This window comes from Schistocerca americana, chromosome 2 (assembly GCF_021461395.2).
Source record: "Schistocerca americana isolate TAMUIC-IGC-003095 chromosome 2, iqSchAmer2.1, whole genome shotgun sequence".
NCBI classification, from domain to species: Eukaryota; Metazoa; Arthropoda; class Insecta; order Orthoptera; family Acrididae; genus Schistocerca; species Schistocerca americana.
Window position 1 is genome coordinate 12,660,171 of NC_060120.1, and position 144,179 is coordinate 12,804,349.

General features: G+C 42.7%; 1 protein-coding gene and 1 pseudogene across 1 annotated transcript; one reads left to right on the forward strand and one right to left on the reverse strand.

The window, feature by feature from the left end:
• Positions 1-17,339: 17,339 nt before the first annotated feature.
• Positions 17,340-71,296, reverse strand: LOC124594959 (UDP-glucosyltransferase 2-like). The gene is made up of 6 exons (XM_047133469.1): positions 71,153-71,296; positions 68,138-68,316; positions 52,349-52,808; positions 39,668-39,890; positions 28,286-28,505; positions 17,340-17,931 (listed from the first exon to the last, which is right to left on the reverse strand). The coding sequence occupies exons 2-6, from the start codon at positions 68,230-68,232 to the stop codon at positions 17,652-17,654; spliced, it is 1,278 nt and encodes a 425-aa protein (XP_046989425.1). The 5' UTR covers positions 68,233-68,316; positions 71,153-71,296; the 3' UTR covers positions 17,340-17,651.
• A 54,855-nt stretch (positions 71,297-126,151) lies between these two features.
• On the forward strand, positions 126,152-126,269 carry LOC124597620 (annotated as a pseudogene).
• The last annotated feature ends 17,910 nt before the right edge of the window (positions 126,270-144,179 follow it).

Below are 144,179 nucleotides of genomic sequence, written 5' to 3' on the forward strand. Positions count from 1 at the left end.
ATGATTTAAGTAATGGCAAACCGACAGGCACAGGTAACATCCCAGCAGAAATACTGGAGGAAATTGGAGAATCAACAAAAGAGTACTTATATAAGCTTATTAAAGAGTACTATGAAGATGGAAAAGAACCACCTACAGATTTGCTTAACAGCAAAACAGTAATAATCCCGAAAAAGGCAATGCTCTCGACTGTGAGAACTACAGAACTATCTCCTTACTATCCCACACTTCCAAAATAATGTTAAACATAATAAAAAATCGAATGAAAAAGAAAATAGTGGCAACCCTAGAAGAAGACTAATTTGATTTCAGATCCGGAAAAGGAACAAGAGAGGCAATACTAGCTCTGAGGATGGTATTAGAAAGACGAATTGGAGTTAATAAGAAAACATGCTTGACCTTTATAGATTTACAAAATGCATTTGACATGGTTAATTGGAAATTGTTATTCCGAACAATGAAGGAAATAAATCTTGATTGGAGGGACAGAAGATTAATCTGGAAACTGTATAAACGGCAGGAAGCAGAGATAGAAGTGAATAGTGTTGAGAAGAAAGCAAAAATAAGAAGGGGAGCAAGGCAAGGATGTCCTTTATCGCCATATTTGTTCAACGTATTTACTGGAAAAACCCCTGAAAAGTTGAAAAGAATAACCAAAGGAATTAAAATTAACGGGGAATGGATACACTGTATCGGTTTTGCAGATGATATAGTAGTACTTGCTGACTCGGTGAAGGAAATGGAGTTTCACGTTGCTAAAATTTACGAAAATCTTAAGAGAATTTAATCTAAATAAATAAGAAGGAAACAAACACTCTGGTAGTAGGGAAGGCTAAAGAAAATGCTAAAGTTAATATTACACTAGAAGATGATGTTCTAGAGCAGATTGAGAACTTCTGTTATTTGGGGAGCACAATCACTGACGACAATAAATGTACCACAGATATAAAGGGAAGAATAGCCTTGGCAAAGCAAGCTTTCCAAAATAAAAGGAATTTACTAACAGACAATCATATAAGAGTAGAAATCAGGAAAAAGTTTGCCAAAACTTTTGTCTGGAGTGTCTTAACATACGGATGTGAAGCGTGGACTCTGGGAAAGGCAGAGAAAAAGAGACTGGAAGCAATTGAAATGTGGCAATGCAGAAGAATGACGAAAACAAGCTGGAAAGGTAGAAAAAGTAATAAACAGGTCTTAAGAGAAGTGAATGAGAACAGAACGCTGCTAAATTATATAGGAAGAAGAAAATCAAAAATGATAGGGCACATAATCAGACACAACTAGTTCCTAAGGAATGTATTTGAAGGAGACGTTTTAGGGAAAAAACCAAGAGGCAGGCCAAGAGCAACGTATTCTAATAACATCGAAGAAGATACGTGGATAAAATCGTATGAAGAATTGAAGAGGATGACAATGGAGAGAGGGACGTGGCTAAATCGACAAGGCATAACCTCTAGTTTATGATGATGAACCATTGATCCACGTCCAATTATTAGCGATGACCAAGCCGATACTACACGAGATTCTTCGGTAAATGCAGTTGCAGACCGGGCAGAAATGTCGAACAAAGAACCTGCAAAGTATGACGACTTGTCTGTCAGGTGACGAAAGTGAACAGGAGACCGCAGTAGAACAAAATGTAGGCGCTGCTGGTTCCAGACGCAGCGTCAGTGAAATTGGCAGACCAGAATCACGAACGAAACGTCATAGAATGACGGAATCTCGTTCAGCTAGTCCTGGAGGTTTTAGCGGTGGATCTCAGTTTGAGGCTCTCACGCAATTCATGCAAGAGGCAGAAACGAAGAGACAAGAGACAGAATAAATTTTGGGGTATTTTTTAATATAGGGGGTACAATCAATTATGAAATCAATAGGAGGATTAATAAAGGACGAACTGCATCAAGGGCAATGTATTCATTTCTGTGGAATAAAAAAAAAAAAAAGAAGAACAACGAAGACGAAAATGTATGACTATAGTCCAGAGTGTAGTTTTGTACAGAGCAGAACCCTGGGATGTATTCCGGGAATTTCATTACTTTAAATTATTTTTTAGTGTTGTGATCATTTTTTGCGTCAATGTGTTTTCCAAAGTCGGAAGGCCACCTGATTTTAATAAATCCGCATTGCTTGTTATTAGACGTTTCTCAAACTAGTCGTAATAGCTGTACTGCGATTTGTTTGTTTGCCGTTTCTGTCCACTGGGCTTAGCTACATTTCCGTATATTTGACTTGTTCGCTTGCCGGAACACGCTGAGATTAAGTGTTCGTGTCACTTTCAGATGTTTGTGGTACCGTAAAGGAGGTCTTAAGTTACCTTTACGATTTACTGTAGCCGATTCCTTCAAAATCCCGCTTAAGTAAATCTAAGCAACAGAGACAGGGTTTAGTAAAAGTGAGGCTCGGCCGTTTGCATCACGCTGTATATTCCAGACAATTCGCCGTAAAGGTCTCACGAACTTCAGGCCGTGTATTTGGCGCTTTTGACTGGCCATATCTATGTTCTGATTTCTTCATTTCTTATGTTGTTTTTTTTTGTAATGTTATTTTTTAATTTTTAAAAATTTGTTTGATCGTTTATTTAAAAAAATTTAATAATTGTTGCTGCAACTACTTAGTTCTTTAAATTATTTGATAATAAACTCTAGGACAGTTTATTTGCGATCCGCCAACAAGCGGTGATTGTTTCTTTTTCTTTCTTTGCACCCATGCATTTTAACAATTGTATATAATGCTATGATAATCTATGGGTTTAACAGCCCTATTCATTAGCCATCAGAGCTCCTGCAGTTCAATTGTATGTTTTACTGATTGTAAAGTGCACGGTTGTTCTTGTCAATAACCTACTGATTTAGTACATACAATTTTATTGAATTAAAATTTTACTACTCCCCAACCAGCTCCATCCGACATTTGTCTGCGAAATTTCATTTCGTTTCCTTCTACTCTTCGCATATTTCAAGTTATTTCTCAGGGCGTCTGTATTGATTATAGTGTAGAAGATTTTAATAGAGGATTTTATCTCATGTATTTTATTGGCTACGGAAGAGTAACCAAAATATCGAAATGTGGCGTGGATAATTGTGAGAGATCTTTTCGAATAGCTGATAAATGCCCTGGAGCTGACACCAAGAATAATATGAAATCTGAATTCAGGAAGAAATTACAATTACGCTGAATAAAAGCGAGGTTTCAAAGCGGCTCGCTCAGAAATATGTGAAAAAGCTTGAAACTGTTGACATAATGTGAGTGAAGCCTTTTCGGCAGAGTGGAAAAGCGAAGAACAAAGCAAAAAGCCTCACATTCTAAGGTCCCATCGCATAAAATCACTGGTAGTGATGCGACCCCAGAAGCGTTCTATGTAAGATGACTGACCAGTATGGCCATGTAATTTCGGTGGAATTTCTCCTGATATCACCAAAGTCTCTAATAAATTGAGCACATGAACCAGCCGTAATACGCGTAACGAAACAAAGCCATTTACATATCCATATATCAGCGTTACAACGTCCCATATGGCACTGAAGACGACACACATTTCACTGAAACACCTGCATCTGAAAATGGCTACATATCTACATGCATGCTCTGCTAGCCACTAAGCGGTGTGTGGCGGAGGGCACAATTCGAGCCAAAGTCTGAACTTGCCAGTCACATGTTTTATGCTGTAATAAAGTTAATGTGAAATGAAGTTAATGTGCTTCCCCCCCCCCCTCCCCCCAAGAACCATGGACCTTGCCGTTGGTGGGGAGGCTTGCGTGCCTCAGCGATACAGATAGCCGTACCGTAGGTGCAACCACAACGGAGGGGTATCTGTTGAGAGGCCAGACAAACGTGTGATTCCTGAAGAGGGGCAGCAGCCTTTTCAGTAGTTGCAGGGGCAACAGTCTGGATGACTGACTGATCTGGCCTTGTAACACTAACCAAAACAGCCTTGCTGTGCTGGTACTGCGAACGGCTGAAAGCAAGGAGAAACTACGGCCGTAATTTTTCCCGAGGGAATGCAGCTTTACTGTATGGTTAAATGATGATGGCGTCCTCTTGGGTAAAATATCTGGAGGTAAAATAGTCCCCCATTCGGATCTCCGGGCGGGGACTACTCAAGAGGGCGTCGTTATTAGGAGAAAGAAAACTGGCGTTCTACGGATCGGATCGTGGAAAGTCAGATCCCTTAGTCGGGCAGGTAGGTTAGAAAATTTAAAAAGGGATATCGATATGTTAAAATTAGATATGGTGGGAATTAGTGAAGTTCGGTGGCAGGAGGAACAAGACTTCTGGTCAAGTGAATACAGGGTTATAAATACAAAATCAAATAGGGGTAATGCAGGAGTAGGTTTAATAATGAATAAAAAAATAGGACTGCGGGTAAGCTACTACTAACAGCACAGTGAATGCATTATTGTGGCCAAGATATACACGAAGCCCATGCCTACTACAGTAGTACAAGTTTACATGCAACTAGCTCTGCAGATGATGAAGAAATTGATGAAATGTATGATGAGATAAAAGAAATTATTCAGATAGTGAAGGGAGACGAAAATTTAATACTCATGGGTGTCTGGAATTCGGTAGTAGGAAAAGGGAGAGAAGGAAACGTAGTAGGGGAATATGGATTAGGGCTAAGAAAGGAAAGAGGAAGCCGCCTAGTACAATTTTGCACAGAGCATAACTTAATCATAGCTAACACTTGGTTCATGAATCATGAAAGAATGTTGTGTACATATAAGAACCCTGGAGATACTAGAAGGTTTCAGATAGATTATACAATGGTAAGACAGAGATTTAGGAACCAGGTTTTAAATTGTAAGACATTTCCATGGGCAATTGTGGATTCTGACCACAATCTATTGGTTATGAACTGTAGATTAAACATGAAGAAACTGCGAAAAGGTGGGAATTTAAGGAGGTGGGACCTGGATAAACTGAAAGAACCAGAGTTTGTAGAGAATTTCAGGGAGAACGTAAGGGAACAATTGACAGGAATGGGGGAAAGAAATACAGTAGAAGCAGAATCGGTAGCTTTGAGGTACGAAATACAGAAGGCAGCAGAGAATCAAGTACGTAAAAAGACGAGGGCTAGTAGAAATCCTTGGGTAACCGAAGAAATATTGAATTTAATTGATGAAAGGAGAAAATATAAAAAGGCAGTACATGAAGCATCCTGACATTCCATACTCCGATCCGTAGAACGCCAGTTTTCTTTCTCCTGATAACGACGCCCTCTTGAGTAGTCCCCGGCCGGAGATCCGAATGGGGGACTATTTTACCTCCGGAATATTTTACCCAAGAGGACGCCATCATCATTTAATCATACAGCACAGCTGCATGCCCTCGGGAAAAATTATGGCTGTAGTTTCCTCTTGCTCTCAGCCGTTCGCAGTACCAGCACAGCAAGGCCGTTTTGGTTAGTGTTACAAGGCCAGATCAGTCAATCATCCAGATTGTTGCCCCTGCAACTACTGAAAAGGCTGCTGCCCCTCTTCAGGAATCACACGTTTGTCTGGCCTCTCAACAGATACCCCTCCGTTGTGGTTGCATCTACGGTACGGCTATCTGTATCGTTGAGGCACGCAAGCCTCCCCACCAACGGGAAGGTCCATGGTTTATAGGGGGGTTTCCATACATACACTCCTGGAAATGGAAAAAAGAACACATTGACACCGGTGTGTCAGACCCACCATACTTGCTCCGGACACTGCGAGAGGGCTGTACAAGCAACGATCACACGCACGGCACAGCGGACACACCAGGAACCGTGGTGTTGGCCGTCGAATGGCGCTAGCTGCGCAGCATTTGTGCACCGCCGCCGTCAGTGTCAGCCAGTTTGCCGTGGCATACGGAGCTCCATCGCAGTCTTTAACACTGGTAGCATGCCGCGACAGCGTGGACGTGAACCGTATGTGCAGTTGACGGACTTTGAGCGAGGGCGTATAGTGGGCATGCGGGAGGCCGGGTGGACGTACCGCCGAATTGCTCAACACGTGGGGCGTGAGGTCTCCAGGGTACATCGATGTTGTCGCCAGTGGTCGGCGGAAGGTGCACGTGCCCGTCGACCTGGGACCGGACCGCAGCGACGCACGGATGCACGCCAAGACCGTAGGATCCTACGCAGTGCCGTAGGGGACCGCACCGCCACTTCCCAGCAAATTAGGGACACTGTTGCTCCTAGAGTATCGGCGAGGACCATTCGCAACCGTCTCCATGAAGCTGGGCTATGGTCCCGCACACTGTTAGGCCGTCTTCCGCTCACGCCCCAACATCGTGCAGCCCGCCTCCAGTGGTGTCGCGACAGGCGTGAATGGAGGGACGAATGGAGACGTGTCGTCTTCAGCGATGAGAGTCGCTTCTGCCTTGGTGCCAATGATGGTCGTATGCGTGTTTGGCGCAGTGCAGGTGAGCGCCACAATCAGGACTGCATACGACCGAGGCACACAGGGCCAACACCCGGCATCATGGTGTGGGGAGCGATCTCCTACACTGGCCGTACACCACTGGTGATCGTCGAGGGGACACTGAATAGTGCACGGTACATCCAAACCGTCATCGAACCCATCGTTCTACCATTCCTAGACCGGCAAGGGAACTTGCTGTTCCAACAGGACAATGCACGTCCGCATGTATCCCGTGCCACCCAATGTGCTCTAGAAGGTGTAAGTCAACTACCCTGGCCATCAAGATCTCCGGATCTGTCCCCCATTGAGCATGTTTGGGACTGGATGAAGCGTCGTCTCACGCGGTCTGCACGTCCAGCACGAACGCTGGTCCAACTGAGGCGCCAGGTGGAAATGGCATGGCAAGCCGTTCCACAGGACTACATCCAGCATCTCTACGATCGTCTCCATGGGAGAATAGCAGCCTGCATTGCTGCGAAAGGTGGATATACACTGTACTAGCGCCGACATTGTGCATGCTCTGTTGCCTGTGTCTATGTGCCTGTGGTTCTGTCAGTGTGATCATGTGATGTATCTGACCCCAGGAATGTGTCAATAAAGTTTCCTCTTCCTGGGACAATGAATTCACGGTGTTCTTATTTCAATTTCCAGGAGTGTATAAGGGGTAATCTAACTCTTAATTAATAATTATTAATATTAGTTAATAATATTCTTACATATAAGGGGTAATCTAACTCTTAATTAACAACACGAAAAAAGAATAATATTTTGTTATCAAAAAGATTAGCCACTTTGTAGCAAAGATTGCGGTGATTTGAAACACCTGGCATAGGGATACTGTGTGCTGCACAGGATTTCGAACAGGGGACCTTCTCCTTTTACGGGCAAGTGGTCACCAGAGGTTTCCTTTCTTGCTTTGCACTATTTGCTTCTTCGTCATGTTTTGTCAGCAGTTTTCTGCGGATGTCGCACCGTCGACGCAAACCATTCAGTTTCCTTTTTACTCGTATTACAGGAGGTGGCCAGACCCCGGACCGAACACGTTGAGCTACAGTACCGACTGAGCTACCCACGCTTGTACACCCCTCCCACCCCCTGTCCCTCTTCCGGCTCTTCTCTCGCCACCACATCATCTCTACCTTACAAACTTCACAGCAACCAGACACACAGTTTTAATCTGCGAGAAAATATCAAATCAGCCCACGTTACGCTGCACAGAGAAAATTAACTATGGATATAACACGGCAGGCTGTGGCTAAGCCGTTTCTCAGTAATATGCTTTCTTCTAGGAGTTCTAGTGACACCAGGTCTGCTGGAGAACTTCTGCGAACCGTGGAGGTCAGGAGGAAGTTGAGGTACTGACGAAAGTCGATCTGTGATAGCGGGTCGTGCATCGTGTTTGGATGTACGAGGAAGGCAAAATTTCCTATTGCAAGTACCGTTTCGATAAGCAGTTTTAATCTGGCAGGAAGTTTCAGTACTTAGTTTATTTGCAAGTACATGCCAACAGCTCTGTTAAACATTCGAATACCCACGCCATGGTAGCAGAACACGCCACTGGAGAAGACAAAACGAAGTGGTACAGCCTGTAGGAAAAGCATTCATGGGTTACCCAATATTCTTTTAGCAAAACTACTCAAAGTGCTACAATACTTGTAACGCCGGAAATGCATATCCACCTATTTCCATCTATTGTACTAAAATTTTTTTCCTTATTTTGTTATCTGAATATATGACATTTCTGTGTCTTCATGTATTGTAATTGTTCTATATATATATATATATATATATATATATATATATATATATATATATATGCATTTATGTCGATGTATAATTGGTTTGTGTTTAGGATCTTTTGTAGTGTTAACTCTGCCGCATGGAGCGCGAGTAGGGTGGTGGAACAGGTGTGTTGTATGCCGCTCCCGCGAGTTGCCGCGCTTTCGGGGATTGGCAGCATGTAATTACGCTCGACTTGCTATGATAGTTTCTGACACGGTGTCGCGGACGGGAAGCATTAGCCGGCGCACATCAAGAGCCCGTTTCACCTGGTGACCGTGTCGAGAAGAAGGCGCGCCAACATCCAGCTTCTGCAACAGCGACGGCCGACAATGAGTGACTGTCGCCACCTCCTCGGTTGACGGCTTCAAACCTTCAATCAACCAACAAGGAAGACTGGAAGCACGTAAAGTTTCAGAACTGTATGGCAGACCTCAGCTTTTCAAACTGTTGCATCACAAAAATACAGCAACTTAGCATGGACCTTTGTTGCTCATTGTCCCATTGCATTACCAAGCAGGGTCCCTTCCATTTCTGGAATGAACCGGAGTGTGGTTGAAATTCATACGCCAGCATTAAAGTAATATCATTCCATTTCACTGCATTAATTCCGAAGTTCAGTTTAAGTATTCATAGCTGGCTACTATATTTAGATTACACAGTCACAAATTAAGAGTCGAGTTTTGTTGACATATTTTAGCTTACCTGTGACTGCAGCTCAGCTTGCTACGTACTAAATTTTACTATTGTTAATTGTTCAGAATCGTTTAATTCAAGTTCAAAGTTAAATCTCTTATTTCTAAATTGCATAGATTAGAGTAGCTTTTGAAATGATTGTTGAGGTAGCGGAAGACTAGCCTTATTTTATTGAATTTCGTAGTGCTTCAGAAACAAAGTTCACTATTAATTTCAGTCACTAAATTAACTTTCAATTTTCCGGTTTTATTTTGCTAATGTAAGTCAGAGTGTAGCGAAATTTATTACTTCTGACAAACATTCAGTTTTCACACAACACGTGTCAAGCTTCAGTTACCACGCTTTTAGTGCTAATTATATGTGCATTAGTCTTTCATTTTCGGTTATTGCAGTACACTCCTGGAAATTGAAATAAGAACACCGTGAATTCATTGTCCCAGGAAGGGGAAACTTTATTGACACATTCCTGGGGTCAGATACATCACATGATCACACTGACAGAACCACAGGCACATAGACACAGGCAACAGACCATGCACAATGTCGGCACTAGTACAGTGTATATCCACCTTTCGCAGCCATGCAGGCTGCTATTCTCCCATGGACACGATCGTAGAGATGCTGGATGTAGTCCTGTGGAACGGCTTGCCATGCCATTTCCACCTGGCGCCTCAGTTGGACCAGCGTTCGTGCTGGACGTGCAGACCGCGTGAGACGACGCTTCATCCAGTCCCAAACTTGCTCAATGGTGTAACGATCCGGAGATCTTGCTGGCCAGGGTAGTTGACTTACACCTTCTAGAGCACGTTGGGTGGCACGGGATACATGCGGACGTGCATTGTCCTGTTGGAACAGCAAGTTCCCTTGCCGGTCTAGGAATGGTAGAACGATGGGTTCGATGACGGTTTGGATGTACCGTGCACTATTCAGTGTCCCCTCGACGATCACCAGTGGTGTACGGCCAGTGTAGGAGATCGCTCCCCACACCATGATGCCGGGTGTTGGCCCTGTGTGCCTCGGTCGTATGCAGTCCTGATTGTGGCGCTCACCTGCACGGCGCCAAACACGCATACGACCATCATTGGCACCAAGGCAGAAGCGACTCTCATCGCTGAAGACGACACGTCTCCATTCGTCCCTCCATTCACGCCTGTCGCGACACCACTGGGGGCGGGCTGCACGATGTTGGGGCGTGAGCGGAAGACGGCCTAACGGTGTGCGGGACCGTAGCCCAGGTTCATGGAGACGGTTGCGAATGGTCCTCGCCGATACCCCAGGAGCAACAGTGTCCCTAATTTGCTGGGAAGTGGCGGTGCGGTCCCCTACGGCACTGCGTAGGATCCTACGGTCTTGGCGTGCATCCGTGCGTCGCTGCGGTCCGGTCCCAGGTCGACGGGCACGTGCACCTTCCACCGACCACTGGCGACAACATCGATGTACTGTGGAGACCTCACGCCCCACGTGTTGAGCAATTCGGCGGTACGTCCACCCGGCCTCCCGCATGCCCACTATACGCCCTCGCTCAAAGTCCGTCAACTGCACATACGGTTCACGTCCACGCTGTCGCGGCATGCTACCAGTGTTAAAGACTGCGATGGAGCTCCGTATGCCACGGCAAACTGGCTGACACTGACGGCGGCGGTGCACAAATGCTGCGCAGCTAGCGCCATTCGACGGCCAACACCGCGGTTCCTGGTGTGTCCGCTGTGCCGTGCGTGTGATCATTGCTTGTACAGCCCTCTCGCAGTGTCCGGAGCAAGTATGGTGGGTCTGACACACCGGTGTCAATGTGTTCTTTTTTCCATTTCCAGGAGTGTAGTTGTCTATAGGACTGGCGACCGTAATTTTCCTCAAATCTCAAATAACTAATTAACGCCAATTAATTGTTAACGTGACGACCGCACATTTACTTTCTTTATTAATTTTACCGTTTTCTCAAAATTAATTTCCACCAATTTCATTTGCATTTTTCCTTTCATTTAGATGTAACCCTTTCCTCCGCTTTACCGACAAATTAACTTCGGTGACGATTGCTTTCCCAAATTTCCATTAGGTGCACGCGGTTTAATTTTTCGCTGTCATTAAGGTCGATAAGTGAGGGCGAGGTTACACGAGGCGACTTGGTGACAGGACAATCTTCGGATCTGAGGTTGTTCCGGACACGAATTTTGGATTATGCAGATCTCGTAACAAAGTACTGGTTACGAACAGCTCGTTACATCAGCGAGAGTACGTAGTGGGAGGAATCCTAATTAGATTTGAGATTTGGCATTTATGTTGAAAATTATTAAAATGAGTGAAGGCAACAATTACCAAAATTTGGTAGACTTGGATACGGAACAATCGGTCGAACAGTGGAAAACGCACACCGCGGAACCCATTGTTCAGGGGCAGGCGGGTAACATGAAACACGCAACCGCCGAAACACAACAAAGAGCAGAAATAGAATTCCAAACTTTAGAAAATGTTTCGGAATCGGAAGTGAAAATCAAATCTGAACCCCTTGATGACGAATACGGGGAGACAATTAAAGAGGAAGTCGTTACGAAAGTAAAACCGGTAGTTTCCGGGAATTTAACTGATTTATTGAATGTTTTGATTAACGAAATCAAGGCTCAGTCTAGCAAGATAGAAACTCAATCGGCAGAAATTACAGCTCAGTCTGAACAAATTGACAGGAAGCTAGACAATCAGGACAAAGCTATTAATGCTGTTAACAACAATGTTGTAGTTGTTAACGCAAAAGTTGATAAAATCAAAGAAGATGTTGTTGTCATTAATACCGAAATCGGTAACGTTAAACAGGAAATGATAGGCGTTCAGGGGGAAATTGCGAACATGAATACTCGATTTGATTCCGAAATTAGCAGAACCGAGAAAAGTGTAGGAGAAGCAGTTGCTACGATCATCGAGAATAAGGTGACGGAACAAATTCAATTAGTGAAAAAAAGAGGATCAACAGAAGGTGGAAGCTTTAAAGGCTATAGTGTCCGAAGTAGATACTAAAGTGAGGAAGCAGGCTAATACCTGCAAGAGAAAAAGAGGGAAGTGGAAACGCTTGCGACAACCACTTGTCAAGTAATTACGAGAGTGTCGGAATTAGAAAAGAAACTGGACGAAAAACAGAGCTATGTGCCAATCTGTACACATAGTTCGGAATTGTTGACGAAGAGGAGCAGTTCGACCCCTTGAAAAAAGACGGTATACACGCGACGGATTTCATTAAAAATTGTAAAAGAGTTTTACCCAGATCATGGACTAATGAGAGAAAAGTTAATGCGGTTATTGACGTGTTGGCTGGTGATGCCAACCGTTGGGGCATAAACCTCAACATCACGAACCTGACTTGACGAGTTTAAAAATTTGTTTCTGGCTGAATACTGGTCAGAGCAAAAACAACAAAGTGTCTGGCGCGAATTTATCGTATTGAGGCCTTTCGATGCGAATTCGCTCGGCTCGATCAACGAGTTTTGTGAGGGCTGGATCCGCAAGTTGGAATATTTGCTTGATCGCCGCACGGAATCCTACGCTACGTAGGAAGCAATTGCAAGACAATCAATGATTTCCTGGAAAGAGTTGAGGACGAGGACAATTGGCGCAATAACCGCGACAGTGGTAGAGGCCGTGGTAACAACAACGGGTGCCACAACAACCATAACAACGATAACCATGGGAATAATGCATACCGCAACCATGGCAGCAATAACAATAATGGTTCGGACCATAATGACAATCGGTACAATGCAAATAATAACAGGGATGACGGAAACCAGTATCATACTAACGTGATAGGGGCTTCACAGAATAGTAATAACGCCAGAGGGTGTGATAAGCCGCCTCAGCAGCATCCGGGGAGCAGATCTGCTGGGACGAGACAGGGAAACCATTAGCCGCGCCGGTGAGGGGCCGACCGGGCGTGGAGAAATTTTGGCGGCCCAATAGCAGGAGAAAACCCAGGTGTCGTCGTTACGAAAATTCCGTATGGAATAATCAACGGCGGGACAGTGTACCAGTGTTAGGAGAAAGGAGTGCGCCCACGAGTAGTAGATCAGCTGTAGACACGGCAGTAGAAAATACATTCACTGTCAGTGAGAACAATTTAAGTAGCGTTCCGGAAATCGACTATAAAGTGGCAGCTGTAACACCCACAGCGGAACTGGAGATTGAGTTTAAGAATGATTCGCAATTGTTGAGAGAAGATCAGATGTCGGATAACACGTCCGTCATCGAGCGAGGGGATGCAGAGAGGGATGAGGTCTGGTTAAGGCAGTTCGGTCGCTTATACGACGAACTAAGAGATTATAGGGGCCTGTACGGGAGAAGTGTTTATGGGGAGCGCGGGCAGGATTTGCCGCGTCTCGTACCGCAGGGAGATAGTGTTTGTGAAGTGATAGAAAGTTCTGGCCCTAACCGGCAGACTTTCCCAGGAATAGTTGATGTTAATGGGGAGCACGAGCAAGATTCGTCGTGTTTCGTCCCGCAGGAGTTGGATGTTGAAGTAGTAATGGAAAGTTCGGTCCATAACCGGCAGACCTTACAGAAAGTTATAGTGGCAAAAGTAGCCGACCCATCCAACGCAAAACTCCAGTTTAAACATTGCGAGAGTATTAAGGAGAAAGATTACGAAAATTTTAGTGATATCCGGACACGATTGGTATAAAAGCACGTAGATAACAGCGTGTATGAGGTTAGAGCTGACGTTATACGATCGGACGGTAGCAGTGTGGGTTGTGCAGATCCTGAGGAAGTAATTGCAGATACTACTGGGCACATTTCTCCAGGTAGATTGGCAGATGAGATCAATCTGGCTAAAGAGGAATCAACGAAGGTGACAATTAGTGAATTGATGGCAAAGCAACACTCGCTAGTTGACGAGTTACAGGAAAAGGTTTCGGTATTGGAGGCGAAGCTACAGACTAAGCCTCAGGACAAACGTGTAGAAATTAAAACTGCATGTGGACAGAGGCTGAAAAAGCCGCCAGATAAGACGGATTTAGGATCAAAGCCGGATGCTTTTTTCTGGAATGACCTGGATATAGACGAGGATTTACTGTGGGAAAATAAAGAAACAGTCGAGGATAAGTGTAGACAGATAGTAGTGTCTGTTAATACGCACGGCCTACAACTGAATGTGTTGATTGACACCGGTGCAGAATTGAGTGTGTATCTGGGAAAATATTTGAGTTACTGAAAGACAGACCTGGTATCGTAGTTATGTCAGTAACAGGAGTGAAAATTATCGGTGCTACTGGGAAGGCCAGTAAATCGGTCACAAAACAGATTTTTGTCAACTTCGAGATATGTGGAACACAATTTGAACAAGAGTTTGTCGTCGTGCCAGACTTAACTACGGACGTAATTATTGGGTTAGATTGGCTATTAAAGTACCGTGCAGTGATTAATTGCGAAAGCAAAACTTTGACTGTAACGTGAGGAATCTCGGCATTGACAATAGTGTAGAAAGTGAATTGGAAAGTGTTGTAGACGGTGTGTCAAACGTAAGACACGAACAAAGACGAGGCCTGTATGAAGTAATAATGAAAAATAAGAATTTATTTTTAGACAAACCGGGACTGGTGGAAGGGATAACCAAATTCCATTCACGGGTTCACATTAGTATTGGTGTGAAAAAAGACCGTTTCCGAGAAATAATGAAGCTAAAAGCCGATGCTCGCATACGTGGTCATTACGCCAAAGCGCGTTTTGCTATTTTGCAGTTGGAGACTTAGTACTTGTGAAAGCTCATGAGAAATCGAGCGAGATAGACAATGAAATCTCTAAATTTAAGTTTGTTTATAATGGACCATATAAAGTCATTGGTGTACCTCACACAAATGCTTATTGCTTAGAGTATCCAAGCTCTGGAAAACTATTAGGTATACGGAACGTTGTAGACTTGTAATTGCACCAACCAAGGATCGATTAATACCACAGAGTGGGCAATTTGTACAGTATGTAAATATAGAGTGTAAGATTTAAGGATTTCCTAGGTTGCCAAGCTTTTGCCTGACCAAGAGGTCATTAAAGAAGTTGTGATTAAGACGTAATTAATTTCGATTACATGGTTTAAGTGTAACTGATTATTAATCAATTGATAAATCCAAGCTGCTAGTTTAAGTTTTCAGCTGAGTCACAGTAGATTAAGGAATGTAAATATGATTTTGTAGCTAGCTGTAAGATTTCATGAATGTGTGTTTTACTAGTCATTGCCGATTTACTTAGACGCTGTTTTAAGTTTCAGGCTAGTAAATGCGTGTGATGATGGACAGTGTTGAGTTATCCACTGTGATAATGTTAATGGACTCCTTGAGATTACTCGGGAGTGAGTTTTTCCGAAAGAATTCAGTGAAACGGACGTTCTGGAAATGCCGTTACATAGGCGAGTGAGATCAAGCGTGCCGCACAGGCGGGCGCAACAAAACTCGCGAGGCGGAGCCGCTGTCGGCTCATGTGCCGCTATCGGCATTCTTTGTACTTGCGAGTACAGAAGGCGGAGTTGTTTTTCTTCCCGGACAGTGGATGTGAAAGAATTCTGCTGTCAATATTTATGTTTTTTTCGATCTGCTGTATGTTATTTTCTAGTTTAGGGTTAAGTGGACTTTCATGCCGAGAATTTACTTATGAAAAGGTTATATAATAAAATGTGTATTATATGTAATTAATTATTAATTTGCGTATTTTGATCTACCTGTTTTTTTATGACCATTTACTCTGATTAATTTTGTAAATAGTATTCCATTTCTTGATGCTGTTAGGAATTTTTCTGATTTTAGAATAGCTAAACCAATTTCTATGTTTTCTATTAATTTTAATATGTTGTCAACCTGTTTTCTTTTGTGTAAGATGATAGAGTGTAATAAGGTTAGGAGTGTCTCTACTCAATTATTATGGTCTAAAAATTGGTTTATGGCTAATTAGCCTAATGCTAAATTTTCTTGATGTTTTGAGCATATGCATTTCCGTAGTTTTTTTCCTTTTTGGGACATTTTCTGAGTCGTTTTAGGTTACACGAACATCCTCAGACAATGTGGGGCACGTGTAATGCGGGAAATGCATATCCACTTATTTCCATCTATTTTTTTCCTTATTTTGTTACCTGAAGATATAACATTTCTGTGACTTTATATATTTTATATATTGAAATTTTTCTACTATATATATATATATATATATATATATATATATATATATATATATTGCCACACTTTCGGGGTTTGGCAGCATGTAATTGCACTCGACTTGCTATGATAGTTTCTGACACGGTGTCACAGACGGGAAGCATTAGCTGGCGCACATCAAGAGCCCGTTTCGCCTGGTGACCGTGTCGAGAAGAAGGTGCGCCAACATCCAGCTTCTGCAACAGCGACAGCCGACAATGAGTGACTGTCGCCACCTACCCGATCGACGACTGCAAACCTTCAATCAACAAGCAAGGAAGACTGGAAGCACGTAAAGTTTTAGAACTGTATCACAGACCTCAGCTTTGAAAATTGTTCCATTTGCCTTTTTAAATTACAGCAACGTAGCATGAACCTTTGTTGCTCATTGTCCCAATTGCATTACCAAGGAGGGTCCCTTCCTTTTCTGGAATGAACTCGAGTGTCGTTGAAATTCATAAGCCAGCATTAAAGTAATATCATTCAATTTCACTGCTTTAATTTCAAAGTTCAGTTAAAGTATTCATAGCTGGCTACTATATTTATATTACACAAGCAGAAATTAAGAGTGCGAATTTTGTTACCGTATTTTAGCTTACCTGTGACTGCAGCTCAGCTTGGTACGTACTAACTTTTACTATTGTTAATTGTTCAGAATCATTTAATTCAAGTTCAAAGTTAAATCTCTTATTTCTAAATTGTGTAGATTCAAGTAGCTTTTGAAATGATTATTGAGGAATCCCAAGACTAACCTTATTTTATTGAATTTCGTAGTGCTTCAGAAACAAAGTTCACTATTAATTTCAGTCACTAAATTAACTTTCAATTTTCCGGTTTTATTTTGATAAATTAAGTCAGAGTGTAGCGAAACTTATTACTTCTGACAAACATCCAGTTTTCACACAACACGTGTCAAGCTTCAGTTGCCACGCCTTTAGTGCTAATTATATGTGCATTAACCTTTCATTTTCAGATATTATAGTAGTTGTCCATAGGACTGCCGACCGTAATTTTCCCCAAATCTCAAATATCTAATTAACGCCAATTAATTGTTAACGTAACGACCGCACATTTACTTTCTTTATTAATTTCACCCTTTTCTCAAAATTAATTTCCACCAATTTCATTTGCATTTTTCCTTTCATTTAGATGTAACCATTTCCTCCCTCTTAACCGACAAATTAACTTCGGTGACGATTGATTTTCCCAAATTTCCATTAGGTGCACGCGGTTTAATTTTTCACTGTCATTAAGGTCGATAAGTGAGGGGAACTTTACATACTGTGTGTCACGATTTACATGTTTATCTGGAAATGGGTGATCGTTAAAACTTTATTTCTGTCTATTGTAAATGCACATGATTGTAATCCACTTAAATTAATAACGTGTTATTCTAATGAGGACTAAAATTCGAATTATTTTCCTACAGTCGACTGACTCCAATACAATCCAACACACTACATCTAAATATAAATAGAATACTGTTGCAATGACATGAAATTACTTCTTCATATCTTGATGGTATAGACTGTGATTCCTGAAGTATTATTCGCAGAGAAGCACACATTTTGAAATATTGGTGAGTCTGCGGTTCCTAAAGAAAGAATTGACGGAATCCACTTTCAGTTGATCACTGTTTCTTCTGCTTCTGTTTGTTGCCTTTGCAGACGGACGCTATGCGCCGTGCGACGGAGTAGACGACGCAGAGTGTGAGGGCAGCGACCACCAGCAGGAAGGCGACCACGTCGAGCAGCAGCAGCTGCCACCAGTGCAGGTCGAGGGCTGCGCTCCGCAGGTGTGGGGCTCCCTTATGGCGGATCACGTACTCGACCCACCACACCGCCCGCTCCCGCGAGTCCGCCCTGTGCTCGCGGAACACGGCCGACAGTCTCTTCATGTTATCCTTGTACCTGCAGAGGGCAATATTGTCACGGATGCAGAGAGTGTGACAGAAATCACGGCTCAGGACACAGCAAGCAAACAGAGCTAAAATTGCAGAATGCGCGTAAATGTCAAAGAGAGTGTTCCTACAAGACAACAGATCATAAGGTGTAGTGCATATTTCCAAAGATGATTATGAGCCATGTAAGTCCACTTAGATGCCTGATTTACTTTCTGACAGGCCATGGACGTACTATGAATATTTACACACTACAGGCCATTAAAATTGCTACACCAAGAAGGTGACGTGCTACAGACGCGAAATTTAAACGACAGGAAGAAGGTGGTGTGATACGCAAATGATTAGCTTTTCAGAGCATTCACACAAGGTTGGCGTCAGTGGCGACACCTACAACGTGCACACATCAGGAAAATTTCCAACCGATTTCTCTTAAACAAACAGCAGTTGACCGGCGTTGCCTGATTAAAGGTTGTTGTGATGCCTCGTGTAAGGAGCAGAAATGCGTACCATCGCGTTTCCGATAAAGGTCGGATTGTAGCCTATCGCGATTGCGGTTTATCGTATCGCGACATTGCTGCTCGCGTTGGTCGAGATCCAATGGCTGTTTGCAGAATATGGGATCGGTGGGTTCAGGAGGGTAATACGGAACGCCGTGCTGGTTGCCAATGGGCTCGTATCACTAGCAGTAGAGATGACAGACATCTTATCCGCACGGCTGTAGCCGGCGGATGTGGCCGAGCGGTTCTAGGCGCTACAGTCTGGAACCGCGCGACCGCTACGGTCTCAGGTTCGAATCCTGCTTGGGCATGGATGTGTGTGATGTCCTTAGGTCATTTAGGTTTAGGTAGTTCTAATTTCTAGGGGACTGACTACCTCAGAAGTTAAGTCCCATAGTACTCAGAGCCATTTTGAACCGCATGGCTGTAACGGATCGTGCAGCCACGTCTCGATCCCTGATTCAACAGATGGGGACGTTCGCAAGACAACAACCATCTGCACGAACAGTTCGACGACGTTTGCAGCAGCATGGACAATCAGCTCGGAGACCATGGCTGCAGTTACCCTTGACGCTGCATCACACACAGGAGCGCCTGCGATGGTGTACTCAACGACGAACCTGGAAGCACGAATGGCAAAAAGTCACTTTTCGGATGAATCCAGGTTCTGTTTGCAGCATTATGATGGTCGCATCCGTGTTTGGCGACATCACGTGAACGCACATTGGAAGCGTATATTCGTCATCGCCATACTGGCGTATCACCCGGTGTGATGGTATGCGGTGCCATTGGTTACACGTCTCGGTCACCTCTTGTTCGCATTGACGGCACTTTGAACAGTGGACGTTCCATTTCAGATGTGTTACGACCCGTGGCTCTACCCTTCATTCGATCGCTGGGAAACCCTACATTTCGGCGGGAAAATGCACGACCGCATGTTGCAGGTCCTGTACGGGCCTTTCTGGATACAGAAAATATTCAACTGCTGCCCTGCTCAGCACATTTTCGAGATGTCTCACCAATTGAAAACGTCTGGTCAGTGGTGGCCGAGCATCTGGTTCGTGACAATACGCCACTCACTACTCTTGATGAACTGTGATATCGTGTTGAAGCTGCATGGCCAGCTGAACCTGTACACGCCATCCAAGCTCTGTTTGACTCAATGCCCAGGCGTATCAAGGCCGTTATTATGGCCAGAGGTGGTTGTTCTGGGTACCGATTTCTCAGGATATATGCACCCAAATTGCGTGAAAATGTAATCACATGTTAGTGCTAGTGTAATATATTTGTCCAATGAATACTCGTTTATCATCTGCATTTCTTCTTGGTGTAGCAATTTTAATGGCCAGTAGTGTAGAAGATAAAGAAACGTTCGAAAAATACATGATCATGTGGCAACATCGGTACACGAGACCATATTGTTATAGAGTGCCCAGCCTACTAAGATTTGCAGACTCAAGTAAACGGTGTTGGTACACTAAGTAAAAAATAGCACCTCGTGACCGAGGTAGCCAGAAAGTTAGACAATATGTAGAGTATATGAGCAAGCGAATTGTAAGTGTTAACGCTCAATAGAATACTGAGAGACTGAATTAATATCCTCGAGAATTCACCGACGCCGGAATCAGTGTCTACGCTGAGGACGACTGTAAGCAGTGGATATTACATCAACAACATGACAACTATAGGAGAACCAGCAGGACGATTGGCAACTTTAAAGTGACTTAAGTGGGTCTCCCAGCAAGAGGAAGATGCAAGGGTTGGTGCTGAGGACCCTTTAGGCTGCACTGGTTGATTCCACAGGGACTGCGAACGACGGCACCACCTCACCTGTCGGCCTCTTGCTGAGCTGACGCGCTGCAGGTTCGGCATTTATTGAGGACGGTATGGGCTTTCTAGAACTTCGGTTCTAGAGGTTTACCATACTGTCCCCAGGAATTGGGGACCGCTCACTTGATAGAAAGTAATCATGGATGTAGAAATGCGCAGCAGGAGCTTCCTGAAGAAATTAACCTCCTTAATCCTGGTACCTCCCAGCCAGTAAGCTATGAGGCGTGTTTTTTAAGTAAGTACCGTTTTGAAATTTATAAAAAAAGACGTGCTAAGAGATATGAATAATTTTATTTTTACATGAAAGCCTGCACCTTAATCTACGCACCGACGCAATTACAGTCTGATTCTTGCGTGTTTACGTTGTGTACTGAGTGTTTAAGATGCCTCCGATAATCGTGAGTCCCGCCGACTGTGAAGTACGAACTGTTATAAGATTTTTTAGTGGTAAAGGCCTAAAAGTGATCGAGAAAACATTATGAGTGATGGAATGGTAACAAAGTGGGTGAGAGCATTTAAAGATGGCGGCATAAATGTGCATGACAAACAACGGAGTGGGCGTCCTTCGGTCATTAATGAAAGTTTGGTGTAGGAAGTGGACAATAAGGTGTGAGAAAACAGACGCTTTACGATTTCTTCCTTGCGGGATGACTTTACTTATGATTCTCGTAGTGTTTTGTATGGCACTGAGACCGAGCACTTGCATTACCGAAAATTGTGCGCACGTTGGGTACCGAAAATTTTGACGAATGTGCACAAAACCAAACGTTTAGACAGTGCATTGACTTTCCTTGAGCGGTACCACAACGACGGTGATGATTTCTTAAGCCAAATTATTACGGGCGATGAGACATGAGTGGCCTACGTCACGCCAGAATCAAAGCAACAGTCCATGGATGTTGAGCAAGGGCATCGTTTTGCTGCAAGACAATGCCCGTCCGCATGTGGCAAATCAGACCAAAGATCTCATCACATTATTTCGATGGGAAACTCTAGGTCATCCTCCGTACAGCCCCGATCTGTTGTACCTGACTGCTAAGCATGGAACTATTGCATCAGCATACTCTGAAAGGAACCTGACAGTCTGAACCGGAAGCCTTGCGTTTATCAAGTTATCTAAACTGCTTCCCACACCGACAATCTACTTTGAAGTTACGTTGTCAGTTGTTCTGGAATATTTACTTCGTCTTCTTCGGTGATGGCATTCCTGAAATCTGTGTTCAGTAACTCTAATTCGGTGTCACTGTAAAGAGTAACATCACCGTTCTTGTCACACAATGAAGGTACTGTATGCGCCCTGGAGTGGATTTATGCCGTCGAGAAGCTGAACGTTTGGTAGAACGTCCTGACCGTTAGCTAAAGGGACCTCGTGGCTGCAAAATAGTGTCATGTGGAAGAGACGTTTCTGTAGTGTTGTTGCTGTGGTCACGATAGCCGGCCGCTGTGGCCGTGCGGTTCTAGGCGCTTCAGTCTGGAACCGCGTGACCGCTACGGCCACAGGTTCGAGTCCTGCCTCGGGCATGGATGTCTGTGATGTCCTTAGGTTAGTTAGGTTTAAGTAGTTCTGAGTTCTAGGGGACTGATGACCACAGATGTTAAGTCCCATAGTGCTCAGAGCCATCTGAACAATTTTTTTGTGGTCCTGATAACTGGTTTCATGCGGCTCTCCATGCTACCGTATCCAGAGCAAGCTTCTTCATGTCGATGTACCTACAGAAACCTACGTCCTTCTGAATCTGTTGAGTGTATTCATCTCTTAGTCTCCCTCTATGCTTTTACCCTCAACGCCGGTCTCCAGTACCAAATTGGTGATCCCTTGATGCCTAGCAATATGTCCTACCAACCGATCCCTTCTTCTAGTCAAGTTGTGCCACAAATTCCTCTTACCCCCAATTCTGTTCAGTAACTCCTCTTTAGTTACGCGATCTACCCATCTAAACCTCAGCATTCTTCTGTAGCAACACACTTCGGAAGCCTCTAGTCTCTTCGTGTTCAAACTATTTATCGTCCATGTTTCATTTCCATACATGGCTACAATCCATACAAATACTTTCAGAAAAGACTTCCTGACAGTTAAATCTACACTCGATGTTAATAAATTTTTCTTCTTCAGAAACGCTTTCCTTGCCATTGACAGTCCACATTTTATATCCTCTCTACTTCTACCATCATCAGATACGTTGCTCCCCAAATAGCAAAACTCATCTAGTACTTTAAGTATCTCATTTCCTAATCTAATTCTCTCAGCATCACCTGATTTAATTCGACTACATTCAATTATCCTCGTTTTGCTTTTGTTGATGTTCATCTTATATCCTCCTTTCAAGACACTGTCCATTCCGCTGAACTGCTCTTCCAGGTACTTTGCTGTCTTTGACAGAATTACAATGTCATCGGCAACCCTCCGAATTTTAATTTCTTCTCCATGGTTTTAAATTCCTACTCCAAATTTTTCTTTTGTTTCCTTTACTGCTTGCTCGATAAACAGATTAGTATAACATTGGGGATAGTCTAAAAGCCTGTCTCACTCCCTTTCCTATCACTGCCTCCCTTTCACCCGCCTTGACGCTTATAACTGCCATCTGGTTTATGTACAAATTGTAAATAGCCTTTTGCTCCCTGTATTTGACTCCTGCCATCTTCAGAATTTGAAAGACAGTATTCCAGTCAACTTCGTCAAAAGCTTTCTCTAACTCTACAAATGCTAGAACCGTAGGTTTGCCTTTCTTTATTATATATTCTAAGATAAATCGTAGGGTCAGTATTGCCTCACGTCTTCCAACATTTCTACGGAACCCCAACTGATCCTCCCCAAGGTTGACTTCTACCAGTTTTTCCATTCGTCTGTAAAGAATTCATGTTAGTATTTTGCATCTGAGACTTATTAAACTGATAGTTCGGCGGTTTTCACACCTGTCAACACCTGCTTTCTTTGGGATTGGAATTATTACATTCTTCTTGAAATCTGAGGGTATTTCCTCTGTATCATCCATCTTGCTCACCAGATGGTAGAGTTTTGTCATGGCTGGCAGTCCCATGGCCATCACTAGTTCTAATGGAATGTTGTCTACCCCTGGGGCCTTGTTTCGACTTAAGGCTTTCAGTGGTCTGTCAAACTCTTCACGCAGTATCATATCTCCCATTTCATCTTCATCGAAGTCCCCATCCATTTCCATAAAAATGGCCCTCAAGTACATCGCCCTTGTATAGACCCTCTATACACTCCTTCCATCTTTCCGCTTTCCTTCTTCGCTTAGGACTGGTTTTCCATCTGAGCTCTTGAGATTCATACAAGTGGTTCTCTTTTCTACAAAGGTCTCTTTACTTTTCCAGTAGGCAGTATCTACCTTTTACCTAATATATGTCTCTACATCTTTAAATTTGTCCTCTAGCCTCCATTGGCTTAGCCATTTTGCACTTGATCTCATTTTTGATACGTTTGCGTTCCTTTTCGCCTGCTTCTTTTACTGCATTTTTTTTCCCCTTTCATCAATTACATTCAATATCTCTTCAGTTACCGCTCGTCTTTCTACCTACTACTAGCCCTCGTCTTTTTACCTACTTGATCCTCTGCTGCCTTCACTATTTCATCTCTCAAATTTAGCAATTCTTCTTGTACTGTATTTCCTTCACCTGTTTTTGTTATTTGTTCTTTAATACTCTGCCTGAAACTCTCTACAGCCTCTGGTTCTTTCCGTTTATCCAGGTCCCATCTCCTTAAATTCCTACCTTTTTTCAGTTTCTTCAGTTTTAATCTACAGTTCATTACCAATAGATTGTGGTCAGATTGCACATCTGCCCCTGTGAATGTCTTACAATTTTAAACCTGGTTCCTAATCTCTGTCTTTCGATTATGTAATATATCTGAAACCTTCCAGTGTCTCCAGGCCTCTTCCATGTATACAACCTATTCTTAAACCAAGTATTAGGTTTGTTAAGTTATGCTCTGTGCAAAATTCTACCAGACTGCTTCCTCTTTCATTACCTACCCCCATTCCATATTCACCTACTACTTTGGTTCTCTTCCTTTTCCTACTATCGAATTCCAGTCCCGTATGACTATTAAATTTTCGTCTCCCCTTACTATCTGAATGATTTCTTTTAGCTCATCATACATTCTTTCAACCTGTTAGTCATCTGCGGAGCTAGTTGGTATGGAAACTTGTCCTCCTGCAGGGGTACGCGTGCGGTTCGTGTCTATATTGGCTACAATAATGCGTTCACTATGCTGTTCGTAGTAGCTAACCCGCGCTTCTATTTTATTTTATTTTATTTTATTTTATTTATTTTTTTTTTTGTCATCAGCACTATGGGACTTAACTACTGAGGTCATCACTCTCCTAGAACTTTTTTTTTGGTCATCAGACTACTGACTGGTTTGATGCGGCGCGCACGAATTCCTTTCCTGAGCTAACCTCTTCATCTCAGAGTAGCATTTGCAACCAACGTCCTCAATAATTTGCTTGACGTATTCGAATCTCTGTCTTCCTCTACAGTTTTTGCCCTCTACAGCTCCCTCTAGTACCATGGAAATCATTCCCTCATGTCTTAGCAGATGTCTTATCATCCTGTCCCTTCTCCTTATCAGTGTTTTCCACATATTCCTTTCCTCTCCGATTCTGCGTAGAATCTCCTCATTTCTTACCTTATCAGTCCACCCAATTTTCAACATTCGTCTATAGCACCACATCTCAAATGCTTCGATTCTCTTCTGTTCCGGTTTTCCCATAGTCCATGTTTCACTACCAATACAATGCTGTACTCCAGACGTACATCCTCAGAAATTTCTTCCTCAAATTAAGGCCGGTATTTGATATTAGTAGACTTCTCTTGGCCAGAAATGCCTTTTTTGCCATAACGAGTCTGCTTTTGATGTCCTCCTTGCTCCGTCCGTCATTGGTTATTTTACTGCCTAGTTAGCAGAATTCCTTAACTTCATTGACTTCGTGACCATCAATACTGATGTTAAGTTTCTCGCTGTTCTCATTTCTACTACTTCCCTTTAACTTCGTCTTTCTCCGATTTACTCTCAAACCATACTGTGTACTCATTAGACTGTTCATTCCGTTCAGCAGGTCATTTAATTCTTCTTCACTTTCACTCAGAATAGCAATGTCATCAGCGAATCGTATCATTGATATCCTTTCACCTTGTATTTTAATTCCACTCCTGAACCTTTCTTTTATTTCCATCATTGCTTCCTCGATGTACAGATTGAAGAGTAGGGGCGAAAGGCTACAGCCTTGTCTTACACCCTTCTTAATACGAGCACTTCGTTCTTCATCGTCCACTCTTATTATTCCCTCTTGGTTGTTGTACATATTGTATATGACCCGTCTCTCCCTATAGCTTACCCCAACTTTTCTCAGAATCTCGAACAGCTTGCACCATTTTATATTGTCGAACGCTTTTTCCAGATCGACAAATCCTATGAAAGAGTCTTGATTTTTCTTTAGCCTTGCTTCCATTATTAGCCGTAACGTCAGAATTGCCCCTCTCGTCCCTTTATTTTTCCTAAAGCCAAACTGTCGTCACCTAGCGAATTCTCAATTTTCTTTTCCATTCTTCTGTATATTATTATGGTAAGCAGCTTCGATGCATGAGCTGTTAAGCTGATTGTGCGATAATTCTCGCACTTGTCAGCTCTTGCCGTCTTCGGAATCGTGTGGATGATGCTTTCCCGAAAGTCAGATGGTATATCGCCAGACTCATATATTCTACACACCAACGTGAATAGTCGTTTTGTCGCCACTTCCCCCAATGATTTTAGAAATTCTGATGGAATGTTATGTATCCCTTCTGCCTTATTTGACCGGAAGTCCTCCAAAGCTCTTTTAAATTCCGATTCTAATACTGGATCCCCTATCTCTTCTAAATCGACTCCCGTTTCTTCTTCTATCACATCAGACAAATCTTCACCATCATAGAGGCTTTCAATGTATTCTTTCCACCTATCTGCTCTCTCCTCTGCATTTAACAGTGGAATTCCCGTTGCACTTTTAATGTTGCCACCTTGCTTTTAATGTCGCCAAAGGTTGTTTTGATTTTCCTGTATGCTGAGCCTGTCCTTCCCACAATCGTATCTTTTTCGATGTCTTCACATTTTTCCTGCAGCCATTTCGTCTTAGCTTCCCTGCACTTCCTATTTATTTCATTCCTCAGCGACTTGTATTTCTGTATTCCTGATTTTCCCGGAACATGTTTGTACTTCCTCCTTTCATCAATCAACTGAAGTATTTCTTCTGTTACCCATGGTTTCTTCGCAGCTACCTTCTTTGTACCTATGTTTTCCTTCCCAACTTCTGTGATGGCCCTTTTTAGAGATGTCCATTCCTCTTCAACTGTACTGCCTACTGCGCTATTCCTTATTGCTGTATCTATAGCGTTAGAGAACTTCAAACGTATCTCGTCATTCCTTAGTACTTCCGTATCCCACTTCTTTGCGTATTGATTCTTCCTGACTGATGTCTTGAACTTCAGCCTACTCTTCATCACTACTATATTGTGATCTGTGTCTATATCTGCTCCTGGGTACGCCTTACAATCCAGTATCTGATTTCGGAATCTCTGTCTGACCATGATGTAATCTAATTGAAATCTTCCCGTATCTCCCGGCCTTTTCCAAGGATACCTCCTCCTCTTGTGATTCTTGAACAGGGTATTCGCTATTACTAGCTGAAACTTGTTACAGAACTCAATTAGTCTTTCTCCTCTTTCATTCCTTGTCCCAAGCCCATATTCTCCTGTAACCTTTTCTTCTACTCCTTCCCCTACAACTGCATTCCAGTCGCCCACAACTATTAGATTTTCGTCCCCCTTTACATACTGCATTACCCTTTCAATATCCTTATACACTTTCTCTATCTGTTCATCTTCATATATATATATATATATATCCCTGTACTCACGTGACCAAAAGTCTTTTTCCTCCTGCCACCAAACTTCACTAATTCACACTATATCCAACTTTAAGCTATCCATTTGCCTTTTTAAGTTTTCTAACCAACTTCCCCGATTAAGGGATCTGACATTCCACGCTCCAATTCGTAGTACGCCAGTTTTCTCCTCGTGATAACGACGTGCTCCTGAGTAGTCGCTGCCCGGAGATCCGAATGGGGGACTATTTTACCTCTGTAGTGTAGCATTCAATAAAACTTACTTTTCCTCCTACGACCGCAGAAGTCTAGAGATGGCATCACATTCTCTTCACCGATGAGTGTCTCATATGCCTTCAACCATACAACTGCCGTGGACGTGTTTGGAGGCAAACAGGTCAGGCTGAACGCTTAGGCACACTGTCCAGCGAGTGCACCAAGGTAGAGCATCTCTGCTGTTTTGGGGTGGCATTATGAGGGGTCTACGTACGCCGCTAGTGGTTATGGAGGGCGCCGTAACGGCTGTACGATACGTGAATGCCATCCTCCGCCCGATAGTACAACCATATCGGCAGCACATTGGCGATACATTCGTCTTCATGGACGACAATTAGCGTCCCCGTCGTGCATATCTTGTACAAGACCTCCTTCAGGATAACGACATCGCTCGAGTAGAGTGGCCAGCATGTTTTCCAGATATGTACGCTGTCGAACATGCCTGGAATAGATTGAAAAGGGTTATTAATGGACGACGTGACCCACCAACCACTCTGAGGGATCTATGCCGAATCGCCATTGAGGAATGGTACAATCTGGACCAACAGTGCCTCGATGAACTTGTGGATAGTATTCCACGACGAATGCAGGCATGCATCAATGCAAGAGAACGTGCTACTGGGTATTAGAGGTACCTGTGTGTACAGTAGTCTGGACCACCACCTCTGTAGGTCTCGCTGTATGGCGGTACAACATGCAATGTGTGGTTTTTATTAGCAATAGGCTATAAAGGGCGAAAATGATGTTTATGTTGATCTCAATTCCAATTATCTGTACAGGTTCCAGAACTCTCGGAACCGAAGTGACGCAAAACTTTTTTTGGTCTGTGTACAAGATAATTTTTAATTGGCAATAGTGCTTATAAAACATTACTTTGACTTACGTCGTGTCTTCCAGAACCGTACGTATGGAACGCAGAAATGTGTCTTTCGTGACGTCTTGAATATTCAACCTGACGCCAATCTGTGACTGTGCAATCTTTGCAGCGTTATGGTGCTGGTCAGAGAAGACCGGGATGACCACTAATGGAACTGCATGGTATGTGGCCTCGTTCAAGCTCTGGAGACCACCCTGCATTATGAAAAGGCGGACTTTCGGATGAGCTGCAAGGAAAAGACAACACGTTAATTCAGCAACTGATACAGAGTACAAAAATAGTACAACATAATTATTTTCAGCCATAATGGCTATAACAGCAGTAGCAACTCACATTAAAGATACAGGCCACCCTTTGAAAATCGAAGTGAACCTCAAAATTTTACACAAAATAGGAAAAAGTAAAAGAATGGATATCATGGAAGAAATGGAAATTTTCATACATAACACAAAGCATGGAGATAACATTCTTAACGAAATAACGGTATTCAAGAACTCAAAAATCTTCAGCAGTCTTAAGCCAGTTCTAACTCAATAGATTCAAGAAATGTCAATGTAAATAATTGAGTAGAACCAAGAATATCGATACAAAACCTCGATAATCGATACAGACTCACATGCTACAGTCCGCCATTTTGTGTTATGTGTATAACATCGAAGCAATTTGTGCGGTGGCAGTCAGTGACAAAATGTAATGTGCAATAGTGTAATGTCAACCAACAGCTCCGCCATTACACCAGTGATGCAAGTGAAGCAGCAAGATGATGTAATTGTAAGTGATCAGCTGTCACACTATTTTCGTAACACACAACTGATGCAAATCTATCTTGCATCCGACACAGGCAGTGATATACATAGTCAACAACAACAAAGAAGAAAACCAGCAGAAGACATCACTGACTTCGTTTTCTAGATACACACTGCCCCCCCTCCTTCCCCCCAAATGCCACACCACCAGTTACAGTAAAAAACAAAGTGTTCTAGATTAATCTACTTTAAGACTGTTTATATTTAAGTAACATTTCTCTATGTATGTATGTATGTATGTATGTATATACAAACTCTTGAACATGAACAGAACATGTTCGAAACGCGTTGCATTATGTTGTATTAAACACAAAAAAAGTGACTGGAAGCAGAAGCTTGAAATAAATAATAGTACAACATAATCTGATTGCCGTACACAGACATACTTGCCACTCTGCAGTCGGATCCTAACCGTTTTGAATGTACACTCTAAGACAAAAACCGGGCTTCACGACGGAATGGCACTGAAATCGGTACATGTATTGACAAAAAATGATTACCGTTGAAGAAATGGATGATTTATGGAAGAGATGAAGCTTCACAAACTCAGCAGGTCAATTTCGCATTGGTCCTCCTCCGACCCTTATTCAAGCAGTTATTAGGCTTGGTGTTTAGTGATGTCTTGCTGAGGACTATAGTGCCAAATCCTGTTCAACTTGCGCATTACATCAACAAAATCTCGAACTTCAAAAACCCTCACTCGAGGAGAGGTCCGGCGACCTTTCTGGCAAAGGCAGGGTATGGAAAACAGTAGAAACTCTCGCCCTGTGTGGAAGGGCATTATCTTGCTGAAAAGTAAGCCCAGGATGGCTTGACATGAAGGGCAACAAAAACAGGTCACAGAATATCGTCGACCTGCCACTGCCCTGCAACAATGCCACGGATGACAACCAAGGGGTCCTGGTATGAAATGCAGTAGCACCTCAGACAATCTGGCTGTATGTGGGGCGACAATGAGGTTGATATCCCGACGCTGTCCGATACGTCTTCAGATATCGGGGCTCAGTTCGAAGCGGGCCTCATCACTGAAGAGAACTCTACTGCAGTAAATGAGATTCCAGATGCCGACGATCAGCGAAGATGCGTATGGGTGGCGCGCCAGGCAGCGGTGGGCTGCCAAAGTGACTGTCACCTGCCATGCTGTCCTGTCTGACAACTGGGAGTGATGGTTTGGAAAACCATTTCATTTTAGGGTAGGATCACTGTGATTATCATTCGCGGCACTGTTAAACCACAGCAGTACATCGACAATATTCTGTACCCAGTTTTGCTGCCCTTAATGGCAATCTATCCAGGACTTACATTTCCTGCTTCACCTTGTGATTGCCAAAACCTATCTTTGCCAGCAAGGTTGACTTGTATCTCCCCAGTTAACGTTTGGAGCATTATGGCAGGGCCCTGCAGCCACCTTGGGATATCACGATCTAACTTTGCCACTGGACAGAATTTGGTGTGATATCATACGGAAGACATTCAACAACTCTATCAATCAATGATTGGATAGATACCAGACATGGACCAACTTGTTACTGACTTGCTGAATTTGTGAAGCACTTTCTCTTCAATAAATCAGCCACCTTTTGTGAAGTTGTAATAATTTGTTTGTCAACAGATATTCTTCGCTTCTTCCGATTTCCGTGCCATGCGGAAAGTTCCATCATGGTGCGTCGTCATTCTTTTTTTTTGTAATTTTTTTGTCTTAAGGCATATTTCATTGTGTTACAAAAAATTGTACTCAATCACATGTTTGGGTTAATTCGTTAATGTATTAAGCCAATATGGCATATGTTATTCTTGAATTACTTGTTTTTAGAGTCTTCTAAATATTTTAACTGACTTGTGCTCCTTCAATATGCTACATACACAACCAACAAACTTGTACTCCACTATGGATGCACCCATAACTGCACAATTGCTTTTTTACTTACCCGAACCCTTTATTAATGAATGTAAAGTATACTAGTACCGAAAATATGAATAATACTGCCTAAGAAGGTTAGTTGGGGAACAGTTACATATTTTTCTTGTTCAGAAGACGAACAATAGAAACAACTATTCTGGGGACAAAGCACAGTTTGCGAGGGGATGATAGTTCTTGAAGAGAAGGAAAGAAAACAGAAGTGAGACAGAATTAAGTGAACTAAACAAAAATGTTCATAAAAGTAATGAGATTTTAAGGGAGGCAAACGATAACAAGCGTAATGTGAGGAAAATTAAATGGGCACTCGTTTTTGCGATCACTCCAAGCTATCAGACGTCTCTGTCATGAGGAACTTAGGGACCATAAGGAAAAATTATGCTTATGAAGCATCAAGACATTTGTTAACTCTAGAGTTTTTTGGGAGCTTGGGCAGGATTATTAAAAACCTCAATTACAATACCTGTTACAAATGAATTAGTACTACCTGGAAGACTAATTTGGGATGATCATATTTATAGTGTATTTACTAGAGATGACACATCTGTAATAATTTTCCTTGTGTTAATGAGTATTATAATTATTGGACTTGGTAAATGACTTGTTCCATTAACAACTGGAGCACCAGTTATAGTATTCTCTCATGTAAACAATAAGTTTTTACTTTTACCTCCACTGTGTTTATTTCCTCTCCCTTCGCCTTGAAGGTTGTATTGTTTATGAAGGAGCTTTGACAGATTTTAAATTACCTTATCACACTGATCTGGTATTCGTTCAATAGTATGTGCAGTGAAATTTTTTCAAAAGCAATTAATACATTATTATTTTTATAGTCAGTTGCTAATAAATACGTTCTTACCGTCGGTTTTACTACCTGTACAGCCACATGCTTCGCTATAATACTAACCGACCAAAGCTGAAATGCATAGTTATTTGGTCCTGCAGCTGGTTATCTCGCACTCCTACACAAATCTCTGTTGTGCTTCTTTCGTCCACCAAGAGCTAACACTCAAATTTCTTTCTGGCATTTATCACTATTTCTCATATTGAAAGAGATGAAATTAAACTTTTTGGAACATTACAAACCATTTGTGCTGCGTTATCGACTAGATTAATATGAAGCAATGCAAAGTCCATGTTGAAGTAACAGCAGTATTGTTAAAAGTACACAGCTTCTCGTAGTAAAGATGATATGATATGGTGTGATGCAGACAGGGGCCACTAAAAAACTGTTAGGCATTTGAGTTTTTGAACAATGAAAGCAAGTGTACCTCATGCACACATGACCACTGGACAGTTTGCAACTGCGTCATGTTGATTGGGTGGTGCATTATAGGGTGGGGTGGGGAAGGGTGAGGGAAAGCAGGTTACTGGAGGAGGGGGACGAAACTGGCACTGCTTGGCTGACCATACAGGGACTAGATGATCACAGGACCAGCTGTGACGTGGTGGTAGGGGTGGGGGGCGGGGCCAGTGGTGGGTAATGGGGAATGGATAAGTAGAAGGGCAGAAGGTGGAAATAACAATGGGTGTGCTGGCAGAGAGCAGTGTACAGTGAGGGGAGGGGGGGGTGAGTTTGGAGGAAGTAATAGGACAGGGGAGGGCAGAGACTTTTGGGTGGAGAGTGTGGGGAGAGTTCACTACTGTAGGTTGAGCCTGGGGCGATTTCCGGATGGATAGTGTACTACAGGGATAACTCCTGTCTGTGCAGATCAGAAAAGTTGGTAGTATAGTGGAGGATGCAAATGTTGAGGTTGTGAAGGTGTCATTGAAATAAGAAATGTCATGTTGAACTACATGCCATAGGGCAAAACTTTTTACACTTGGTCAGAATCTGGTGGTGGCCATTCATCCTGACATGTGTCAGATTGGTAGTTACACTAATGCAGTAAGCTATGCAGTATGTGGGATAGATGCCTTCACAGATGTCCCAGCCACTCATGAGGTAGAGTAAGTTTACGAAATAATTGGAATATGAAGTGCTGAGTGGGCGGATTGGGCAGGTCTTGCACCTGGATCCTCCACAAGGATGCAACCTCTTTGGCAAACAACTGGAATTGTGTGTAGCTTCAGGAGGCTGGCAGGTCGACATATGGGCACATTAGGATGTGTGCAAAGGAGTCTGGATCTCTCATTTCAGGGAATGGTAATACATTATAAGGGCCCTGGTGCAATATGTGGTTCAGCTGTTTCAGTCTGTGGTGATACTGGATGATGAAGGGAGTGTGCCTTTACAGGTATCTCTTGGGATTGGTGAGTGTATTAAGGTACGTGGGTTATGGCACAGGAAATCTGTTTTTGGATATGTCTGAGGATCTGCCTGTGAAAGTCTTTGTGAGACCTTCAGCATAGTGGGCGAGAAAGTTCTCGTCACTGCAGATATGCTGTCCCATGGTTGCCACACTGTACAGGATGGATCTTTTGGTGTGTAAGTTTTGGCAGCTGTCGAAATGCAGACATTGTTTCTGGTTGGTTGGTTTAATGTGTACAGATGTGAGGATGGATTCTTCAGAGAGGAGGAGATCAACATCCAGGAATGTGTGAAGCTGCATTGAGGAGGACAGGGTAAAGTGGATGGGGGACAAGATGTTCAGCTTCTTTAGTAGGATAGGTTGTCTTAGCCCTGTGACCACATTGTGAAAGTATCATCAATTAACCTGAAAGAGACCAGGTTTTTTGGTTTTTCGAGATAGAAAGGTTTCCTCTAGACAGATCAAAAACATGACCGGATAGAAAGGTTTAATGTATGTGTCCATGACTTAGCCATGGATTTGTTTGAACAACTATCCTGCAGAAGAGAAGTAATTGTACATTAGGATACAGTCAGCAAGGTGTATAATGAATGAGGTTTGGTGTCTGAAGAATACTGGAAGAGGGAGTGTTCAATAGCAGCAAGACGGATACTGGCATGTAGTGAAGTGGCATCAACTGTAATGGCTAGAGATCCACGATATAAAGAAGTGGTAATGATGGAGTCTTAGTGAAGGAAGTGGTTGGCATCTTCGATGTGGGAGGCTAGCCCGCATCTCGTGGTCGTGCGGTAGCGTTCTCGCTTCCCACGCCCGGGTTCCCGGGTTCGATTCCCGGCGGGGTCAGGGATTTTCTCTGCCTCGTGATGGCTGGGTGTTGTGTGATGTCCTTAGGTTAGTTAGGTTTAAGTAGTTCTATGTTCTAGGGGACTGATGACCATAGATGTTAAGTCCCATAGTGCTCAGAGCCATTTGAACCATGTGGGAGGCTAGATTTCAGGAAGTTGGTTGGAGGTGTTGGTCAATGAGGGCCAAAATTCTTTGAACAGCCGCACAAGAACCAGATTCCATAGCGTGTCAAGGATTTTTGGGCTTGTGGACTTTTGGAGCATGCATAAGATTAGTGTGTGAGGTGTCACAGCATAAGAGTAGGGTTACAGATTCGAGAAAGAGGTTCTGGGAGGGTTCTAAAACTATAAGCACAGATTGGAGATTATGCTGGACTACTGGGATTGGATCGCTCTGACAGTGCTTCTAGACAATTCTCAGAGTACTTCTGTGAGGCAGAAGTCTGTCTGCTTGTGGGGTGATTAGGTCGAAATCTGATTTGAGGCTGTGTATGTCTGTAATTTCTTCTGCTGAATGGTTGGTTTTCTTAGGAAAGGACCAGGGGAAGGATGGTGAGGCAAGGTTTTAGGTAAGGTGATTCTGGAAGGTGACCAGGGAGTCGTTAGGTGGCAGAAGGGGAGGAACACAATTCGATGTATGAACAGGGAGGTACAGGGTTCAATGTTGACATTAGATTGCCTCTGGTTGGAGGGACTGGAGACAAAGAAATGTTTATTCTGCAGGGATCAGGAGAAGGCCAGAGGTCTTTGACAAGTCCAGCGTGGCTAAATTTGGGTGTTGGGCTGTGACTGGAGACTTTGGATAGGACAGAAACTTCTGTGGCTCAGGATTTTGGTAGAAGGGTTAACAACAATGTTCTTGGATTGTTTGGTCTATGAAGTTTGGGAAGTGTTGGTAAGGAGTTTTGGATGATGTGGCAAGATCGAAATATCAATTATGCAATTACTCGGTGGTATGAGGGTTTGGCGAGGAGGAACACTGCAGGTTGAATAGGGACTGAATGCTGGTGCTCGAAGGTGGCAGTAGGATTTAAGCAGGTTGGATAACTTTTGGAGTGTTCTTCAGGTGCTGGAAGGGAGTCGATTTCAGGGATGTGTGTCGCACTGTGTTAGAACATAGACACTTTAAATTTCTGCATCACTTTCCAGTTGATCTAGACTCCACCCTGCACCATGAATCTTTCTGAGCTACATGGATTGGAAGTATCCTTACAAAATATTCTCCCGAAATCATCCCAGCCTCAGCATATGGTAACCCACTGGGCCCATAGCCTCCACCCAACAGTTTCTGCCTTCTCTGTCGTACTACGTCCTCCCAGCTCATGTACCCTCACTCTTTTTGTACACTGCTCCCTGGCAATACACAAACATTTCTTTTCCCCTTCTTTGCTCTTTCTCTCCACTCTCCATTTCCATCTCCGTCTCCTCCTTCACAACCTCCCAGCACTGTACTTGGAAGCCTTGTCCTGACAGCATCTAGTACATGTACACTCCATCAGACAGTACCAACTTATTTCGAACCCCCTCCCCTCTGCCACCTCCCTCCCCCAATCAGCACCATGTATACCTCACCTATCCCCAACCCTCCTCTTCCTGCTGCTTTTGTTCGACATGACGGAGTTTCATTTTTGTTGGAGCAACTATAGACAGCTGTCATGAGTCCGTGGGGTGTGCATGATTGTGTGAATGTGTGTGTTTGAGTGAGTGTATATGTGCGTGCATGTGTGCGCGCATGTGTGTCTTACTTTCTGAAGAAAGCTTTGGTCAACAGCTCAAGTGTTTAACAACCTTTTCATCATTCCTGCCTGCAACTCAACATGCCATCTATACAGTGGGTATCGGTCTATTCGTTTTATAATATTGTTCATATACCAACGTGACCATTTTATTGTTTGATTTTGCTTAACAGCTGCTTTTCATGGAAAAACGGAATGAAATATTTGTTTCCAATTATTCTCTAAAGCATTATTCGTCTGAATGTCTGTTCTCCGACTTCTTTCCTGTGGTTTTTCCCCGCCTTCCAAACAGCACATGCGCTGGCATCCAAGCCACACTATGAATGATCTTAATGGTGCAAGGCCATGTGAGCACACGGATTATTGGGGCAGCATTTTATGTCCGAAGTTCTTACCTCTGATGATTATGATTACTCCTCTTGATCTCATTTCCTCTCATACTCACGTATTTTCGTGTATTACTTTCCACACCTCACTGTGTCAGACGAACATGTGAACCATGTTCTCAGTCGTACCTTTTTCTTCCCTAACCCCAACACACTCATTCTCTCATACCTAATCCGTCCCGTCCCTTTCCCTGCGTTTCTGGACTCTATTTCGCGTTTTTGGGGGTGTTTGTAGCATTTTAACAATTCGTGTTTTAACGTGTTTGTGCTTATTTTTGCGCATTTCTACGTATATTTATCCGTCTTATTGTGTTTGCTTCTCAACCATCTCCTATATTTCCCGTTTCCCCAACTCCATCGCTTCCACGATGGGCCACCGCCCCATATTTTTGGTCCAGTTCAAAAACGTATCCCTTTCGCTGGGTGAAACACAGCCTCACGTTCTGTTCTCCAAATGCTGCCTAAACCGTGAAAGAACACCCAACTTCTCCCTAATGCCCTTCCAAACTGAAAATCAGATGTTCTGATTCCTCCAGTCCCTGTCCCTCACAAACCTGGTGTAAAGACTTCTTTGCTGCCAACCCCTCCAAATAACGCCAATCTAATACCATTGAACCCAGTCTCTCTGGACTCATACCACCATCCAAAATTAACACTCCCCAGTTCCATCTGACCATCCCCTGGTAACCTACAAAAATTATTTATTTACATCTTGGCCTCACAATGCTTTCCCAGGTCCATTCCTTCGATTACAAACCTCTCAGCAGAAGAAAGGAGTGACATAAATAGCCTCCAATCAGATACCGCCTAACCTTCAGGCAGAGATTCCACTGCTGTTCTTATGAACCATGTTAACTCCCTGGAAGTGGCCCTCTGCCATTGCTCTGGCTTTTCCAGCAATCAGCTGAGCCAGAATGATCCCATCCCAAAAGTTCAACGTAACCTCCAGCTCATGTTAAAGCGTGACACCCTCCTATGCAAAAACGTTTATGGTCCATCTAGAGCCAACTTCCCTATCCTCCCAAAACCCTGGTCTATTTCAGGATCATTGATGATACCATCACAATTTGGTCTCAAGGCTAAGACATCCTATTCTCATTCCTTCACAAGATAAACACCTCCTCTTCTACCTGCTTCCGCTACTCCTCCTCAACCCAGCTCAACACCTTCATGGATGATGACCAGTTCCGCTCTGATGGCTCCATGTAAGCGTTTGTCCACATTAAACCCATCCACCATCAAAAGTGCCTGCATTTCGAGAGTGGCCATCTCAGAGAACCAGACTCCCTGGGGACAGCATATCTGCAGTGACTATGACTCCTTTGCCTAGACGCTGAAGGTCTCACAAAGGCCTTACTGGGCAGACACTATCCACATGACACAGTGCGCAAACAGATTTTCCATGAGATAATTCCTGGCACCTCTATCACCCCACCACATCAAAGAATTAGGTAGAAAGGAGCGCACCCTACATCACTCTGTACCACCCCAGACTGGAACGAGCCCTTCCTCAAGGCTTTATCTACTATCATGCCCCAAAATGTAGGTCATCCTACCTCTCGTGGTGCACTCTCATGATGAAATGTGTGATGAAATAAATAAGCACCCCTAATGTTGTGGCTCTAACGGCATCAAAGTAGTTTCATCATAAATAAATATTTATGATACAGCTGAAGTGGTCATTTTCATCGGGATACATTACTAAAGCCACAGGTGCCGACATAACAAAATTTTTTGCCTCCTAAAGGGGAGTCTCGTCCCACGTCGATCTCCACAAATGCTAGTCCATCCCTAAGCCACGCACAATCTGAACCCCTTGCAACATGGATCTTTTTGAAAGGTGCAAGACCTGCTCAATCCAGCTGTCCAGCATTTCCTACTACATTCTTGATGCAGGCTTATCCTACTGCGGGAGAAGCCAGGCCAACCATGAAAGCAGCTTCGTCATACACCAGCTCTGCCGGTATGACTAGCAACCATAAACCCACCAAGATGAATGACCATGGCCACATTGAGTCTAAGTGCAAAGCGGGCTACCCTTTGGTATATCGTACAGCAGAGCATATGCAGCACAACATAATATGCTTGAGTCAATGATGGCTTCACAATCTGGGCCATATAGATCCTCTCCTCCGCCACCAGTTTTTCAGAAGTCTGCAGATGGGATTTAGCCCTACAACACGTTTTCCACCCAAATAATCTCCCTGATCTCAACCCCCAATAACCTACTGCCCCCACAGCCTCCACTCAACAGTTTCTCCCCCCTCTGCTTATTACCTCCTCCCAACTCACATCCCATTATCTTCATTCTGCACTGCTCTCTGGCTGTAACCCACCAGTTTTTCCTCTTCTATGCTTCTCTTCTCTTCTCCTCACCATTTCCCCCTCTCCCTCCTCCAACAGCCCACCATCACTGCCCCTGGCTGCCAGGTCCTGCTACTGTCTAGTCCCTGCACACTCTACCAGGGAGCCTCTCTGTACTCTGCTTTCCGACCTCCTTCGCACACCACTCCAGACCGCTGCTAAGGTTGAATGTGACAGAGTTCCTTTGTGGCCAGAGTGGTTCCTGAAGAAGGCTATGGCCAGTCTGTCTTCTAGGATAAATCAGTGTCACTTCTGGCTCATGTGTTTCTCCAGAACCCAGATAAATGATCTCCAAGTTGCTAGTGTTTCCATTCTTCTGAACACAATTCATGTTACGGTAATACAGCATGTCATATCATATTTGAAACTGAAATTATTACTTTGTTCTCTAAGTGTGAGATCATTTTGCCTGTCAGCATGTACCTTGCGTACCAAGTGGAACACATCCGCCGTGACATTTTTTTCTGCTGAAATCAATATTTCTGAGGGAAGGTTGGTTATCCCTGGTGCTTTGCTTCGACGTACGTCTTTCAGAACTTTGCGAAATTCTTCTCGCAGTAACATGTCTCACCTCTCTCCATTTACTTCCACTTACCTCTCCACACAATTCTCTTGAAGTTTGTATCATCTGCACAGTCCTCTATGTATCTCCTACATGTTCCAGCCTTCCCATGTTTGCCTTCTACAGGTATTCCGTGTTAGCTCTTAATAGTCATACGTGCTTTTTCTTTTCCAACGGACGATTTCTCATATCAGCAGCATGTGCCTTGCACATATTCCTGCATATTTCTGCAACTTTCCATTTAGCCTGTAACTGTTCCTCCTTTGTCGTGTTGCGCTTTCTGATAGGCTCTTAATTTTCTGCTTTTCTCTATTTCCTTTTTTCGTCTGCTAAATTATAATGTTTATATGTATTCTTAAGGCTCGAGATACTTTGCCGCTGCAGTATGAGTGAGAAAATTAATGATAGTAACGTATTAATAATAGTATTACCGTGTAGATAGAATGCAATGCAGTATAAAGGAATAAAATGAAGTATGCTTTTTGGAATAGAGAAAGACGGGAATTGCTGACAGCTTACCCAGCACAGACGGCTGCTGCAGCCACTTTCGGATCATGACGTTCTCCGGCTGAGAAGGCAGCGAGTCGTTCTCCCACTTCCAGAGGACACGCTGTGGCAGCTGTCTGAATACCTGCAGAATGTCCTGGATCATCTCAGGGGGGAGGTTAGTGCTTTTCACGTTCGAACCGAGGCTGAAGTAGATCACGCCATGCTCAGCTCCATCCAGGAACTTCTGGATATCCTGCGATAAACAAGAACATTAAAAAAGATGATATATTTCTTTAATTTTCTAAACGTTTCCGATAGGAAAAATTATCCGCTGAACTTATTTATATTCTACAATTTTATCTCCATTATATGAGTGCTTCGTGTCAGGCATGTCAGAAAGAAGAGGCACCATGTTGAATCCGTAGCTGTGACACATATTGTGTAAATATAAGGTGGAGAGGGGCGAAAGGAAAAGGAAAGGGAAGGAATTATTGATGTCAGCTGCATCAGAAGTTTATGTGGGAATCAGTGCATGTCAGAAAGAACAGACACCATACATTCATCCAACTGATTCCCCTAGATTGGCCATGAATCCACCACCTTCCAGTACAGACGCACAGTTACGTTCGAACTCATGTGGCAACCACAAAGTAGTGAGCATGGAGGACATGGACAGCGACTGAGAATACACTACACGATCAAATGTATGTGGACGCCTGGCTGAAAATGACGTACAAGTTTGTGGTGCCCTCCATCGGTAATGCTGAAATTCGAAATGGTGTTGGCCCACCCTTAGCCTTGACGACAGCTTCCACTCTCGCAGGCGTAGGTTCAATCAGGTGCTGGAAGCTTTCTTGTGGAATGGCAGCCTATATTTCGCGGAGTGCTCCACTGAGGAGAGGTATCGATTGCGGTGGGCGAGGCTTGGCACGAAGTCGGCGTCCAAAACATCCCCAAGGTGTTCTATAGGATTCAGGTCAGGACTCTGTACAGACCAGTCCATTACAGGGATGTTATTGTCGTGTAACCGCTCCGCCACAGGCCGTGCATTATCAGCAGGTGCTCGATCATGTTGACAGATGCAGTTGCCATCCCCGAACTGCTCTTCAACTGTTGGATGCAAGAAGATACTTAAAACATCAATGTAGGCCTGTGCTCTGATAGTGCCACTCAAAACAACAAGCCCCTCCATGAGAAACATGACCACGCTACACCACCACAGCCTCCGAATTTTACTGTTGGCACTACACACGCTGACAGACGACTTTCACTGGGCATTCGCCAATCCCACACCCTGCCATCCGATCAACACGTTGTGTACCGTGATTCGTCACTCCATATAACGTTTTTCCACTGTTCTCTCATCCAGTGTTTACGTTCCTTACACCAAGCGTGGCGTCGTTTGGCATTTGCCGGCGTGATGTGTGGCTAATGAGCAGGCGCTCGACTGTGGAATCCAAGTCTTTTCACCTCCCGCTTAACTCTTACAGTACTTGCAGTGGATCCTGATGCAGTTTGGAATTCCTGCGTGATGGTCTGGATAGATGTCTGCCTGTTACACATTACGACCCTTGTCAGCTGTCGGCTATCTCTGTCAGTCAACAGTCTCTGTCATTCTTTTGTGCTGTACGTGTCCCTTCACGCTTCCACTTCACTATCACATCGGAAAACGTGGACCTAGGGATGTTTAGGAGTGTGCAAATCTCGCTTACAGACGTGCTATACAAGTGACACGCAATCACTTGACCATGTTCGAAGTCTGTGAGTTCCGCGGAGCGCCCCATTCTGGTCTCTCACGACGTCTATTGTCTACCCAGGTCGTTGATATGTAGTACCTGGCAGTAGGTGGCAGCACAATGCACCTCACATGAAAAACGTGTGTTTTTGGGGGTGTCCGGATACTTTTGATCACATAGTGTAGGTGGCGTTCGTTGTGAGCAAGTGTCAGCCGGGGAGGCGTACCTAGGTAGTGCAGGCAATTCTGATTAACACTATGTCCGGAAGGCGCAGTGGTTAACCAAACTGCATAATCAGCAGGAGATCCCGGTGTGCAGGATGGCAGGCAGCCAGTCAAGGAATATTTTGGGGAATTAGTTTACAAAATTTATTTCAAAGGCCCAGTGGAGTCTTTACAAGTTTTCTCCCAGAGTAATTCACGCCGTGTCTACGTGACACAAGTCGCTTGTCTTTCAGAACCGAGGCAGTTCTGTCCAGTTAAGGCTGCTGACAAGAGACGTCCTAGCCCTCTGCTGAAACTGCTATCGAATTCACACCATTGGTTTTAGCCAATGTAAGTAGGCTGTTTATGTTTTCTCTATGTAAGTAGGCTGTTTAGGTTTTTTATTGGTAACGCCACCTCTGTATGACAATCACTGGCTGTGCTGTGGGCAGTCTGTGTCTGCTTTGCATTGTTGTAATACTCGCCATTGTAGTGTTAGGCAGCTGGCTGTGAACAGCGCGTAGCGTTGCGCAGTTGGAGGAGAGCCGCCAGCAGTGGTGGATGTGGGGAGAGAGATGGCGGAGATTTGTAATTTGTCATGAACTGATATATATATTATGACTTGTGATGATATCAAGGTAAATACATTGTTCGTTCTCTATTAATATCTTTCATTTGCTAACTATCCCTATCAGTAGTTAGTGCCTTCCATAGTTTGAATCTTTTATTTAGCTGGCAGTAGTGGCGCTCGCTGTATTGCAGTAGCTTGAGCAGCGAAGATTTTTGTGAGGTAAGTGATTTGTGAGAGGTATAGTTTAATGTTAGTCAGGGCCATTCTTTTGCAGGGATCTTTGATAGTCAGATTGCGTTGCGCTAAAAATATTGTGTGTCAGTTTAAGCACAGTCGTGTATAAATTGTTCAAAGGGGACGTTTCATATGTCGACCCTTAGCCTAGGATACCTCACTGGAATCTTCTGATTTTTCTTGTAGTTTGTGTATTTAGTGTAGCTTTTGTTTATTGCTAGCGCGTAATTGTAGAGAGAATCTCCTTTGTAGTTGTAGCCTTTCATTGTTGTACAGTAAAACAGTTGTGGCATGCATATAGATTTGCACCAAGTATTTCGCAGCTGTAATTAACTAGATATTATTTTCAGTGTTATGTCAATGTGTTCTCTTATTTTTGCTCTTCAAATTGTGTTTTTCTGTGTTGTCGTGTGAAATACTGTGACAATAATGGCGTGTGAAAAACGTAATACTAGGCTCCAAAGTAAACTGAGAAATGACAGTGAAAATGAAAGCAGTGTGTTAGCGCCACCGAGTAATGAATTAGCTGATGTTCAAAGTAGTAATTTGGTAACTGTTCATAGGGAAATGGAGCAGGCGGCAAACAATGGCGTGGACAGTGAAACAATTAGTGAAGAGGGACGCATTATCGATCGATCGGTCGGCAACAGCTTGCCTCAGGAATCGGGAATGTCAGGACACAATTTTGCAAATACTGTAGATTCAGGTTTTGCGTCCTCACCGTTTTCTCAAATGAGTCAAGACACATTTTCCGCTTGTCAAAATGTGAATGTTGCCGGTGCAAATTCACTGCCGAAAAGCACTGAGGAACATGTTTCAGACACCAGTGCATTGTTATTACAGTTAATGCAACAAATGGGACAAAAGCTTGAAAAGTTAGACACAATGGAACAAAATCTTCAAAAGTTAGACACTACACTTGAACAAACACGTGTAGATTTAACCACTGAGTTACATAACATCGAATCGAAATGTCAAAAGGTCTGTAATGACGTAAAAACTCAAATTTGTGAGCATTTTCAACCTATTTTTTCGCGGCATGAAAATGCATTACGGAATCACGAAGCAGCCATAAAAGAACTGCAAACTATTGTTCATGAAAATCATGAGACCTTGCAAGCTAAATTTGACTCAGTTGCATCTACCGATTCGGTTACGCAACTTGCAAAAACTCAGGAAAACTTAAAGGACACAGTAGATACTCTGAAACTTGGTTCAGAAAAACACACTGAGGAAATAAGTACACTATCGGATAAAGTAGCCGAACTTTCAGATCAGTTCACTAACTTATCTACAAAGGTAGATGATGATCTGAATGACACAACACCTGTAGCCTTCACTGACACAGAAGAGTATGAACAAATTAGGAAATTCAAACAAAATCAGAATCAAATTAATACGCAACACCAAAGAGAAATCCTGGAAGTACAAGATCAGCTGACACAGGTAATACAAGAATTACGTATTTCAGAGGACACTCGCGCCCCAACACGGGAAGAGGGACTTAGAAATACGGAAAAGACGCAAAATAATAACACAGGGCATTTCGGAAGTTATGAAAGAAACTGGCAATGTGCACCGAATTTCGAGATGGAACGGCCGACACGACCTAACAATGACCGATATGCGACTCGCCGACATGATGATTTTGACTATAAGCTGTTCATTACTACACGTAAATTCAAAACATTTAAGAATTCTGCCAACGACATTCATCCACAAGCATGGCTCCATCAATTCTCTCATTGTTTTCCTCCCAACTGGTCGTTGGAACACAGATTAGAATTTATGTGTGGCTACTTAGAGAATGAACCAGCTGTAAGAATGCGATCGGTAATTCACGATTGCCACAGTGAGGGAGAATTTTACCATGCCTTCCTCTCAGCATATTGGTCTCAAGCCACACAAGACCGCGTAAAACATAACATCATAATGATCAAACGTTTCGAACAATCTGGATTTTCCAGTCTTATGAAATATTTTGAAGACATGTTGCATAAGAATCAGTATCTTTCAAACCCATACAGCCCCTCAGAACTCATCCGCATTTGCTTGATCAAACTGCCTAAACATTTACGACATATTATTTTAGCAGGACGTTGCAAAGACGACATTGAAGCTTTTCAGGGACTGTTACAAGAATTAGAAATTGACACTGACAATCGCGGAACGCGAAAGCAGGAACACAACAATTACAGGTCACATCCGTCGCAATTCCGCGATGAAAGAAGTAATAACTTGACACGACAAGGCTATTCTCACAACACAAATCGTGACCAAAACAGACACCACCCTTATGACAACCGCTGGCAGAAAAATAGTTACAGAGAAAGATCGCATTTCCGTAGAAATGAATATGACAGAGATAACCATAGAAATAGACAATATGGTAACCAGAACTATTATTGTCAAGGGAGACAGAATAATTTCAGACGCAAGAGTTCAGCGCGCAGTTACGATTCAGGGAGAAATTCTCCACCACGTGACCGACACGAAAGAAACTGTGTAAACTACCGACAAAACGACAGACCTGAATTCTATCAGAATTGGCGAGCTTCAAACAGAGCAGGGCCCTCTTGAGGAGGTGAATTTGTAGAAGTTAGGTCTCCTAATCCCAATAACGACGCGCGCCAACAAAGAGACAGACAATGACTCGCACAGCAGGCAGCCGCGTGCGCCGGCTGGCTCAGAGAAAAATAACATAGACGCTAACCTTGAGAAAAACTCCAGTATTCTTTACCGACGTATACCGCCTGACAATTGCATTGAAGTTCAAACTCTGAGTATTAGGAAGAGTAAAGGTTTACACCACATTTCACATGTAAAATCATTTATTGAGAGATAATCTGCTTTTTAACTTAGTCTTTGCTATAAAATTTTTCACTTCACGTTACTAGTACTCTTTTTCAATCTTAGAAACTGTTAATATGCAACAATGTTTGAAGTTAAATATCCAGTCAAGAACCAAGAGAACTTATTTAAACAGAAATTACGAATGCATTGTTATTGTGAACAGACGACACAGTGTTATTGTGTGTGTGCATTCTTGCTTGTTAGTTGCACGATTACGTAACAACTATAAGGCTCACATGCTTAGAACATGTACCGGTACTGCTAATGAGATTTTAATGCAACATTTTGGTTTACTTGAAAATATATTCTGGATTTAAAGTACTTTCAGTGAGATACCAGATGGCACAGTGGTTAGTTTATGTGACAGCTACACGATTTTATCATGACGCTACTAATGAGTGACAATTTACAATGTTGCTTTTGCAGTGTATCTGTTTTATATCTGCACAGTTTTCTGAATTCTTCTAGGAAGAAAAACATGTTTTAGTAGTAACTTTTGTAGTATAGCTACAATGAGACAGGGTTTTCCGTAGCACAACAATACGTTACAGCACAGTACGTTCTTCACCACAACAATAAGCGTAATAACTAAGATATCTATACGCAAAGCATTTCACTTTCGTTTATCATGAGGTAAGTACATTGTCTTCTGCAGAACTTAGCTTTCGGAGGACGATAACTACGACACTTCCACAGAGATTATCTTACAGCAAGACGCATATTTAGCGCTACAGGACACGTATTTGAGTGATTAATTTTGTACTTAAAACATTTATTTTTAAAGATTTTTGAATTACAAAGAAAGTTTTCCGTGATACATTTCATTCCATTGCTGTAATCTGTAACACCTGAGGGTATAATTATAATAATCCTCAGGGGGGTACATGCTTACTTTGTGTACCATGTGTGTGGCAACCACAAGGAACCCTAGCTAATATGGTATTTGCTTATACAACTTTACACATCGGTACCATATTTCTCTAACACATAATTACACAGCTATCTGATCATTTAACTGAGAGATAAACTTTTTTTACTACATCAGTGACAGATGTTTACGTAATTATACCGTTGGATAACTTCACACTTACGAAATTGTATTTTGTCTGTACTTAGTGAACTGTTCATATTTTTTTGGAATCATTGTGATACTATGAGAGCTTTGAATGATATATTTGGTATGAGATCATGATCTTTAAAGTACGTTTGAGGTAGATGACACTATTGAAATGAGCAGAGAATATTTTTTTAGTTTTTGAAATTATTGCAGAAAGCTACGACGTTTTTGAGATTTGACTGAGGTGTTATGATGTTATTATTACGACGACGATGTGTACTATGCTGTTGAGATATGTTTATGATCAATAAGATGATGATACCGTATATGAGGAATAAGAAGTATGTTGGAAACCAAGAATCGTGCTTTAAGAGTTATGAAAGTGCGTAAATGCGTGAGTGTATCACAATGCTGATGAATATTTTATTTGGACACTTATATTTATAGAATTTTCTTTCTACAGATTTGCAACGCTAATTCTTGACCTGTGAAATATTTTTATGTGAGACTGTCACTGTAGCGGAAACTGCTGTTGTAAATAGTTCCGTAAGAAAGTTAAGTGACCACCTGCACGTAATGCGTTGCGGGCACCCACCTGGGCGACAGCCGCCCGAAAAAAAAAAGAAAAAAAAAAAAAAAAAAAAAAAGCCATTAGCCTTTCAGCGGCACAGGTAGAAAAAAAAGGGAGGCCATTATCCTGGCTATTGATGTTCCTTTGTAGAAAGCATCACAAATATTACACGCTCATTACCTGAAAACATATGGTTACTCGTAGTTTGTGCTAATTACTGAAATGCTTATGAATTGATGGGAAATATTCGTACAACTGCACACCTGATTATGACAAGTGTCTTTCTATGAAAGTTGAGAGCTACTGACTTACGAAATGCCACATAGCTATTAATGATGTTTTTATGCTTTGGTTTGTGTAATTGCTTATTTCATTTGACATCTGTTTTCCAGCTGTGTTGCAGCATTGGTTTCATAAAATAAAATTAAATGCATTTGCTAATGTGAACACTTTCTGTCAACAGATCTATTAAATAATAATTTTGTGATCCACATTCTTCAAAAAAGGTGCACTTGGAAAGGAAAGAACAATAAGAAGGAACAAGTAACAGTAACACATAATTTTCTTTTCAAGTACATGGTAATATTTCTTTTTACAATCAGTTGTTGTGGTGCACCACTTTAATTACTTAGACATTAAGATGTGATTATACATTTCCCTTATCTGCATTGTTGTTTAGTGTAATATTTTTTCTGCTTGCGCTATGTCATGTTTAGGTATAAGTTGCTGCTGTTTGCCAGGCATAGTGTTATTGAATTTGACTTTTGCTCATTTATGCTGCTAGCTTTGCCAATTTGCATTTTTTGCATTGCTGTTTGTGTTGATTTGTTATGTGATGCTGCATTGCCTCGTCCCTTAGTTTAGCATCTGAGCTCAGTAGATTTAAGTTAGCTTAAGAGGGGGTAGACTATATAAGAGAATGAGTTGCGATGAATTGGAAGAAATGCATTGAGAATTAATACGAAAAAAGTACATAAAACAGGTTTAGGTAGGATTTTCTTGGAAATAAATGTTGAAGTAAGAAATGTGTGAACATATAAATACAGAAAGCATGCTTAGATAGAATTTTTTTTGGTGGAAACAGAGGATGAAATAAGAGGAAAGATATATGAAGTTTTGGGTTGGACTGCAGTACCAAATGTTACACTGGAAACGAACCCTGTCCTTTCCTATTGGTGTTATCCCACTATGTGTTTGTGTACCCTTGTGTATTTGTTTTCTTCCTGTCTCTGTGTAGTTTCATAGAATTTTTTTTTCTTTTAATATTAAGCTACATTCACTATGATGAGGAATACTGTTATCCTCGAATATAATTGGCATTAATAATATGTTATTTACTTTGTAAAGATGTTTAGACATTTTTTACTCTGTTTTGTGTTAATGCTAATGTGTGAAGTTGATGTTTCAAAAGTTATTGTGATCTTTTATGTATGTACTCATGTCATAATTCCTGTAACACTGACGTATATGTCTATTTCTATTCTTTTGTAACGCCTGTTTTACTACAAATGTTATCTATATTGTTATGTTTTTTAATGATGTATTTTGTACCTTTATTGTATTCTTATGTTATAAAATTGTAATTGTCACCAGTTCATGATATTATTAACTTGTCAGTTACATTTCACTGCACACGTTTCTGTTGGTCATAGTATATGGACAATATGTGCGAAGTAGGGACTGATAGTGTTTGCATGTGTGTTAATGATTCTGCAAGGGACTGGATAACAGCATTGCTGGTTCTAAGGACAATTAAAAGAAAAACTTTCTGAGTGCACAAGTGGTGGTTTATGGACTTGCTATATTCTATGCAAGACTCTTCGATGGTGATTGTGCACCTGCACAGTCACAACAGATGGCTGCTGGCTATCTCTACAAGGACTACAGTGGGTCTGCATCTTTGATGGCCAACCAATACCACAATCTCTACCAGGACTACAGTGGGCCTGTCCACAATCTCTACAAGGTCTACAGTGGGTCTGCACCTTTGATGGCCAACCAATACTCTCTACCAGGACTGCAATGGGTCTGCTCTGTGATGACCTACCTACCAATATTCTTCCAAACTTCGAATGACTCTGCTGTGGGTTTGCTCTGTTGTGGCCCATTACCTGTCAGCATGTCGAGAGTCAGCACGGTCTTTCCATTGGAAGGACAACACTACTTCTTCAAGACTGCATGGAAATCCACTACTTCCGTGCGCATTTTCTTTTACTGCTCAGACTTTGAGACAAACACTGCTATTCTCCTGTTATGTACGATTAGGACTGTCTTTAGGGACTGTGAGAAAATTTGAGCTTTTGACCAACGTTGTATCAATAAGTGTGTGCATTTTATATCTTTGTTACTGTAATTGTGAAAAATTTTTGTCAAATCTGTATTGGCCAGTGCCCAACACCATTTGTAAAAATTTTTGTGGGGAGCATGGGGGCTATGTAAGTAGGCTGTTTATGTTTTCTCTATGTAAGTAGGCTGTTTAGGTTTTTTATTGGTAACGCCACCTCTGTATGACAATCACTGGCTGTGCTGTGGGCAGTCTGTGTCTGCTTTGCATTGTTGTAATACTCGCCATTGTAGTGTTAGGCAGCTGGCTGTGAACAGCGCGTAGCGTTGCGCAGTTGGAGGAGAGCCGCCAGCAGTGGTGGATGTGGGGAGAGAGATGGCGGAGATTTGTAATTTGTCATGAACTGATATATATATTATGACTTGTGATGATATCAAGGTAAATACATTGTTCGTTCTCTATTAATATCTTTCATTTGCTAACTATCCCTATCAGTAGTTAGTGCCTTCCATAGTTTGAATCTTTTATTTAGCTGGCAGTAGTGGCGCTCGCTGTATTGCAGTAGCTTGAGCAGCGAAGATTTTTGTGAGGTAAGTGATTTGTGAGAGGTATAGTTTAATGTTAGTCAGGGCCATTCTTTTGCAGGGATCTTTGATAGTCAGATTGCGTTGCGCTAAAAATATTGTGTGTCAGTTTAAGCACAGTCGTGTATAAATTGTTCAAAGGGGACGTTTCACCAATAGCGGGCACGGGATACCAATGACGTTTGTGGACGCTGGAGTGTTCTGCGGAGCTGAACACAGTTGCTTCTCTCTCTTGTAGTTCAGTCCTCGAGCGGAACAGACGTCCTTTTGGAAGCCAGAGCCTCTGGCTCCGCTTTTCACGACCGGCCACGAACATAAGTTAACATGAACCGCTTCACCTTCCGTTGCTCATTTTAATTAATTGTTCGACCTCCTAGACTAGCCGAAACCTGCTAACTTCCCACTCTGAGGCGCGCTCTTTGTACTCCGTATATTGAAACACCGGGTGATCAAAAAATCAGTATAAATCTGAAAACTCAATAAACCACAGAATAATGTAGATAGAGAGGTAAACATTGACACACATGCTTGGAATGACATGGGGTTTTATTAGAACAAAAAAAGAAACAAAGTTCATAAAACGTCCGACAGATGGCGCTGGACAGCAAAACGTCAGTGACTGTGCATGACAATTGTGTATAAAAGGAGCTGTAATGAGAGAGAGAATCAGATGCGCCAGCAGTCGCAGCATGTTAACGTTCCTGAAAAGGCGCTTTTGTGAAGCTGTATTATTAGAATGGGGAATGTGCTAGTTCAGCGTTATGATACTATCACCATAGGAAGGGGATTCGAACGGGTAAAGGTCCGTTGAGAAATGCAGCTGTGCCGAGAATGACTTTTAAGTTCGAAGCCACGGGTTGTTTAGACGATAGACCCCATAGTGACCGACCGAGCACAAGGCGTAATGCTGCTGAGACAGTTCAGGAAGAAATGGAGACTATAGCAGGTTTGTCTATGCATGGGGAAGTCAGCGCTCGTGCAATCGCACGTCGCACCGGAATTCCATACACTACTGTTTGGAAGGCACTGAGGCATACCCTCCGATGCTATCCGTACAAAATCCATCAGCATCATGAACTGTTAACTGCAGATTTAGTGAAGCGGAGGGCATTTGCGGTGTGGGCATTTCAAAAGATGGTGGTAGATGATGATTGGTTGAGTAACGTGTTGTGGACCGAAGAAGCTCAATTCACCCTCCGAGTGTCTATCAACGCCCACAACTGCAGAATTTGGGCTACCTAAAATCCTAGAACTGTCGTGGAAACTCCATTGCACGACGAGAAAGTCACGGTATGGGTTGGATTTACCACATCTACAGTTATCGGGCCTAGTTTCTTCGAGGAAATGCGTGATTCTAGTTTTGTAACTGCTACAATTACGGGTGAGAGGTACGCCGATATGTTACAGAATCGCATCATCCCCAGCCTGGCTCATAAACACCTGCTGGAACGCACGATGTTTATGCAGGATGGCGCTCCACCCCATATTGCTAGACGCGTGAAAGATCTCTTGTGCGCGTCGTTTGGTGATGATCGTGTGCTCAGGCGACAGTTCCGTCATGCTTGGCCTACCATGTCCCCAGACCTCAGTCGGTGTGACTATTGGCTTTGGGGTTACCTGAAGTCGCAAGTGTATCGTGATCGACCGACATCTCTAGGGATGCTGAAGGACGTCATTCGACGCCAATGCCTCACCATTACTCCGGACATGCTTTACAGTGCTGTACACAACATTATTCCTCGATTACAGCTATTGTTAAGGAATGATGGTGGACATATTGAGCATTTCCTGTAAAGAACATCATCTTTGCTTTGTCTTACTTGCTTATGCTAATTATTGCTATTCTGATCAGATGAAGAGCCATCTGTCGGACATTTTTTTGAACTTTTGTATGTGGTTTTTTTTGTGCAGCTCCATCTGTCAGACATTTTGTGAACTTTTTTTTTGTTTCTAATAAAACCTCAGTCATACCAAGCATGTGTGTCAATTTGTACCTCTCTATCTACATTATTCCGTGATTTATTCAGTTTTCAAATTTATTCGACTTTTTGATCGCCCGGTATATCAAACACCTGAAGACCACCTGTCTTGCTATTTCGAGCCAGATAATTTGGATGAAATAGTATGACATCAGCATTAGTCTTGTCGAATGCAGCTTTTCTTTCAAGTGGGTGACAAATTTGTCAGATTATGTTATTTACTTCGCTTATCATTTCAGTGGAATTCTCGAGAAACTTGTTCGATGACTGAAAGACTAGACACATTTTACAACTAACACAATACCAGTGTATGAAACGTTCTGGTGTATTAAAAATGAGTGTCGGACCGGAACATGAACCGTGACTCACAGCTTTCGTGGTGTGGAGAAGTAGGGTGGAGGTTGTGGCAGAGCTGGTCAGATTGCGACATTTCGTGAGCAGTGGTGTGGAGAAGTAGGGTGGAGGTTGTGGCAGAGCTGGTCAGATTGGGACATTGAAGATTGAAGGCAGGAGTCCAGCTTCTAAGCTCCGTTCAGAAGGCAGTGTTAAGATTCAAAACAAACATTGCACTTCAGTGTGTAATATTTGTAGCTCTGTGTGTTTTACTTATCCAGCTTACAAATAATCATCGTAACTCACCTCAGATAACGGTTCGACTTCCACCGGTACGTGGATGCCATTGATTTCAATGATGTTTGGCGTCAGTGGCCGTGCGTACTCCAAGGAGAAGTCGTTATTGGTGATGAGGAGGCTGAAGTTGTACTCCGTCTCGTAAACTGGTGGTGGTGCCGTTCCGAAGAATTCTCGCATTACGCTCTCCTGTTCTGGGATTACTCGACAGAACCACATGTAATAGAGCCTTAGATAGAAGTAAGTGTTGTACAGACGTTGCCAGAAGGTCATATGATCAGATAATCCCACCCAGAGATCGGGCAGATAGGCAGGGTTCATGGGACTGCCATACATATGGTATACGGGTGCGAAATTGGTCATCGTCACCAAACCAACCAGAGGAGGCGATCCGACCAAGTGGGCCAGCCCGTAGTAGGCTTGGTACGATAGTCGCTCGATGATCATCAGGTCGAAAGTGGGTTTTCTCCTGCAAAGATGTTGCGCAAAACAATTCATTTTCAGGTACATAACAGTCAAACCCAACTAAATTTTCATACTTTAAATGTTATATTTAAAAAGCTACATATTTTTTGTAATAATTTTCTAATTACGCTTCCCAAGTGAGCAAAACTATCACAATATCTCAGAAGAAAATAGTACGAGTGTCTTACGTTCAGTATGAGAATAGATGGATCCGAGATATGTAGTCAATTGATCAAATGAGCCTTAGCCTAGAAACATTTTGGTTACAAATATGCTATGTATGCTCTTTCTCAGAGTTAAACTTATGTGAGAAGAGAAATTTGTTAACATCGAGTATAGATTTAAGTGTCAGGAAGTCGTTTCTGAAAGTATTTGTATGGACTGTAGACTTGTATGGAAGTGAAATATGGACGATAAATAGTTGGGTCAAGAAGAGAATAGAAGCTTTCGAAATGTGGTGCTACAGAAGAATACTGAACATTAGATGGGTGGACCACATAACTAATGAGGAGGTATTGAGTAGAACTGGGGAGAAGAGGAGTTTGTGGTACAACTTGACAAGATGAAGGGACCGGTTGGTAGGACATGCTCTGAGATTAGATTAGATTAGATTAGATCAATACTAGTTCCATGGATCATGAATACGATATTTCGTAATGATGTGGAACGAGTCGAATTTTCCAGTACATGACATAATTAGGTTAATTTAACAACATACTTAAGTTAATATAACAACTTTATTTTTTTGTGTTTTTTTGTTTTTCTTTATTTTTTATTTTTATTTTTATTTTTATTTTTTTATTTTTTTTATTTTTTTATTTTTTTCCCTTAATTTATATCTAAAAATTCCTCTATGGAGTAGAAGGAGTTGTCATTCAGAAATTCTTTTAATTTCTTCTTAAATTCTTGTTGGTTATCTGTCAGACTTTTGATACTATTTGGTAAGTGACTAAAGACTTTAGTGCCAGTATAATTCACCCCTTTCTGTGCCAAAGTTAGATTTAATCTTGAATAGTGAAGATCGTCCTTTCTCCTAGTATTGTAGTTATGCACACTGCTATTACTTTTGAATTGGGTTTGGTTGTTAATAACAAATTTCACAAGAGAGTATATATACTGAGAAGCTACTGTGAATATCCCTAGATCCTTAAATAAATGTCTGCAGGATGATCTTAGGTGGACTCCAGCTATTATTCTGATTACACGCTTTTGTGCAATAAACACTTTATTCCTCAGTGATGAATTACCCCAAAGTATGATGCCATATGAAAGCAATGAGTGAAAATAGGCGTAGTAAGCTAATTTACTAAGATGTTTATCACCAAAATTTGCAATGACCCTTATTACATAAGTAGCTGAACTCAAACATTTCAGCAGATCATCAATGTGTTTCTTCCCATTTAATCTCTCATCAATGGACATACCTAAAAATTTGGAATATTCTACCTTAGCTATATGCTTCTGATTAAGGTCTATATTTATTAATGGCATCATACCATTCACTGTACGGAACTGTATGTACTGTGTCTTATCAAAATTCAGTGAGAGTCCGTTTACAAGGAACCACTTAGTAATTTTCTGAAAGACAGTATTGACAATTTCATCAGTTAATTCTTGTTTCTCAGGTGTGATTACTATACTTGTATCATCAGCGAAGAGAACTAACTTTGCCTCTTCATGAATATAGAATGGCAAGTCATTAATATACAATAAGAACAACAAAGGACCCAAGACTGACCCTTGTGGAACCCCATTCTTGTTAGTTCCCCAGTTTGAGGAATGTGCTGATCTTTGCATGTTACGAGAACTACTTATTTCAACTTTCTGCACTCTTCCAGTTAGGTACAAATTAAACCATTAGTGCACTGTCCCACTCATGCCACAATACTTGAGCTTGTCTAGCAGAATTTCATGATTTACACAATCAAAAGCCTTTGAGAGATCACAAAAAATCCCAATGGGTGGTGTTCGGTTATTCAGATCATTCAAAATTTCACTGGTGAAAGCATATATGGCATTTTCTGTTGAAAAACCTTTCTGGAAACCATCAAGGGATCACAAATTTAGAATTGGAGGGCAGCGTGGAGGGTAAAAATCGTAGAGGGAGACCAAGCGATGAATACACTAAGCAGATTCAGAAGGATGTAGGTTGCAGTAAGTACTGGGAGATGAAGAAGCTTGCACAGAATAGAGTAGCATGGAGGGCTGCGTCAAACCAGTCTCAGGACTGAAGACCACAACAACAACATCAACCTTCTGTGTCAGGTATCCTGACAAATGCCGCCACAAGAGATTCGGAATACCTCTGTGGGCCATGGTCTTTTCATTAAGGTACTTTCGACGTGTAGTAAATTAAAATATCACTAAACTTTAATATATTTCTTTCTGAGGAAAGTGCTCACGTCACTGAGGTCTGAAACAAACATATGTATCAAATTTTAGTGGCTCTTCACCTAACGTATACACTATAATGTACCGCATACATCACCAACTGCTGTCAACCCTGAATTTGCGTGTCTTCACTAAAGGCATCTAGACACCACCCTGAAGAAGTACGTTGCATTGCACTTTGCTTCGCAAGCCACTGTCAATACGCTAACCTGTCAGAATATCTAATCTGATTTTTTTTTTTTTTTGAGTCATCAGTCTTCTGACTGGTTTGATGTAGCCCGCCAGACACCACCCTGAAGAAGTACGTTGCATTGCACTTTGCTTCGCAAGCCACTGTCAATACGCTAACCTGTCAGAATATCTAATCTGATTTTTTTTTTTTTGAGTCATCAGTCTTCTGACTGGTTTGATGTAGCCCGCCACGAATTTCTCTGCTGTTCCAACCTCTTCGTCTCAAAGTAGCACTTGCAACCTACGTTCTCAATTATTTTCTGGACGCATTCCAGTCCTTGACTTCCTCAACAGGTTCTCCCCCCTGCTGCTCCCTGTAGTACCATGCTCCCTCTAGTACCATGAAAGTTATTCGCTGTTGACTTAAAAGATGTCCTACCATCCTCTCCATGCTTCTTGTCAGTGTTTTCCACATATTCCTTTCCTTTCCGATTCTGTTCAGTATCTCATAATTCCTTACATTTCCAGTCCACCTAATTTTCAAAATTCGCCTGTAGCACCACATCTCAAATGCTTCGATTCAGCCCTGTTCCGATTTTCCCATAGTCCATGTTTCACTACCATACAACGTTGAGCTCCACACACACATTCTCAGAAATTTCTTCCCTAAATTAAGGTCTACGTTTGATACCAGTAGACTTCTCTTGGCCGGGAATGCCCTTTTTGCCAGTGCTAGTCTTCTTTTGATGTCCGTCACTGGTTAACTTGCTCCCTAGGTAGTAGAATTCCTTAACTTCATCTAATTCGTGACCATCAATCCCGATGTTAAGTTTCTGGCTGTTTACATGTCTGTTACTTTTCGGTATTGTCGTCTCTCTCCGATTAACTCTCAATCCATATTCTGTTCTCATTAGGCTACCCATTCCATTCAGCAGATTCTGCAAATCTTCTTCACTTTCACTGAGCATACCAATGACATTTGCGGATCATGGCATTGATATCCTTTTACTCTGAATTTTAATTCCACTCTCTAATCTTTTTTTTTATTTCCATAATTTCTTCTTAGATCTATAGATTGGGTAGTGTAGATGAAGGACTATATCCCTGTCTTACATCCTTTTCAATCCGATCACTTCCTCCTTGGTTTTCCACTCTTATTATTCCTTCTTGGTTTTTGTACACGTATACCTCTCGTATCTTCCTATAACTTAGCTATAGTTTCCTCATCATTTTAATCCCCTTGCACCATTTTAAACTGTCGAACGCGTTTCCCAAGTCGACAGAGCCTATGAACGGGTCTGCTTCTTCTTTAATCTTGCTTCCATTATCGACCGCAACGTCAGAACTGCCTTTAGCTTTCCTAAAGCCATGCTGATCATCATCTAACACATTCCCAATGTTCTTTTCCACTCTTCTGGATATTATTCCTGTCAGTCGCTTGAAGGCATGAGCTGTTAAGCTGATAGTGCAATAATTTTCGCACTTATCAAATCTAGTCTTCGAAATTGTGTGGGTGATATTTTTTCGAAAGTCAGATGCATTCTACACGCCAATGTGAACAGTTGTTTTTTTTAATCACTTCCCTCAATGATTTTAGCAATTTAGACGGAATATAATCCGTCTCTTCTGTCTTATTTGATCTTAAGTCTAGCCAAGATCGTATGAATTCCGATTCTAATACTGCAGCTCCTATCTCTTGTAAATAAATTGCTATGTCTCCTATCACATCAGACAAATCTCATCCTATCAGCTCTCTCCTCGGCAGTTAACAGTGGAATTCCCGTTGCACTCTTAATGTTTCCACACTTGCTTTTAATTTCACCGAAGTTTGTATCCACTTTCCTATATGCTGAGTCAGTATTTCCGACAGTCGTTTCTTTCTCGATTTCTTCACGTTTTTCATGCTGCCTTTATGTCTTAGCTTCCCTACACTCTCTATTTATTTCATTTTTAAGTGACTTGTATTTCTGTAGTCCAAAATTTTCCTGAACATTTTTTACTTCCTTCTTTCATCGTTCAATTGAAGTATTTCATCTGTTATCTATGGCTTCTTCGCAGTTACCTTCTTTGTACCAACGTTTTTTTCCCAACATCTGTGATTTCCATTTTTTCATCTTCAACTGGACTGCCTAGTGAGCTAGTCCTTATTGATGAAGCCATTTCTTAGAGAACTTCAAGCGTAGCTCGTCATTAGTTAGTACTGCTGTATTCGATTTCTTTGCATATTGATTCTTCTTGACTGATCTCTTAAACTTTTGCCTACTACATTGTAATCTGAGCCTATAACCACTCTTCAGTACGCCTTGGAATCCAGAATCTGATTTAGGAACCTCTGTCTGACCACGATGTAATATCACTGAAAGCTTCCCATATAACCCGACCTTTTCCAAGTATACCTCCTCCCCTAGTGATTCTTGAGCAGAGAATTCGCTATTAGCAGTTGAAATTTGTTATAGACCTCAGTTAGTCGTCTCCTCCCTTATTTCTTGTGCCTTGTGTCCCGTAAGACTTCCCGTCACGCCTTCCCCTACAACTCAATTCCAGTGCCCCGTGATTATTAGATTTTCAGCTCCCATTACGCAGTACATTACCCGTTGAATATCCTCGTATGTGTTTTCTACCTCTTCATCTTCAGCCTAAGAAGTCGGCACGTATACCAGAACCATCGTTGTCGGTGTGGGTGTGCTGTCGATTCTAATGACAATCACCCTGTCATTGAACTGTTTGCAGTAACACAATCTTTGCCCTATCTTCCTATTCATATTGAACCCTACTTCCGCTGTATCATCTTCTGCTGCGGTTGATAGTATGTTATACTTATCTGACCAGAAATCCTTGTCTTCCTTCCATTTCACTTCATTGACTGAGCCTTTGCATTTCCCTTTTCAGTTTTTCTATCTTCCCCACCACGTTCTAGTTTCTTACATTCCGTGCACCGACACAGAGAACGTTATACTTTCGTTGGTTATTCAGCCTTCTTCTGATGGTCACCTGTTTCTTTGCAGTCCCCTCCCAGAGAGCCGAATGGGGGACTATTCCAGATGCTTTTGACAATGGAGAGACTATCATGACACTTTTTCAATTACAGGTCTCATGTCTTGTGGATACACATTACGAATTTTTAATGCAGTGATTCTGACAGCCTTCTACATCCTAATGCTGTTGATCATTGCTGGTTCTTCCACCTTTAGGGTCAGTTTCTCACCCAAAGGTACGAAATGCCCTGAACCTCTGTCCACTCCTCCGGCCTGCTTGGCAGAATGAGGGTGACTTCTTATGCCGGTAGTCTTCCGCCGCCAGTTAACGAAAATTTATACGGTAGTGGGGCTCGAACCCAGTATCGAGGCCGTTTCGATTATTAACCAAAGGTGCTATGTCTAGACCACTCAGAATATTGTTATGATAGTAGTGCTCATTTTTGGAACACAACCTACTACCAGCTTAGAGACAGAAGTGATGGCACTCTCTGCAGGACCTGACCATCATTTTACAGGACAATGCTGAAGCACGTACAGTGCAAGCTGATACTGATTTGTTTGACTGATGGGGTTGCTAAGTGCTGTACCACCTACTACACTCACCTGACTTAAGCCCTCGTGAGTTCAAATCGATTTCTAAACTGAAGGAAACACTTCACGGCATTCGCTTCACAACTGCTACAAATTCGTCGGGCAACAGACCGGGCCGCTCGAACTGTCAACACAACTGGCACTTCTAAGAGTATCCTACGACTTCCACATCTCTGGCCACGGGTTATACACAATGCTGGTGACTATTTTGAAAGTGAGTAAAACTTTGAAACACGTACCTATTTTGGACGAGTTGTACATAAATAGATGCCACTATTAAAGACACGAAGCCCATGCCTACTATAGTAGTACAATTTGATATGCCAACTAGCTCTGCAGATGATGAAGAAATTGATGAAATGTATGATGAGATAAAAGAAATTATTCAGGTAGTGAGGAGAGATGAAAATTTAATAGTCATGGGTGACAGGAATTCGAGAGTAGGAAAAGGGAGAGAAGGAAACATAGTAGGTGAATATGGATTGGGGCTAAGAAATTAAAGAGGAAGCCGTCTGGTAGAATTTTGCACAGAGCATAACTTAATCACAGCTAACACTTGGTTCAAGAATCATAAAAGAAGTTTGTACTCGTATACATGGAAGTATCCTGGAGATACTAGAACGTATCAGATAGATTATATAATGGTAAGACAGAGATTTAGGAACCAGGTTTTAAATTGTAAGACATTTCCAGGGACAGATGTGGACTCTGACCACAAGCTATTTGTTATGAACTGTAGATTAAAACTGAAGAAACTGCAAAAAGGTGGGAATTTAAGGAGATGGGACCTGGATAAACTGAAAAAACCAGAGGTTGTACAGAGTTTCAGGGAGAGCATAAGGGAACAATTGACAGGAATGGGCGAAAGAAATACAGTAGAAGAAGAATGGGTAGGTCTGAGGGATGAAGTAGTGAAGGCAGCAGAGGATCAAGTAGGTAAAAAGACGAGGGCTAGTAGAAATCCTTGGGTGACAGCAGAAATATTGAATTTAATTGATGAAAGGAGAAAATATTAAAACGCAGTAAATGAAGCAGGCAAAAGGGAATACAAACGTCTCAAAAATGAGATCGACAGGAAATCCAAAATGGCTAAGCAGGGTTGGCTAGAGGACATATGTAAGGAGGTAGAGGCTTATCTTACTAGGAATAAGATAGATACAGCCTACAGGATAATTAAAGACACCTTTGGAGAAAAGAGAGCCACTTGTATGAATATCAAGAGCTCAGATGGGAACCCAGTTCTAAGCAAAGACCGAGCGAGGTGGCGCAGTGGTTAGCACAATGGACTCGCATTCGGGATGCCGACGGTTCAATCCCGTCTCCAGCCATCCTGATTTAGGTTTTCCGTGATTTCCCTAAATCGTTTCAGGCAAATGCCGGGATGGTTCCTTTGAAAGGGCACGGCTGATTTCTTTCCCCATCCTTCCCTAACCCGAGGTTGCGCTCCGTCTCTAATGACCTCGTTGTCGACGGGACATTAAACAACACTAACCTAACCTCTAAGGAAAGAAGGGAAAGCAGAAAGGTGGAAGGAGTATATGGAGGGTCTATACAGGGGCGATGTACTTGAGGGCAATATTATAAAAATGGAAGAGGATGTAGATCAAGATGAAATGGGAGATATGATACTGCATGAAGAGTTTGACAGAGCACTGAAAGACCTGAGTCGAAACAAGACAACATTTCATTGGAACTACTGACGGCCTTGGGAGAGCCAGTCCTGACAAAACTCTACCATCTGGTGAGAAAGATGTATGAGACGGGCGAAATACCCTCAGACTTCAAGAAGAATGTAATAATTCCAGTCCCAAAGAAAGGTGTTGACAGATGTGAAAATTACCGAACTATCAGCTTAATAAGTAACAGCTGCAAAATACTAACGCGAATTCTTTACAGACGAATGGAAAAACTGATAGAAGCCGACCTCGGCAAAGATCAGTTTAGATTCCGCTGAAATGTTGGAACACGTGAGGCAATACTGACCCTACGACTTATCTTAGAAAATAGATTAAGGAAAGGCAAACCTACGTTTCTAGGATTTGTAGACTTAGAGAAAGCTTTTGACAATGTTGACTGGAATACACTCATCAAATTCTAAAGGTGGCAGGAGTAAAATACAGGGAGCGAAAGGCTATTTACAATTTGTACAGAAACCAGATGGCAATTATAAGAGTCGATGGGCATGAAAGGGAAGCAGCGGTTGGGAAGGGAGTGAGACAGGGTTGTAGCCTGTCCCCGATGTTGTTCACTCTGTATATTGAGCAAGCAGTAAAGGAAACAAAAGAAAAATTCAGAATAGGTATTAAAGTCCATGGAGAAGAAATAAAAACGTTGAGGTTCGCCGATGACATTGTAATTCTGTCAGAGACAGCAAAGGACTTGGAAGAGCAGTTGAACGGAATGGACAGTGTCTTGAGAGGAGGATATAAGATGAATATCAACAAAAGCAAAACCAGGATAATGGAATGTAGTCGAATTAAGTCGGGTGATGCTGAGGGAATTAGATTAGGAAATGAGGTACTTAAAGTAGTAAAGGAGTTTTGCTATTTGGGGAGCAAAATAACTGATGATGGTCGAGGTAGAGAGGATATAAAATGTAGACTGGGACTGGTAAGGAAAGCATTTCTGATGAAGAGAAATTTATTAACATCGAGTATAGATTTAAGTGTCAGCAAGTCGCTTCTGAAAGTATTTGTATGGAATGTAGCCATGTATGGAAATGAAACATGGACGATAAATAGTTTGGAGAAGAAGAGAATAGAAGCTTTCGAAATGTGGTGCTACTGAAGAATACTGAACATTAGATGGGTAGATCACATAACTAATGAGGAGGTATTGAATAGAATTGGGGAGAAGAGGAGTTTGTGGCACAACTTGACAAGAAGAAGGGACCGGTTGGTAGGACATGTTCTGAGGCATCAAGAGATGACAAAGTTAGCATTGGAGGGCAGCGTGGAGGGTAAAAATCGTAGAGGGAGACCAAGAGATGAATACACTAAGCAGATTCAGAAGGATGTAGGTTGCAGTAAGTACTGGGAGATGAAGAAGCTTGCACAGGATAGAATAGCATGGAGAGCTGCATCAAACCAGTCTCAGGACTGAAGACAACAACAACAACAACAACAACAACATTAAAGTTCTAACCCTCGTACAAGCAAATCATTTAATGGAGTTTATTATACTAATTGAATTGACAATACTTATCATCCGTTTCTACATTATAGGTCGCAAGCAATTGGCGACATCCAAATTATCAATGTCCTTTGATAGCCACAATATCTACGCAAGCCAATTACACAAGTTCATGAGTCACTGCTGTCTTCAGTATCACTGTGGCTCTTCTAGCGCGCCTCTTCTAGTCCTCTCTTCTAGTGCGGCTGTGTCTAGGCGGCGCGTCGCTTTTATTCTCTTCATGTAGAGGCCGCTCCTGTCGTGGTGACGTCCTAGTCAGCGTGCTACTGGCTGACGTCGTCTCACAGCCCTCTCTGCTGTATCGTTCTCGATCTTCGTGTCGGCGCTTGTCGTTACCCCGGAACAGTATGTGCACAGAATGTTTGTAAAGCTAAACCTATGTACAAAGATTTTGTTGGGCATAGGCTTTCTGCCAAAATATGCTGGTAAAACCAGTTACCAAAACAGATTCATTGAATTGAACGCTGGCGCAAGTCGGAACCACGTTCGTTTCAAATGTTTACTTGCTGGTGAAATTTGGTAGACAGTTCTTTCATATACAGAAGTTGTTGGGGAGTTTATTTTTGTACTTATTTTTACTGTATGCGTAATTTTATTGTAATTAATCCTACGGATTAATTCATGGTGTATTGAGGTTGGACAGAGTTTTATAGTTTTTATTATATCGTGTTAGTATAACAAGCATTTATTTGGTTCCCTGTTGTATACGACACCCCATACCTCTAGAATTGGTACATAGTGGCTGCAGAAACTCTCTTCCCAGTGTAAAAACTTACGCTGGCCACCAAACTCTCCAGACATGAACATTATTGAGCATATGTGCGATGCCTTGCAACGAGCTGTTCAGAAGAGATCTCCACCCCATCGTACTCTTATGGATTTATGGAGAGCACTGTAGAAGTCGTGGTGTGAGTGCCCTCCAGCACTACTACAGACATTAGTCGAACCCATCCCACGTCGTGTTGCGGAACTTCTGCGTTCTCGCGGGGGCCTACACGACGTTAGACAAGTGTAGCAGTTTCTTTAGTTTCATCAGTGTATGTTGTTCTGTGTAGCTTCCAGATTCTTTCTTTCTTTCTTTATTGTCGCCTTGTCCCACGTCACGTTGGGCCGGCGTTGCTCTTTTCGATCCTTCTCCTCTATAGTACCCTATCCATTGCTTCTTCCTTCTTCCATCCTTTCTCCCTTAGGACCCCGGATATCTTAACCTTCCACCTCATCTTCTGTCTTTGTGTACTTCTCGCTCCTTCAATCTTTATATCTTCAACTCTGTTTCCGATATGCTCTTCCCCTTTTCTCTGTAAGTGTCCGTACCACCTTAGTCTGCTCTCCTATATCTTTTTCGCCATGGGTCCCACTTTCACAGCTCCTCTAACAAATTCATTTCTAGTCCTGTCCTTCCTTGTTACCCCAGACATACACCTCAGCATCCTCATTTCCGCCACTTCCATCTTCCTTTCCTGGGCTACTGTGATTGGCCACGTCTCTGCCCCGTATATCATAGCTGGCCTTACCACTGACTTGTACACTTTCCCTTTCAACCCAGAGCACACCTTGTTGTCACACAACACCCCACTCATTTTCCTCCAGTTGTTCCAACCGCAATTTATTCGAAACAAATTTATGCGTGTTAAGATTATAATGCGAAATACGCACCACACATACTGACCTTGCCAATAAACAGAATGACACACTACTATGTTTATTTGTTATAACTTGCTGATTACTTGTAGATGTCTTCGATAAGCTGTTTTAATTCATGGTGTTGCTCCGCTTATGTTGTTAACGAAGTCACAAAGAAGGTAATTTTATGTATTGCTAAATGATGGACTGTTATTTATGTGGATATTTTGGTGTGGGTTGCGGGCAGGATTTCAATGGTGTGTGCTCAGTGACAACAAGGCCGGCCATGGACGCGTCTGGGGGCGGACCTGAGAGGGGGCATTTCGGCTACCGCCTAGAGACAGCTCCCTGCACTGAGGTGTGGCGACCCCTGACCCGTGGATGACTGCTCGTCGGCAGACAGGTCACCAGTTCCTGTCAAAAGATCAGGCGGACAGACGTGACGTCAGTTGCCCCACTTAGCACACTACAGCTTTTCACGTAGTGTTCGGTTTGCGCTCATACAGCGTAGAAAAATGGTGCAAATGGCTCTGAGCACTATGGGACTTAACTACTGTGGTCATCAGTCCCTTAGAACTTAGAAGTACTTAAACCTAACCAACCTAAGGACATCACACACATCCATGCCCGAGGCAGGATTCGAACCTGCGACCGTAGCAGTCGCGCGGTTCTGGACTGCGCGCCTAGAACCGCTAGACCACCGCGGCCGGCTACAGCGTAGACTGTAATTGGATCAGTAAAGAGTGAAACATCACCTTGAAGAGGGGAGCACCGTAGTCCTGCTGGCGTACGGATATTAACTGTAATCAGAATAAATCAAAAGATACAGCACCGTGAAATAAATTTTTTGTAGCTTTAAGTTAGCTAGTGTTTAGTAACTGTTGACCAAAGTACTGCCCAGATGAACCAAGAAGCTACCAGCAGTGGCTCCTCAACGACTGTTCAGCGAACAGAGTAAGGGCCTTCGCAGCAGGCTCGTGGTTTGTGCACCCCTGCTAACTACTGCTCTTAGGTGACGAAGGCTGGAATTTGCAAACCAGTCCCTCAGTTGGAAGTCACAGCATGGAGACTGTTGGTCTTTTCAGACAAACCGCATTTCATGCTCCATCGGACCCTGCAACAATCGTCGGAAGGGTCCAGGACAGAGGATCAAGCAGTTAGTTCTGCGGAGTGGTTTCGTGATATTTCCTAAGTGATCCATTCACTCTGGAAGGCACAATAGGTCAACTTAAGTCCTTCTTCACAGGCAGTTCGTTTCTCCTGAGCACGATGGCTTCTACCAGCAGGATAATGCAACGTGTCTGACAACTTTTAGTGTTGGCGCGTGGCTAGAAGAGCACCAGGATGAGGTTGCCTTAGTTGACTGATCACCAAACTCCCCCATTAAGAACCTGAGGGGCCACTTCGATAGGCTCGTTCAAACCACGGATCCTCCACTGAGAAATCTAGCACAGCTGACAATGGCACTGACGTCGGTATACCTCCACATCTCTTGCGGCACACTTCCAGAACCTCATTCACACCCTTCCTGAGCGCCTCGCAGCAGTCCGCACTGGAAAAGGTTGTTACACAGGCTTTTGACATGTGGTCATGTTAATTTGACGTGAGAGAACACGTTCAGATGGTTGGATGTTTGGTGCCGCAATTAATTAATCCTTGACAACCATTTTAACTAGATTTTTATTTCAAAATTGACATAAAATCTGACACTACCCAAGCACTCATCCAGCAAGACGGTATGTACTGGCGGAGATCGATACACACTACATTTTACCTGTAGTTATTAAGATTTGTAATTTTTATTACGTGCTTTATTAACTGCCTGTAAAATTGCGTTGTTGTGCCCAAAATTCGTGACCTGTTACAGGTATCTTAATTTTGAATAGTGCACTGCAGAGAAAAGTGTAGATCTGGTGATGAAGTCGTGCCATATCTGTAATTGGAATTTTTGACGGCTTGGAGAGTATTGAATGGTTACGAGCTCTACAAGGGAGCTTTGCAGTTATTTAATCTTAAATACTGGACGAACTATTACATGTAGATTTAAATTATCGATATAAACCATAATTTTGGCGCTCATGTAATGGTGCACTGAGGGTGTTACTTACGTATCAAAAGATGTAAGTTAAGCAGGTGAAACTACGAAACTCTTAAGTGACGTAGGTATAGCATTTTCCGGGAAAGGATGAATACAGACTATAAAAGGGCGGTGGTCGTCTTGCTCGAGGAAAAGGTCCAGAATCATTTTGTTGAAGTCACATCCGTGTGATTCTGACACGTGTAGAAACACAGAAGTTTTTTGGGTCGTCGGTGGTTGGACAGCAGTATTTCGTGCAAATTCCCTGTGGACTAAGAATAATTCGGCACTAGTTAGAGCAATGACTATTTTCTGCTAGCGGATCGGCCGAGCTTGTGAATTTTCCTGCTGAAGTAGGATTGGGAGTCTGATTCTGCAGACTGAGGTTGGACTTTGACTCAGGTTGGCCTCTGAGAGACGTGGATTTTTTCTGCTACTAATCGACGCCTAGGTTGTAGCATTGTGTATCAATGTGTCAGATGGTACGCGATTTATCTTCATTTTGGCTAACTTTTACCCGTGAGCACAGCATGCATTTCACAAGCTGCTTTCAGTTACTTAATTTTATATAGCGAGTGTTCTCTAACCGCTTTACTGCGGTCTCGACCCACTATCTAACCACTGGTTGACTTGACCAGTCTTCGAATTACTGTGAATATTTTGAATACATTAAACATTATTAGGAAAAAACTATTGTACAGCGACTCGTTATTTACCGTAATTTGTACATACGTACAGCATAGTTAACATTTGCATTGTTGATTAATATCATCAGGGGAAACTTTATTCATTTTCTTTTTTAATTTTAGAGCGTACTTAAGGGAAAAGCGGTGAAATATTAACCCCAGTGAAGACAACAAGGTCCACCGTCCATATTTTCAGTCCTTTTCGTCTCAAGAAGGAGCAGGACAGTGCCTCACTATGTGATGACCAGCGCGGCCGTGTGGTCGTATGGACCGAAGGTGGTCATTTTGTGAATTCTGAAAATATGACTGCAAATTAACTATGTCTTCACATAATTTTCATCCATAACTTGCTTTCAGTTTTATTTATTTATTTATAGGTTTCTGAGGGACCACTTGATGGTAAACTACTTGGTCATGGAAGGAGTTTGTATATAGTCTATGTGGTGTCACCGCCAGACACCACACTTGCCTCTAAATCGGCCGCGGTCCGTTAGTATATGTCGGACCCGCGTGTCGCTACTATCAGTGATTGCAGACCGAGCGCCGCCACACGGCAGGTCTAGTCTAGAGAGACTCCCTAGCACTTGCCCCAGTTGTACAGCCGACTTTGCTAGCGATGGTTCACTGTCTACATACGCTCTCATTTGCAGAGACGACAGTTTAGCGTAGCCTTCAGCTACGTCATTTGCTACGACCTAGCAAGGCGCCATATTAAGTTACTGTAATTACTTCAAGAATGTATTCTGAACAGATAATATTGTGAATAATGTACCATCAAGAGCGACGTTCATCTTTAGTGGATTAAAGTTAAGTATCAAACTAATTACGTCCGCTTTCTGAATTCTCATTCCTTGTCATGTTCGAGACTTCACGTCAGTATAGTTCTTCCCTCCTCACGCCAGCCTGCGTGAGCTAAAACGCGTGCATTTCGGCCTCCACTCGTAACACGGTGTTGGCTCTTCAGCTAACACGGAAGTCTATAGAATGCTTCTTAGAAAATTTTCGTATAAAGGCATTAAATAACTGATAAAACGCGAAAAACTGAGAAGGAATGTAAGAATAAAAAACATGTTACGGAAAAAGCTCTATGTTACTTTGTCCGAGTAATGTACAGAATACAAGGAACGTATAGAGATTTTTATCTTCAAACTGCTGGAAGGCTATTGAAAATGAAACCTGCTATATAGAACATATCGTTCTGTACAGTGCATAAGCAGGGACTGTACTAGTGCATATCGTTTTCCAGCCTAGTGTTTCGGAGTTGTTTCTGAGTGAGTGAGCGACAACCCGAATTATGGAATATGCGTACAGGGTTAGCAGAGTTGGAAACTGGAGACCTTTCAACAACCTGCACGAAGTCTGACCACTGCCACCACAAATCAACTCGACTGCCCTTTCCTGGGCTAGAAATATTCTTGGTGCGCTCCATGAGTTGCTACAAAATATAACGTTATTACATATAACAGAGTGAAAGTAAACAAACAGGTCTTCCCGTTTCAGTATCACAGACAGCGGAGATCGTTCTTATAGAGAAGATAATAGCACGCAGTTCTTGCACGAGATTTTGAAAGTGATTCTACCAAGAAAAAGATGTTTTAGCTCAAAATGTTTGGAAAAGACTTACCTGATAAAATCCTGTACCGCTGGCTGACTCAGTTGCACTTGAACCACGTCATAACATAGGTCAAAAATCAGGTTCAGTGTTTCCACAGGTGACATGTAAGCCCAGTCTACAAAATTAACCTCATTTTGAAGTTTATAAGCTGGAGCCAGGTCAATTTCCGTTAGATTCTCGTGAGCAAGCTGCAAAGAACATAAGCTTATGATTTCAGTTTCTATTTTTGTACAGCGTTTAATCTAGAACGCAGAACGTTAATATTTTTTTATTGACTACTCTGGTAGGGTCCTACCCCTTACCCATTGATAATTGCCATTGTCTTTTAGGTACTGTAATTTAGAATGTTATGATGTTAACTCAACATTGTACACTGTGAGATCAAAAGTATCTGCACACCTGGCTGAAAATGACTTACAAGTTCGTGGCGCCCTATATCGGTAATGCAGGAATTCAATTTGGTGTTGGCCCCCTCTTAGTGTTGATGACAGCTTCCACTCTCGCAGGCATACGTCCAATCAGGTGCTGCGGAAGTTTCTTGGGGAATGGCAGCTCACTCTTCACGGAATGCTGCACTGAGGAGAGGTATCGATGAGGATCAGTAAGGCCTGGCACGAAGGCGACGTTCCAAAACATCCCAAAGCATTCATGTCAGGGCTCTGTGCAGGCCAGTCCACTACAGGGATAACCACTCCGCCACAGGCCTTGCATTATGAGCAGGTGCTCTATCATGTTGATAGATGCAATCGCCATCCCAAAATTGCTCATCAACAGTGGGAAGCAGGAAGATGCTTAAAACACCAACGTTGGTCTGTGCTGTGATAGTAACACGTAAAACAACAATGGGTGCAAGCCCCCTTGATGGAAAACACGGCCACAGCATAACACCACCGCCTCCGAATTTTACTGTTGTCACTACACACACTGGCAGATGACGTTCACCGGGCATTCACCATACGCACACCCTGCCATCCGATCATCACATTGTGTACCGTGATTCGTCACTCCACACAACGTTTTTCCACTGTTCAGTCGTCCAATGTTTACGCTCCTTACACCAAGCGAAGCGTCGTTTGGCATTAACCGGCGTGATGTGTGGCTTATGAGCAGCCGCTCGACCATGAAATCCAAGTTTTCTCACCTTCCGCCTACCTGTCATAGTACATGCAGTGTATCCTGATGCAGTATGGAAATCCTGTGTGATTGTCTGGATAGATGCCTGCCTGTTAGACATTACGACCCTGTTCAACAGACGGCTGTCTCTGTCAGTCAAATGACGAGGTCGGCCTGTACGCTTTTGTGCCCTACGTGTCCCTTCACGTTTCCACTTCCCTACCACATCGGACGTTTAGGAGTGTGAAAATCTCGCGTATAGACGTATGACAAGAGTGACACCCAACCATCTGATGACATTCGAAGTCCGTGAGTTCCGAGCAGTGCTCCAGTCTGCTCTCTCACGATGTCTAATATCTACTGAGTTCGCTGATGCACCTAATATGAAAAACGTATGTTTTTTGGGCTGGTCGGATAATTTTGATCACTTTGTGTATCTTAATACACTACAGTTTTAAAGTATCCACAACGGTAGTTGAGTGCTCAGTGTAGCTTCTTCCTAAGGGGCGACTGGCACTCGTGACGTCAACTAAGGCGCCACTCGACTGAGAAACAGCAGCTCCAGATCACGAAAACTGACAAATGGGCAGGAGAGCGGTGAGCTGAACCCCAGGCCGTCCATCTCTTCCTTCTCTTCCTCTCTGTCCACCGCCACCGCCACCTCTCTCTGTTCTCCGACCCTGCCACCCCTTCACTACCATCTCATCCTGCATCTCTCTCTCATCCCCTCCCCTTTCTCTGTGCATTTTCTCCTCCCTCCTCGCCCCCCCCCCCCCCCCATCGTTTGTTCAACTCCTCCTACGACTTTATAACGGGTACTGCAGCGTGATGCGATCATTTTTTTGGATGTCGTAGGAGAGAAATAGTTTCGTAAACGTTCTAAATTACGCGTAATGTTTGTTGATGGTCTCTGTCAAACGATGGATAACTCAAGCAAAGATATTCACTCATCGTGGGCTACTCTGGGTTTTCATCCCCACCCAACCCCTTTGATGGGTGGGTGGTTCGTACCCCCGCAGCGATTTTTTTCCAGAATATAATGTTATATGTACCTAGTCTGGTTAAATCGGTCCAGTGGTTAATGAGAAAATGTTGAGCTTATGTGTGTAGACACTTTACTTCATACGAAATACATTTTCATAATTTTATCGGTTTCAGTGTGAAGCGAGAAAGTGACTTGGCTGACCGTATAGTTCATCCACTACCCGTCGCTAACTTGCCTTGCCTGTCGAACATAACAATGTCTGAAAGTCGTCCAGCTGCTGGTTTTTCTTTCTGAACAATAACTAGTACTACTTTTTCGGTTTCACTGATGAAAGTTTGAAGAAAAGAAATGCTGGCAGTGTGTTGAACTGAATATGAAGTTAACGAAAGAAAAAAAAAATGTGGACTACATTTTATATCGCAGAGATAAAACTGTCCCAAATTTTATTTTTTCGAGTTAACTGATGTTAAAAATAGTCGGATAACCTACAATGAAGACAAAATTGTGAGAGAGATCACTACGCCCTGAAGAAAATCTTCATTTGCTACTATATTAATTACTGTTTGCGAAGCCTGAGAGCCGGCCGCTGTGGCCGAGCGGTTGTAGGCTCTTTAGTCTGGAACCGCGTGACCACTACGGTCCCAGGTTCGAATCCTGCCTCGGGCATGGATGTGTGTGATGTCCTTAGGTTAGTTAGGTTTAAGTAGTTCGACGTTCTAGGGCAGTGATGACCTCAGATGTTAAGTCCCATAGTGCTCAGAGCCATTTGAACCATTTTTTTTTTTTTTATCTTGCTTGCATCCCCGTTTCATCGTACGTAACATGTTACTCAACAGAATTCGCAGGGCGAACGAGATGCCCCTCAGGATATCATTACAGTAGCCTACACTGAAGCTTTCTTAAAAGGAATTTCTGTGCAAACTTACATTTAGAGGATTCGGAGTAAGAAAAGTGATCTCGTGGCCTCGTTGAAGTAAAGCCTGAGTTAGCGTATGAAATGGTTTCTGGTGACTTATGGCAGGCGATGGTGCGATGACCAGTATCTTGGAGGCGAAGGAGCTGTGCACCAATACCAGCAGCAGCACATACGAGAGAACCCAGCAATCTGAAAGAAATCGCAACTACATCTAAGGCGTGTGCACCTTAATAGCTACATATATAGTGCAGCTGAAATTTGCATAGCAAACAAGGTATGAAATTTCTTAATACTACTCAAGTAAAACAGCATTATCTCTCAATAGCTTGGTGACAAGTGACTAAAATAATGAAAGGGACAAAAATCTCGTTTATTTTGCTAACGAAACAGGTAAGATACTACAAATCGTCTACAGCAATATCTGGTCAGTATGGGACCCCCTGTTCCTATTTCCATAACTATGCCGCAATACGTGAAACACTTTGACGTGCATAACCTACTATATTCACTTTCGTACGGAGAGCAGGTCACTATTTATCATGTTGTAACTATTTTTTCTCAGTCTGCTTTGATGTATGTCATACATAACATCTCCCTGTGTGTGTGTGTGTGTGTGTGTGTGTGTGTGTGTGTGTGTGTGTTTGCGTGCGTGCGTACGTGCGTGCGTTTATGTGCGTGTGTTACAGAAATACACTGCCATTTGTAAGTACATTAAAAGCTTCTTGACCCAAAAAAGTTCCAAACCTACCAACGTATACCGTGATTATTCGCAGTGCATAATGTTTCCGAGATTCCTAGTCATGTGTTATCGCTCCACACAGCTCGGGAGATAACGACTCATATTTGTCACAACGATAAGATACTCCAGAACAAGGGTTGCCGATATTTCCGCTGGCGGCCCATGCTGTGGCGCGAGTGACAAGACGCTCGGCCTCACTCCACATTTCCATCACCACCACGCCTCTCTCTCAGCGCTTCGAGGGGCAAGAGAGGAAAATAACAAATGCGCCATATTTAACTGGCAGTGCAGTTGCGCTATATACGACATGGTTTTATATTCCATATTTCTGAATACTACAGATTACCAACAAAATATGTTTTCAGTATTAATTAATCATTGTTGGCACGCTGAAGACGGAAAATACTTTTAGTTCGTACATATGGTTTGCATATGGTTGCCACGTGATGTTGACTTCTTTAGTTTCATGGTCGAAAATATTTGTGTTACACTAATGTGTCGATGGAAATATTGTGACACTTTTGTAACCTCGTTATGGAGAAAAATAAAGCTGAGGAAATCGATGTGCAGGTCCTGGACAGTTGTAACGCAAAAATATTCCTCATTAAAGCTGGAGTTAGCACGCAGGTCAATAAGCTACATCGTCACATGGACAGAGGCGCTTTCAATTGAAGTGGGACACGGTATTGAAAACAGGTGTGAGACTGGCACTGGCCTCGAAGCCTTTACAAAACTATCCTTGCAATTCTTGCAAGGCCTCATTGAATTCTTCAGACATCACGCTTTCTTTAACGTCAGTGAGCTTAGGGAACTGGACTGTCTTTCTCAGAATGTGTCCCTTCTACAACACGATTCTCTTTTTTAATGCATCCCCATTAAATCAGAAAGAAGTTAGCTTGCAATGTCTCACTGTGGGCAGTGTACAGTCAAGTCCACTTAAAATGCGAAATCTCGAGTGCGTTCCAATTTTCGTTCCTGTACTCCCTTTTCCATCATAAATTTGACAATAGCGAGTTTTAAATCCAAAAATGGTTCGAGGTGTGTTCCTTGATTTAACCAACGTAATTTGCAGTAACGTATGAGATCTCCATACTTTTCACTCATTTCCACTGCCATCTGTTGCACCTGACAATGGAATAATGTGTGTGACTTAAAAAATTTTACTATGCTCCATGCTTGAAAATTTAGCATAAAGTGCTTTTTGATGAACACATAAAAGAAACCGATCTGTCAATCGTTGCAATTTTTTGCTGTTTCATTGTCATCTTAATATTTAAATTCCTTTTGTATGGTACTGTAAAGTCGTTTCATAGCAAATAAGCAGTACTCATAACTTATGCGAATTGAGAATTCTCATCCTTCTTCTTCTGTCATTCCCATTCAGTGTAAGGGATTGTGACGATACATTGCTGGACAGCCTCTTTTTATGCAAATAGCCACTGGAGCTGCGCACGTACTTCAGCCACGAACAGGTGTCGAAACGTAAAGAGCGGTGACGCTACGACTCTACCTTACTCAGAGAGTTGTGCTGAACGGAAAGTGCTAAGTGAAACGTCGTGATGTTTTGGGTGCTTCCCAGAAGGACGGAGCAAAGCCCACTGACAGGCGGGGGCTTTTCTCGGACGTGGCCCACGTACGCTCCACGCGTTAAGTTTGACAAGCCGTGCGTGGCTGGCCGCACCCTAAAACATTTGCCCAGTCACGCTTACATGGCAGCGAGCGTGCGAGTGGGGAGTTAATGGTGGTAGTGGTTCTAATAGCCAAATATGATTTCATCAGTCGTTAATAAATGACCAAATCAAGACATTACACATAACTGTAAGAAAAACTTCACAGTTTGATCACAAAGTACACTTTATCACAATTGGTCATAAGACAAGACAAGTTAACAATACAGTGTCAATGAAATATAATTAATGACATTTAACTTGAGCAAAATGAATATTTGACCATGGAAGTGATAGCAAAGTGTGTGTGTCTGCGAAGTCCCATGCACATTATACAGAAAGTATAACGAAACTCAGATGCCCATACTATTTTAGCCACATTGATTCAGCAAAGATCACGATACTGTACGCAAAGGATCAATATGAAACCAAAGAGTGTCATGACAAACATGCAAATCTACAATGAGTGCAACTAGGCGACCGGTTATACTTTCTTCTTCTGAATGATGACTAGCATTTACAATAAATCACCAAATTCGTTAAGTAAAGTTCACATGAAAACATTACTTAATTAAAATATATATAAGTCACGTACATCGGTTAGATTAACTTAAGTGCAACTGGTGCGTTAAACCTTACAGGATCGAGTGGTGATATATTTAAACCAGATGAGATATTCTATTCAATAAATATCCAACACGACACTCTGCCCGAGCGGCAACGTCATTTGGTTAGTTAGGTTTAATTAGTTCTAAGTTCTAGGCGACTGATGACCTCAGAAGTTAAGTCGCATAGTCCTCAGAGCCATTTGAACGACACTCTGCAAGAAAGAACATACATGAGATGTATATCAATTAGCTTAACACACATCAAAGTCTTCACATAGTCTTGGCAACTGCTACACTCGACCTTGCAGAATCGAACGTTAATCTGAGATGGATGGCATTACTCATATGGAACCATCTAATTGACAGCCTCAGCGTTATCGAAACAATAAGTATTTAACGTTAAAGAAACAGCGAGACGTTTGACAATTTAACCTCTCAATAAAACACAACAGTCCTTTGCAACACGTAAAATACGTAATTCAGACACCGGCAGACAAACGAAAACGCAAGCTAGACAGTAACTCCAACCAACAATGGCAAACAGGAAAAGACGTTTCACACTCGAAAATAGATTACTCAGTTGCGTGAAAGCCCCACTCACTGAACTGCACAGGCCGGCCGGTGTGGCCGACGGTTCTAGGTGCTTCAGTCTGGAACCACGCGACCGCTACGGCCGCAGGTTCGAATCCTGCCTCGGGCACGGATGTGTGTGATGTCCTTACGTTAGTTAGGTTTAAGTAGTTCTAAGTTGTAGGGGACCGATGACCTCAGATGTTAAGTCCCATACTGCTCACAGCCGTTTGAACCATTTTTTTGAAATCACCTTCTCATACCTGTGACACCCCAGCTGCAGTGGGGATCGAAGAAGGCACTACCCAGAAAGTTGTAGTACTGACGGTATCGCCGATGGCGCACGAGAAAAGTAAAGCGTTCTTTCAGGAAAGTCCAAAAATCAATACCACTATTATTGCTTTCAAGGAAAAAATATGAGATCGAGGGGCCTTTTATCAAGATCGCAGCGGTAGTCTTCGTACGTGGGAAATAAGTCTCATCTGGGAACCGAAGTGATTTAGGTGTAATGACACGGGGAGCCGTACGTAGAAGAAAGGCAAGCGTCTTTAGAATCAGGTGCCACGCCTATGCAGAAGATCCACTCATCAGTCATTATTTGGCCGTATCAAGCGTGTGACAACGAACGCACAGCGGTGAATCAGTTATTTTAAGGGAGGTAGGACGTCAAACGGGCCGACTTGGAGCAGAAGATGTATCACAGGACATTTTAATAATCAGTGTCTATACTTATACAAATAAATTCATAAAAGTTTGTCAGCATCACCAAGAAGGATTCAGGATTCACACTCATTGCAGTGGAAGTTCGAAAACATAACGAAATAAATTTTTTTACGTGTCAAAGTTCATCATCATTTTCACTTGATAATGGCAGCATTTGTTGCTATAGGTACACTTTTCTTCATAAGTTAGAGAGATTCTTCGATGAATTTTGCACATCATACATACTATCTTGCAGGTGTATGAAACTCTAGAATTTATTTAATTTATGAAAAAACGAATGAGCTGTTATATTTTAAATGTAATGTTTAAAAAAACACAAATTTTATATTTAATTACCTCAATCTTTACCACAGTTTTTAATTGATTTTCAAAATCCTAGAGTTTCATACACCTTTAAGTATGGTTTGTATGCTGTGCAAAGTTCATCGATGAATCTCTCTTACTTATGAAGAAAAGTGTACCTAGAGCAACAAATGCAGCCATTAGTAAGTGAAAAAAATGATGAAATTTCACATGTAAAAAAAATTTATTTCGTTTTGTTTTCGAACTTCTACTGCTATGAGTGTGAATTCTGAATCCTTCCTGGTCATGCTGACAAAATTTTACGAATATATTTGTAAAAGTATAGACAGTGGAAAGTAAAATGTCCTGTGGTGCCTCTCCTGTTCCAAGTCGGCCCGTTTTACGTCCTACCCCCCTTAATGGTTTGTAGAGGAAGTTGTGTCATGTATTTTCCATTAGCGACCAGGTAACAGGTCTCACGAGCGCTCTTGTCGAGGAGGACATGGTGCACTGAAGACCAAACCACGAGCCATGCGATCGTAGGACACCGGCTTTCCACAATAATGATTTCTCATCATTAGGCGGGAAACATCACGTGCCGCAGGATTCCCAGTTGAGCTGTGCTCGGCTCGCGGTCATGCCGTTTATTGCTCGTCATCTTGTCTTTGTCGTTCTGTCGCCTCGTTTTTTTTTAATTTACTAGCGTCACAAAGTTGCTGGTTTGCTTGCCCGTGAGTGGAAGCACCAGAGCTTATCGATAAGTGCACGGTCGTACTATCTCTGGAGCGACCGCTAGTACGAGGTGCATTCACGTTCTAAGGCCTCCGATTTTTTTTTCTCCGGACTGGAAAGAGATAGAAACATGCGCATTGTTTTAAAATAAGGCCGCGTTCATTGTCAATACGTCCCAGAGATGGCAGCACCGTACGGCAGATGGAATTTTACCGCCAGCAGCGAGAATGAGAACTGTTTTAAATACTTAAAATGGCGACGTTTTTCTTACTTGAACAGCGTGCAATCATTCGTTTTCTGAATTTGCGTGGTGTGAAACCAATTGAAATTCATCGACAGTTGAAGGAGACATGTGGTGATGGAGTTACGGATGTGTCGAAAGTGCGTTCGTGGGTGCGACAGTTTAATGGAGGCAGAACATCATGTGACAACAAACCGAAACAACCTCGCGCTCGCACAAGCTGGTCTGACGACATGATCGAGAAAGTGGAGAGAATTTTTTCGGGGAATCGCCGAATGACTGTTGAACAGATCGCCTCCAGAGTTGGCATTTCTGTGGGTTCTGTGCACACAATCCTGCATGACGACCTGAAAATGCGAAAAGTGTCATCCAGGTGGGTGCCACGAATGCTGACGGACGACCACATGGCTGCCCGTGTGGCATGTTGCCGAGCAATGTTGACGCGCAACGACAGCACGAATGGGACTTTCTTTTCGTCAGTTGTGACAATGGATGAGACTTGGATGCCATTTTTCAATCCAGAAACAAAGCGCCAGTCAGCTCAATGGAAGCACACAGATTCACCGCCACCAAAAAAATTTCGGGTAACTGCCAGTGCTGAAAATATGATGGTGTCGATGTTCTGGGACAGCGAGGGCGTAATCCTTACCCATTGCGTTCCAAAGGGCACTACGGTAACAGGTGCATCCTACGAAAATGTTTTGAAGAACAAATTCCTTCCTGCAGCGCAACAAAAACGTCCGGGAAGGGCTGCGCGTGTGCTGTTTCACCAAGACAACGCACCCGCACATCGAGCTAACGTTACGCAACAGTTTCTTCGTGATGACAACTTTGAAGTGATTCCTCATGCTCCCTACTCACCTGACCTGGCTCCTAGTGACTTTTGGCTATTTCCAACAATGAAAGACACTCTCCGTGGCCGCACATTCACCAGCCGTGCTGCTATTGCCTCAGCGATTTTCCAGTGGTCAAAACAGACTCCTAAAGAAGCCTTCGCCGCTGCCATGGAATCATGGCGTCAGCGTTGTGAAAAATGTGTACGTCTGCAGGGCGATTACGTCGAGAATTAACGCCAGTTTCATCGATTTCGGGTGAGTAGTTAATTAGAAAAAAAAATCGGAGGCCTTAGAACTTGAACGCACCTCGTATTTCCGAGTCATCGTCTGTGGGAGTTCAGTCCGGGGGGAACGGAGTGACGGTGAGGTGCGGACGGCCATGACTCGCCCGACCGTTGCCGGCAGACATAACCTGAGTGGGGACGACCTTGGTTGGTCGCTCGGTCGGTCCTCTCGTTGGGCGACGTGTATTTGGTCGCCGATCGCTTATGGAAACTCTGTGTGTGTCGACTTGTCATTTCTCCTTGTGGTTCCACTGTGATTGGTTTCAGGATTGTCGGAGTTCTTGGTGCAAGTGTTTACGTGGAAATGAGTGTAGCTTCTGTGATTTCCGCTGAGCACATGAACGCTGCCTGCATACTGGAGTTGGCAATCGGTCGGTTCGGACAGAAAACCGAGTGTGTGTTTCCTCGCCGTGTCGATGTCGTCCGACACGGCGTGTAGCCTTTGGTGCTGGTCATATTTTTCAGTGGATATTCTACCGTGGCTGTTTTTAGATGCCAATTTTGAAGATGTAGTGCTGTTGGTATCTTCGTCCTCCACCGATATTTTCCGTTGTCGTGCCGTTGGTCGGCGAAGAGAATTGATTAAGTTGTTGGTCGGTCCTTGAACCGTCCCTGGGTCGGGTTGCCATCTGATTATTTGATCTTATTCTTGGCTGCCTGTCTTATCTAATCTTACGTTAGAGTTATCTCCTCAGTCCGACCCTTGGAACACTTCTGAACACCATTGGTATGGTGTTTTTTTGATTGCGATTTTTAGTCTCAAGTACTGTGCGACGCCTTGAGCCGTCTATTAATATAGCTTGTTTTCGTTTTAAGATAAGTCCTTCAGGCATCTTAAATTAAAACCTTGAAGATTCTTGCTTTTTTTAAAAAACGGTATTTTTCCCATTGTAAATTATTATTATTATTCTGGCCTTAAGCCTTGTGTTGTTCTATGTTGAGTATGTGGCCTTCAGGCGAACTTTACGTGAAATACTTTAAGATAAGGCCTTCAGCCGCCTTAAATTAAAATTTGTAAATTCACTTGTGTAAAACCTATTAAAATTTTCTTCTCTATATGAAATCCTTGTTATCCAGGCCATAAGTCGTCAGTTTTTCTATGCCCAGTGTGTGTGGCCTTCAGCCGAGTATTTATGTAAAATTGTGGTAACTAAGACCTTCAGCCGTGTGTATTATTTAAGCAATTTTAATAACTCGTGTTCGGGCCTTCAGCCATATTGTTTTTAAATGCCTTTAAGGCTTGTGTGACAGTAAGTGATCTTGGCCTCTTTCCACAGCCATATCCTGATCCGCTCTGTCCTGCAAAACCAGATTTCACTGCTACTAGACAAGTTAGCATTCACATAACTGTATTCGATGAAGAATGTGCTGACATGTGAGAGGAGGAAATGTCGGCTACTGCAAAGGGTGCCACTCGAGAGAGAGGGCCGGTTCGTCAATCAGGCTACCCGATAATCCGGTTCGGCGGCGGGTCCACGATTTAACCGTCATACTGACATAAAGGGCAGCTGCTCTCACTTGGACATTGACTACGCCGAGGCCGCTATCCCGAAGAGGAAGTATCAGTGTGTTGTAGCGGCCTCTGAAGATAAGACCCGCGCTTACAAAGTAGCCGAACGCCGCCTGGAGTGCCACTGCCTTTGGCATCGGTAAGATCTGTGCTAAATGAGGTAGTCGCGAGAGTAGATGAGTGGTAACAAAAACCACCCTCTGTAAAATGTCCAATACTCTCGGAAGGTTGCCACGAACGTTCGTTCCGCTAGCTTGAAGCAGGCGTTTATAGTTAAGTGAGATCGTGTGCTGTGTGAAGCTGATCCCCAAATATTTGATCTGGTCCACTAATGCCAATGGTGCCACACCTCTTCTAGAAGACCTCTACCGACGAGCATAGCACTAGATTTCATCAGGATTACACGGCCGCCCGCGGCAGCCCCGTAGTGGTTTATCCACGCCAGTGCCTTTCGCACTCCGTCCTCCGATAGAACCAAGAACACCACGTCATCTGCATAGGCGCGGCAGGTGAAAGCATGCCCCCTCATTGTTATCCCTGTCAACCGCCTCCTCAAACCGTGTAACACTGGCTCAAGAGCAATGGCAAAAACGAGCATCGACAGCGGACGGACCAACCGCATGATATTAATAGGGCCCGCCACACGGCCATTGACCAGAACTCGCCACGTAGCACCTCGGACGTGCCGCAAGATGATGTGTATAAACCGGTGGGGAAAGGTCATCCGTCGGAGTACGTTTTCTAGGCAGTCATGACACACTATCAAAGGCGTAGCCGAACCCCTCTGTCACCAAGGCACGGCGACCGCGGCAGGTCGTGGCCAGAGCTATGACGTCACGGTAATCGCTGAGTGCCTTCTGAATGTTACTGTCACCACCAAAGCACGTTTGATCCAGAGAAATGACTTGAGGGGTGATGCGCCGAAGGCGAGTGACAAGAATCCTGGTAAAAATCTTGAAGTCACAGTTTAACACGGCCAGTGGCCGATAATCTCCAAATTCCCCGGCCTCCCGATGGTTTAGGGAACCGGGATAAGCAAGCCTTCTACGAATTCGCGTGGGAGGGGAAGGTCAGGGTTCATCAGTACTTCATACATCGCGGTCCAGGCGTGGGCACATGATGTCGTGGAACGTGAGGTAAAACCTCAGCGGAAACCCGTCGGGACCTGGGGCTCTGTTCGCTGCACCCTTATGGTGAGCATCAGCGACGTCATCTCCGTAATTGTTGTTGTGGGAATCTCCACGGCAGCCCCATCAAGGGTACCGGTCAAGGAACGGAGGACATCTGTCGTTACCGCCATATTCTGGTCGTCTGCTGCATAGAACTGTTTGTAGTGATCCACAAAGGCGTTTACGATATCATTCTGGGACGTCAAACGGCGACGACTGGCATATCGAGGCCGTTGACCAGCTGTCTCCGACACCCTGCTTCTTTAGGATAATATAATACATGGAACATGGACGAGGCTTCTCCTAGTACACAATCGCGACATCTTGCGCTTACTATTGTGCCTTCAATGCGGCGACGTACAAGAGAAATTATATTCACCTTAATTCATTGAATTTCAACCTGTTGTTGAACAGAGGAGCCATGGTTTGAGAGTTCGCGGAGAGTTGTTAATAGTATTCCATGGTATGTCGTTGCCACAGCGTTTTGTCGCGACCGTAATTCATCATCGAATGACGTCAGTCGAGCAACCACCGGAGTGTTGAAGGATACGCTGGAAGGCGTCTCACGCAGTTGTTCCACGCCGTCATAATATCGGTGAGGTTCAGTTCATGCACGAGCAACGTGAGTTCCTGGCATGTGGTGAAATGAGGATGTTGGTCCTTCTGGGATAACACACAATTGAAGTCGCCGCCGAGAATAATATGGTCGTAGCGACCCACAAACAAAGGAGCGACCTGTTCTGAATAGAATCGCGACCGTTCCCGTCGCTTGGCCGTGATCGAGTGAGCGTAAACACTGATAACTCCGACTCAGTGAAAAGTCACAGCAAGACCCCTAGCCGATGGTAGGTAAATCACGTCTACCTCAATTCCTTCCTCTGAAAGAATAGCCGTCCCACTGCCACCGTCAGCACACGGCGTGAGGTAGGCAACATAGCCATAGATATTGGGAAACGTCGCTAGGCGAACTTCCTGCAGAGGTGCAACATCGAGGTCCGTCTCCCTCAACATTTCACGGAGCACTTGTAGTTTGACAGGGGTGCCAATGGTGTTGAGATTGATGGAGCCAATCCCGTAAACTTATCGCGTAATTGGGACTACTGGGACGCACATGGAGGCACGGAGAGTAGCAGCGAACAGTAACGTTGTCCCAGCAGGCTGCACACCCCCATCCAGTAACCCTCTCGATTAGCAGTCGTGCGTTGGAGCAGCAGCATTCACTGCTGTCACAGCGGTGTATTAAAATTGAAACAAATGAGCCCTCGGTCACAATTTTTTAATCTTATTAACCAGGTTTCAACACTTCTAAGAGTGCCTTCACCACAATTTAGACATTTAAAGTGGTCTATAACAAAATTACAAATTTGCCGGTAGAAAAAATATTTTTATATAAAACAGTGTAATTCCTGGCTAACAATACAAGACAGAGACAGTACTTACATGTCACGTATAAAATAAATAACGGGCAAGAAGGGCGTTACTCACAAAATATTTAAAAGGAATGTGCGAAGCGAGCCTCTAATGGCTGCTCATACCAGCACAGCCACAGGTATGAGCAACCCTTAGAGGTTCCCCTTTCACACATTCCCTTTAAATACTTTGTGACCCCGCACCCGCTACCAAGACAATTAGCAGAAGTCCCGATAAAACGAATTCAAAATGCAAGTAACTAGAGTGCCCAAAAGACAAAGCGACTTACAGCAAATAGCCACACTTAAATTTGTGATTAAATCAGAATTAATTACAATATCCACATACTGTCATTGAAGAAATTCTTGTACTTTCATTAACAGAATCAGTTTCAAACTATTTAAACACACAATAACAACTGACCTCTCAGTAGCTCGTAAGAATGTATGAAACTACTCATACAGAATTAGACACGTGTCTCTCAGACACACTGTTACTTCAGATAGGAACGTAACAGTAATGTTAGTGCAATTCATGGCAAAACATATCCAGGTAAAATTTTATCCATATATATCTATAGCAACTGGCGAACTTAACTTCGTCGTGTGATATAAATACAATAACCAGGAGCACTTAGACAGGGACCAGCCAAACTGTTTTCAATGACGGATAAAAACTGACAGCAGCAATCCACAAACAGAATGCATCAGCACTCCAGGCCCTAATAAACGTTAATCATCACATCACATACAGCTCTCACTAAAACATTGCGTACTAAGCAAGTTGAAATTAAACACATTCGAAGACACACTCAGTAGGAGTAGCAACGGCCGCCCAAAAAATTGAAGTCAACAGCACAGAACCCAGTAGTCGATTCGGGCCACAATTTATAGGACAAGCAAGGCCTTTACCCTCTTGCTTCTTCGACGAAGCCAGTTGCCAGCCGGCCGCCGTGGCCGAGCGGTTGTAGGCGCTTCAGTCCGGAACCGCACTGCTACTACGGTCGCAGGTTTGAATGCTGCCTCGGGCATGGCTGTGTGTGAAGTCCTTAGGTTAGTTAGGTTTAAGTAGTTCTAAGTCTAGGGGAGTGTAGCCATGTATGGAAGTGAAACATGGACGATAAATAGCTTAGACAAGAAGAGAATAGAAGCTTTAGAAATGTGGTGCTACAGAAGAATGCTGAAGATTAGATGGGTAGATCACATAACTAACGAGGAGGTATTGAATAGAAATGGAGAGAAGAGGAGTTTGTGGCACAACTTGGCAAGAAGAAGCGACCTGTTGGTAGGACATGTTCTGAGGCATCAAGGGATCACAAATCTAGCATTGGAGGGCAGCGTGGAGGGTAAAAATCGTAGAGGGAGACCAAGAGATGAATACACTAAGCAGATTCAGAAGGATGTAGGTTGCAGTAAGTACTGGGAGATGAAGAAGCTTGCACAGGATAGAGTAGCGTGGAGAGCTGCATCAAACCAGTCTCAGGACTGAAGACCACAACAACAACAAGTCTAGGGGACTGATGACCTCAGATGTTAAGTCCCATAGTTCTTAGAGCCATTTGATCCGTTTGAGTCAGTTGTCGCAGATCCCGGTGCCAGATGAGATGTAGCAAGCGAAACGTACCTACAGCTTCCCAGTAACGTGACTGCTTCCACGCCGGCGATATTTGCTACGGTGCCGTCACCCGCGTAAACAGCCCTTTTTAGGTGTGCTCTTCCTGCTGCCTCGCACGGCACCTGTAATGTCCGCCAGATTTGGCAAACGACTTTACTGATAGTCGTCCCAAAGCAAAATCCCCGCTACTTTCTTGAGCTTACCCCTCGCTCCACGATCGGCCCGGTAGGTGGCGCCACCGCGCGCTCTGCGCACACCACCGGAAAGATGACCCACACCGGCGGAGGGAATATCGCTGATCGAGCCACACGACTTAATACTAAAAGTACGCAACATCGGAGCTAAGTATGTTTTTATGTATGGTAGAGAAAACGCGATTCTATGGAAAGGATGGGAATAAAGAATTGAAGCAGTTTAGATAAGGTTTCCATTTGGCTTTACGTTACGAGTCACAGTGAGAACTGAAGACTTATGGTTGCAATCAGAGATAAAAATAACAATAACAGAAGATAGTAGATATAGCGTCCCCAGCGAAATAATAAGAAAATCCTTAAAAAACAGTATTTATAAATTAGAGACATTTAAAATTTGAATAATAAGTGGACACTAGCCGCTCAGGCGAACAAAAATTTTTCTCCGTATTATAATAATTTCCCTGTGTAAGTTTCGAGTGCAAAGAAATATAACAAAATGACCTAGAGAGACGACAAGATACGCTCTTTTGTTAATTTTTTAGTCGTCTTCACTTCTTCTCTTGTCTTGGTTGCGTGTAGACGGACATCTTGCGAGTGCTGGCAAATGTAAGCATATTTGTACTAATTAAGCGGATAATATATTGATTTAATATCATTGTTCACTTCTAATTTGCAAGAGGTGATCCCTATTTCATGTCTGCCTTCCTTTGAATTAACCTGCATTCGAGTAATTTACAGTTCAACAATCGCAGCGGCCGATGCAGCCAACGACGCCATTACGTGGCGATATTAACTTAGCGGAAGCGAAAAACTCGCCCGCTATTAACATAATATACATTTTTCTTCACAGCCGCCCGACTTTGCAGAAAATACGTAGCTTTAAGATTCTTATTTTTAGTACAACAGCCGAGAGCCAGAGCCAGAAGCCCGATTACGAGGCAATGCTTAACGGAGGTAAGAAAAAATACTCTCGCGCGTGTGTGGGCCGCAATTGTAATTAATAACTAAAGATTTCTTGCTTTAAGGTGAGCTGACTAGCCGTGGAAATTAATATGAAAAGTTTATTCCATTGTTCAACTTATATGCTCAAATCTTAAGATTCAGCGAGTCTAACATTCATTAACGTAACAAATAATTTAAGATTAATATTGTTAAAAAGGAGAACTTAACAAAAGCATTTAATCGTAAATCAAAATTAAATGAAATATCATTTTTATTAAGGCCCGCCACGTAAGTCAGCAACAAACAAATAATAATAATAATAATATATTAAATTACCACGGCCGACGTACGCGAGTTAGACCATACCAAAAGAAACTGTATGACAACATCAAACGCATACCACATGAGCACATGCGACAGGCAAGCAATAAAGTTTAGCCAGACTGGATGATAAGCAGTAGGACGTCCATTTGCCTCGCTATGTGCCTCATCCAACCCCATTTCATTTCATTGGTGTCTTCCACACCACAGTTGTCCCTTTTCTCTTTTTTACCCTGTCTCTTCAAGTAATACCCAGCGTGTGACACTGCTTGCTTATCGAAACTATGTGTCCACAGATCAAACCCAGTCGTTTGACTAGGGCCCCCTGTCGGGTAGACCGTTCGCCGGGTGCAATACAAACTTCCTGTTACTAAGCCGTGGGACGACAGGATTTATAGGCATCCGTCACTGCCGGCCATGGCTTGGCCGTAATGGCAAAATGAAGTAACCTCTGGGAACTAATAGAAAGAATTAAAATTATCCTACCGACTGGCTCATCCTTTCATCCTTTAAGCAATTTCAGTTTTGTTGACATGGGCCAGTATGGTGATGGGGTTTACAGTAAACCCAGTACCGAAACCGGTAGCGTCGGGAAATCTGACTTTAGGTGAACGATTAGCTCCTTTAGATGAAATCCTGAAAATAAATATCAAAGACGTGTGCCCTGAATTCCCGGATCTGTTGACTGGTGGACTGGGAGTTATTCTACTGAGCTGCTGGAATATCATATTTTATTTAACTAACTGAACAGGCTCTGTTTAAGAAGCCACCCTATAGACTGTCACTACCGTAGATAAAGATAGTAAGTAAACGTTTGGAGCCGCGCGGGATTAGCCGAGCGGTCTCAGGCGCTGCAGTCATGGACTGTGCGGCTGGCCGGCTGGAGTGGCCGAACGGTTCTAGGCGCTACAGTATGGAGCCGAGCGACCGCTACGATCGCAGGTTCGACTCCTGCCACGGGCATGGATGTGTGTGATGTTCTTAGGTTAGTTAGGTTTAATTAGTTCTAAGTTCTAGGGGACTGATGACCTCAGAAGTTCCACAGTGCTCAGAGCCATTTGATCCATTTTGAACTGTGCGGCTGGTCCCGGCGGAGGTTCAAGTCCTCCCTCGGGTATGAGTGTGTGTGTTTGTGCTTAGGATAATTTAGGTTAAGTAGTGTCTAACCTTAGGGACTGATGACCTTAGTAGTTAAGTCCCATAAGATTTCAGACACATTTGAACAAACGTTTGGAAAAGTTTTTAGAACGCGCAGTGATTAGAAAATGTAAGTCTTCTGATGCTGAACTTCCTGTTTCCTAAATCTAATGTTATCCGGTACCAGTCTACCAACAATTAAATAAAAATGTATCATTGAGATCAGAGCCGCTGCTCGATTTGCATTCGTGTTTCAGATGGTTTGGTGGAGTGTGGTTCTTTATCCTCTTAGATTCCCGTCAAGCATGTAATCACATACCGTTTGAGGAAGGTTTACAGACAGCGGCAGCGTTCATAACTGAATGGCTTGTATTTGAGTTTAACTGTCTCAGCTTTGGATTCCATACCGACACCACTATCCATAGCACCTAATGGATGCTGTAGTTTTCGATATAAAATTTATATGTGTTTACCATTATCACAATGATGCAGTGATGTATAGTAGCTTCATTCAGGAAAATGTACCATATCTGCAGGAGGTTCTTAAACAATTAAGAAATGCAGACCTGACGGTTAATCCACAGACAATTGTTTCTGTATGGTCCTCTATCAAGTTTGTGTGCCTTGAAGTTTAAGGTGAAAGGATTCAGATTGACACAAAGAGAATGGAAGCCATTAATTAATCCCCAACCCCACAGTATGTCAAAGAAGTTGTCAGGTTTGTGGGCAAGGCTAAATTTTTTAGGAAGTTCTTACCAATTTTGTGGAGAACGCTGTTCTGTTTAAAGAGTTATATGGAAAATGGTTCAGTTTCACTGAGGATCTGTACAGGATGCCTCATTTGCGGTACTGAAGCAAGCAGTGAAGTCACTACCAGAGCAATGTCTAGACTTCAATGTGGATTCGTTTTCAGACATACGTATTGGCTATGAGAATATGAATGGTTTCTTTACAACAGCAGGAAGAGGGTAAGAAGGAGGCTGTCTGTGCCTCAAGGGAATTAAGTGAACGAGAAAAAGTTAATTCATTAATTGGAAGTCTGGGCGGTTTTGTTAGGCATGGAAAAGCTTAGATATTGTCTGCAATATCGGAAGTTCATGGTAGAGACTGACAACCAAGCGCTGACTTGTGTGTGACTGGTAATACTGCCGGATGGGAAATGAGAATGCTAAGTTTAAATCCTAGGTACATAATATAAGAGCCTCAGAGAAAGTGGTGACAGGTGGGTTGAGCCGTATGATTGATTGCCGTGAAAATAAGCAAGGAGATGATCAGCATGCGAGAGATTGTATTTTGGATCCGATGGTGAATTCGTGTCTTACTCAAAATACTCGGTATATTTCGCAACACTAGAGAATTCCAAGATCAGGAGGGACGCATTCGTGAAATTAAGAGGAGCCTTGAGAAAGCTGAAATAATAAAACCCCATGTTTTGCGAGACGAAGTAGTTTGTGGTACGTCATGTGCAGGTAATGTGTTTGAAACAGTGGTTCCAGAGGAAATGGTTCCGTAGCTGTTCCAGGTAACGAGAAGCTGCCCTTAGGCATGGCATGTAAGAGTACATTAGACACATGAGAATATCCGGCAGCAGATTATATAGGCTGATTCTTATTAACGTTCAAAAATCCAAGAAACGATGTAGATGATGCTGAGAGAAATAATTTAACATAAATCACATGGGGCGGAAATGTCGGGAAACAGCCCAGAAATGGGTGACAAATTCAGACACATGACGTCAGCAGATGACGTATCTATTCGCACGTGCAGTGGTGAAGCCTATCCCTCTGTTGTACCTGATCATCCCAACAATAAGTCAAGTACTCATGTCGGTGTGGCTCCAGGCCTGCATGCACAACTTGGCGAGTGGGGCTTAGGGTTCGATTCTTGCGTCTGGGAGGCAGTATTGCTTTGCACTGCGTAAAACAATTATGTTTTTCCACTGCTGTAACATTTGATATTTCATTTAGCGGTCTCCCGGTTTCCATTGGTTAAAAGAGAAGTACAGTGCAGTAAAAAACCTATCGCATTGCGTCACAAGTAAATAAGTATAATCTTCCGAATTGCGCGCCAGCAGCAAATACAATCTCTAAGCTAATGGACAAAGGGAAAGAAAAACGCCCACATCTCGTGGTCGTGCGGTAGCGTTCTCGCTTCCCACGCCCGGGTTCCCGGGTTCGATTCCCGGAGGGGTCAGGGATTGTCTCTGCCTCGTGATGGCTGGGTGTTGTGTGATGTCCTTAGGTTAGTTAGGTTTAAGTAGTTCTAAGTTGTAGGGGACTGATGACCATAGATGTTAAGTCCCATAGTGCTCAGAGCCATTTGCACCATTTTTTGAAAGAAAAACAAAATTAGAACAGCTTTAGCTTAGTTGCAGCGATGAGAATAATTTTGTAACTTACTGATTTACAACAGATCACAGTTACAAAAGGTGTTCGGAAACAGGACAGCCTCACGGAGCGATGTGTAGGACTGTGCCCTACCCCTGAGGGTAGAATAGACCTGCCCAGTCGCTGCACGTGCTTCTTCTAGTGACGTCACCTGTTCAACATTTGTCATCCACTGCTGGGGTATTTCCCGACCTACGCGGCCCCATGTATCTGATACTAAATTACTTGTCTCAGCATCATCTGCGTCGGTTCTTTATTTTTTAAACGTTAGAATGAATAACTCTGTATGCTTATGCGTGGATAAGGAAATTCGTAAAAGAGTGTACACTTGCAATGTGTGAGCTATCAGTAAACTGACGAGGGATTACAAAGGATAACTGGGCTAGTTTCACCATCTTGGATTTCTAAAACGTTTACTTTTTAAAAAACTTCCTCCCTGACACCATGCAGGCTTTTTTAAATATCCCTCCATCCGCCATCTTAATACCACGTATTCGGAATAAGTGATGACGTAATTGAGCCTGACATGTAGGCAACCTACAAAGGTGTTTGCTTTTGTCAAGGTCATTTATGTAGAATGACTTCGCTTTCTACTAAGGATGTTGGGTGCAAGTCCACTCGGAGATAAATAATTTGATGCAAGAGGGCAATATTCCTGGGAGCCTGTATCAAAGCAATCAGAAAACTGATAGTGGAAAACATTTCGGTTCTGTTGCATTCTGTCATTTATTACAGCAGCTTACCTGCACAAACAGGATTCAATATTAGGTCACTAGCATAACAAAGATGATTTAAGCGGTAAATTTCATTAACACACATTGCTTCACTGATTACTCTGCTTAAGAATCTGAGTACTTCCTCTAGGGCTGGTAAGAAAATTTTGAGTTATGGGAATTCATTACCCATTTTCTCTTCCAGTTTTAATGTCAACACTATCTTCAGTATGTTAGCATAGGACGAACCAATGTAATGTTGCCGGCCGCGGTGGTCTAGCGGTTCTAGGCGCGCAGTCTGGAACCGCGCGACTGCTACGGTCGCAGGTTCGAATCCTGCCTCGGGCATGGATGTATGTGATGTCCTTAGGTTAGTTAGGTTTAAGTAGTTCTAAGTTCTAGGGGACTGACGACCACAGTAGTTAAGTCCCATAGTGCTCAGAGCCATTTGAACCATTTGAATGTAATGTTTCTCATGTGCTCCACATGGATGTTTTGTTTACTATATGATTTCCAGGTAAAATTATAATACCAGCTCATTGCTCTAATCCATTATTTTGTTTGCTACTTGCAATTGTAACACTAGGCAATACCTGCTTACAGTAATAACTTATTTCATTAACTGATTAAAATCAAACAAACTTTTAATTATATTTAGGAAAAATTAATTATTTTCGTCATCATTTTCTTCATCTCAGAGTAACATTTACATCCAGTGTTCTAAATTAACCGTTAAGGTCTATATTTTACATTAAAAGGAATTACTTTCTGAAATTGAAGCCCATGTTTGGTTTTCATGATATACTTTGAGCGAAGAACACCCTTTTTATTTGCGACAGTCAGCTTCTTGTTTCACCATTTCTTCGTTCATCATGCATTTTTCTTCCAATGCAAAGTCAAGCCACATCACCTGCTGCTTTGAAACCGACTGTGCTCTGCTTCAGTACTCTGTATAGCTCAATGTTGCTCCTAATTTCATCCATAAATGGAAGTTTGTAGCCATACAAACCATGTATGCAACACAAAAGAGACGACAGATGGGAAACGTAAAGACTCAGAAACAAGTAACAGCCGACAAAGTCATGATATCACATTCATTTGATATGTATCGTTCTCCGATATATGTTCTTTAGGAAAGAAATATCTTCCTAACACCTTTTATAATCTTCGGGTTCATTGCCTTGGGACTGTACTGCACTCTATCAATATACGTGGAATATGATAGCTTCCTCGTAAATTGTAGCAAGATTAAATAGCCGATTCGCAAGCCATAAGAAAAAAACTGAAATATGTCAATGTGTAACGGGTATTATTTCACAACAGAGTTACAACGTGTGGTCGTAGTTCATTAGCGTGTTTTCTGTCATCTATACAGCATCACAAATAAGTCATCGACTTCGCCCATGATTAATTTGTGGAAGTCCTTCGTTCTCGTGGACGAGAGTCCTTCCTCTATAGCTGGTGAGAAAGTTTTGATTATCCTCGTGTATAGAATCTGAAAAACTTATTTCAACAGCTAACGGATGAACGAGGAACGAAAATATGTTTGTTATTAAAATATTTATTGACACACACTTTAATTTTATTGCATGAAAATTTTTTTTATGATATTTCCTAAGTTACCCGATTAAAGCTAAAGGAACTTGAAAAAATTCTTAATTCACGTAGTGTTTAATCAGATTAGAGGTCAATTTAAATGATTTTATAGAACGAGCTCAGCTGATTTTCGAAATAGTTGTATCCAGATTTCCCATTTACAATGCAGCATAACTATATAAAGAGTTAGTATCGCTAATCCACTGTTTTGGACACACTTCACGCCAACATAACCTCACTGAAAATATATTCTGAAGTTCTTCGTATTACTCTTAAAGTAAACTAAGTGTTTTCTATTACGTCTTGCAGAAGGCCCAAAAGCAATCCGTTGTTGAAGTTTCATTCTCGTGGTTAGTACTTACTGTTCATTATGGCTGGAGATTGACGGCGAAGCCCTCTTATGCTGTGACGGAAGACGACTACGCTTCCTCACTGAAGACGCTGTCGCAACCGAATATCCCTTGACGACGGCAGGGTGACATACTGCGCGTTCGGGAGACGTATTTTATAGATAAGTGTTATCTGTATTGCCGCAGTGGGCCAGACAGCAGATTGTGCATCAATCTGAAATAAATACGCTTAACTGATAAGGCAGTGATACCTCAACTGGCTATGAGGAAATGTGTAAGTCGATGATACTGGTATGTTCTTAGCTGTAATAAAAATGAAAGAAATTAAAGTTCTAGCCGCATTAGCCAGGAGGCATAGTTGTTCTTAAACTTCATTCTTTTTGATTCACTATCAGTCTTATGATGGGTCTGATACAGCCTGCCAAGCGTTCCTCTCCTTTCCCGAACTTTTCATGTCGTAGTGGCACTTACAACCTACGTCTTCAGTTATTTTCCGAATGCATTCCGCCCACTACTATTTTATACTCTGCAGCTCCCTCTAGTACCGTGGAAGATAATCCCTGATGTCTTAAGAGATGTCCCTTCTTCATGTCAGCGTTTTCCACATATTCCTGTCCACACCGATTCTGCAGATAAACTCCTCGTTCCTTGCCTTATCAGTACACCTAATTTTCGACAATGTTCTGTAGCTCCACATCTCCGGTCGAGTATCTTCTGTTCCCTCTTTCCCACAGTCATTGTTTCACTGCCAGACAATACTGGGCTCCAAACATATATTCTCAGAAAATTCTCCTCAAATTAAGACCTGTGTTTGGTAATGGCTGACTTGTCTTAGCCAGGAATGTTCTTTTTGCCAGCACTAGCCTTCTGTCCAAGTCCTCCTTGCTCTAAATTATTTTGGTGACTGGGTAGCAGAATTCTTTAAGTTCGTCTACTTTGTGGACTCAACTCTGATGCTATGTTTCTCGCTGTTCTCATTTCCGATATTCCTCATTGCTTTCGTCTTCCTTCGATTTCGGCTTAGTACATAGTTTTTACTCTTTAGACTGGTCACTCCACTGAACAGATCCTTTAATTGTTCTTCACTTTCGCAGAGTGTAGTAATGTCATTAGTTAATAATATCATTGATATCCTTTCACCTTAATCTTAACTTCCCTCTTGTACCTTTCTTTAACTTGCATCATTGCTTCTTTGATGTAGAGACCGAACAGTTAAAGTTAAAGACTGCATCCACGTCTTACACTTCATTCTTGGTCATACATTCTCATTGTTTCCTCTTGGTTCTTATACATGCTGTACGCGACTATTATAAATGATTGAAGAAATTTCATAAATTCGCAGTAGATACGTTAACTGACATACTGTCACAAAAAATGTTTTGTACTGTTGCAGCTGCACTTCATATTTCTGACACAAGAGGGCAGCACTGAGCAGTTAGGCCACATGGTGACAGGCGGCGAGAAAGTGTGCATTATTCTTGAAATGCGTTCGCGTCAAAATGAGATTAAGCAATGATCCACCAACTGTCAAATCCATGTGGCAATGCTATGTTCACTTCAAAGCTTCACGATACATCTACAGATGGAAATCGGCGAGCTGGCCTTCAGTGAATGAAGAAATAGTTGAACACATGCGCACAGATGTCCACAGACAGAGGAAGCAAGAGAACTGAACATACCACAGCCGACCGTTTGGAAGATCTTAAGACTGCCATCGTGATGTTCGTGAAATCTTAAACAGGAAATTGTAAAACTGATGAATCGGCGATGGTGGAGTTGATGATAAGCAGTTCTTGTTATGGCCCTCACACTCTCCTGTCCGAAGCATGTGACTTCTGTGTGTAGGGTTATGCGAAAGACTCAGTGTTGACACCTCTGCTACCAACAAACCTATCAGAACCGGAATCTCGCATCAACAGTCCTTTTGAACAGATGGATAGAGACATGATGAGCTGAATGTGAGAAGAGCTTGATCATCGACTTGGTACTTGCAAGATCAGTAGGTGTCACATATGGATGACATGTAATATGCCAAAAAGACTTCTTTAATTTTCCCATGTGTGTGCAAAACCCTGTGAGAAAGTGTCCTACAATTCATCTGTAGCATATCTGCAAAATCGTTTCAGTCACTTATGATAAGCTTGTACACTACCCATCTCACTACAGTACGTAAATAAAATTGAGACAAGTACATGAATTTGCAGTTAATGTTGAGTAAAGTTGTAGAAACACTTCTTGTTCTTCATACTAAGTAAAACATAAGAACGTCACAGTTTAAATGGCATTATAACGCCATCCCCTACCTCTCCTCATTAACAATTCTTCCATTACTTTAGATGTTATTAAAAAGGAGTAACCAATGACATATACCTCTGGTGGCATGTCAATCCACCAATCACATGACAGGGGATTTGAATTGCAAGATGAAGTTAATACCCTTGGAAGGGAGGGGGGGGGGGGGAATCACTATAAAGTCTGGCTGATCCTAAGTTTTAGAGACGACTTTTTCATTAATTTGGAAGTTGTTTACTTTTGTAATTATCGTCGACTAGAGTATATTAGACGGAAAGTTACATCAGCAGTAGTGCTAATGTGTATTCTGCAATGTTACAGGAGGAATTTTAATATTTTTGATGAGTATAATACATGTTATGAAGATTGAACTAGGGTCACCTATTAATCTACAATTCACTCGTATATGTGAAGCGCCAATAAATGAGACGCTCTTGCTTTGAAAAGAACACAGACATTGTAAATGTGGAAACATTTAATTTGAATGTCTATTGTGCTTGCAAACTGTGATACAACACTCGAACTGAGCTCATCGAGAAATGCAGGTTAGCACGTAAGCTATATCAGATGCTCCAATATTTCAACCAGTTTTTTTTTAAATCTTATACATCAATTAAGCAACGACAACAAGTCACATGTAATTTGTACTCTACAACTTTATGAATTTTGTAATATAATACAGACAATTTTGCTGTGGGGGAAAGTTCAAATTTTCACATATCATCCAAATTCTTTAGGTAGAGATATGTGATCTGCATATGTTTCTTGCTACAAAATCTTTAATCGTCTTCATAAACAATTTTATTTTGATGTGAAGACCGTATTTGAGAAGTTTCGAATTTAACGTTGGGTATGGAATCTTGTTCCATCATTTTCTGCAACTGTGTTGCGTTTAAATTTCTCATTTGATACAATACAGTGTTATACTTGTTTTTTAAAAAAATACTGTGCATTAAAAATCTCGTTAAAATGTGCCACTTTTAGTTAGGTTAGTTGTGGTAAAGAGGTGGAAAATATGACGTTGGTGGATCAACATGCTACCACAGGTATATTCATGATTAGAAGCATTAAAAGGAAAGCTATATTAGCCACTCAGTAAAGTTATTTACATTCTTTCCTGTAATATTTTGTTCCCCCTTATATGAGGCTTGGTCAGTTCGTTTTTGAAACATAACAAGTTCAACGATTACTGCATCACATCTCTCTTTTTTAGCAGAGATCCTATATTTTGTACTGTCATAGAATATTTAGATGTGAGAAATAACGTTATGCTGTTAATCTGAGTATCTACAGTCATATTTTTAGGAACCACACGTACGAAGTGTGCAAGTATTTTTCGTAGGTTTCCTGCATTGGCACTACCTCCTGTGGTTGGCCTCTGGCTAGTGAGGTGCGACCCTCTGGTAGTGCTGATTGGCTGCCAGTAAAAGTTTGGCATCTGTTCGAGAAAAAAAAAGTCTGTGTGAGGTTGCCCACAGTATGGCAGTTACTGTAAGCCTGCTGAGATGAGGAGACTTGAGGTGCTGCATTCTAAGCTTACATTCTTACCAATTGCATGCAATCAGTTGGACAGTCGATTTTCTAGATATTTGGTACGTTATCATTTAAATGGTGTCACCATGCATCATGAACATCCTACGTTATTAACAGGATGAGATATGACTGTTTTCTGTGATACTTTTTTGTGCGTTGTTCGTAGACATATGGATTGAGGTGTATGTTTCTGGAAATTTTCTACCAGCAAACATCTATGGTCGTTTAAAAGGGAGGGTAATGTTCTTAAATGTTATAGCATTTATGGTAAGCATTCGATTATTTAGTTTTTGCGATGGTGGTGTTTTAATTATATGTAATTTCATTTCAATTTTATTCAGTTAGTCTTATACGAATAAATTGTTGGTGTTGTCAATATTTTGTTTTGGAAGCATTCGATCTATGAATTCCATGGTTGTACTTGGTAGTTGTGTTCTGGTCTTAATTATGATAGTAAATGCATCAAATTTTATTTAATCTGAGTTATTAGTAGCAATTTAGTAGCAATTTATTGCTGTATTGATATTTGGTTTTGGTAATATTCCGTTTGTGAATGGACTGGTTAGAGCCTGTCGGTCTGCTGAAGTAAAATCTGTACATGTATGATGCTATTTGCTCACATTATCAGTAACTCTAATTTGATCAGTCTGTTCCTTCCTTCAATCCCAAGGGAACAACTGCAAGTATCAGGGAGTAGCAGAGTGGGCTCAGTTGACTGAGTTACGGTGGACATCTTCTGTATTAATTAGTCTTCGGTTTCGTTCGTAATAGCTTAATATTTTCCAGAATTCCTGGCGATGGAAAAGATCTGTTTCATTGACAGGAGGCAAGCTCATGCACGAAATACAGAGTAGGAAGCTAGAGCCCAAAGCTACTGCCTGTGAGTTGGCTAAACAACCTTGCCAAAATAATCTTTTGCAATTAGTCAACAGATCACCGAATCCAGTTAACGAAAATATGTTTGTTGTAAAAATGTTTATTTTAACACAGTTTAATTTTATTGCATCAAAAAATATTTTATGATATTTCCAAAACTACCTTGAAAAAATTGTTAATTCACACAGTGTTTAATCAGAGTAGAGGTTTACTTAAATGATTTTATAGAACGAGCTCAGCTGATTTTGGAACTAGTTGTATCCAGATTTCCCATTTAAAGTACTGCATAAACATATAGGGACTTAGTATCGCTAATCTGTTGTTTTGGAGACACTTCACACCAACATAACCTAATTAAAAATATATTCTGAAGTTTTTCGTATGACTCTTAAAGTAAACTGCGTGTTTTCTATTACGTCTCGCAGAAGGTGCAAAAGCAATCCGTTGTTGAAGTTTCATTCTCATGGTTAGTACTTACTGTTCATTGTGGCTGGAGATTGACGGCGAAGCCCTCTTATGCTGTGACGGAAGACGACCACGCTTCCTCACTGAAGACGCTGTCGCAACTGATTAGCCCTTGACGACGGCACGACGACGTACTGAGCGTGTGGGACACGTATTTTATAGATAAGTGTTATCTGTATTCCCGTAGTGGGCCAGATAGCAGATTGTGCATCGATCTGAAATAAATACGCTTAAATGATAAACCAGTGATACCTCAACTGGCTATGACGATATGTGTAAGTCGATGATACTGGTATATTCTTAGCTGTAATAACAATGAAGGACACTAAAGTTCTAGCCGCACTAGCCAGGAGTCGTAGTGATTCTTAAACTTAATTTTTTTGATTCACTATCAGTCTTACGATGGGTCTGATACAGCCTGCCAAGTGTTCCTCTCCTTTTCCAAACTTTTCGTCTCGTAGTAGCACTTACAACCAACATCTTCAGTTATCTGCCGAATGTATTCCAATATCTGTCTTCCTCTACTATTTTACACTCTGCAGCTCCCTCTAGTGCCGTGGAAGATAATCCCTGATATCTTAAAAGATGTTGTGTCATCATGTCCCTTCTTCATGTCAGCGTTTTCCATGTGTTCCTGTCCTCACCGATTCAGATAATCTCCTAATTCTTTGCATTATCAGTTCACCCAACTTTCAACATTGTCCCGTAGCACCACATCTCCTATGCTTCTATTCTCTTCTGCTCCTTACTTCACACAGTCATTGTTTCACCACCAGGCAGTACTACGCTCCAAACGTATACCGCAGAAATTTCTCCTCAAATTAAGACCTGTGTTTGGTAATGGCTGACTTCTCTTGGCCAGGAATGCCCTTTTTGCCAGCACTAGCCTTCTTTCCAAGTCCTTCTTGATCTGTCCATTATAGATTATTTGGGTTCCTGGGCAGCAGAGTTCTTTAAGTTCGTGTAGTTTGCGGACTCAACTCTGATGCTATGTTTCTCGCTGTTTTCATTTCCAATATTACTCATTGCTTCCGTCTTTCTTCGATTTAGGCTTAATTCATAGTTCTTACTCTTTAGGCTGGTCGCCCCACTGAACAGATCCTTTAATTGTTCTTCACTTTCGCAGAGTGTAGTAACGTCATTAGTTAATAATATCATTGATATCCTATCATCTTAATCTTAATCCCACTCTTGTACCCTTCTTTAACTTGCGTCATTGTTTCTTTGATGTAGAGACTGAACAGTTAAAGTGAAAGACCGCATCCACGTCTTACATCCTTTATAATCCTTACACTTCATTCTTACTCATACATTCTCATTGTTTCCTCTTGGTTCTTATACATGCTGTTCGCAATTATTATAAATGATTGAAGATATTTCATAAATTCGCAGTAGCTACGTTAACTGACATACTGCCACAAACCTCAATGCTCACACAAAAAAACTCAAAAATGTTTTGTACTGTTGCAGCTGCACTTCATATTTCTGCCACAAGATCGCAGCTGTGAGCAGTTAGTCAAAATGGTGACAGTCGTCGAGAAAGTGTGCATTATTCTTGAAATGCGTTCGCGTCAAAATGAGATTAAGCAATGATCCACCAACTGTCAAATCCATTTGGCAATGGTATGCTCACTTCAAAACTTCACCATCTACAGATGGAAATCGGCGGGCTGGCCTTCAGTGAATGAAGAAATAGTTGAACACATACGCACAGATGTCCACAAACAGAGGAAGCAAGAGAACTGAACATACCACAGGTGACCGTGTGGAAGATCTTAAGACTGCCATCGTGATGTTCGTGAAATCTTAAACAGGAAATTAAGATACTGATGAATCGGTGTTGGTGGAGTTGATGATAAGCAGTTCTTGTTATGGCCTTCACACTCTCCCGTCCGAATGAATGCGACTTTTGTGTGTAGGGTTATGTGAAATATTCGTTATTGACACCTCCTCTACCAAGAAACCTATCAGAACTGGAAGCTCGCATCAACAGTCCTATTGAACAGTTTGATAGAGACATGGTGAGCTGCATGTGAGAAGAGCTTGATCATCGACCTGCAGAATCAGTAGGGACCGCATATGGATGACATATAATATGCCAAAAAGACTTCTTCGATTTTTCCATGGGTGTGCAAAACCTTGTGAGAAAGTGTCCTATAATTTATCAATAGCAAATGTGTAAAATCGGAGTGGCCGTGCGGTTTGAGGCGTCCTGTCACGGACTACGCGGCCCCTCCCGCCGCAGGTTCGAGTCCTCCCTCGGGCGTGTGTGTGTGTGTGTGTGTGTGTGTGTTGTTCTTAGCATAAGTTAGATTACGTAGTGTGTAAGTCTAGGGACCGATGACCTAAGCAAATTGGACCCTTATAAATTCACACCCATCTGAGCATTTTTTTTTTTTTGTTTCAGTCACTTATGATAAAGTTTTACACTACCCATCTCACTACAATACGTAAATAAAATTGATACAAGAACATGAATACGCAGTTAATGTTGAGTAAAGTTGTAGGAAACGTTCTTGTTCTTCATACTAAATAAAACATAAGGACTTCACAATTTAAATGTTCGCCGATTTTTCTGTGTTCTGAACACCAATGGTTCACTCAGTACGCCGATTTTACTTGGAAGCTTACTTGTACATAACACTTGGTTTTTTTATCAAGTTTAGCCATAGAATGATAGAGTACTCTATATTTAAAGATGCACAGTGTTCGATGTGGGTGGAAGTGATAAGTGGCAAACACTCATTTTGTTTATGAATATACATTTTAATCTTCAAAAGGCTTGAGTAAGAATTTTACGGAAGCTACTGCTTATCACACAACACAAAACAACAGAGCCAACTTACAAAGTTCAGGCAAAGTTCTGTATAAATTTCTTTTACTTAAGTACACTATTGGCCATTAAAATTACTACACCAAGAAGAAACGCAGATGATAAACGGGTATTCATCGGACAAATATATTATACTAGAACTGGCATGCGATTACATTTTCACTCAATTTAGGTACATAGATCCTGAGAAATCAGCACCCAGAACAACCACCTCTAGCCGTAATAACGGCCTTGATACGCCTCGGCATTGAGTCAAACAGAGCTTGGATGGCGTGTACAGATACAGCTGCCCATCCAGCTTCAATACGATACTACAGTGCATCAAGAGTAGTGACTGGCGTATTGTGATGAGCCAGTTGCTCGGCCACCATTGACCAATGATACGAAGCCGTTGGCATCCAGCACGGAGTTCCGTATTACCCTCCTGAACCCACCGATTCCATATTCTGCTAGCAGCCATTGGATCTCGACCAACGCGTGCAGCAATGTCGCGATATGATAAACCGCAATCGCGATAGGCTACAACCCGACCGTTATCAAAGTCGGAAACGTGATGGTACGCATTTCTCCTCCTTATAGGAGGCATCACAACAACGTTTCACCAGGCAACGCCGGTCAACTGCTGTTTGTGTATGAGAAATCGGTTGGAAACGTTCCTCATGTAAGCACGTTGTAGGTGTCACCGCCGGCGCCAACCTTGTGTGAATGGTATGAAAAGCTAATCATTTGCATATCACAGCATGTTCTTCCTGTCGGTTAAATTTCACATCTGTAGCACGTCATCTTGGTGGTGTAGCAATATTAATGGCCAGTAGTGTAAGAAATCGGCTAATGGAGGAAGTGCAATACGTTCATTCTTTAGTCGGATAAATTCTAATGCAATGTAAATTACTGACAGCTTTTCTGTTGTATAAAAAGCAGTGTTCGTACTGTGTGTATTATACTTCAACGCGTCACAGAAAAACACAAAGCTTCCGGATTCAGCTTTTTAATTGTTTGGGTTAATATGTTTCAAATACCTAGTTGCAAATATCGCACGATAAGAGTGAGTTTCGAAACTCACCCCACCGAGAGCACACTCGGAAACTTGGATTTGCTACTAATGGCGAAATACACTAAACAACGGAGTGAAAGGATCACACTGTATTTATGTCCCATTGCGAGCTACAAGTTTGAAATTTGGCACCTACAACCTTGGTGCCTACAAACTTCCTCTGAAATGATGCGAAAGCGTTTGACATCTTGCGACGTCATCCACGAGCTCTGCGACGTTTCAAACAGCAAGTGTCGATACATGCGGATAAAAGGATCGAGCTCTGAAATTCACGTGGAGCGTGAGGTGGGCTAATTATGCCTCATTGACACCAACTTTCACCACAATTTTGGCTGACGCCAATGTGGAAGTGACAAACGATGAAAAGGACGTCATACCCCCTGTTGAGGCGTCAGGGGGTGGCGTGAAGTGTGTCATTCACCCCTCAACTTGGGGCGTTGATTTCCACACATTTCGCAGTCGAAAACGACAATTCTCAGTGTGATGCGCGACAAAATGAAGTTCTTGATAACCTCTAACAATGCTGACACCCCTCCAGCCCCGGACGATTCGACCCTTCTCTAAGTATATCAAATCGCTCTGAGCACTATGGGACTTAACTTCTGAGGTCATCAGTCGCCTAGAACTTATAACTACTTAAACCTAACTAACCTAAGGACATCACACACATCCATGCCCGAGGCAGGATACGAACCTGCGACCGTAGCGGTTGCCCGGTTCCAGACTGTAGCGCCCAGAACCGCTCGGCCACTCTGGCCGGCTCTAAGTACATCGTGAGACATCAGTCGCATTGGACATCGTCGTATCTCGTTGTAGTGTATTGTAGTGTCTTGCTGTGGTGTGCAGGACGGAACCTCTAGGGACCGTCGAAAACTATTCGAAAATATCTGGACGCGATACAAAGCAGCAAAGGGTACCTACGTTTTTTCAGCCTTCCTGTTTCGTACCTCCTGCGGCGTGATCACTGAGGGTACGGCAGTGATTCATGAGTGAGTAAAACTACTAAGGGTCCTTCTAACAAGGGGAGGCCACCACGTCTGGGTCACAGATTTACTTCATTCTTTGTACGCCTTTAGTAGTCCAATGAAACAACGTAATGTGCAAGTAGCAAGGTGCATTACTCTCGCAATTCCAGGAAAATCGCAAGAGAAATTTTATGGGTCTGTTAGGTCAATGATGTAACTGTTGGGAGGTGCCGCGCGTAACAGGTCATTGTGGTCAAGCGATTAGTATTCGTGCGATGAAAGCGCGTCATGCAAAAGGTGGCGGTTCGAATTCCACATCACTTACTTCTGCAGTCAGCAATTTCCATCACTGATCACCGTATGTAATTTGTATGACATTTGAGAGAGAAAATAATTTTGCATTTGCATGAAGTTTCAATTTATGTTTTCCGTGACTGTATGACGAATACCAGCCCGCAACTTGTGATGTGTAGAACACATCCGACGAGTAATTCTACATTACTCTTGTGTCCTTGCAAATTTTGGCTTACTATTTTACTGATTGTGAATAACGTCATTCGGATCATTATTTATCGAGATTTGACTTGGGCTTTCCAAGCCCGGCCCTCGTCCTTGAAAATGTTATTAGAATTGTAAATAGTCAAATGACAATGAAATTCACCATAGCTTCATGAAATGCACTTTTTTTCATTATTCTACCTTCCAAACATCAAATCAAAAAAATAATGTGACTGGTGATGAAAGAAATTGATCAAAAAATTTAATCGGTGGAAGGATTTGAACTACTGCGTCCTACACGTCTCCTTTGCAATGCGCGAACGCTAACCGCTCTACTACGACTTTCTGCAAGCCGTTCCTTTGCACATACATGCGTACATAATCGACGAGTAAAGCTTCTCTTGTGAAGTTTACTAGTTGCACATATGTTGATTTAACGTCCCACCGACGGTGTACAAAGTTTGTAGTAAATCCGTGACCCCAGCGACGTGGCCTCCTGTTGCAAGTTCCCCACCCCACCCCCACCCAACTTCGGCAATAACCTCAGTGCCACCTGCCAACCTTTGTTGTGCACTCTAAAATTGTACCAGTACATCTACGTCTAAATGGATACTATGCAAATTACATTAAAGTGCCTGGTAAAGGGTTCGTCGAACGAACCACCTTCACAGTTCTCTATTATTACATTCTCGTATAGTGCGCGGAAAGAACAGACACCTATATCTTCCCGTACGAGCTCTTATTTCCCTTATTTTATTGCGGAGATCGTTTTTCCCTATGTAGGTCGGTGTCAACAAAATATAAGGGCCTATAACACTACCTTGGCCCTCGATGACTTTCCGTCAGTTACTAAGAACTGCGACCTATCTGAGTCACAAATCCAGTCACATAACTGAGACGATATTCCATAAGCACGCAATTTCAGTATAACTCGTTTGTGTGGTACAGTGTCAAAAGCCTTCTGGAAATCCAGATATACGGAATCGATCTGAAATCCCTTGCCAATAGCACTCAACACTTCATGCGAATAAAGACGTTGTGTTTCACAAGAACGATGATTTCTAAGCCCATCTTGACTGTGTGTCAATAGACAGTTTTATTCGAGGTAATTCATTATGTCCGAACACAATATATGTTCCAGAATCCTGCTGAATATCGACGTTAATGATATGGGCCTGTAATTAAGTGGATTACTCCTACTACCTTTCTTGAATATTGGTGTGACCTGTGCAACTTTCCAGTGTTTGCGTACGGATCTTTCTTCGAGCGAACGATTGTATATGACTCTCAAATATGGAGCTAACGCATCAGCATGCTCTAAAAGGAACGTAATTGGTATACAGTCTGGACCAGAAGACTTGCTTTGATTTTGGGATTTAAGTTGCTTCACTACTCCGAGGATATTTACTTCTACGTTACACATGTTGGCAGCTGTTCTTCATTCGAATTCTGGAGTATTTACTTCGTCTTCTTTTGTGAAGGCATTTCGGGAGGCTGTGTTTAGTAACTCTGTTTTGGCAGCAATGTCTTCGATAGTATCTCCATTGCTATAGCGCATAGAAGGCGTTGATTGTTTCTTGCCGCTAACATACTTCACATACGACCAGAATCTCTTTGGTTTTTCTGACAGGTTTGGAGACAAAGTTTCGTAGTGGAGTCTGTTATAAGCATCTCGCATTCAAGTCTGCACTAAATTACGAGCTTCTGTACATGTTCGCCAATCTTGGTGATTTGCTGTACGTTTAAATTTAGCATGTTTGTTTCGTTGTTTCTGCAACAGTATGCTGACCCGTTTTGAATACCAAGGAGGAACAGCTGCGTCGTTTGTTAATTCATATGGTGTAAATCTCTCAATTGCTGCCGATACTATTTCTCAGAATTCAAGCCACATCTGGTCTACACTTATATCATTAATTTGGAATGAGTGGAAATTGTCTCTCAGGAAGGCGCCAACTGAATTTTTATCTGCTTTTTGCAATAGGTACATTTTTCGTTCATTTTTGGAGGGTTTGAGAGTTACAAAACTCAATCTCGCTATGACTGTTCACTAATCGTTGTACCCATTTTGATGCTCGTTGTCAACTCAGGACTATTTGTTGATAAGAGGTCATGCACTAACTGCTCGAAATAATTGTCAGAGAATGCGTTTAGCAGAATTTCGGATGATGTTATGCGTACCTCCGGAATTAAACATGTATTTTCGCCAACATATCGAGGGTAAATGAAAATCACCACCAACTATTATCGTATGAGACCGGTACGTGTTTGAAACCAAACTCAAGTTTTCTTTGAACCTTTCAGCAACTATATCATGTGAACTGGGAGGTCCGGTTGCCAACAATGACCTCTGCCCATACTAACTAACATGAAGTATCTACTTTAGTTTCGAGACAAGCTAAACTGCCTCTAAAAAATCCCCTCCGAAAACTGTTTTTAGCCTATTCTTTCAGAACATCGGTAGGTTCTTCGCAAAAATTTCGGCTGAGCGTATATTCAGTGCCTATAACGATTTGAGTGTCAGTGCTTTCTATTAGCACTTGGAGCTCTGGTACTTTCCCAACACAGCTACGACAATATACAACTGTTATAGCGATGGTTCCTGTATCTACATTCTTCCTGTGTTCGGCCTGCAGCCTTTGTGACTGAAGCCCTTTTTGTGTTTTCCCGGGACCCTCTAATTAAAAAAAAAAAAAAAAAAAACTCCCAGTCCACTCCACACTGCCCCTGCTATTTGTGTAGCCGCCTACTGCATATGGTGGACACCTGACCTATTCAGCGGCACCCGAAACCCAACCGCCCTTTGGCGCAAGTCGAGGAATCTGCAGCCTACACGGTCGCTGAACTGTCTGAGCCTCTGATTCAGACCCTGCACTCGGCTCTGCACCAGAGGTCTGCAATCGCTCCTGTCGACTATGCTGCACATGGTCAGCTCTGCTTTCATCTTGTAAGCAAGACTGGCAGCCTTTACCACTTCTGTTAGCCGCTCCAAACCAGAGAGAATCTCTTCTGATCCAAAGTGACACACATCATTGGTACGGACGTGAGCAACCAGCTGCAGTTGGATGCACCCTGTGCCCTTCATGGCAATCTGGAGGACCCTTTCCACATCTGGAATGACTCCCCCGGTATGCACACGGAGTGCACATTGGTTTTCTTTCCCTTCTTGGCAGCCATGTCCCAAAGGGGCCCCATGACGCGCCTAACGTTGGAGCCGGCGAACTATCAATAATCCCACCCTCTGTGATTGTCCGGATCTTGCAGGCGACAGCACCTGGCTCAGCGACAGCGTCAGCCACAGACAGAAACTGGAACCTGTTTGTCTGACAAACCGGGGAGGTCTTACTCGAGGCCACTTGAGAATTCTTTCGCCGCCTGCTACGCCGCGGGGCGATCTCCCACTCGACCACAGGTGAGGGGTCAACCTCAGTGCGAGCAATAACTGGTCTATCTTCGGTGAGGATCGAACGGAGGACTCGGCCTGTGCTGAACGTCCGTTGGATCCCCACGGTCGGCCCACAACAGTGCTGCCCATCCACTGCAGCCTCAAGGTGTGTAACAGAAGCCTTCACAGCCCAAAGCTGAGAGCGAAGTGTCACCAACTAGGCTCGCATCCGCACACAACAATTGCAGTCCCTGTCCATACAAAAAACATTGGAAAACTAAACTATGCCGATAAACAGACTATCGGCACGTGGTGAGCAGCTCTACGGTAGACCCTGACGAAAACGTAGGAATTGTGTCTAATAAGCTAGATTAACACGCAGAGATTCAGAAACCTAACTACCAAATCACTCAGGTGAAACTAAATAATTCGCCCCTGATCAGGAACTTAACTTACAATGTGTCACAAAATTTATTTACTTTCCGACGCCTACGAAAACGCGAGTACAATGGCAAACTACGATGGAGCTCTAGATGTTTTCAGACAGGAAATCGCTTGATTCCCCACCGATTCCATACGTATACTGGCGGGCGCATGACTCTGCCTTCAAGTGCCTAGGACAGTTTGTCTCTGTAAACTCAACAAAGGCGAGTGGGTGTAGCCGAACTGGAGTACGCCGGCCGAAGTGGCCGTGCGGTTCTGGCGCTGCAGTCTGGAACCGCGAGACCGCTACGGTCGCAGGTTTGAATCCTGCCTCGGGCATGGATGTGTGTGATGTCCTTAGATTAGTTAGGTTTAATTAGTTCTAAGTTCTAGGGGACTAATGACCTCAGAAGTTCAGTCCCATAGCGCTCAGAGCCATTTGGACCATTTTTTCGAACTGGAGTTGGGTGTGTGTTGGAGGAGGTGGGGGGGGGGGGTGATTGGGGGGGGGGGGGGGGTGAAGGGACCTTCAACTATTAGTTGCACAGGCGTCAGTACCGCAGATTTCCGTGATCACGACACGGGAGGACCCGAAAGATGAGGCCTGAAAAAGCATAAGCACCCTGAGCTGTTTCAGATAGCGTTGAAAGTCATAGAATGGTTTTCTTCGATCCTTAGTGGTTCCACCCTGTAAAATATCGATGTCGCTACTCGCATCAAAGGGGTGCAATCATGTTCAATAGGGTTGCAGTCCCGTGATGTCCGTCGAGGAGGACTGAATGCTCAGAAGCTGTCAACAGTGCCAAAAGTTGTGGCAGTCAACGGCCCAAGGGACGGTGTGGTTCCATTGAAGCCCTTCATGCCTTCCCTGAAACCTTTTCTTGTCGATTCAGACTGAGGTTGTCTCTGAAATGTTATCCTCAGCCAACCATAAGAAAAACCCCTGATTCCTATGCTGGGCGTCGCGTTTCTGAACTCTATCGCTGAGCTGTCAAAAGAAGACGTAGAACGTCGGTAAGAGCGAGTGCGACGACTTTCTCGTGGTGAGGTACGCCGACGGTGGCATTGGGCAGAATTGTGGCGGAATTTGGTTCCAATGTGACAACAATAACCCACTTTACACCTCACACGAACCTCTGAGCTCTGGCCTTTTTTGCACACGACACCTTCTACATCTACATCTACATCCATACTCCGCAAACCACCTGAGGGTGTGTGGCTGAGGGGATCTTGAGTACCTCTGTCGGTTCTCCCTTCTATTCCAGTCTCGTATTGTTCGTGGAAAGAAGGATTGTCGGTGTGCCTCTGTGTGGGCTCTAATCTATCCGATTTTATCCTCATGGTCTCTTCGCGAGATATACGTAGGAGGGAGCAATATACTACTTGACTCCTCGGTGAAGGTATGTTCTCGAAACTTCAACAAAAGCCCGTACCGAGCTACTGAGCGTCTCTCCTGCAGAGTCTTCCACTGGAGTATATCTATCATCTCCGTAACGCTTCCACGATTACTAAATGATCCTGTAACGAAGCGCGCTGCTCTCCGTTGGATCTTCTCTATTTCTTCTATCAACCCTATCTGGTACGGATCCCACACTGCTGAGCAGTATTCAAACAGTGGGTGAACGAGCGTACTGTAACCTACTTTCTTTGTTTTCGGATTGCATTTCCTTAGGACTCTTCCAATGAATCTCAGTCTGGCACCTGCTTTACCGACGATCAACTTTATATGATCATTCCATTTTAAATGGCTCTGAGCACTATGGGACTCAACTGCTGAGGTCATTAGTCCCCTAGAACTTAGAACTAGTTAAACCTAACTAAGCTAAGGACACCACACACATCCGTGCCCGAGGCAGGATTCGAACCTGCGATCGTAGCGGTCTCGCGGTTCCAGACTGCAGCGCCAGAACCGCGCGGCCACTTCTGCCGGCTCCATTTTAAATCACTCGTAATGCGTACTCCCAGATAATTTATGAAATTAACTGCTTCCAGTTGCTGACCTGCTATATTGTAGCTAAATGATATGGGATCTTTCTTTCTACGTATTCGCGGCACATTACACTTGTCTACACTGAGATTCAATTGCTATTCCCTGCACCATGCGTCAATTCGCTGCATATCCTCCTGCACTTCAGTACAATTTTCCATTGTTACAACCTCTCGATACACCACAGCATCATCCGCAAAAAGCCTCAGTTAACTTCCGATGTCATCCAAATGGTCATTTATGTATATTGTGAATAGCAACGGTCCTATGACACTCCACTGCGGCACACCTGAAATCAGTCTTACTTCGGAAGACTTCTCTCCATTGAGAATGACATGCTGCCTTCTGTTATCACACAATTGGTCTGATAGTCCATATGCTCTTACTTTGTTCATTAAATGACTGTGGGACACTGTATCCAACGCCTTGCGGAAGTCAAGAAACACGGCACCTACTTGGGAACCCGTATCTGTGGCCCTCTGTTTGAAGTGCCGCCGAGCCCGTGGGTGACGTCATAGAACGTCGCGCTATTGCACCATCAGAGAGGAAGATTACAGACGCCTTAGAGCCAAATTTCAAACTTCGGTCTCGTAATGGGAGACAATCACGGCTTTTCGAAAAAGTGATTCTTTAATTGTGTTGCGCAGTATAGTTTTGATATTTCACATGTGACTCTGGGTGTACCTTCTACCGGTAAATTTGCTCTAAGTGTTCTAGCTTCTTCAAATTGAGTATTATACTAGTGGGACATGATACGACTTCGGTTTATGTGGGATATATTTTTTCTTCATGTGCGGAGTGGGGCTGGGGGAAAAGGAGGAAGGAGGTATGCTATTTTTCCCTGTTCCTCTCTGGGTAAGTCGTTTACCTACACATATTCTTTTAGAGGAAGAAATTTACTGAAAATGAAAAATACTTCCGAATAGCTATTCACATTAAATTATACTTATTCCTGAACACTAAAACTGCGCTCGTGACTCCTTGAATTTTCTGTGGAAAATAAGTCCCTGAACTAGAGACCATGGTTGCGGTCCTTCATGAAACTGAAAATTTCGCCAGATGTTAAGAGATGAAAATTTTAAAGAACCCAATGAAATAATATAGCTCATCTACAGTCACAGAATACTTTGAATCCTAAACTTCGAACGTGGTACAATGATTGTTGCAGTCACCAAGCTATTAATTGACTTCCACCCAATTCTTCGACTGGCGTTCCGTTTTTCTGGTGCTGTGGCCCACCTCTCATTCACAGTTAACAAATATTTGCGAAAAAATTATGTTTTATTAGTTCTAAATGCGTATAAACATTACGTAGAGGTTTATTTTCCATTTACTTTTAGTTTGGATGTAACAGATGAGGTACTCATCTTGCACAAAACATTCACATAATTAATTCTTGACATGGAGTTTAAATTTCTAGTTTTTTCCTTGAATATTGATTTTGTCAGCTGTTGTACACTGCAGCGCCGAAGAAACTGGTATAGCCATGCATATTCAAATACAGAGATATGTAAATAAGCAGAATACGGCGCTGAAATCGGCAACACCTATTTAAGACAACAAGTGTCTGTTGCTCTTGTTACATCTCTTACTGCTGCTACAGTGGCACTTTATCAAGATTTAAATGTGTTTGAACGTGGTGTTGTAGTCGGCGCACGAGCGATGAGACACAGCATCTCCAAGGTAGCGATGAAATGGGGACCATTTCACGAGTGTGCCGTGAATATCAGGAATTCGGTAAAACATTGCATCTCCGATGTCGCTGCGGCTGGCAAAAGATTGTAACCTCCCCCCTCACTTATCGACCTTAATGACAGTGAAAAATTAAACCGCGTGTACCTAATGGAAATTTGGGAAAAGCAATCGTCACCGAAGTTAATCTATCGGTAAAGAGGGAGGAAAGGGTTACATCTAAATGAAAGGAAAAATGCAAATGAAACTGGTGGAAATTAATTTTGAAAAGGGGTAAAGTCAATAAAGAAAGTAAATGTGTGGCCGTTACGTTAACAATTAACTAGCGGTAATTAGATATTTGAGATTTGGGGGAAATCACGGTCGCCAGTCCTAAGGACAATTACTATAGTAACTGAAAAAGAAAGGTTATTACACATATAATTAACACTAGAAGCGTGGCAACTGAAGGTTGACACGTGTAGTGTGAAAACTGAAAGTCTGTCAGAAGTAATAAATTTCGCTACACTCTGACTTAATTTAGCAAAAGAATTAATAACACCGGAAAATCGAAAGTTAATTTAGTGACTGAAGTTAATAGTGAGCTTTCTTTCTGAAGCACATCGAAATCCAGTAAAATACGGTTAGTCTTGGACTACCTCAACAATCATTTCAAAAGCTACTTGAATCTACGCAATTTAGAAAGAAGAGATTTAACTTTGAACTTGAATTAAATGATTCTGAACAATTAACAATAGTAAAATTTAGTACGTACCAAGCTGAGCTGCAGTCACAGGTAAGCTAAAATACGGTAACAAAGCTCGCACTCTTAATTCGTGCTTGTGTAATCTGAATATTGTAGCCAGCTATTAATGCCATAATTGAACTTTGAAATTAAAGCAGTGAAAACGAGTTAGCTATATTACTTTAATGCTGGCGTTTGAATTTCAACGACACTCGGGTTCATTTCGGAAAAGGAAGGGACTCTGCTTGGTGATGCAATTGGGACAATGAGCAACAAACGTTCATGCTAAGTTGCTGTAATTATAGTTACGAAAATGGAACAAGATTAAAAGCTGAGGTCTGCCATACAGCTCTAAAACTTTACGTGCGTCCAGTCTTCCTTGTCGGTTGATTGAAGGTTTGAAGCCGTCGATCGAGGAGGTGGCGACAGTCACTGATTGTCGGCCGTCGCTGTTGCAGAAGCTGGATGTTGGCGCGCCTTCTTCTCGACACGGTCACCAGGCGAAACGGGCTCTTGATGTGCGCCAGCTAATGCTTCCCGTCCGCGACACCATGTCAGAAACTATCATCGCGAGTCGAGCGCAATTACATGCTGCCAAACCCCGAAAGCGCGGCAACTCGCGGGAGCGTCACACAACACCTGCTCCACTCGCTACTCCCGCCAGACTCTCACTGTTCTGCCCGCGCTCCACGCGGCAGAGTTAACACTACTAAAGATCCTACACACTTTGATTCGTCACACGACCTATCGACGTAATCGTTCGATAGCAGTTTTCCCTAGGCAAGACCCAGCGTAAAAATACAAATAATATTTACGAAACAAACCAATTATACATCGACATGAGTGCATAAATATATATATACAAACAGTAAAACAATTACAATATATAAAGAGACAGAAATGTCATATCTTGAGGTAACAAAACAAGGAAAAAAAAATAGTACAATAGATGGAAATAGGAGTATATGCATTTCCGGCGTTACACGTGCCCCACATTGTCTGAGGATGTTCGTGTAACGTAAACAGACTCAGAAAATGTCCCAAAAAAGAAACAGCGGAAATGCATATGCTCAAAACATCAACAAAATCTAGCATTCGTCTAATTAATCATAAATCAATTTTTAGACCATAATAATTGAGTGGGGACACTCCTAATCTTATTCCACTCTGTCATCTTGCACAAAATAAAACAGGTTGACAACATATCAAAATTCATAGAAAACATAGAAAATGGTTTAGCTATTCCAAAATCATTAAAATTCGTAACACTATAAGAAATGGAATACTATTTGCAAAATTGATCAGAGTACATGGTCATAAAAAACAGGTATATCAAAATACGCAAACTAATAATTAATTACATAGAATACACATATTTATGTAACCTTTTCATAATTAATATTCTCGTCATGAGAATCTACTTAACGCTAAACAAGAAAATAATACACATCAGATCGAAAAAAAAAACATAAATATTGACAGTAGAATTCTTTCAGCTGTCCAGGAAGAAAAACAATTCCGCGTTCCGTACTCGCAAGTACAAAGAATGCCGACAGCGGCACAAGAGCCGGCAGCGGCACCGCCTCGCCAGTATTGTTGCGCCCGCCTGTGCGGCACGCTTGATCTCACTCGCCTGTGTAACGGCATTTCCAGAACGTCCGTTTCACTGAATTCTTTAGGAAAAACTCACTCCCGAGTAATCTCAAGGAGTCCCTTAATACTATCACAGTGGATAACTCAACACTGTCCATCATCACACGCATGTACTAGCCTGAAACTTAAAACAGCGTCTAAGTACATCGGCAATGACTAGTAAAACACATATTCATGAAATCTTACAGCTAGTTGCTTAATCTACTGTGACTCAGCTGAAAACTTAAATTAGCAGCTTGGATTCTTCAATTGATAAATAATCACTCTCTCTTAAATCATTTAGTCAAAATTAATTACTTATTAATTACAACTTCTTTAATGTCCTCTTGGTCAGTCAAAAGCATGGCAATCTAGCAAACCTTAAATCTTACACTCTATATTTACATATTGTACAAATTACCCATTGTGTGGTATTAATCGATCCTAGGTTGGTACAATTTCAAATCTATTATATTTCGTATACCTAACAGCTTTCCAGAGCTTGGATACTCTAAGCAATAAGCATTTGTGTGAGGTATACCAATGACTTTATATGGTCCATTATAAACAAACTTAAATTTAGAGATTTCATTGTCTATCTCGCTCGATTTCTCATGAGCTTTTACAAGTACTAAGTCTCCGATCGCAAACTTAGCAAAACGCGCTTTAGCGTCATGACGACGTATGCGAGCATCGGCTTTAAGCTTCATTACTTCTCGCAAACGATCTTTTTTCACACCAATACTAATGTCAATCCGTGGAGGGAATTTGATTATCTCTTCCACTAAACTTTTACTTCTGTCATCCAACAGGATTTCCTCTGGAGAAAATCCCGTCGATTCATGTCTCAAGGTGTTCATAATTCTCTCAAATACTGCTACATATTTGCCCCATGCCCTATGGTTGTGATGGCAATAGGTACGGCACAGTCGGCCTAGCTCGCGCATATACCTCTCAGCGGGATTCCCAGCCGGACAATAAGCTGAAATATGGATCACCTCGACCCCATTACTTTCCAAGCCTTCATTCCACAACTTAGAAGTAAATTGTGCCCCATTGTCTGATAGAATCGCCTTGGGCTTACCAATATGAACAAAATAATCGTTCACCAGCTTGCTATAGACCGCTTTGGCTGTAGCTTTCCTAATCGGGTATAGTTTGATGAACTTGGAAAAAGCTTCTAGCACTACTAAAATGTAGGCAAAGTTTCCTGATGACTTGGGCAAAGGTCCGTACAAGTCCACGCACAGTAACTCAAAGGTGTCGTTAGGCCTTATACTTTGCATAGGACCACGACTCGTACAGTTGGTAACCTTCACCTTCTGACATAAATCGCAAGTTTTCACTCTGTCAGTAACTCGTTTTAACATGTTGTTGAAATGCACTACTTCACTCAGCTTTTCCGTACATTTCTTTGGTCCACAGTGACCATACGCCAAATGGTAGTAGTCTATTATTTCCGTGACGTATTTGCTGGGCCAGCATACCCGCCAAATATTACTATCTTCACCCTTACGTATGTACAAGATATGATCGTATATCTTGTAATACTTCCTTAATTTCTCTCCTTCTGGGCTCTTTTCATCATATCGGGTTTTCACCATATTTAAACAACCATCCTCGTTCTGATGACGACGTAGATTCTTACAAATGTTCATTATTAATTTACGTCCCTCAACTTCTTTAAAATAGTACAATTTGACCACTCCATCTGCCTCATCTTTCAATAGACCTTGATTAGACTCGGGCAACCGCGACAGCGCATCCGCTACGCAATTGTCGGTCCCTTTTACGTAACAGATGTCATAGTTAAATTGCTGTAAATACAGCGACCACCTAGTCAGTCTTTCGTGAAGTAGTTTACAATCCTTCAGATAAGTGAGCGCCTTATGGTCCGTATGAATAATCACCTTACGGTCCCATAGGTAACCCTTGAACTTCTTGAATCCCCACACGATAGCGAGACACTCTTTCTCAGAAATCGTGTAGTTTCGCTCACTTTTTGATAAAGTTCGACTCGCGAACCCTATCGTCCGGTGTTCCTTATCCTCTCCTTTACCAACTTCTTGGAACACTTCTACCCCCACCCCGTAATTCGACGAATCCGTTCCCAGATGGAAGGGTAGCGATAAATCAGGATGAAATAGTATGTTAGATCTTAACAACTCGTCTTTTAATCTCTCGAAAGCGGTCTGACACCCGTCAGTCCACACAAACGGAACATTTTTGCGCAAGAGGTTATTCAAATTTTCATCATTAAACACTTGTCCTTTTACAAATTTACGGTAAAATCCTGTGAGCCCTAGAAAACTTTTTAACTGTTTCCTAGACTTGGGTGGAGGACAATTCTTTATTGCCTCTAGTTTCTCTGGGTCTTTCGTAATACCAGCAGTGGTAATTACATGCCCTAAAAATTTCAGTTCCTGCTTCACAAATTCGCATTTCTTTAGCTTTAGAGTCATTCCGCCACGGCGCAATGCTCTAAAAACTTCATCTAACAGGTCACAATGGTCATGCCAAGTGGCATTGGCCAACAATAGGTCGTCAACATATACAGTTAATCTTGAACTCAAAGCCGGTCCTAGCACTTTATCTAGGGCCCTGATGAACACGGACACAGATATATTAAGTCCAAACGGCAGTACTCTATACTGATAACACCTGCCCGCAAACAAGAAGGCGGTGTATGGCCTAGATTCTTCTTCGAGTTCTATTTGCCAGTAACTAGCTGTCAGATCGAGGCTAGTCATGAACTTAACGTCATGAAAACGTTGCAAAATCTCCTCCATACTCTCTGGTCTGTCTGTTTCACGTTGAACGACCCTATTCAACGTGCGTGCGTCAATCACAATACGCACACTACCATCCCGTTTTGCTACAATGACCAAACCGTTATTGTATGGACTTGTACTTCTTTCAATCACTCCCCATTCGATCATCTTATCTATCTCCCGTTGCACTGCTTCCTTTTTGGACAGCGGTATAGCATACGGTCTCACGAAGAATGGTTCGTGTGGAATCACATGCAACTTGCATTTATATCCTTCCACAAGACCCGGTTTGTCTGAAAACACACTCTTATTCCTCATTATTACTTCATACAGGCCTCGTCTTTGTTCGTGTGTTACGTTTGACACACCGTCTACAATACTTTCCAATTCACTCTCTACACTATTGTCAATGCCGAGATTCCTCACATTACAGTAGTTCAAATTCATACCTACGTCAATACCATTCGGCCAGTTAACAATGTGTATAGGCTGGTATTGCCTATGCACACCGTCTCCTGCCTCGTCAAAACTAACTACTATTGTTTTATCTTGGGACGTACATGTCAACGTTTTGCTTTCGCAGTTAATCACTGCACGGTACTTTAACAGCCAATCTAACCCGATAATTACTTCCGTAGTTAAGTCTGGCACGACGACAAACTCTTGTTCAAATCGTGCCCCACATATCTCGAAGTTGACAAAAATCTGTTTTGTGACCGGTTTACTGGCCTTCCCAGTAGCACCGATAATTTTCACTCCTGTTACTGGCATAACTACGATGCCAGGTCTGTCTTTCAGTAACTCAAATATTTTCCCAGATACAGCACTCAATTCTGCACCGGTGTCAATCAACACGTTTAGTTGTAGGTCGTGCATATTAACAGACACTACTATCTGTCTACACTTGTTCTCGACTGTTTCTTTATTTTCCCACAGTAAATCCTCGTCTATATCCAGGTCATTCCAGAAAAAACCATCCGGCTTTGATCCTAAATCCGGTTTATCTGGCGGCTTTTTAGCCTCTGTTCACACACAGTTTTAATTTCAACACGTTTGTCCTGAGGCTTAGTCTGTAGCGTCGCCTCCAATACCGAAACCTTTTCCTCTAACTCGTCAACTAGTGAGTGTTGCTTTGCTATCGATTCACTAATCGTCACCTTCGTTGATTCCACTTTGGTCAGATTGATCTTATCTGCCAATCTACCTGGAGGAATGTGCCCAGTAGCATCTGAAATTACTTCCTCTGGATCTGCGCAACCCACACTGCTATCGTCTGACTGTATAATGTCAGCTCTAACCTCATACACGTTGTAATCTATGTGCTTTTCTACCAATCGAGTCCGGCTATCACTAAAATTTTCGCAATCTTTCTCCTTAATACTCTCGCAATGTTTAAACTGGAGGTTTGCGTCGGATGGGTCGGCTACTTCTACCACTATAACTTTCGGTAAAGTCTGCCGGTTAGGGCCAGAACTTTCCGTTACTACTTCAACATCTAACTCCTGCGGGACGAAACACGACGAATCTTGCTCGTGCTCCCCATTAACATTAACTATTTCTGGTAAAGTCTGCCGGTTAGGGCCAGAACTTTCCATCACTTCACAAATACTATCTTCCTGTGGGACGAGACGCGGCAAATCCTGCCCGCGCTCCCTATAAACACTCCTCCCGTACAGGCCCCTATAATCTCTTAGTTCGTCGTATAAGCGACCGAACTGCCTTAACCAGACCTCATCCCTCTCTGCATCCCCTCGCTCGATGACGGACGTTTTATCCGACATCTGATCTTCTCGCAACAATTGCGAATCATTCTTAAACTCAATCTCCAGTTCCGCTGTGGGTATTACAGCTGCCACTTTATAATCGATTTCCGGAACACAACTTAAATTGTTCTCACTGACAGTGAATGTATTTTCTGCTGCCATGTATACAGCTGATTTACTACTTGAGGGCGCACTCCTTTCTCCTAACACTGGCACACTCTCCCGCCGTTGATTATTCCATACGGAATTTTCATAACGACGACACCTGGGTCTTCTCCTGTTATTGGGCCGCCAAAATTTCTCCACGCCCGGTCGGCCCCTCACCGGCGCGGCTAATGGTTTCCCTGTCTGGTCCCAGCAGATACGCTCCCCGGATACTGCTGAGGCGGCTGGTCACACCCTCTGGCGTTATTACTATTCTGCGCAGCCCGTATCACGCTAGTATGATACTGGTTTCCGTCATTCCGGTTATTATTTGCATTGTACCGATTGTTATTACGGTCCGAACCATTATTGTTATTGCTGCCATGGTTGCGGTATGCATTATTCCCGTGGTTATCGTTGTTGTGGTTGCTGTGGTACCCGTTGTTGTTACCACGGCCTCTACCACTGTCGCGATTATTGCGCCAATTGTCCTCGTCCTCCACTCTTTCCAGGAAATCATTTATTGTCCTGTAATTGCTTCCTACGTATCGTTTTGTATCATCTGGAAGCTTCTTGTAGAGTTCCCAGACTATTTCGGATTCCGAGCGGCGGTCACGCAAATATTCCAACTTGCGGATCCAGCCCTCACAAAACTCCTTCATCGAACCGCGCGAATTCGCATCGAAAGGCCTCGATACGACAAATTCGCGCCAGACACTTTGCTGTTTTTGCTCTGACCAGTATTCAGCCAGAAACAAATTTTTAAATTCGTCAAAAGTCAGGTTCGTAATGTTGAGGTTTAAGCCCCAACGCTTGGCATCACCAGCCAACACATCAATAACTGCATTAATTTTTCTCTCATTAGTCCATGATCTGGGTAAAACTCTTTCACAATTTTTAATGAAATCCGTCGGGTGTATACCGCCTTTTTTCAAGGGGTCGAACCGCTCCTCTTTCGTCAACAACTCCGAACTATGTGCACAGATTGGCACATAGCTCTGTTTTTCGTCAAGTTTCCTTTCTAATTCCGACACCCTCGTAATCACTTGGCAAGTGGTTGTCGCAAGCGTTTCCACTTCCCTCTTTTTCTCTTCGCAGGTGTTAGCCTGCTTCGTCACTTTGGTATCTACTTCGGATACTAAAGCCTTTAAAGTTTCCACCTTCTGTTGATCCTCTTTTCTCACTAATTGAATTTGTTCCGTCACCTTATTCTCGATGATCGGAGCAACTGCGTCTCCTACACTTTTCTCGATTCTGCTAATTTCGGAATCAAAACGAGTATTTATGCTCGCAATTTCCGCCTGAACGCCTATCATTTCCTGTTTAAGGTTACCGATTTCGGTATTAATCACGACAATATCGTCTTTGATTTTATCAACTTTTGTGTTAACAACTTCAACATTGTAGTTAACAACATTAATAGCTTTGTTCTGATTGTCTAGCATTCGTTCAATTTTTTCAGACTGAGCTACTTGCTTGGCAGCCTGAGCTGCTTGCTCGGCAGCCTGAGCTTCTTGCTTGGCAGCCTGATCTTTAATTTCTGCCGATTGACTCTTGATTTCGTTAATCAAAACATTCAATAAATCAGTTAAATTCCCGGAAACCACCGGTTTTACTTCCGTAGCGGCTTCCTCTTTCATTGTCCCCCCGTATTCGTCATCAAGGGATTCAGATTTGATTTTCACTTCCGATTCCGAAACATTTTCTAAAGTCTGGAATTCCATTTCTGCTCTTTGTTGCGTTTCGGCGGTCGCATCTTTCATGCTAGCCGCCTGCCCCGGAACAATGGGTACCGCTGTGCGCGTTTCCCACTGTTCGACCGATTGTTCCGTATCCAAGTCTACCAAATTTTGGTAATTGTTGCCTTCACTCATTTTAATAATTTTCAATTTAAATGCAAAATCTCAACTCTAATTAGGATTCCGCACACGAATATTCTCGCTGACGTATCGACCATTTCGTAACCAGTACTTTGTTACGAGATTTGCACAATGCAAAATTCGTGTCCAGAACAACCTCAAATTTGAAGATTGTCCTGTCACCAGGTCGCCACGTGTAACCTCCCCCCTCACTTATCGACCTTAATGACAGTGAAAAATTAAACCGCGTGTACCTAATGGAAATTTGGGAAAAGCAATCGTCACCGAAGTTAATCTATCGGTAAAGAGGGAGGAAAGGGTTACATCTAAATGAAAGGAAAAATGCAAATGAAACTGGTGGAAATTAATTTTGAAAAGGGGTAAAGTCAATAAAGAAAGTAAATGTGCGGCCGTTACGTCAACAATTAACTAGCGGTAATTAGATATTTGAGATTTGGGGGAAATCACGGTCGCCAGTCCTAAGGACAATTACTATAGTAACTGAAAAAGAAAGGTTATTACACATATAATTAACACTAGAAGCGTGGCAACTGAAGGTTGACACGTGTAGTGTGAAAACTGAAAGTCTGTCAGAAGTAATAAATTTCGCTACACTCTGACTTAATTTAGCAAAAGAATTAATAACACCGGAAAATCGAAAGTTAATTTAGTGACTGAAGTTAATAGTGAGCTTTCTTTCTGAAGCACATCGAAATCCAGTAAAATACGGTTAGTCTTGGACTACCTCAACAATCATTTCAAAAGCTACTTGAATCTACGCAATTTAGAAAGAAGAGATTTAACTTTGAACTTGAATTAAATGATTCTGAACAATTAACAATAGTAAAATTTAGTACGTACCAAGCTGAGCTGCAGTCACAGGTAAGCTAAAATACGGTAACAAAGCTCGCACTCTTAATTCGTGCTTGTGTAATCTGAATATTGTAGCCAGCTATTAATGCCATAATTGAACTTTGAAATTAAAGCAGTGAAAACGAGTTAGCTATATTACTTTAATGCTGGCGTTTGAATTTCAACGACACTCGGGTTCATTTCGGAAAAGGAAGGGACTCTGCTTGGTGATGCAATTGGGACAATGAGCAACAAACGTTCATGCTAAGTTGCTGTAATTATAGTTACGAAAATGGAACAAGATTAAAAGCTGAGGTCTGCCATACAGCTCTAAAACTTTACGTGCGTCCAGTCTTCCTTGTCGGTTGATTGAAGGTTTGAAGCCGTCGATCGAGGAGGTGGCGACAGTCACTGATTGTCGGCCGTCGCTGTTGCAGAAGCTGGATGTTGGCGCGCCTTCTTCTCGACACGGTCACCAGGCGAAACGGGCTCTTGATGTGCGCCAGCTAATGCTTCCCGTCCGCGACACCATGTCAGAAACTATCATCGCGAGTCGAGCGCAATTACATGCTGCCAAACCCCGAAAGCGCGGCAACTCGCGGGAGCGTCACACAACACCTGCTCCACTCGCTACTCCCGCCAGACTCTCACTGTTCTGCCCGCGCTCCACGCGGCAGAGTTAACACTACTAAAGATCCTACACACTTTGATTCGTCACACGACCTATCGACGTAATCGTTCGATAGCAGTTTTCCCTAGGCAAGACCCAGCGTAAAAATACAAATAATATTTACGAAACAAACCAATTATACATCGACATGAGTGCATAAATATATATATACAAACAGTAAAACAATTACAATATATAAAGAGACAGAAATGTCATATCTTGAGGTAACAAAACAAGGAAAAAAAAATAGTACAATAGATGGAAATAGGAGTATATGCATTTCCGGCGTTACAAGATCCTTCAAGAAGGGGACCAACGACGACTGAAGAGAATCGTTCAACGTGACAGCAGCAATCCTTCCGCAAAATGCTGCAGATTTCAATGATGGGTCATCACAAGTGTCAGTGTGCGAACCATTCAATGAAACATCATCGCTATGGGCTTTCAGACCTGAAGCCCCACTCGTGTACCCTTGATGACTGCACATCACAAAGTCTTGCGCCTCACCTGGGCCCATCAACAATAACATTGGACTGTTGATGACTGCAAACGTGTTGCCTGGTCGGACGAGTCTCGTTTCAAATTGTATCGAGGGGACTGACGTGTACGGATGTGGAGAATCCATGGACCGTGCATGTCAGAAGGGGACTACTGAAGCTGGTGGAGGCTCTGTAATGGTGTGGGGCGTGTGCAGTTGGAGTGATATGGGACTCCGATACGACTCTTAACAGTTAACATGTACTTAAGTATGCTGTATGATCACCTGCATCCATTCATGTCCACTGTGCATTCCGTCGGACTTGGGCAACTCCAGCAGGACAATGCGACTCTCCACACGACAGGACTTGCTACAGAGTGGCTCTTGGAGCGGGCTCCTGAGTTTAAACACTTTTGCCGGCCTCCAAACTCCCCAGATATGAACATTATTGAGCATATCTGGAATGCCTTGCAACGTGCTGTTCACAAGAGGCCTCCATCCTCTCGTACTCTTACGAATTTATGGACAACCTGCAGGATTCATGGCGTCTGTTCCCTCCACCATTACTTCAGGCATCAGTCGAACCCATCCCACGTCGTATTGCGGCACTTCTGCGTGCTCGCGGGGGCCCTACAAGATACTAGGCAGGTGTACCACGTTCTTTGGCTCTTCAGTGTACATCAAATAGAGCACATGCACAGCTGTCACTTGTGTGACTGTTGAGTATGGAGCCGGTTGTACACACATACACACATCTTGAGATTGGATTCCACTAAGAAATTTGAGCAACACGACCACACAACAAGTACTACAAACAACTATCGTTTGTCGTATAATATGGACCACTTTTTTTATTATCGCGCATCGATTTCAATCACAGAATGATCATCTATAGTCCAGTGGACTCATATAGCCGTTCAAAGAGCATTATTTCCGTGTTCAGAGTGGTGAGATTCAAACAGGGTCGGCTGCTTATCTGTCTGTCCCAGTCCACAGCAACCTGTGCTGCACCTTGCATCATTTTAACAGAAAGAGATGCATCACTACATTTTCAGTCTCTCACTTAAGCTGAAGGAAGTTAATTTGTATTTGTAAGGGGTGATTCCAGTGCGATTAATTAGTAGATGCTAAATTAATAGTAGGTAAACTTACACCGAGCAGCCGTATCATTGTACCACATCCCTAAAGGCGTGTTGATTCATCATTGGGAATCAGAATATTTGCAGTTCCTTGTGGAACGGGTTTTTTAAGTAGTTGTCACTAGCGCAGTGGTAGACGACGCTGATGTCTACGCACAGGAGAGACAATTCCTCAGATAAAGACAAAGGTGGTAAATGGGTTCTGAGACGGTGTTCGATGTATGACAGGTGTTTTCAGTAGGACTCCGACACGAGAAATTCGGCGATAAGGACGTTAATCGGACCATCATGCTTATCAAAACACTGTGGTATGTACAAGTAAATTGTAGAGCAGTCGTGCTGGAAGATACCAATTGCAGAGGACATACAGTTGGGAAACGCTCATCAGTATTGTGGGGGCTGTTCACAGCCGTCACTGGTAAAAATCAGCACTGTAGTATCATCACTTGCCACTGTACTTCCCACCTTGTTTTTAGCAGCCAGATATCCTCTTGATTCATCGTGTTGAAACAACAATCCCAGACTCATGTCGTAAGAAACGCTCTTCCCTTCAGTGATGCACCTTGTTTTTATGAAACTTCCTGGCAGATTAAAACTGTGTGCCCGACCGAGACTCGAACTCGGGACCTTTGCCTTTCGCGGGCAAGTGCTCTACCATCTGAGCTACCGAAGCACGACTCACGCCCCGTCCTCACAGCTTTACTTCTGGTTCGCAGGAGAGCTTCTGTAAAGTTTGGAAGGTAGGAGACGAGATGCTGGCAGAACTAAAGCTGTGAGGAACGGGCGTGAGTCGTGCTTCGGTAGCTCAGATGGTAGAGCACTTGCCCGCGAAAGGCAAAGGTCCCGAGTTCGAGTCTCTGTCGGCCACACAGTTTTAAACTGCCAGGAAGTTTCATATCAGCGCACACTCCGCTGCAGAGTAAAAATCTCATTCTGCACCCTGTTTTTATTGTTCCAGTATCCATTCACGAATAAAAATGTTTAAGCTAAGTGTGCGAACGAAGATGAAAATGAAAGTGTAAATGCCCGTATGCGTCAGTGAGTTAAACGACAGCGTTAATCGTGGGGAGAAAATGTCCCTTACAGGAACATTAAAAATACTGTTACAGTTACTCACTGAAGTTTAGTGAACAAAATACGAGTTAACTAAGTATCGGATCAGATTTGCGGCTGGATTCAGGACGTTCTAAGAGGTAGAATTCTATACGTTATTCTTAACGGAAACGCCTGACGTGGAGGACGCCAAGAGATTGTTATGGTGCCTTTGCTGTTTACAATACATAAAGGGTACCATGGATATAAGTGTATATATTTCCATTGGCGACATTACATAGCTATTTAAGTCATTAATTACAGCTATTTCATATCACATATTTTTACGGTCGTTGGTACCTCCAAGTACAAGTAGCAAGACCAAGCCATTAATGCTTATTTTCCCCTGAACAGCAAGTCAAGTGTCGAAGTGTAGACGTCTGGACGTAAAACGTAGCGGTGGAGTAGGGCTATGCAGAAAACATCAGGTCCTGAACTTCGTGACGTGTTTGTGGAAGGCTGTTCGATGGAGAGATAAGACAACCAACAGTCTGATGTGTCTACATCTTAATTACCATATACAGGGTGATTTTCTACAGCGTGTACAAACTCTATGGATTGATCGATGAGAGGATGCAGAAAAAAAGAGTTCTAATGAACGTACGTCCGAAAATGCGAGGCTTCCATCCTGGAGACTGGGCTGTACCATGTAGCCACAGTTACAGTATGCATGATTCCCTCCTAGCTGGTGGTACTGTTCCTCATAGTAATGCCTTGGCGCCCTCTCCTGCCACAGTGATTGGTAATGTTGTGTCCGATTCACTTATCTTGCTGACTCACATTGTAGTGCATCTGGTACAGCGTTGTGCAAAACGGTCCCGTACTGGGATCGAGAGCTTGGCGACATGGTGTTTCCTTACGTAAACGAAAATGGCAAAGGGCGGAGGGCAGCAAGGTTGTATGAGATCTATCCTCGCCGACCACAACCACAGTATTAAATGTTTGCAACAGTGTTTCGCCGTTTCTCTGAGAAAGGGTGGTTTCAGGAAGCAGTAAATCATGAAGGATGTACCCGAAATGTTGGCACACCAGATTTGGAGGGAAATGTGATTAACACTGTGGAAGGTGACCGCCGCGTCAGAACCAGGCAGTTGGACCGTCAGTGCATGATAAGGCAGACGACCGTGTAGAACATTCTGCATGACGTTACTACCCTTGTAACAGCGTGTGAAGGACTTACTTGTAAATGATGCAATCGTTGTCATAATGCGGAAACAGAGCGATTCTCCTAACGTCCAGAAGGGTACAATAATTTACTTTCGGGGCAAGGGTGAAAACATTTCCGAAACGGAAAGTACACCGTGCATGGCAAAAGGGCGGTATCTAAAACCGGTGCTGAGGCAAGTATGGTAAACCAGGCCCGCCTGGCTAGCCGCATCGTCTAACGCGGTGCTTACAGAGCGGTAAGGCGTCCAGGTCCTCAGCACCAATCCTCCCGGCGGACTTGAGTAGAGGTTCGGTGTGCCAGCCAGCCTATGGGTGGTTTTTAAGGCGGTTTTCCATCTGCCTCGGCGAATGCAGGCTGGTTCCCCTTATTCCGCCTCAGTTACAACATGAAGGCGATTGCTGCGCAAACACTGTTGAAAGGTGGCTACACTGAGCCACAGCGCCATAGATTGCGCCAAAGAGTATTATTCCGCCGCCTCCACTGGCAGTGCTTGTCGAGGACTCGTGGTAGTCAGTGCTTGCTGAGATGTCGTAGTGAAAAGTTTTTGTCGAGAGGTCGTAGTAGGGAGTGTTTGTGGAGATGTTGTAGTAGTGAGTGCTTGTTCATGTTTTATGCAGTTGTTTGATGGGCTAGACAGCAGATGTTGTTCTAATGGAGATATTGTAATGATTAGAGTGCTTTTCATCAATATATATGAAGGTAACAAAACTCGCTTTTTTTTCATTATTTCAATGTCTTGATAATGCGTCATTACAGGTTCAGTCAACAAAGCATCTGGCTTGTGTTCTTGTATTAGAGTGTAATTCTGGTTTTCTTGCGCAATTATAGTATTTCTATTTTTTTTAATTATTTCAGTATAAATGGTATTTAAAATGTCTTGTCTTATTGAAGAAGAACCGTGCCAGATGTGTACGTTGAGTCATACTTCCACACACAGAACAGTTATACTTGTGCTTTGGTTTCGTAGGTTTTATAGTTGCTGGGGACTTAATTAATTAATTGTGTTAACGGAAATTTCATTTCATTCTTTGTTGTTGTTCTACGCAGTCAGATTGCGTACAAATACTAGTCAGGGCCAACCGTTTACGAGACTGCGTAGCCGGACATACAGCGACTAAAATTAAAAGTATTTTCATTTTATTTAATTAAGCCCCCATGCACTGTCTCCACATACGTGCACACCATAATTACTCTACCACGCAAACATTTGGGCTTACACTTGGCTGATATGAGATATGAGATGTTCCCAAGGGGGTTTGGGGGGGGGGGGGGGGGATGCACTGGGTGCCAAACTGCACAATTACCCTGGGTTCGGTGTGGGGCGACGGTGGGGTGGGTGGACTCCTGTGGCCTGTTGTGAGGTTGTGAACCACTCAGGACTACGGCGGGACGAAGCCTTTCCGTCGTTTCAAGTACCCGGTTCAAAACACAATACACAATGGTACATAAGATGTTATAAATGGCAGGAGTGAGCAACGACTGTGGAGATGTGTGAAGGCGTATAGACGTGCACCTGATGAGCAGCTGATGGCCAAGGCGAGCCAACAACCTCTCCTCAACGACCTTCCTGTGAATTTTGTTGCGTAATGGGGCTCTACAATAGGCGCCTAATTCATGCACATATGGTGACTGCTGTTCATCGGCGAAGGAGGCTGGAACCTCCACGCCATCATCACAACTGGACGTCCACTGAGTAACGACGGGTGGCATTTCACGTTCCATTGTCATTTACGGCGTGAACCGTCTCAAACCAAACAAAGGTTAAACGTTATATTCTGTGGAATGTTCTCGTGGCGTTCTGTCTATGGTCATTATGGGAGGCACAATGGATCAATGTAAGTAGGAATAAACTCTTGGGAACCACGTCCATCCCTACATGTAGTTTGTTTCTCCTCGGCACGATCGAATCCACCAGCAGGAAAATGCAACGTCTCACACAGATCACTGTGTACGTGTGTGGTTCGAAGGGAACCAGGAAAAGTTTGCCGTATTCCCATAGCCACTACTGCCCCTGAATTAAAATCCAGTCGAGAATACGTGCGACCGTTTCGATGGGGCTGTTCGCACCACGGATCCTCAACCGTGGAACCTACCGCAGCTGGCCACGCACTGGAGTCGGCATGACTCCCATCCCTGTCGGACCTTCCAGAACCTCAGTGACATTCTCTTCCTGCACCTCCGCGCTGCAAACGGCGGTTATTCAGGATTTCTGCAGGTGGTCACATTAACGTTACTGGACCGTGTGGTCAGCTACACGAAAATACAAGCCGTGCTGAGGTTCATTGGAAGGAATTTAATCCGTCCGAAAATGAAGCTACATACTAAAGATTCATGCGAGTACTGGTGATAAGTCTGCGATATTTACCAAAAAGGATTAACAGAAAGCGTCGCATTTCGTCACGGGATAGTTTAGCCGACACGACAGCCTTAAGCAGATGCTCAGCAAACTCCAATGACAACAATGGCAATCAGTACAAGAGAGGCGTTGTGTATCACGCAAAGGTTACTGTCGAAATTCCGAGAGGATAGTCCGAAGAAGATTGGGGCAAAATTTTACTTTCTTCACATAAGTCTCGTGAAGTGTCCGTCCTGAATTCTTCACGGTTTTGGCTGGAAACCGTCCAAGAAAGCCTTGCAATGAATAACACTAACATTTTCGTTATTTATTTAACCTAACCAGATTAGGCACTTGGCCATCGGCCTTGCCGCAGTGGTAACACCGGTTCCCGTCAGATCACCGAAGTTAAGCGCTGTCCGGCTGGGCTAGCAGTTGGATGGGTGACCATCCGGTCTGCCAAGCGCTGTTGGCAAGCGGGGTACGCTCAGCCCTTGTGAAGAAAACTGAGGAGCTACTCGATTGAGAAGTAGCGGCTCCGGTCTCTGACACTGACATACGGCCAGGAGAGCGGTGTGCTGACCACATGCCCCTCTATATCCGCATCCAGTGACGCCTGTGGGCTGAGGGTGATACGGCGGCCGGTCATGGCATGTTCGGAAGGAGTTTAGTTTTACTTTAGATTAGGCACATCAAGCCGTCTCTTTTACAAGTTTCTTTTTCAGGTCCTCTCTCTAAGACCAACAGTCACTTACAATAGTTGCATATTGACTCAGCCACGCGGGATTAGCCGAGCGGTCTCAGGCGCTGCAGTCAAGGACTGTGCGGCTGGTCCCGGCGGAGGTTCGAGTCCTCCCTCGGGCATGGGTGTGTGTGTTTGTCCTTAGGATAATTTAGGTTAAGTAGTGTCTAAGCTTAGGGACTGATGACCTTAGCAGTTAAGTCCCATAAGATTTCACACACATTTCAACATTTTGTTGTTGACTCAGTTTTCAAGTTTTCAGGAATACCAGTGGAAAGTTGCAGTACACAAACTGGAGGCCACAAATCATCGCCATGATCCTGATGTCAGGTGATAATGTGTGCAGCGGCTGATGTTGAGAAATGAATGGGAAATGTACCACAAACTTTTTACGTAATAACGTAACTCATCTGCATGAACCGTGTAAACAAAATAGTTATGTACACGAGAGAAGAAGCGAATGATGCAGCACTATTTTAAACAGACTGACCACTCATTCTGCAGAATGGAGGCTAAAATTTATGTTCAGCCGGCCTGATTTAGGTTTCCCGTTGTTTCGTTAAAGTACGAGGCAGTTCAATAAGTAATGCAACACATTTTTTTTCTCGGCCAATTTTGGTTGAAAAAACCGGAAATTTCTTGTGGAATATTTTCAAACATTCCCGCTTAGTCTCGTATAGTTTCATTGACTTCCGACAGGTGGCAGCGCTGTACGGAGCTGTTAAAATGGCGTCTGTAACGGATGTGCGTTGCAAACAACGGGCAGTGATCGAGTTTCTTTTGGCGGAAAACCAGGGCATCTCAGATATTCATAGGCGCTTGCAGAATGTCTACGGTGATCTGGCAGTGGACAAAAGCACGGTGAGTCGTTGGGCAAAGCGTGTGTCATCATCGCCGCAAGGTCAAGCAAGACTGTCTGATCTCCCGCGTGCGGGCCGGCCGTGCACAGCTGTGACTCCTGCAATGGCGGAGCGTGCGAACACACTCGTTCGAGATGATCGACGGATCACCATCAAACAACTCAGTGCTCAACTTGACATCTCTGTTGGTAGTGCTGTCACAATTGTTCACCAGTTGGGATATTCAAAGGTTTGTTCCCGCTGGGTCCCTCGTTGTCTAACGGAACACCATAAAGAGCAAAGGAGAACCATCTGTGCGGAATTGCTTGCTCGTCATGTGGCTGAGGGTGACAATTTCTTGTCAAAGATTGTTACAGGCGATGAAACATGGGTTCATCACTTCGAACCTGAAACAAAACGGCAGTCAATGGAGTGGCGCCACACCCACTCCCCTACCAAGAAAAAGTTTAAAGCCATACCCTCAGCCGGTAAAGTCATGGTTACAGTCTTCTGGGGCGCTGAAGGGGTTATTCTGTTCGATGTCCTTCCCCATGGTCAAACGATCAACTCTGAAGTGTATTGTGCTACTCTTCAGAAATTGAAGAAACGACTTCAGCGTGTTCGTAGGCACAAAAATCTGAACGAACTTCTCCTTCTTCATGAAAACGCAAGACCTCACACAAGTCTTCGCACCCGAGAGGAGCTCACAAAACTTCAGTGGACTGTTCTTCCTCATGCACCCTACAGCCCCGATCTCGCACCGTCGGATTTCCATATCTTTGGCCCAATGAAGGAGGCAATCCGTGGGAGGCACTACGCGGATGATGAAGAAGTTATTGATCCAGTACGACGTTGGCTCCGACATCGACCAGTGGAATGGTACCGTGCAGGCATACAGACCCTCATTTCTAGGTGGCGTAAGGCCGTAGCATTGAATGGAGATTACGTTGAAAAATAGTGTTGTGTAGCTAAAAGATTGGGGAATAACCTGGTGTATTTCAATGCTGAATAAAACAACCCCTGTTTCAGAAAAAAAATGTGTTGCATTACTTATTGAACTTATTGAACCGTATTACAGGCAAATGCTGGGATCGTTAATACCGTAAGGCAGGGTACCTATCACGACCTTGCGTAACCATGCCTATAAATACATCAATGCGTGTGCATATGACACAAGGCTATAGCCTTTTAAAAGTCATCCACAGATGAACAAAATTACCACTGGTAATAAAGTGTCTGTTGTGCACCTCCATATACACTAACATATGCACTGAGGTATTCTCACTTTTTGTAAAGATTCCGCAGAGGAAATTAAGATAAATGATAATCTCTCTTGAAAGCATCTATTTGAAAATCTAAATGTTACAGTCCTCCAGCATAAGAATATACTCCAGTATCATAAAAACTAGAAATTTAATTATTTTAATTATTTTCACTCCATTTTGTGCTATTATTATATTCTGGAGCAGCTCTGTGGTGTTACGAAGGACGCCCTTAGTCCAACAATGATGAGCGGAACGGTGCGTTTCAGTTCGGGAATATAGTGAACATCGTTTTTCGTTTTTCAAATGCCTTATTAATCCCACTCCATCTTCCTTACACATACCACATACTCCCCTTTTACAGTTTTCCCCCCTGTCAGACTCAATTTTAAGTGACTTTTCCGATGTCAAAGAGGCTGAAAAATCAGCCAACCAATTGCGAATAAAGGTGCAGAAGTAGTGGGCCTTGTTGCATCAGATGATGGTACATCAGATTAGATGGAGCCGAGCGGCTCTTGTCATAAACAAAATTGACAAAACAAGAATTATCGCAAGCCATGCTTTAGGTAGTGACTAGGTAGCATAATCGTACTCCAGAATGAATGCTCGCTATTAAATGCCCACAAGTAGAGGTTCCTGTCAACATAAAATCTTAATAGGCGTCACAGGATAAATTATTTTCGTAAGTTGGCTATACCTTATGCCAGAGGCTAAGGCCAATTACGTGTTCATCGGAGCCGATCGAATGACTTGTCAGTACTACTAGTCCATCTTATCTACGTTGCGGAACGTGTCAAATGGCACCACGTGGCCCGTACATGTGGCCTGTATACAATGTTCGAGTGGACGAGCTGATTAGATAAGTTTTTCATCATTCAGGGCCACGTCATAATATGTTTCTTTAAGGTCAGTACCGCCATTAGACTGTTGTTTATTTTCAGTGTTACATTTACACTTACACAATCATGATTTCGGCTTCAAAGTGCCATTATCAAGTGTTTTAAGTGTTATAATTTGTCTAAGATGGCATACTGTCGTATTAAAATACACTGTTATTCACACTACTAGACACACTAAGGGACATCTTGCATTCATATCCTTACCGATCATAGTTATTTTACTGTTCATTTCTGAATATTTTGCGATTTCAGAGAGTGCGGTGAGACCGAAATCCAAAAGGATTTTTGTTGACCAGGAATGTCCTTTTTGATTAAGATAGTCTTGTTTTATGTAGTTCTTGCTGGATTCATCATGGGTTATTTTGTTGTGTAAATAGCAGTATTCCGTAACTTCATCTACTTTGTGAGCTCCAATTCTGATGTTAAGTTTCTCGCTGTTCTCAATTCATCCACTTCTCATTATTTTCATCTTCCTTCGATTTACTCCCAATCCATATTCTACACTCATTAGACAGTTCTTTCCATACAAAAGATCCTGTAATTCTCCTTCACTTTCACTGACGTTAGCGTTATCATCGATGAATCGTGTCAATGACAACTTTTCATCCTTAATTTTAATCCCAGTCTTGAATCTTTCTTTTAATTACGTCGCTGCTTCTTCTGTGTAAAGATTCAACTGTAGGGGCGAAAGACTATATCCTTGTCTTATACCCTTTCTAATCTTGGCATTTCGTCCTTTGTCTTCCTGTCTTATTGTCCACTCTTGTTTCTTGTAGATATTGCATATTACCCATAATCCCCTACAGTCATCACTGTTTTTCTCAGAATTTCAAACATGTTGCACTATTTTACACTGTCGAACGCCTTTCCAAGTCAACATATCGTATGAACATCTGTTGATTTCTCTTCAGTCTTGCTTCTATTATCAACCGCAACGTCAGAACTCCCTCTCTTGTGCCTTTACTTTTCACAAAGGCAAAATAATCGCTATCTACAGATCCTCAATTTTCTTTTGCATTCAACTGGATGTTATTTTTGTCAGTAGCTTGATTGATGAGCTGTTATTCTTACTGTGCAATAATTCTCGCAAGTTCCAGCTCTTGTTGTCTTCGGAATTGTGTGGGTGATGTTTTTTTCCGAAACTGTAATGGTATGTCACAAGTCTCATGGATCTACACACGAACGTGAATAGTTGTTACGTTACCACTCCCCCTCCCCCCCCCCCCCCCCATGATTCCAGAAATTCCAATGGAATGTTATCTGTCCCTTCTGCCTTATTAGATCTTTAGTCATCCAAAAGTCTTTTAAATTCTAATTGTAATACTGGATCCCCTATCTCTTCCCTGTTGTCTACTGTTTTTTCTTCTGTTGTGTCAGCAAACAAGATCACCCTCTCCAAGAGGCGTTCAGTGTACTCTTTCAACCTATCCCATCCCTCTGGAATTCACACTGCACTCGAAATGTTACCGCCCTTGCCTTTAATTATTCCAAACGCTGTTTTAATTTTTCTGTATGCTGAGCCAGTCCTGCCAACATTCATTTCTCTTTCAATTTTTTTATAATATTCATGCAGTCATTTCACCTCATCTTCTTTGCACTTTCTTTTTATTTAATTATTATGCTACTTGTATTTCCGTATTCCCAAATTTTCCGGCACTGCTTATTTTTGAAATTATTTCTTTGGTCGAACAACTGAAGTTCTTCCTGTGTTACCTGTCGATTTTTCACAGATACTTGCCTTGTACCTATGTTTTTCTTTCCAACTTTCGTGACTACCCTTTTTAGAGATGTCTATTCCTTTTCAAGTGAACTGCCTGCTGAATTATTCTTTATCGCGGTATCTATAGTTTCAGAGAACTTCAAGCGTATCCCTTCATCCCTTAGTGCTTCCTGATCGCAGTTCTTTGTTTATTGATTCTTCGTGACTAGCCTCTTAAACTACAGCCTACTCATCATCATTATTAAATTGCGATCTGAGTCTGTATCTACTGCTTGGTACGCCTTACAGTCTAATATCTGATTTCGGAATATCAGCCTTACCATAATGTAATCTAACTGAAATCTTCCTGTACCTCCCGACCTCTTTCAACTATTCCTTCTCTTGTGATTCTTGAACAGAAAATTCGCTGTTACTAGCTGAAATTTATTGCAGAGCTCATTCTTCTCTCTCATTCCTGCTACTAAGTCCATATTCTACTTTCACCCTCCCCGCAGATCGTGGTCTCGCAGTCGCGTTCTCGATTCCCGGCGGGGTCAGGGATTTTCAACTGCCTCGAGCTGACTGAGTACCTGTGTTGTCGTCATATTTCATGAAAGCGGCGATTTTGGACTGAGAAAAGGTTGGGAATTTGTACGGGCGCTGATAACCGCACGGTTGAGCGCCCCATAAACCAAACATCATCATCATCATCCTTTCACCCTTTCTTCCACTTTTTCCTCTACAACGGCATTACAATGTCCCATCACTATTAGATTTTCATCTCTCTTTAGGCACGGCATTACGTATTCAGTATCTTTATATACTTTCTCTGTCTCTTCATCTTCTGCTTGCGATATCGGCATGTATGCCTGAACTATTGTTATTGGTTTGTTGTGACTCTGATGGGAACAACGTTGTCACTGACCTGTCCACAATAACGCATACTCTGTCGTACCTTGTTACTCTAACGAATCCTACTCCCGTTATACTGTGTTGCTAATATTATGCTATTCTCGTCTGACCACAAATCCTTGCTTTTTCCATTTCACATCACTTATAACACCTATTTTTGACCTTTTTTTGTCTGTCAATTCGTAGTATTGCTTATATACAATGTTGTATCTCTCATGTAAAATCTTTGATTGTGTATACATGTTTCAGTTATGTGAAACTTTTGAACGATGTTGTTTAAAATGAGTTTTTGAATTTAAATAACTACTGAAACGATTGTTGTATAATGTACTGTTAATGACTTGGTCTACAGTTAGGGAACGTAGTGTTGAATGTAAAAGACTTGGGGAAGCCCCGCAGCAACGGAAGTATGCTGGGAGAGTGGAAATGGTGTGGTTTATCCACGTGTATCTTGCGACGTCAACGGCTTGCGGCGCAGCAAACAAAGCCGTTGACGTCGCAAGATACACGTGGATAAAGGAAGAAATGAAGAAATGGTATCGTGTTCGTGACAACGTGTGTACACATCTTAAAGTGGTACATATGGCAATCACATCTAAGTTATACCCGTGTGAGTTCGATGTTTTCGATCGAGAAGTTCGTCAAAGTGGTGGTGGTGGTTAGTGTCGACAACGAGGTCATTAGAGACGGAGCGCAAGCTCGGGTTAGGGAAGGATTGGGAAGGAAATCGGCCGTGCCCTTTCAAAGCAACCATCCCGGCATTTGCCTGAAACGATTTAGGAAAATCACGGAAAACCTAAATCAGGATGGCCGGAGACGGGATTGAACCGTCGTCCTCCCGAATGCGAGTCCAGTGTGCTAACCACTGCGCCACCTCGCTCGGTGTTCGTCAAAGTGTAAGTGATCTTATTCACGACGTATTTTTGCGGCAGAACAAGAAATTATCTATGATTAGGAAGGTGAGTGAACCTCTAACCTCAAACTGTAAACAAAATTTTTCGCAACGTGTAATTAACTTATAGAACTTGGTTCTGTCCCCAAAGGAACAAAAAGTGCTTGAAAAAGGTTTTAAATATGAACCAGGTATTTATGAAATTTGATTGATTTTATAGTAATAATTGTAGTGTCGCTAAAAACACTATCTTACACCCTTGATTATCCCAAGTCACAAGCATGGACAGGAAACCTTTCCTAGCGAATTTAATTCTGGGTGTCCTAATTTATAATGAGAAAGTGGTTGAACTTGAATTTAATTTCGTGTTGTCATTTGCGCCACCAGTTATGCTTTTGAGAAGATCAAAAGACTGCTTATGAAAGCACATTTTTTATTTAAAGAGTTAGAGTTTGTTGTGCTTTACTTAATTAATAATTAACTATAGGAATACTTACCATTTCTCATAAATTCTGGTGTAGTTTAGTTAATGAGCAAGGTTCTTCAAACCACGAGAGTTTAAGGGTCCTCGTGTACTGGGCTAGTTAGTTAATGAAGCAATGCAAAGGCGCCTTCAGAGCCAGTGTAGTTATATTTGCATTCTGTCTAGTTGCCCCAAACAGAGTTTAAGAAAGAACTATTTACTGTGTTATGTCTTTTAATGCAAGCTGGTTAATGCACAGGCATAGAGACCCTGTACTAAGCAATGAAGTAATATTTTAGGATCATTAGCAGACCCCCTGATTTAAATTTACGATCATTTCAAGCTTTTCCCTGTTCAGTATTGCCACTAATTTCATGTGTGTCGGTAACTGCTTTTATAAATGTTACACCTAGTTCATTTAAGGTATGTGTTGTTGAGAGGAATATGTTACTGTTTACTATCTCATTGGCCATTTATTTGTTAGTAGCACATTTATCTGCAAGGTTAGCTTACTGCGTTGTAGTATGAACAGTTACAAGGAAAGGGTTTGGTGTGTGTATGTCAAGAAAAATTGGTTTAGTCTTAGCACTGCCTTCTGCTTTATCATTTTGCTTAACACTAGAATGCCTAATTAGGCTGGCAACCTGTTTTAATATGTAATGTTACAACTTGCTTATGTGTTGGAAGAACGGTTGTTCCTGACTCACCGTTTACTGTTAGTTATATTTTTCTGGAGTGTTTCTGAAAAGAATCCCAGTTTGATTGTTGTGTTTCCATTAAGTCACCTCACGGTCACAACTACTTAAAAACTCCTCGTAGAGGTAAAGCATTAGCATCGATAGCCGTTTGAAGGCGACCGCTGTTGTCGTTACACACTGACCCCCACTATATCTAGATCCAGCCTTAGCATTTCCGTTTTCAGATTTTTTGGATTACCTACTACGTTCCAGCTCCACACATTCCACGCCCGACGTGTAGAGTGTTATTCTTTCGTTGGTTAATCTTTTTCACGTGGTGACCTCTTCCTTCGCAATCCTCTCCCAGAGGTCCGAATGGGGGACGGGTCCGGAACCTTATGACAATCTTTTTTCATTTACAAGCCACATGTCATGTGAATACACTTTATGTGTGTGTAATGGAGTGGTTTCCATTGCCCTCTACACCTTGGTCATTGCTGATTCTTTCGCATTTGGGGACAGTTCCCCACATTAAGGGCAAGACGGTGTCCTGGGACCTTCTCCGTTCCTCCTCGCCCTTTGACAAGGCCGTTGCCAGTACGAGGATGACTTCTTGTGCCGAAAGTCATCTGTCGCCATTGCTGATGATTTCCATTCAGAATTCGAGCAGTAGTGAGGCTCGAACACAGGACTGAAAAAGTTTTGATTACTAGTCAAACGCCCGGGTTCCCGGGTTCGATTCCCGGCGGGTCAGGGATTTTCTCTGCCTCGTGATGACTGGGTGTTGTGTGATGTCCTTAGGTTAGTTAGGTTTAAGTAGTTCTAAGTTCTAGGGGACTGATGACCATAGATGTTACGTCCCATAGTGCTCAGAGCCATTACTAGTCAAAGACCCTACCACTAGACCGTGGTTTCCTGTACAGCGTCTCAGACAGATGTGTATCAATAGTCTGTTTATCCCATGGACCATTGACGAATCGAACTGGGGTGGTGGAAAATGACGTAAGTAGCAGAAGAACACTCCGCCACTCATAGTATGCCGACTTGCGGGGTAGAGGTGTACCTACAGACCGTGGCTGTACCCATTGTCTTAAAACTTAACGGTTTCTGTGTGTATTTTCTTCCAGTGGCTGCTCGTCTAAAAATTTTACCGACGTGCTACGATGTGGTATTAGTGGTATTATAGACTTCTGACTCACAAGGATAGTAATCGCAACTAAATCGAATATATTTATTTTACATATATAAATTGAACTGCTTAAATATATTTGAATTTTATAATTAATTGTTTAACATTGCGAGGAATAAAATAAAATAAAAAATGTTTATATCACTGTAGAAACTGGAATCGAGCCTCAGCCGTTGAATTGCCAGTCAGTGCATTTTACCATTTGTTCTCTTTCTTTATTTTCTTTCTTCCCTCACTCGCTTATTGAATTATTCTATCCAGATTACAGTAACAAACGGTAGAATACTACATCGCAATCACTTTAATGAATATTGTAGATGACCACGACACTGTTACGTCAACTGCTCCTCAAGAATTCCTCATAACCTATGCTTGCACAATACGTTGCAAGCACTTTCAAAGAAAAATACTGCCCTGGTGCAGTGATCAGCGTAACCCTCGTAATGCTGGATGGGATGACGTCACATCAGCGCACGCACAGTTGGAAACAGACAGTGGCGTCCCTTCTCTGGTAGTGGTGGTGTGTTGGGGCTTATGGGCGCTCAACATCGAGGTCATCAGCGCCCTGACACACATTAAAAGGAACGAATGTGGACAGACCTAAGAAAACTAAACCACACTCAAAGAAATCAGGAAAAGAAAGAAAATGCTACATAAGAAAGTAAAACCTAAGGAAAGGGGAAACATAGCAAAAAGAATGTCACAGGAAATTGTTATTGGCTGGCCACTTACATAAAATATGGGCGAGCTTGTCACACAGTGAGCAAATTAAAATCCTCTCCCTAAAATCTTTGTAAAAGCATTTGACAGGGAACAGAACTTTAAAACTTTAGCCACATTCGTCCGAGTGTTGCCTAAAAGAGATGGCAGGTCCGCTGGCAAGTCAGCCGCGACCTGCTGGTCAGAAAATAAAACGCAGTCCAATAAAACGTGGCGCACAGTGACCTGGACGCCACAAGCACCACACATTGGAGGGTCCTCTCGCCGGAGCAGGAAGACATGCGTCATAGGGCTGTGGCCTATTCGAAGCCGAGTGAGGAGAACCTCGTCCCGTCGATGGGGCTGAAAGGAAGTACACCACACACGCGTTGTGGGCTTGACTATACGGAGCTTATTGTCAGTCACTTCCAGCCACTCATCCTCCCACCGACGCATGACCCGTGAGCTCAACAGCGAGGTGAGTGCGTGCAAGGGGATAGCACACTGAGATACTTGTGGGGCGAGACACGCCTCCTTGGCTGCGAGATCTGCCCTTTCATTCCCAGCAATGCCGACATGCCCCGGAACCCAGCAGAAAGCTACAACTTTCCCCAGTCGCTGTAGTCGGAGGAGGGTATCCTGGATGGCCTGGACAATTTTGTCTGCCGCATACAAACGTTGCAATGAGTGAAGGGCACTGAGTGAATCGGAACAGACAAGAAATTTATGAGAGGAAGAATGTCTCATGTGCTCCAGTGCCCGCAATATCGCAAACAATTCTGCATCAAAGACAGTAAAAGTCTGAGGCAGTCGGACCTTGAGGACACGATATGGAAAAACAACTGAGCAACCAACAGAATCCCCTTGTTTCGACCCATCCGTAAAAACAGCTACATAGTCGTGGTGCTCAGATAAAATGGCAGAAAATGCTGCATTAAAAACGGTGGCAGGAGTGCAATCTCTCTTGTACTGCAATAAATCTAAAATCACTCCGGGCTTCTTCAGTAACCAGGGTGGCAGGCGGTTAAAACCTTGGATTTGGGGTGAGTTGAACGTGGCGTGGCTGACCATTTCAGCACTCGATATTAGTTTCTAGTTATCGTGGACAGACCGTAACAGAACATGTTTGCATCTGTTTTATTTGTATAACAGCACTGATTCGGAGATCAATGGCGCCATTTCAGTGCCGTTTCCAGCTCGCACTAGAAGACAAACGGCTCATTTTTATTGCAATTTCTTTCGCACATTCGAAGACAAATGGCGTAATTTTAGTGCGATATTTACAGTGTGCTGTGCCACATTAGAACATGATCAAAGGCGGCTGCCAGTATTTTCTTCTGTGTGTAATAGTTAACGTTTGGTTTCCAGTATCAAACCAAACCATCACGTCTACCGCGTGTCAGGTACATCCTTCGCAATTTTATCTGCTACAGCGTAGTTATCGCGAAACGTCTGACATACAGTAAATGTCGAGACAGGTTGGCCTGAAATCACTACTCTCCGGATCTGATTAGATGGTGACAGTTTAAACAGGCCGACGGCGGTCTGTCTTTGTAGCTTTTAGACAATGTAGGCCATTAGAATGGCACCCTGAATTTAACATGCGGCATATTACTTCAAGCTGGTTACACTGACGTATTTCCACTCGCAATGCTACAGCATAGAGCGAACACTGAGGAAAGCTACAAGTTCCGCTAGGGTCAAGCGGATAGAATGACGCTTCAAACTGTAGCACTCTGCCAGAAGACGTTCGAGATCCCTGTACATGTGACTACCACATTGGCATCTGGTGTGCTTACGGCAGTTCTTCTCTTTAAGGGGAGATATACTATCTTTTGGCCCAAAAAAAGTATGTACTTTGATAATTTTTTTCTCGGGATGTATAATAGATATCAATGTCAAATTTTGTCAAAATGTTTAGTGATATTTCCTCTACAAACTGGAATATTTTCCACCGGAAACGTCGAAGAGCAAAGGCGGAAGTGCCCTCGGAACGAAATAAAATTTCAATGTAGACCTCCACATGTGGTATGTCACAGGTCAGCTGGCTCGTCTGAAATCAAAATTAAGCTGACGTTTGCGAAGTATATAAGATTCTTTAAGAGTTGTACCTCGTTTAAGTTATTTAGACCATAGGAAACAAAATGGCTGCCATTTGAAAAAAAAATAGGGTTTTTTCCATCGATTTTTAGACTTCGTCGGCCAAGTAAAAATATTTATAGTTGATGGATCAGAATAAAAGCGGTACAACTCCTAGACAATTTAGATAGCTCCGTCAGAAACAAAGAATCATGCCAATCGGTTCAGTAGATTTGAAATTACCATACCGCGCGATAAAAAAATGTCATTTCGAGAAAAACGTGTTTGAAGTTTTGACTACATATAAATGCAATATTATGCAACGTACGTTGAATATGCTACTCCGTGTCCATAAAACAGTCCTTCGTCTTCCTCTCATAGAGCGTTGATCTGGGCCATCCTGCACTGCTATAGAGCCGCTCGTACGGCCGGTGAAGAGCGGTTTTCGGCCACTTGAACCAGGTGGTCGTCAGAATGCTTGGCGAACTGCATCGAATGGAGTCCCAGGGTGACGCCCATCGTTGTCATGGTCTTCAGAATTGCTGAATACCCTTCGTTGAAGTTGCTCACTGCGAGGAAAGTCGCGACCTTCACAGCGTTCAAACTTTCATTTTGATTTTGCGTGTTTTCTCCCAAACACCGGTACAATAAATCGTCCTCGGAAGAAAAAAAACTGGTGCGTGAAAAAGGCCGATTTCAGGCAGGTACGCCGGCCAGAGTGGCCGAGTGGTTGTAGGCGCTTGAGTCTGGAACCGCGCGACCGTTACGGTCTCAGGTTCGAATCCTGCCTCGGGCATGGATGTGTGTGATGTCCTTAGGTTGGTTAGGTTTAAGTAGTTCTACGTTCTAGGGGACTGATGACCTCATAAGTTAAGTCCCATAGTGCTTAGAGTCATTTGAACCTTTTTTTTTCAGGCAGGTCCATTTTTTTGTTCAACCGCGAATAACAATGATTTACGATCCCTATTAGGAAAAATCGTTTCAGAGGTAGATTCTAAACACTTTTATGGACCCAAAAATTCAATTTTACAAAAATCGATTCTTTGACCCAAAAGATAGCAAACCTCCCCTTAAGTCATCAGTCAACTCACTGGTTTGATGCTGCCTGCCGCGAATTCCCCTTCTGTGCTAACCTCTTCATCTCAGAGTAGCTCTTGCAACCTACATCCTCAATTATTTGCTAGATGTACTCCAATCTCTGTTTTCTTCTACAGTTTTTACCCTTTACAGCTCCCTCTATTACAATGAAACTTACTCCATGATATTTTAACAGATGTCATAACATCCTGTCCATCCTTGTCAGCGTTTTCCATAAGTTCTTTCTTCCTCGATCCTGTGCAGAACCTCATCATCCCTTATCTTACCAGTTCACCTAATTATCAATATTGTTCTGTAGTACCACATCTCTAATGATTTTATTCTCTTCTGTTCCGGTTCTCCCGCAGTCCATGTCACACTACCGTAGAATGCTGTGTTCCAAACGTATATTCTCAGAAATTCCTTCCTCAGATTAAGGCCGATGTTTGACATTAGTAGACTTCTTTTGGACAGGAAGGGCCTTTTGCCAGTGTTGGTCTGTTCCTGATGACTCCGTTGCTACATACTTCATGGGTTATTTTACTGCCAAGCTAGCACGATTTCCTAACTTCGTCTACTTCGTGATCAACAGTTCTGATGTTAAATCTCTCGCTGTTCTCATTTCTGCTACTTCTCACTACTTTCGTCTTTCTTCGATTTACTCTCAATCCATATGCACTACTGATTATATTGTTCGTTCCTATCAAGAGACCCCGTCATTCTTCTTCGCTTTCACTGAGGATACCAATGTTATCAGCGAAACTTATCATTGGTATCCTTTCGCCATGAATTTTATTTCCACTGTCTACCCTTTCTTTTATTTTCGTCATTTTTTCTTCGATTAATATATTCAACAAAAGGAATATGTTGCTACCTTACACCCTTTTTAATTCGAGCATTTCGTTCTTAGTCTTGAGGCGTAGCGCAATATACCGATCCTGCCTTGGAGGCGGTTAGGTGAGAGATGTGTCTCAGAGCTGGATAGTGACAGATGGTGACGTGCGAGTAGTTTATGTATCAGCCAGTAGAGGACAGTATTGGATAGGGGACTGTGATTTAGTTTCGATTGTGCCCACTAGAGTGCACTAAAGTAATAGAATGTTTTTCATAACTGTTCTAGTATTTTCGTAAAGTTTTATTATGTCTTTTTGTGTATGTAAAATGTTACAAATGTGTTTTAGCAGTATGAATGATGCGTGAGTGTGGTTTAACGTTAATATGAAGATAATTGTTTAACGAGTTACGTAGTGGGATTTAGTGTGAGAACATTTCGAAGAAGTATGGATGTGGACAAAGGGGATTTGTGTAGAATAGATTTGTAAAGTAAGTTTATGGTAAAGGGAAAGTTAATTCAGGTATAAATGTTGTTGTTGTTGTGGTCTTCAGTCCTGAGACTGGTTTGACGCAGCTCTCCCTGCTACTCTATCCTGTGCAAGCTGCTTCATCTCCCAGTACCTACTGCAACCTACATCCCTCTGAATCTGCTTAGTGTATTCATCTCTTGGTCTCCCTCTACGATTTTTACCCTCCACGCTGCCCTCCAATACTAAATTGGTGATCCCTTGATGCCTCAGAACATGTCCTACCAACCGATCCCTTCTTCTGGTCAAGTTGTGCCACAAACTTTCTCCCTAATCCTATTCAATATTTCCTCATTAGTTATGTGATCTACCCACCTAATCTTCAGCATTCTTCTGTAGCACCACATTTCGAAAGCTTCTATTCTCTTCTTGTCCAAACTACGAGGCCTGTTCAGAAAGTAAGCTCCGATTGATTGCCAAATTGAAACCACAGTGATCATCAGAAATGTTTTACTTGCAACAATTAGCTACACCTTTCAGCTACTTCTCTACGTAGTCGCCGTTCTGACTTAGACTTTAGTCATAGCGTTGTACCAACTTTTCAATAGCCTCATCATAGAAGGCAGCCGCTTTCCGCCAATTCTCCACGCTGGCCTACACCTCGTTGTCTGTGTCAAAATGTTGTCTTCAAAGACAGCGGTTCATGTGACCAGAGATGAAACTCAGGGGGAGACAATTGCGGACTGTATTGTGGGTAATCTCACATTTCCATTTGAAAACGATGCAGGAGCATCTTCAATGCCCCTGCAGAATGCGGCTGAGAATTGTCTTGAAGAAGAAACAGCACGACAGTTATATAATGTTAGCTGCATAGCTTCAGGCGAAATTTCTCACCAGGCCCTCGTACTTGGCGGCAGACACTATTTTCTAGACATCTTTACGCACTCACTGCGAGCTCAGAAATGAGAAGAGCGACGTGATGCTAACTGGGGTTATACTAGAGACACTACCCAACACATCTGTGCAAAGCTTTATCGGATTTTCATAGTCATTTCCATTTCGCGATCGATCGGAGCTTACTTTCTGAACGCCCCTCGTATTTATCGTCCATGTTTCGCTTCCATACATGGCTACACTCCATACAAATACTTTCAGAAACGACTTGCTGAAATCTATACTCGATGTTAATAAATTTCTCTTCTTCAGAAACGCTTTCCTTGCCATTGCTAGTCTACATTTTATATCTTCTCTACTTCGCCCATCATCAGTTATTTTTCTCCCCAAGTATCAAAACTCCTTTACTACTTTAAGTGCCTCATCCTAATCTAAATCCCTCAACATGACCCGACTTAATTCGACTACATTCCACTATCCTCGTTTTGCTTTTATTGATGTTCACCTTATATTCTCCTTTCAAGACACTGTCCATTTCATTCAACTGCTCTTCCAAGTCCTTTGCTGTCTCTGACAGAATTACAATGTCATCGGCGAACCTCAAAGTTTTTATTTCTTCTCCATGGATTTTAATACCTACTCCGAATTTTTCTTTTGTTTCCTTTTCTGCTTGCTCAATATACAGATTGAATAACATCGGGGAGAGACTACAACCCTGTCTTACTCCCTTCCCAACCACTGCTTCCCTTTCATGTCCCTCGACTCTTATAACTTTACGACTTACCTTAGAAGAAAGATTAAGGAAACGCAAACGCACGTTTCTAGCATTTGTAGACTTAGAGAAAGCTTTTGACAATGTTGACTGGAATACTCTCTTTCAAATTCTAAAGGTGGCATGGGTAAAATACAGGTATAAATAACAATAGTAAATAACTTTTTGCCAAAACAAAACTTCAGCATATTAGATAATTACATCGGTAAAAAGTGCAGTCGTTAGGTTTACGATTTGGCGATTGGTTATTGATGAATAGCGCGGACCGACGCGGGAGAATGTTGTTTCGCTATTGGCTGTTGAGTAAACTGACCAATGGTAAAGCAAAATTCTTCGCGCGCCTGCTGGTAGAGAAGACTTAGAGTATTCTAGGGAAGAGTCGGAGCCTAGCCATGAAACAGTTCGGACGTGTGTAGCAGTAGTTCCGATGGAAACGATAAGTTGCCATATCTAGCATTGTTTCATACATCAAGAGTGTTGTAAAGTGACGGCATAATTATTCCGATGGGTGTGTAGACGTGACGTGTGTGAAATCTTATGGGACTTAACTGCTAAGGTCATCAGTCCCTAAGCTTACACACTACTTAACCTAAATTATCCGAAGGACAATCACACACACCCATGCCCGAGGGAGGACTCGAACCTCTGCCGGGACCAGCCGTTCAGTCCATGACTGCAGCGCCTGAGACCGCTCGGCTAATCCCGCGCGGCAGTGTGTAGAAACTGCGGAATTTCTTAGTGAATTTTGTGACGAGAAGAGACATAAATTCCGCGTGGCGTATTGAGCGGGTCGGTGGCTAAAAACTGTGACTGTATTAGGTACCGACAGACTTAGTATTTGGCGAGCATTCTCAATCAAAAACAGTTCATGTTTTTGTAGCTATTACGTTTTCCGGGAAATGCAACTCCATAAACTTGCTAACGTGAGTGAAAGGTATTGTGAATGACTTTGTTAAGACTAGCACGGGCTTGGCAGTGATACTTGTTCAGCTAAGTTTCAGAATATATTAATTAAGGACAAAATTGCCAACCTTTCATTTCGTGTGAAAACTTTCTCCCGAAACTTAGATTAGTGACTTTAATTGCAGCCTGGTTCACGTCGAAGTACAGTAGGTTTCGCTCGGCTGCCCTTCTGATGATCTGCTGAGACAATGTACACAGGTGGGTGCAGGTTCGTCGTAAAGGGACGGAAGGATCCGGACCGCCGCAGTCATTCACTCCTATTGTTCCCTCTTGGCTCTTGTACATATTGTATAGACTCTTCTTTCCCTATAGTTTAGCACTTTTTTTCTCAGAATTGCTGTCGTCTTGTACCATTTTATATTGTCGACCGCTTTTTCCAGATCGATAAATCTTGATTTTTCTGTAGTCTTGCTTTCATTATGAACCACAGCGTGAGAAGTTCACTTTGGCGCCTTTACCTTCCCTAAGGCCAAACTGATTCTCCTTTAACACATGCTCAGTTTTCTTTTCCTTTCTTCTGTGTGTTATTCTTGTCTGCAACTTGAATGCATGAGCTGATAAGCTGATTGTGTGATGATTCTTGCACTTGTCGCCCCTTGCAATCTTCGGAATAGTGTGGACGATGTTTTTTCGAAAGTCAGACGGTATGTCGCCAGACACATTTATCATACACACTATCTTGAATAGTCGTTTTGTTGCCGTTTCCCCCTACGATTTTGGAAATTCTGGTGGAATATTATCCATCCCTTCTGTCTTATTCGATCTTCTGTCTTCCAAAGCTCTTCAAAAGTTTGATTCTGATACGGGATCCCCCAGCTCTTCTACATCGACTTTTGATTCTTCTTCTGTCTCGCCATCAGACAAGTCTGCCCCCCCCCCCCAAAATGTCCTTCAAGGAACACTTTCAACCTATCCGCCTCTCCTCTGCATTTAACAGTAAATTCTCATTGTACTCTGGATGTTGCCGCAATGGCTTTTGTTTTCGCCAAAAGTTTTTTTTAGTTCTCTATGTTTCGAATCAAACCT

What these genes read in the sequence shown, in the direction of transcription:
- LOC124594959 (XM_047133469.1), bottom strand. Translation starts at nt 68,232, where the DNA reads ATGTCACCTGTGGAAACACTGAACCTGATTTTTGACCTATGTTATGAC. An exon ending in GCGGTACAGGATTTTATCAG is followed by an intron (nt 52,809 to 68,137) that starts GTAAGTCTTTTC and finishes ACATCTTTGCAG; the next exon opens with GAGAAAACCCACTTTCGACC. An exon ending in ACGGTTCTGGAAGACACGAC is followed by an intron (nt 17,932 to 28,285) that starts GTAAGTCAAAGT and finishes TGCCCTCTGCAG; the next exon opens with GTACAAGGATAACATGAAGA.